The 141,396-nt window shown below is 33.5% G+C and overlaps 17 protein-coding genes, 1 long non-coding RNA gene, 3 other non-coding genes and 2 pseudogenes across 22 annotated transcripts in view; 13 read left to right on the top strand and 10 right to left on the bottom strand.

Annotated features, from left to right (window-relative positions):
- LOC131009192 (DNA-directed RNA polymerase II subunit RPB2-like) overlaps positions 1-4,138 on the bottom strand; it is an 11,057-nt gene extending 6,919 nt beyond the window's left edge. Inside the window, exons 1-14 of the mRNA XM_057936444.1 lie at positions 3,598-4,138; positions 2,494-2,715; positions 2,115-2,405; positions 1,842-2,039; positions 1,695-1,759; positions 1,538-1,624; positions 1,346-1,466; positions 1,207-1,251; positions 983-1,120; positions 840-912; positions 688-764; positions 486-593; positions 295-411; positions 58-213 (exon numbers count right to left, since the gene is read on the bottom strand). Coding sequence (XP_057792427.1) covers positions 58-213; positions 295-411; positions 486-593; positions 688-764; positions 840-912; positions 983-1,120; positions 1,207-1,251; positions 1,346-1,466; positions 1,538-1,624; positions 1,695-1,759; positions 1,842-2,039; positions 2,115-2,405; positions 2,494-2,715; positions 3,598-3,858 — 1,959 coding nt within the window. The 5' untranslated portion in view covers positions 3,859-4,138. The remainder of the gene's footprint in view (positions 1-57; positions 214-294; positions 412-485; positions 594-687; positions 765-839; positions 913-982; positions 1,121-1,206; positions 1,252-1,345; positions 1,467-1,537; positions 1,625-1,694; positions 1,760-1,841; positions 2,040-2,114; positions 2,406-2,493; positions 2,716-3,597) is intronic.
- Positions 4,139-4,901: 763 nt separating this feature from the next.
- Positions 4,902-5,582, top strand: LOC131009976 (uncharacterized). Its single transcript, XM_057937371.1, has one exon. The coding sequence runs from the start codon at positions 4,902-4,904 to the stop codon at positions 5,580-5,582; it is 681 nt and encodes a 226-aa protein (XP_057793354.1).
- A 5,522-nt stretch (positions 5,583-11,104) lies between these two features.
- On the top strand, positions 11,105-15,028 carry LOC131009240 (mannan endo-1,4-beta-mannosidase 2-like). Its single transcript, XM_057936509.1, has 5 exons — positions 11,105-12,163; positions 12,891-13,088; positions 13,670-13,792; positions 13,978-14,189; positions 14,374-15,028. The coding sequence occupies exons 1-5, from the start codon at positions 11,792-11,794 to the stop codon at positions 14,777-14,779; spliced, it is 1,311 nt and encodes a 436-aa protein (XP_057792492.1). The 5' UTR covers positions 11,105-11,791; the 3' UTR covers positions 14,780-15,028.
- An 11,654-nt stretch (positions 15,029-26,682) lies between these two features.
- Positions 26,683-31,334, top strand: LOC131009201 (probable serine/threonine-protein kinase At1g54610). Its single transcript, XM_057936455.1, has 9 exons — positions 26,683-27,822; positions 28,596-28,880; positions 28,969-29,286; positions 29,401-29,628; positions 29,725-29,825; positions 29,923-30,037; positions 30,175-30,609; positions 30,741-30,995; positions 31,138-31,334. The coding sequence occupies exons 1-8, from the start codon at positions 27,412-27,414 to the stop codon at positions 30,954-30,956; spliced, it is 2,109 nt and encodes a 702-aa protein (XP_057792438.1). The 5' UTR covers positions 26,683-27,411; the 3' UTR covers positions 30,957-30,995; positions 31,138-31,334.
- Positions 31,335-36,040: 4,706 nt separating this feature from the next.
- On the top strand, positions 36,041-38,158 carry LOC131009285 (uncharacterized). The gene is made up of 3 exons (XM_057936579.1): positions 36,041-36,329; positions 36,462-36,696; positions 37,508-38,158. The coding sequence occupies exons 1-3, from the start codon at positions 36,108-36,110 to the stop codon at positions 37,924-37,926; spliced, it is 876 nt and encodes a 291-aa protein (XP_057792562.1). The 5' UTR covers positions 36,041-36,107; the 3' UTR covers positions 37,927-38,158.
- Positions 38,159-49,915: 11,757 nt separating this feature from the next.
- On the top strand, positions 49,916-51,429 carry LOC131009294 (transcription factor bHLH162-like). The gene is made up of 3 exons (XM_057936590.1): positions 49,916-50,169; positions 50,626-50,988; positions 51,144-51,429. Exons 1-3 carry the CDS (start codon positions 50,029-50,031, stop codon positions 51,378-51,380), a joined length of 741 nt encoding a protein of 246 aa, XP_057792573.1. The 5' UTR covers positions 49,916-50,028; the 3' UTR covers positions 51,381-51,429.
- A 5,989-nt stretch (positions 51,430-57,418) lies between these two features.
- Positions 57,419-58,613, top strand: LOC131009975 (polygalacturonase-like; annotated as a pseudogene).
- A 2,725-nt stretch (positions 58,614-61,338) lies between these two features.
- On the bottom strand, positions 61,339-62,824 carry LOC131009974 (polygalacturonase-like). Its single transcript, XM_057937370.1, has 4 exons — positions 62,774-62,824; positions 62,369-62,671; positions 61,648-62,166; positions 61,339-61,560 (listed from the first exon to the last, which is right to left on the bottom strand). The coding sequence occupies exons 1-4, from the start codon at positions 62,822-62,824 to the stop codon at positions 61,339-61,341; spliced, it is 1,095 nt and encodes a 364-aa protein (XP_057793353.1).
- A 1,553-nt stretch (positions 62,825-64,377) lies between these two features.
- On the bottom strand, positions 64,378-66,920 carry LOC131009219 (uncharacterized). 2 transcript variants are annotated; one of them, XM_057936475.1, is made up of 2 exons: positions 66,761-66,920; positions 64,378-66,018 (listed from the first exon to the last, which is right to left on the bottom strand). In XM_057936475.1, exon 2 carries the CDS (start codon positions 66,011-66,013, stop codon positions 64,466-64,468), a length of 1,548 nt encoding a protein of 515 aa, XP_057792458.1. In that variant the 5' UTR covers positions 66,014-66,018; positions 66,761-66,920; the 3' UTR covers positions 64,378-64,465. The 2 variants fall into 2 exon arrangements, with proteins under 2 accessions (XP_057792458.1, XP_057792461.1); XM_057936478.1 differs by having other exon boundaries at positions 64,378-66,015.
- A 5,800-nt stretch (positions 66,921-72,720) lies between these two features.
- LOC131013757 (small nucleolar RNA snoR31/Z110/Z27) lies at positions 72,721-72,816 on the bottom strand. The gene has a single exon (XR_009097840.1). It is a non-coding gene; the product is annotated as a small nucleolar RNA snoR31/Z110/Z27 (small nucleolar RNA).
- Positions 72,817-76,346: 3,530 nt separating this feature from the next.
- Positions 76,347-78,637, top strand: LOC131009234 (flavonoid-6-hydroxylase-like). Its single transcript, XM_057936498.1, has 2 exons — positions 76,347-77,346; positions 77,875-78,637. The coding sequence occupies exons 1-2, from the start codon at positions 76,405-76,407 to the stop codon at positions 78,493-78,495; spliced, it is 1,563 nt and encodes a 520-aa protein (XP_057792481.1). The 5' UTR covers positions 76,347-76,404; the 3' UTR covers positions 78,496-78,637.
- A 1,396-nt stretch (positions 78,638-80,033) lies between these two features.
- Positions 80,034-82,877, bottom strand: LOC131009224 (wax ester synthase/diacylglycerol acyltransferase 4-like; annotated as a pseudogene).
- Positions 82,878-86,211: 3,334 nt separating this feature from the next.
- On the top strand, positions 86,212-86,305 carry LOC131013767 (small nucleolar RNA snoR26). The gene has a single exon (XR_009097850.1). It is a non-coding gene; the product is annotated as a small nucleolar RNA snoR26 (small nucleolar RNA).
- Positions 86,306-86,339: 34 nt separating this feature from the next.
- LOC131013768 (small nucleolar RNA snoR27) lies at positions 86,340-86,421 on the top strand. The gene has a single exon (XR_009097851.1). It is a non-coding gene; the product is annotated as a small nucleolar RNA snoR27 (small nucleolar RNA).
- A 1,082-nt stretch (positions 86,422-87,503) lies between these two features.
- On the top strand, positions 87,504-89,540 carry LOC131009324 (uncharacterized). Its single transcript, XM_057936623.1, has 2 exons — positions 87,504-88,270; positions 89,004-89,540. Exons 1-2 carry the CDS (start codon positions 88,220-88,222, stop codon positions 89,370-89,372), a joined length of 420 nt encoding a protein of 139 aa, XP_057792606.1. The 5' UTR covers positions 87,504-88,219; the 3' UTR covers positions 89,373-89,540.
- Positions 89,541-91,186: 1,646 nt separating this feature from the next.
- LOC131009313 (uncharacterized) lies at positions 91,187-92,061 on the bottom strand. Its single transcript, XM_057936612.1, has 3 exons — positions 91,972-92,061; positions 91,791-91,895; positions 91,187-91,708 (listed from the first exon to the last, which is right to left on the bottom strand). The coding sequence occupies exons 1-3, from the start codon at positions 92,023-92,025 to the stop codon at positions 91,304-91,306; spliced, it is 564 nt and encodes a 187-aa protein (XP_057792595.1). The 5' UTR covers positions 92,026-92,061; the 3' UTR covers positions 91,187-91,303.
- A 2,024-nt stretch (positions 92,062-94,085) lies between these two features.
- LOC131009338 (uncharacterized) lies at positions 94,086-95,364 on the top strand. The gene is made up of 3 exons (XR_009096424.1): positions 94,086-94,272; positions 94,470-94,941; positions 95,055-95,364. It is a non-coding gene; the product is annotated as an uncharacterized LOC131009338 (long non-coding RNA).
- A 1,101-nt stretch (positions 95,365-96,465) lies between these two features.
- On the top strand, positions 96,466-98,504 carry LOC131009266 (rhomboid-like protein 14, mitochondrial). The gene is made up of 2 exons (XM_057936553.1): positions 96,466-96,834; positions 97,495-98,504. Exons 1-2 carry the CDS (start codon positions 96,631-96,633, stop codon positions 98,260-98,262), a joined length of 972 nt encoding a protein of 323 aa, XP_057792536.1. The 5' UTR covers positions 96,466-96,630; the 3' UTR covers positions 98,263-98,504.
- Positions 98,505-99,682: 1,178 nt separating this feature from the next.
- LOC131009227 (wax ester synthase/diacylglycerol acyltransferase 4-like) lies at positions 99,683-102,985 on the bottom strand. Its single transcript, XM_057936491.1, has 5 exons — positions 102,782-102,985; positions 102,091-102,666; positions 101,314-101,667; positions 100,215-100,352; positions 99,683-99,945 (listed from the first exon to the last, which is right to left on the bottom strand). The coding sequence occupies exons 1-5, from the start codon at positions 102,962-102,964 to the stop codon at positions 99,802-99,804; spliced, it is 1,395 nt and encodes a 464-aa protein (XP_057792474.1). The 5' UTR covers positions 102,965-102,985; the 3' UTR covers positions 99,683-99,801.
- Positions 102,986-105,063: 2,078 nt separating this feature from the next.
- On the bottom strand, positions 105,064-108,386 carry LOC131009226 (wax ester synthase/diacylglycerol acyltransferase 4-like). The gene is made up of 5 exons (XM_057936490.1): positions 108,010-108,386; positions 107,341-107,916; positions 106,314-106,667; positions 105,473-105,610; positions 105,064-105,239 (listed from the first exon to the last, which is right to left on the bottom strand). The coding sequence occupies exons 1-5, from the start codon at positions 108,190-108,192 to the stop codon at positions 105,096-105,098; spliced, it is 1,395 nt and encodes a 464-aa protein (XP_057792473.1). The 5' UTR covers positions 108,193-108,386; the 3' UTR covers positions 105,064-105,095.
- Positions 108,387-111,012: 2,626 nt separating this feature from the next.
- On the bottom strand, positions 111,013-116,295 carry LOC131009229 (wax ester synthase/diacylglycerol acyltransferase 4-like). Its single transcript, XM_057936493.1, has 5 exons — positions 115,991-116,295; positions 113,098-113,673; positions 112,159-112,503; positions 111,885-112,022; positions 111,013-111,361 (listed from the first exon to the last, which is right to left on the bottom strand). Exons 1-5 carry the CDS (start codon positions 116,165-116,167, stop codon positions 111,212-111,214), a joined length of 1,386 nt encoding a protein of 461 aa, XP_057792476.1. The 5' UTR covers positions 116,168-116,295; the 3' UTR covers positions 111,013-111,211.
- Positions 116,296-124,093: 7,798 nt separating this feature from the next.
- Positions 124,094-132,886, bottom strand: LOC131009211 (transmembrane E3 ubiquitin-protein ligase FLY2-like). Its single transcript, XM_057936466.1, has 15 exons — positions 132,232-132,886; positions 130,102-130,174; positions 129,147-129,274; positions 128,389-128,504; positions 128,092-128,152; positions 127,221-127,287; positions 127,055-127,132; positions 126,799-126,956; positions 126,636-126,695; positions 126,437-126,530; positions 126,182-126,349; positions 125,772-126,100; positions 125,551-125,667; positions 125,317-125,471; positions 124,094-124,422 (listed from the first exon to the last, which is right to left on the bottom strand). The coding sequence occupies exons 1-14, from the start codon at positions 132,361-132,363 to the stop codon at positions 125,370-125,372; spliced, it is 1,683 nt and encodes a 560-aa protein (XP_057792449.1). The 5' UTR covers positions 132,364-132,886; the 3' UTR covers positions 124,094-124,422; positions 125,317-125,369.
- Positions 132,887-139,681: 6,795 nt separating this feature from the next.
- Positions 139,682-141,065, top strand: LOC131009279 (early nodulin-like protein 4). Its single transcript, XM_057936569.1, has 2 exons — positions 139,682-139,880; positions 140,171-141,065. The coding sequence occupies exons 1-2, from the start codon at positions 139,697-139,699 to the stop codon at positions 140,923-140,925; spliced, it is 939 nt and encodes a 312-aa protein (XP_057792552.1). The 5' UTR covers positions 139,682-139,696; the 3' UTR covers positions 140,926-141,065.
- Positions 141,066-141,396: the final 331 nt, after the last annotated feature.

Here is a 141,396-nt window from a genome sequence, read left to right as displayed (position 1 = left end):
AGGTGTTTAAAAAACTCATTTTGATCATGAAGAAATGAAGAAATGAAAAAAACTTACTCTTTGCTGCAGGGCAAGAATGTCACTCTTCTTTATGTGCAACCTCTGCTGCTCGACGATGAACAAGGGGCGACTGCACCGGCCATAGTCTGTGTACAGACGAAGCTCCTTGAGGCGTATGTCACGGACAATTCCAACTTCCGTGTTCACATCAACCTGCAACGATAAAAAATTCATCTCAAATTACATAACCAGACATGAAAAAACGAAGAAACAAGGGATTATATAGAACCAAACCTGTCTCCTTAGCTGCCGGAGAGTCCTCACCAGCAGCTCGGGCTGACGGTGAATACCAACCCAGCAACCATTCACAAATGTTTTTGTGGCTTGAGGAATCACTGCTGGTGATATTTCCTTCACCAAGAAAAGAAGTAAATCATGTCACAAATTATTTCCAATATTGAAACTTTATATATAAATTTACTCACCTCAAAATTCTCTGTACCCCACTCATCCAAAAACTCCAGAATCGGATTTGCTGCTGATCCAACTGTTATATAGACCATAAGTGCAAGGTTCTTCACCAGCCCACATGCCTAAAGTCAGACCATTTTAATGAACCATAAATGCATCGTATCGATGAACTTACAATTATGGAAAACAGTATTCAATATCTGTATATAGTATTACTTGGCCTTCAGGTGTTTCTGCAGGGCACATCATACCCCAATGCGAGTTATGCAGCTGACGCGGCTTAGCCAGTTTGCCTACGTTAACCCGATCAAGAATTCAAGGGAGGCGAACAAATGGTGTGAAATAGGATAAAGACTAAAGAGGCTCACCCTCACGGCCAATAGGCGAGTTCAGTCTTCTCAGATGGGAAAGTGTTGAAGCAAATGTTAAACGATTGAGCACCTAGTTATGCAGGAATCAATGTGGAATCACCACTTTTGTTTCGGAAAAAAAAGAAAAGAAAAGATTCTACCTGAGACACTCCTGCTCTAGTTCCAGCTGCATTTGCTTGCCCCCAATTCCCAGTAGCAAGAGAGTATTTAAGCCCACTTGTGACAGTTTTTGCTTTGATTGCAAATTGCAAATTTACATCCTTCCCATTATCAACACTCTGGTTTATTTACAAGATATTAAATCAGAGAAATTAAAACACTAGCACCACAAAACATGCCTCAAATTCACAAAAAAAGAAAAAACCTTTTGAACGTAGGATCTAACGTCCCTCGTTAGCTTTCTGAATAGCTGCACCAGAAACACAAAAAGGGCAGATTGGGAGATGAACTTTCTTACACTTAAAACCAAAAACTGTGAGAAAAGTTCGAGACAGAAACCATACCATCCGAAACAGACCGCCCAGTAAGGAGCCAGCAAGGTCGAGCCTCTTGTTTGCATAATGATCGCGATCATCTTCTGCCCTTCGTCCAAGTGCACAAATCAAAAGCCTGTGAACAACATATCTGCAAAAACCAAACTTATTCAATTCCATATAGATAAAATGCAGCATCTTTTGAGAGGAAACAACACTAACCCGAAATAGTAAGCTTTCTTGTGTTCATGCCCCTCTCCGATGCCAACATGTGGAAGCATTTCCCTTTGGAGTATTTCTCTAGCATACCTTTTGAAGAAACAAGATTACTATATAGTAAAATTTTATCATATAGAAATTTGATTTTGATGCATCATACTTAATTCTTTTTTCTTTTGTAACACCAACAGTGGATCCTCTCTTGCCAATATAATCAAGCGCTACCTACAAAAGAACGTGCTTCAACACTACGCTACAACTGCATCAAATAGAGGAAGAAATTCAAGGAACCATGCTATATTCATACCTGTTGGTTTTGAATCACAAATGCCTCTTCCAACGACGGCCTAAGCAGCTCCATCATCTGTGCATCATTGAAGTCATAGCAGATATGTTCCAAGATTTCCTTATCCGGAATAAACCCCAAAGCGCGAAAAACAATTATGATAGGCACTTCAGTCCTGATGTATGGGAGCGTAGCACGTATGTACTGCCCGGATGAGCCCTGCATATATCCAAAACAAGTATGAAAACAAGAATCATATATTAAAACTTGAAAATTCTGTTTGAGCTATAATACCCCTTTTGCACCAGGTCTAGAGAGCATCCTCACAAACATGCCACTAGGCGCCTTGTTCTGCGCCTCGGCTATGGACCTAACCTCAGCCACGTAAGCATACTTATTCGGCTGGCGCTTCTTGAACACATAGACGTGGTTGGTGCTCATCTTCTCCTGCGCAATGAGGACCTTCTCGCTTCCATTGATGATGAAGTAACCGCCTTGATCATAAGGGCACTCCCCCATCTCCATCAAGTCCTTCTCGGACAGATTGTACAAACTGCAGTAGCTCGAACGAAGCATTATAGGCACCTTAAAAACACACAACAAACATATGTTCATGAGCAAGATGCTTATTTTTTTTTTTTCATATTTTCAGACTGTGTGAAACATCAAGCACCTTCCCAATGAAAATTTTGGTGAACTCTTGAGTCTCTATCACCTCCTCACAGTCATACCCTTTCCTTATGACTCGTTTTGTGACATCAACGTACAATGGGGACGAATATGTCAAGTTCCTCAGCCTTGCTGCTTTCGGATACAGAGTGTTCGTCTCTCCATCGGACTCTGTCATCATCGGCTTGCTCAGGTATATCTGGCCGAAGCTGATCCTGTAGATTGTCTGAAAAACAGCTAAAACTAGTTTTTCAGCAACTAAATTAAACCAATAATAAGTTAAATATTCATTTTGTGTGACTCGCAACACAGATTGTCTTGCATTGGAGGTGAAACATAGATTTAGTAACTTTGAACCTCAAGATATACAAACAATAACATCAAGATTCATTCTGTTAGCAAACACAAGTAGAAATGACAGCAACTCAACTCAACTCAATTCATTAAATAAAGAAGTTTGTAAAATCATTAGATTTATATTATATCGTCCAAATTAAAACCATTATCAGTTTTACTATTGTTTGATTAAAAAAAATATATCAGGCTGGAGCATGCAACTGAAAGAAACATTTTTATAACTCAATTCGTTAAATTTAACTAACAAATCTCAAACAATTTTTCCTCAATAACCAAAATACAAAAAGAATGTAATGGAAAAAAGGATACCTATTCAAGTTCAACTCATTAAACGATAACATTTAAGAGCTCGTTCAAGATAGATAATCTAACAAGCTCAAATGCAAATAATAAATAAATAAAAGATAGATAATAAATTTCCTCAAATGAAATGCAAAATTTTAGAAATTCTCAGTCAATTACTAAATGCTACAAAATCTCCCAAAAAAAGTTAAGCAAGATCAATTATTTACTTCATTTCCAATTGAACACACGAAATTCAAAAACATAAATACACTGCCAAGGGGGGCTTAAGCCCCCACCAAACATAAAAACTATATGCATTTTGTGTGAATGATCGATCCTATCACCAAATAGAGTCGTAAAAAAAATTTCTTTTCCGAAATCTCACTCTCAAAACATAGAAACTAAAAGAATATTTTTCCTGCGTCCCTGAATACGCAAAAGAGGGGAGGAGGATTGAAACACCGACCTCGGCGAATTCAGAGCTCCGACCGGGATTGTGCTGCGATTCGGGTCGGATCTCGATGTGTGCGGACTCGTCGACAATCTCCTGCATGGTGTTCTGTATGAACTCGTCGAACGAGTCCAATTGCTGCCTCACCAAACCCTTCTCCTCAAAATACGAGCTGATCACCGTCCACGTGTCCTCCTGCGATATCTCGTCCGCTCCGTCGTCCACCTCCGCCGCCGCGTACGCCTCCTCCTCGCCGCCTCCGCCGCCGCCGTACATTTTAAAACTGAAGAGATAATTAAACCTACGATGATTCTCGATCGGAAATTAAGTTCTCTGATACTATATTTGTTTTTTCCCTCAACAGAAAAATTACTCTCGCGAGAGCTTCAAATTTAGGTTCGGATTTCAAATTTGAGTGAGTTGAAAACTGAAATCGTAACAGAATTGAGGCAGAGATGCCGGAAAGTTGGCTTGGATTTTCCATGTGTTTGGAGTTGGTTGAGCGTTGAAGGCGCTGCTGCGTAAGACTACGTAATTTTGAGTTCTTAGCTTCCATGAAAAAATAAGTAAGATTTTTGAAAAGTAGGTACTAAATTTTTTATCATTTTTTTTAAAGATTGCTATTTCTCAATCATTGAAGAAGTTGGTTTGATAAAAGAAGAATTTCTTTTTCCATATTTTCCTTTTTTTAATTTTAATTTATATAGTTTTAATATTTTAGTGATGTTGTGTTTATGAAGAAAGTTATCAAAATAAATTTGTTTAATATTAATTTATCTTCTATGACTTGGATATGTATGGCAGCATTTCATACCACCATTCTTGCCAAGAATATAATTTCTATAACATAACTAGTTTTTTAATAAACAGTATTATTGACGTTTGCATTCTGTTCAATGCACGAAAAATATTTTTATATTAATATAAAATCGATATAATCTCAAATATTATATATATATATATAATAAAAGTGAATAAACCAACTGAATATTGAAAAATAAGAAATTTAAAAAAATTCACAACATTAAAAATAGATATAATGAAAAGGAAAAAAATAATAAGTAAAAAATAAAAATTAATAAGTTAAAGAATTAGTTACAAAAATTTGCAAATAGCATCAAAGGTATAATTTGGGTTTGGCGCGGTGAGTTGAATGCAATGGCGCCAACTTTCCCGCCATATCCCTAACCACCGCCGCCTACAAAACTCACGCCTCTTCCATCACACACTCTCACACACATTCAACCAGATCTACACGCTTCAACAGAGAGAGAGAGAGAGAGAGACAGAGGAAGAGGAAGAGAGAGAGCGCCGGCGATATGGTTGTGGCATTAGGTCCGGGAAAGTTCTACGGCAGCAGCCTGCCGCGGCCGCGCTTCTACACCGACGTCAAATTCAACGAAGAGAGGGTGGATCCGCCGCCCTCCGTCACGGATCCGCTCATGGCGTGGGCGGAGGAGGCGCACTGGTCCATGGGCGGCCTCAACGTCAAGCGCCACCGCCTCCAGGGCCGCATCGAGGGCAACGTCGAGAGGCTCCGCGTGCAGCGGGAGCAGATCTTCAAGAGATCCCCAATTCCGAATAAATCCGTCACAAAACCGGCCGCCTCTCGCCGCCAGGAGGACGAGATCGATAAAACTCCCTCCCCGCCGCGCGCTCCGGTGGCGATTAAGCGGCGCCGGGTGGTCGGATTGCTGGACGAGGACGAGGAAGAGGAGGTGGTGGCGGCGAAGAGAGGCCCGGTGAGGAAACTGGGGGATGATTTTGAGAGGGTGGCAAGGGAAAGTGGGATGGCGAGCAACGCCGGCGGAGAAAGTGGAGGCGCTGCGGCGGCTGCGAGGACGAGGAGTAAGAGCGGTAAGACGAGTTTGAGTAGTGATGAAGTGGAGAGAAAGGGGGAAAAGAAGAAATTGGTGAAGGGAGGGAGGAAGATTGGGGCTGCGGTGGTGGCTGCCGCCTCCGGAATTAGAAGCTCGCCGCGGTTGTCGAAGATGCGTTGATTGAGTTTCAGGCGAATGTGTTCGACGATTTGTCTCAGTGAAAGTATAATTAGATTTTTATTTTTATTTTCTTTTTCTTATTTTGATGTGTTTAGATCTGCAATTAGTGACTTCAATCTAATCTGCTGTTTGTTTCGTGGATTAAGAAATACCAAAACAAAAATAGCTGTATTTTGGCGCAATTTGGTATTTTTTTTTCGTTTTTTAAGTATAGTATTTATCAAGCAATCTAATTCTTTAAGAAAAAATCAAGAAATCTAATTAAATTCTTACCTCAACAAAAGTTAATTAAATTATATACCAAAAAAGAATGTAATCAAATTCTTACCTTAAGAAAAAAGAAATCTAGTTAAATTTTATTCCCCCAAAAAAAGAAATTTAATTAAATTATGCATGCATAAAAGATTTGTTGGATTGAAGTGGGACGGGTCCCTTGCCTTCTAGTTAAGAAAAAAGAAATCTAGTTAAATTATGCATGCATAAAATTTAATATTAAATAATTTTAATTAATTTAATTTTATATAATTTCGAAACAATTCAATAATTCAATGTTAAACAACGTTTGAAATGATTATCTTAGTATTTATTAAATCTCATAGAAGAGACCTAATGGGCCCAAAGGCTCCAAAACATGGATCTGGGCCCAAGAGTAGCTTGTTGGTCTTTAAAAGTTTTGGACTTCCCCTAAAAGAAAATATATTTCACTTATATGTACCAACACTTATGCCATCATTACATATTTTATTATTATTTCCTCTTAATAAAGAACTCTTGTTTTTTTTTAATTTAAAATGTTTCACTTATATTATATATTACCAAATACCACTTATGTCATAATTACATATGTTGTTTTATTTTATTTTATTTACTTTTACTGCGATAAAATTTTAGAATCACATTCCTTCCCTCACATTATAATAGATTCACATTTTTTAGTACGAAGATTAAGAAACTTCATTTTTAGAAGAAAAGTGGTGTGAAAAGAACTTCATTATTTAAAAAAAAAAATATTTTAGGAGAATATCAAAAAAAAAAAACGAATCTATTAGAATGAAACGAGGAAAGTTATTCGCTTTCAGTTACGCTACAAAATTCACTCTAGTAGAGTTGGAAAGTGAATTGATGGACCAACCAATGAAAGTACATTTGCTTGCCGGTCACCATCTCAAATTCATTGGCTTCGAATCTCTAATTTCAACTACATATTTATGTTACGTTTTAACTATTGAATTATTAAAAGTATCTTGAATTTCGATAATAATAATTAAATCCACAAATTATCGAAATACTAACAAAAATATAAACTAATGTTGCTCGCTAAAATATTTCTATGAGCGCATTCCTCAAAGTTAATTGTCTCACGAAATAATTCAATTTTCATACAATCAATAATTGCAGCTAATAACCAATGAGGCCTTGCTAATAAAATGGATAGGTTCCAAGTATTTTTATAAAGTGAGTATTTTTTTCAACACACATCTTATGATAATTGAGAAGAAAATTTTCCACCCTAAAAATCACTACAAATTTTCTTGTTTTCTAAGTACTCCATCCGTCCCACGAATCTTGATACGTTTTTATTTTGGGTAATAATTATTACATTTTCTCTCCTACTTTATCACTTTTATTACATTCTCTCTCCTACTTTATCATTTTTATATTTTATTAACCACACACTTAAAACACTAATCTACAATTCCTTAATTCCCGTGTCGAATCCAAACGTGTCAAGATTCGTGTCAAGATTTGTGAGACAGAGGGAATACAAATTTCCACAAATTATCTTAATTGCAACATGTATACTAGTATAGTCTTTATATTTTGTTTATCCCTATTTGTACATAATGCTGCCGACATTGATTTTTAATGGAACTATTTAAAATGGATACATATATATACACACATTTAAGATAAGAATCACTCGTGTGCGCCGCACGTGCACACGCTTGTGATGAGACATAAAATTTTTAAAAATGAATAATTCATTGTCATTATTCCCTCCTCTCCAACTGCAGTTAATTAATGCCTTAATGATGAGGCTTTTGCATTTATTGATGATTACATCTTATAAACAAACTATAATGACCTCCTTTATAACTATATAAACGAATTATTACTTGTACACATTGTTGTTATTTATATTTATAGTACTTTGAAATATCTAAATAAAATAAACCTAGTTAGTTAATTAGGTTTTTTTTTTGGAACGAACTAGTTTATTAGTTTTGATTGGTGTAATTAATAATATGACACTTTAAGTAAGTATTATTGTATTAAGTAGAAACCGCCTTCACCAATAATTTTAAGAAATTATTGCCCCTAATGGTTCCAATAATATACTATACATCAAATCACATAATATATCTATGCATATGAGTCTTGATTATTATCATATTTAGGATTGGTATTGTACAATTAATCCCCCATTTCCAAATACTATTAATTATTTGAATATAAGTATATCTAAATATTATGTACCTATAAATATGTGAACATGTTTTATGCATAAAGATACATATATATATATATATATATATATATATATATATATATATTTTGATCGGGCAAAGTCATGTTAGATGTTAGTAATTAGTTCCCCATCCACTCCAAGAACCACCTTATCTCTCCATTCACCAAATCCACCTTATATCTCCAATCTCCAATTCGCTCCCAAGAGGGATCGAACCCGGGTCACTTCACTTAAGTGAGGACCCGGTGGCCAGTGGGCTAAGCCCCCTGGTTGATACATAAATATATTAATATTGACTTTTTTTAGATATACACGCTCGCATTTTTTAAAGTAAAAAACATACTATAAATACAGATGAGTACAAGGGATACTCAACCCTTATACCATGAGAATATCAAATTTAAAATTTACACTTAAGACAATCTTTTGGCCGACGACTCCAATCAGATATAGAACAACAAAAAGACCAAGGGAATTGGGCACGAAGCCACTTCCAAGTACTAATCTTCACAACTTCCACAATTTTTGTGATACATGGATCAATTCCATTAAAGATGAAATCATTTCGGGCCTTCCAAATCCTCCACAGAGTGCATTGCCAAATCGAATTTAGTGCACTTTTTTCCTATTTTCTTTGGCCTTTCGATAAAAAGTGATTAAAGGAGGAGGTAAGAATACATTTCAACCAAAAACTTACCAGGGACCACACTTGATTCATAAAGTGACACTCAAGCATGAAGTGAAAAATCGATTTGAGATATACATTCACATGTTAAAGTTTTTAGGTGATTCGAATGTTTGACCTATTAAGTGAAAAATCGATTTGAGATATACCTTTAACCGCATAATTATTTTGAGTAAAGGATAAATATGTCTTTGATCATATCATCATAACGATTAATGAACAATTATTTTACATTACCGAAAAGGGAAGGATGAGACTATATATTAAAATGCTACTATATGAGGTTGACCAAATTATCATGTACTTTTGTTCTTTTCTATCACTAGTTCACCTAATACTATCGTAATTATTGATCGATCCTTTTTAAATAATTTTAATTATTGAAGTTACTGCATGCTTTATACCCAATTAAAAAAAATAATATCGACATCTTACCATGAGATATAAACTACCTATGTTGGAAAATCTAATTGGTAAATTAGGCACTTTAACAGACCAGAAGTTTGCCGATGAGGCCTAGCTCAAGTGTCATAGTTGTGGTATTCAAAGACTTTCTTTTGTTAAAGGTCTTGGTTCAATTCCGCCTGCATGCGGTGTAATTTTTCTATTTTTTGTGTGAGTAATTTTGACATATTTGTGTGTATAGTGGTTCTATTTGCATGCGGTTATTTTCTCACATTTGTATGATGTAAAGGTCTCGCCTGCATATAAATTGCTTATTTGATTAGATAATAAATACCTCTTGTAATTAAAAAAAAAAAGACATTAAGTTTTAAATCTTGCAAACACTTCTCAAATCAAATTATAGTGATTGTAACATGAAAGTGGTTGAGTAAAAAATATAAAATGTTCTATATTATTAAATATCAAAATAGGTTACCTACATGTTTGACTAAATATCATTATACGAATTTTGACGGGTTCTTTTTATTGGATTCTTTTTATTTATATAAAGAAAGTAATTTGTTGATTAATTAATGTAAATTAGTATGTGTATGAGCTACTTTTCTCAATATTTATTTTTTGCAGAAGCCTTCATATCTATTTAAACCACCATTTTAAAATCACACTTTTGAATAATTCAAAAGATTAGAGCAATCGTAATCTCAATAATTATCCATTAACCAACAAATGCCAGTTCATGGATATATTGTTGGCTAGTCTTGTAGATCACAAGACAAATATATTTATTATTTGATTAATATATACTATCCACTCTTTGCTTGCATAATAGAAGATGCATGAATCTTTTTCTCACCAACAAATATATTCTCTGACCTATTCTACATTCTATTGTAGTAAACATAATTCATAATCCCACAATTACTTAAAATCTATATCTACATTATTGTTAAAAAAATAGTAATATTTATATACAACGTGCCATGGTAAAATAAATCACGAAGTGTATATCATTTTGAGGTGGAGTAAATCTGGAAGCTCAACGTTGTACGATACTGATTGTTTAGACCAAGTATTTTTTTTTTTCCTTTTTTGGTGCTTTTCCCACTAAATTTTTACCAAATTTTTTTTAACGAGACTTGACCAATAGACCTCCGTTAATGAGCCCTTGGTATTAGGCTTAGTTGATAGGCTATAAAAAGAGGACATTTTGAAGCTATCAAATGATTTAAATTTTTCTCCTTTCTTTCTCTACAAGCTCGTTCAATTCTTAGGTCGATTTCACATTTTTTTTTTCACAATTCGATGTTGAAATTAATTTGACCCTCATCAACACATTTCCCAATAAAAATCGAGTGTTCTTGAAGAACACACAGTCAGTCTCACTCAATATATCACCAAACATGTTATGATGGATATTTTCATCAACTTGAAATTGGTTAAAAACAAAGCAAAGTTCCAAAAAGAAGAACATTAAAATAGTTGGATGATGAAAATGATTAAATTAACTACCTAATCCTAATTTACCTACACTGCACATGGGCAGAAGACACCCAATTTTTTTATGATGTCCAAATTTGACTCTGCACCAAAATGTATGCACAAAGTCTCAAAAAGGTCATCATGAACAGAGGCATCTTGTCTTAGGTGAATCCCACAAGTTTAGTATATTTCAAATTGATCACTGAATAAGAGGAAGTTAAAATAATAATTGTTACAGTTAATAAATTATAAAATAATAGTGTGGAAGAGAATATGGATCCTATCAAATTTATAGGTACATTTCTTACTATGTGTGGATTTGTTTAGTTTATTTTTGGATTGATTGTATCAAGTGAAGATAATCTAATAACAGAGTTAGTATTTTTGAAAATATTTGCAAAGGAAAAGAAAAAAGTGAGAAATAATGGAATAAGAAAAAGAGCAAAGGAAGGATAAAAATAGAAGGAAAAAATAAACAAGTGTGACAAAAGGTAACAAGCCTAATTGAGAAATGGCCCATTAAATTATTTATTTTTATTTTTGGAAGGATGAGTGTATAATAATAATAATCATTATCAAATCTCAAGAAAAGTCTGAAATTATGATCCCAGATCTAATCTGGCAAATGCATTTGATACCAACATTCCACCTTCATCTTCATTAAACATTTTTTTTCTAAATTTCTTGCCAGTTTTGTATTGTATATATAAAGGTTGTTTTTTTTCCCCTAATTTCTCACTCTCACTCTCTCTCTCTCTCATATCCACCATCAACTGCTAAAGACTTGCATCATTGAAGAATACAGATAAAACACACACACACACACACACAGTGCTCTGCTTTTCTGCAGTAAGTCTTATAATGCAGTTTCTGTTTTGGCGTAACTGAAATTTGAAGGCTCATTGATGTTTCTTTGAACTTGGGTTGTCTCTCTCTCAACTGATTCTTGAAATACCCTTTGGCAGAAGGGGATCTGGGCTGTCATCCAAACCCTCTTGTCTTCATCTAGAAGGCAAAGATTCAGTGAGAATAGATCCAAAACATCAATAAATTCTCATTTTCTAGCGATTTTATGTATTTGCGGCTGGAATAGGAACCCCAATTCTTGATTTACTGCTCAAAGATTCGATTTTTAAGCTTCTTTCTTGTTTTGGGGAGTGTTTATAATTGATGGTTAAGAGCAAGATGTTTGGTGGGAATGGGGTGCTTTACCCCATTGTTGGCTTTGCATCATGTGTGGCTTTCATATACTTGTCTTTTGGGGATTTGTGGATCAACATTCATGGGGATGCAAAACTGAGCTTTGTGGAGAGGAATGGGACCCAGTTCATAGTTGATGGCAGGCCTTTCTATTTCAATGGGTGGAATTCTTACTGGATGATGGATCATGCTGCTGATGAGTTTAGGAGAGGGAAGGTTAGGCAGATGCTGCAGACTGGTGCAAAGATGGGTCTCACTGTGTGCAGGACTTGGGCCTTCAATGATGGTGAATACAATGCCCTCCAAATCACCCCCGGTCGATTCGATGAGAGGGTGTTCAGGGTAAGCCTCAAGCCTTGCTTGTGTTGCTTGAGAGATTGTTGATCTAGTGTTTGAGTTGCTGTGGTTGCTTTCTTGCTAATTGAAGATTGTGTGATGCATTGGTTCTAGGTCTTTATCTTGATTGCGAATAGTTTATGCTCGTATAATATAATGATTGTGTCGAATTGGATGAGCCTTGATATCTGGTTTTAATTCATACTCGTATAATGATTGTATCGATTTGGATGAGCATTTAGCTAGTAGAGTGTGAGTCTCTTGATTTAAATTCATACTCGTATAATGATTTTATCAATTTGGATGAGCATTGAGTTAGTAGAGTGTGAGTCTCTTGGTTTAAGTTCATACTCGTATAATGATTGTATCAATTTGGATAGAGTATGAATCTCTTGGTTTAAGTTCATCTTGCTATTTTCTGTTGAGTTTCTGCCATTTTGTGATTGAAAAGTTCAATAATTCGGTTAGTTAAAGTTGAAGAAAATTAGAGAAGTAAATCTGAATGGGTCGATCATGATTTCGAATTAGTTGCCAGTTACATTTGTTCATTGATCTTCATCCAAATCTATGGTAATGGCCCACTGTATATAGTTAGTATGTTGTTTCGTTTAGCCCATTTTCTTCCTAGATTTGTGTCGATGGCCCGCTTGTGCTACCTAGCGAAAATTTTGTCAATTATTGCTACTATCCTTTTCTTGTTAGTGTGATCTGATGGTTGCGTATAATGTCGCAGGCCTTAGATTATGTTATTGCAGAATCAAGAAGATACGGAATAAGGCTAATGTTGTGCTTGGTGAATAACTTGCAAGCTTATGGTGGAAAGACGCAGTATGTCAAGTGGGCGTGGGAAGAAGGTGTCGGTTTGAGCTCTTCTAACGATTCCTTCTTTTATGACCCATCTATCCGGCGCTACTTCAAGCATTATGTTAAGGTATACTTGCTGTTTTATTTCATCTCCGATTTTGTGATTGGGACGTCTTGTCTTATCTTCTTCTAGGATATGAACACTAACAATTTCTAAGAAATGGTAGTAAATGTATTTAGTAACGTATGCATTGAGCACGATAACAATTCGTTGTTGCTGAAATTGCAGTGTGGTGCAATTACATCTTATTTGCTTTCGTTTTGATCACGTACATTTGCCTTCGTTGTCATTTTGCACATTTCGAATACAACGGTTGTACTTCAAAACATGTGATACTATTCTCCTAGGTTTTTTCCGAGGCTTCTTATTTAGTAGGGCCTGTTGCAGAGGGTGCGGGTGCCATGAATTACACGATAGTAGCCTCCCTTTTATCTATTGGAAAAGCAAATCGAAAAACCCAAAGACCACTTTGGAGACCTTTTTTCTTTCGAGATTAGGTGCTTAATTAGGTTATCGTTCCTCAATACACTTTGCCTTTTGCAATTGTGGTTTTCGTGTTTGCATCCAGCAGCAGAATTCTTGAGAAATAATATGGAGATTCTTCGTTACGAGTTAGTAATACCTTCGAATTTCTCTTTTTTTGGCAGACTGTTCTAACAAGGAGGAACACATTGACCGGAATCGAGTATAGGGACGACCCGACTATCTTTGGATGGGAGTTAATCAATGAACCCCGCTGCATAACCGATAAATCCGGTGATACACTTCAGGTATTATGCAAATTTCTTGTCTTACTCTAAAGAACATATGTTTGAGCTTTCTTTTACTCGAAAAACCGTTCGGTTTCTTGGTCCCGTATGAAATGAACTTATGATCATGGAGTATGGCATGAATATCGATCTTCTATGTCTCGTCCAACTCTTGAAATGAAAAACTGTATCTCGTATAACTGCAGGATTGGATAGAAGAAATGTCGACTTTCATAAAAGAAATTGACAGGAACCATCTGCTTACCGTGGGTCTCGAAGGATTTTACGGCCCCAAAAGCCCTAAACGATTGACTGTCAATCCCGAGATCTGGGCATCTGATGTCGGAACTGATTTCATCCGCAATTCGAAGATCTCGACTGTCGATTTTGCATCGGTTCATATCTACCCTGATCACTGGTGAGAGCTGCCTATCTATATATGTTTCATCAAACTCTATTAGGATAAAATAAAAACCTCATTTAACGTAAAAACTACAGACCGCATATAGGTTAAGTGCAAGGTTAGGTTTTTTGTATATCTCATTTGGAGCCCTAATATCTTGTTTGCTGAATATCCGATTCGGTCGATGACTTTTGGGCAGGACGCACAACCCCGATTTCGAGTACAAGCTGAAATTCGTGTCGAGATGGATGATCTCCCACATTGAGGACGGCGACAAGGAGCTGAAGAAGCCGGTGATGTTCACGGAGTTCGGGCTATCCACGGAGAACGCGGACTTCACCCCGGCCCAGCGCGAGAGGTTCTACAAGGTCATCCTCGACATCATGTACAAGTCCGCCGTGAGGAACAAGTCGGGGGCGGGGTCCCTCGTGTGGCAGTTCCTGGTGGAAGGGATGGAGGAGTCCAACGACGACTTCGGGATCATCCCGTGGAAGAGGCAGTCGACGTACCGGCTCTTCACCGAGCAGTCGTGCAAGCTCGCGAGGGTCCAAGGTGCACTCTCGACACAATTATATTACTTGAGAAAACTGTGCACACTAAGATGAAACTTAGAGAGTTGAGTTTCAATTCCTTTTTTATCTGTTTTTTGCTTCTCTTTGTTTGTTTTTCAATTGCTTTTAGGGTTGAAGAAAAACTTGAAAAAAAGAAGAAGAAGAAGAAGATTGTCACACATATATAGGTGTATAATTTCATTAATGAAAAACATAAGGGCTGATGATTTTTGTTTGCTCTATTATAAGAATTTGTTTTTGGTGAAAGATCAATGATATGTTTTTACTTGTTTTTTGGTGAAATATTTTTTTTGCTTGTTGGTTTGGATTTCGTCTATCTTTTTACTCGATCGAAAGAGATGGTATATGGATTGTGTATCACCGTGTCTCACTATTAATTTCGCTATTATATAATTATATAATATGAAAATATTTTACTTTTCTGCCATCTCGAACAAGATCATGGTATATGGGTCGTATTCCACCGTGTCTCACTTCTAATCTCGATTCTTAATAATTATTTAGTAAAAGGTAAAATAATATTACTCCATTTGTCCATGATATCATTTTCATTTTTGTTATTTTGATTCGTTCATCCGTCCGCCAAAAGTATTCCACAATTACTATATTTGGCGTCCGCAAAAAGTATTCCACTTTCCTTTTTAAGTCATGGTCCCACCATCCACCTTTATATTTTATCCTTACAAACACTCTTTATTTACAAAAAAACTCACTCCAAATTCAATCTCAACCACACATCTCATAAAGTGGTGAGACCCTTTCTCCACTACATCAACATCATCTCCAATTTTATTAAACTCCGTGCCCAGCCAAAGTGGAATACTTTTGGCGGACGGATGAAGTATTATTTTTACTTTTATTTATAGTAATTGGGTTCACAAACTCCACTCACAATAATAGTGGGACCCAAACTCCACTCACATTAATACCTATTATTATCAATTACTCCCTCCGTCCCACTCCAATAGGCTTGTTTTTCATTTTAGATTGTCACACTCCAATAGACCCAGTCTTAATATGGAAATGTTTAGGGCTTTATTAAGTAACAATAAGGAATACTATTTAGTCTTTTCATAAGAGAGTACTCTTAAAAGGTGAATTTTTGGTGGACCACACACCATTTAACTAATAAAAAGTGAGTTTCTTAATCTCCGTGCTGAAAAGAAATGGGCCTAATGACCTGGGACGGAGGGAGTACTATCCACTGTTTTCTTAAAATGTGTGTCGTCTACAAAATGAAAACGATATCGTGGACGAAGTGGTATTATATAATGAATTCTAACTGAAATAATTATGTAATGAAGCATGGGCCTTTGAATATGATTATAGTTTAATTTTATATAGAAAGAGTGTTTGATATAGTTGTAGATATTGGATGATTGTTCTAATGAAAATGCTGAAATTGCGGAAAAAGCGCAGGCTTCACGCATCAGGCGACAGCTACTTTTAACTAACGCTCATAGCCTAAATATATATAGAGTTTTTTTTTTAAGTATATATCAAAAATATACATTTTGTTATTATAAAGATTTAAAAAATAGCTATAAAGATTAATAAAAATAATAATAACAACAATTTTTGGTTTACATTGATGTTTAGCTTTAAGTCACGATTAATAAGCATTTGAATCGTGAATTGTATATCAGTCACGAAACTTTGTGTTACAACGACTAACAAGTTAAATATTGTAAGACAATTTTCTTATATTTTAGAACATCAAGAAATAAAATTGTTCTAGTAGGTTTATTTTAGGTCAGCTAACAATTTATTTAAAAAGCTTGAAATATTATTTCTTTTTATTGTTTCCATTGTTTGATCAAAATATCTCTATGAACATTGCTGCTATCAAAGCTGCTCAACCACAAAACCTCAAGATAAATTTAAAAAAAAAATTGAAATAACGAAAAAGAAGAAAGAAGGATAAATTAACACAATCTCATCATCCCATTTGTGAGTAAGTAAAAATTATTGAAACATATTTGAATTACAAACGTACATGTAAGTAAAGTCATGCTACAATTAATCTTCTCGCAAAGAAAAAATAGTAGGTCTTTCATACGACCGTCCGTAAAACGGACCACTCACATATTCTAATAAAATACCCACAGTCGGACCGCTGCACGAGAGAATTTGTGAAGAAAAAAATATAATAATTGGTTTTTTTAAAAAATATAAATGATTTATCACAAGTAATTTTATGAAGACATTTTCTACAAATTCGATATAGAAGTATTAATTTTGACATCCACACATGTATTATTTGTCGAATTTCCATAATGATTATGCATATACCACAAATAATTCTTACTTTTGTAAAATTATACTTTCAATAACATTTTTTGCTAACATTTCGTGAGATTAAAATAAAATAGAATAGAACTCCACGAGAAGGGAATAGTGAGTTTAAATAATTTGGTCAAATTTAAATTTTGCTTCTATCAGGAAACTGGATTTAGATATTTAATTACTTAAATTCCCGAAATTGTACGCTTCGATTAGCCGACTTGGACTTGTTATTACACACATGCATTCTTGTTATTTCGTATTAGTGATTAAATCTATTTTGATTTTTAGTGATTTTATTATTATTATTATTATTATTATTATTATTATTATTATTATTATTATTATTATTATTATTATTATTATTATTATTATTTGCTCTAACTTGTCAATTTTAAAATTGGAGCTTTCCTCCAAATACTGAATTATGGCGTGGCGTGTCGAATGATTTTTTTTTTCTCTAATTTGTCAATTTTAAAAATAATAAGTTGTGTACATAGATATATTAATATTCGACATAAGAACCCTAAACATCATCAATTCTCAACATCCTATTATGATCCAAGCTCGCTTCAAACTCCAATTTATCAAAGAATTTATTGGTTTTTATTTTCTTAGAAACAAATTCCTAAGAAACGACTGATGAAATGAACACAAAATAAAAAAGGTTGTGATATAGTAATCAATAAAATCATTATAGATTAGGATAGATTCAATCATTAACACTAATTTTCAAGTAAATAAAATTTCTTTAAATGAACTATCGTTATAATACTACTCTCCGTCCACAGAATAAATCCATTTTTAATTTAAACAATACATCACAACGTATTATTCTCAATACATTTATTTATCATGTTTACCACATGATCGACCCTTTCTCTATTTACAATTCAATTAATTGTTATTATTAACACTATATTTTAAATAAAATTATTTTTTTTACTCATAATATTTTCAATTATTTTTATTAAAATTCGTGACATCGATTATTTTTTGTGGACAAAATTAGTAGTAGGGATTTCCCCCCATAAATTAAGGAAAGAATCAATATCAATCATTCATTCATGCCGGAGTAAAGGATACGGTTGAGCATGAGCTACAACCTATAATTAATTAAGTCTCGAAGCAAAAACTTTATACATATATCAAATATTTTAATGCCGTTGTCCAACAAAAAATCTATCGATAATTATTAGAAGCATTAAATAATTGTTTGTGAGGAACAATGCCAAACCACATAAAATTAAAAAATAAAATAGTTATTTTATAGGAATGTGGAGTCGTTTTATCCATACAGCACATGTCAGCCAGCAAATAAATTAATTAATTCATTTTTCAAACGCAAAAATTAATTTAAGTCTGAAAATAGGTTCGTTGCTATCTTCTTATTTATCCATGAAACTCTCAACCATTGCAAACCCCACACTCTTGAATATTTTTGTCATGATTTTGACAACTATGCTTAGAAAAAAGTACACATATTCATATACATATATAGAGTTAGATATTACTACAATTTTGTTATATGTGTGTATGTGATTTTAACATTTAGCCTATCATTATTTTATTTGTGATAGTGCTATATAACCCCCAAATGGCATAAAACAATTAGACTTTGAATTGTTCAAATATTTCTATCTAGAATGTCAAATAGATACGGCCAAACATAGTTGATCAAGTAAATACAAGTTGGTTCATTGATGAAAAAAGCAAAGTGATGAAGAATGTTGATTTTTGTACACTAAGAAATAAATAATTTATTATTTTTTCCACAATGCGTTGCTCCATCGATCTTAATTATTGACTCATGTGCAATAGCTTGCAAATAATAAAAAAATTACTTTTAAATACGAACCGTTTATAAAGCAACGGTTTTCTGTCATTTTCACTACAATTCATGATAATAGGTCTGATAATATTTTATCACGTGTTTTCTCTTTAGAGAACACGCGATAAAGAAAATGGTGTGATAAAATTTTCTCACATCTTATTTTTCCTCATGTTTTCATAATAAATTTATGACTAAAGAAAATAAAATGCACCCTTATTAGAAATTGCACTTATTATATATAGGATGGAGCTAGGTTTCAAAGGGAAAAAGCTCTCAACATAAATGAAGATAAAGACAAATATATATATAAAGGAATATTAGTGAAGCAAAGTTTGAAATCTCAGTCTCAATAAAACGCAATAGACATTAATGCAATATTTGGAATTTAGTAGCTAAAATTTTGTCTTGTTTATCCTTTAAAATACTTGAAGCAAAGTAGGTTTGAAACAATTAACGACCTTTGACAAGAAGAATTAATATACAATCAATTAATAGTTTGTTAAATGTAGATGGGGGTAAGTAAAGGTATTTGGTCGACTTCTTTAAGAGTGATTGTAAACTAAAGTTAATTATTAATTTATTTTAATCACATCAAAACAATATAGCTACAACGATGGTATTGTTACAATATAGATGACGTTACACATTGCAATCAAACATGAAAAAATGTATTAATTAATTTGTATGCAAGGATATATATCCCCACAAACTTATCCCTATAATGATAATAATAATATCTTAACTAATTAATATTATTATCATTGTTAGGGGTAATAATAATCTTGTGCGATTATTATTATTATTCAAGTCGTGTTGGGATTTTTAAACAGATAAAAATAACGATTAAAGATAACGACACGTTTAATAGTTAGTTCGGTAAAAAGAAATAAATTACCTCATGTTTTGCTAAAAACACATATAATTGTATCTAACCTATTTTAACTTTCACTAGATTTGACTACTAATATATTTAAAATTCTTTATAGCCACTATTTTATTTTAACACGGTATGTAAACATAGACCAATTTTTCTCAGGCTTACATAATTAGGCCAATTATTTTAAATTTTAACAATTTTATGCTTTATTTTGGCAAAAATTTGGCCCAAAATAGTTTGATTAGTCTCAAATATGGCTCATGATCGTTGAAATATAAAATAATTAATTTATTTTTATAAATTCAAACAATAATTAATCTATTTTTATAAATAGCTTTAAAAATAATGACCTTTTTTTTAAATTCGATATATCTAACCACAACAAGAAAAAAAAGGGGCTACCATGCCATATCTATGACGTATGCCAACTACCCAATTTTTTTTATTGAACTTAGAAACTAATTACTTATTTAACGTCATACTTAAAATCATGATGAAATTAACATTAATTTAATTTCAAGAACTTACTAGAGCAACACATGCACGTAAAAAGTTGGGATGTTTCTTAGTAATATTTAATCTATGTATATAATATAATCATTATCAAGTAGTGTACGGAGAGATAATTGAATTGAATAACGTATGGTGGCGTTATAGTCATATCTTAGTTAATTATCGCTAAATTTAATTTCCCTAATTAATAGCAGTAGGTTTAGCTAGACTTTGAGAGACCATAATAATAATAATAATAATAATTTCATTACTAATCATTGTTTCTCCTTCATCTTTTTTGCACCATAAAACTAATTATTGTCCTTGGCAAATCATAATTAAAAATATATATTGTGCCAAAGGTTGAATATCGAAGAAAATGTTTTTTTTTTTTTTTTGTCAATAATACCATTAAGGTGAATATTGACAATTTTTAATAATATTTTATTTGCAACATTAGGGTTGAAATAAATGAACAAGTAGTTAGTTTATAAAGGAGGGCCCACTTCTCACGACAAGCAGACAAGAGACCATATTTGTGTTAGAAAACATTCATTCACACAGTCAAAATGAATTTAATTATATTGATTTAATATTTCATATATATATATATATTGCTGGATAAATAGTCCTAGGTTTATTTTTTTTTTTGATCAGTAAAGTAAAACTTTTATTGAAAGAAAATGTATGAAGGCATCAGGAATGCCAATCAAAACAAGAAAACAAGTTTGAAGTCTTTGGAACACCAAGAAGTAAAAGGAATTCGTAACTCCACGATTTTGTAGGCCTCGTTCCAACTCCAAAGTCTCCCCTTAATCTGTAATACAAGTCTATCAATATCCCAAGCCTTGTCCTGAAAACGACTACCATTCCTGCTTTCCCAGAGCAACCACACTGTTCCAGCCCACAAAGCTTTAAGCAATCTTCTTTCTCTCTTCTTTTTTCCAGCCGCAATGAAAGAAATGAAGTGTTGAAATATACCTCTCGGATTTGCCGTTTTGATGTCAAGCCATTGAAAGATCTGTTCCCACACCGCCGCTGCTTTCGGGCAATGTAGGAACAGGTGTTCCGTCGTTTCCTCATTAGAAACACATGCATTGCACCATCTCTCCTCCACGCTGATCTGGACATTTCTTCTACTCAGATTATCGCATGTTGCCAATCTGTTTCTAAGACATCTCCATGCCGTCACCTTGGCTTTATTTGGTGTTGGGGCCTTCCAAACCTTTGTCATCTCTAAAGGTAAAACTTGTTGCTCCTGTCTTGTTTTTGCCACAATTTCATATGCCGACTTGATTGTGAAGCATCCATCTGATGTCGCCTTCCAATTCCATCCGTCTGTTACATCTACACAAGGAGCAAAATCAGCAATCACCAACCGAAGATCCTCCGCAAACCCTTTCTCCCTCTCCCTTAACTCCCTCCTCCACTCCACCCTCCACACCCACGACCCTCCCTCCCAACACCCGCTTTCACCAACCAGCCTTTTCTTGTTCAGACTCAAATTATACAATCTCGGAAACACAAACTTAAGGGGTTTGTCAACCGCCCACACATCCTCCCAGAAGCTTGTCTCCAGCCCATCCCCAATTCTTCGCCTCAAATTATTGATGAACCACCGATCTCTCCTTCCTCCTTCCTTATCCACAATTTTCTGCCACCACCCTTTCTGTCCACCTCTTCCCGCCACCGAACATTCACCCCCTTCCCCCCACACTAGCTCCCCATAAATCGATTTAATCACCCTTACCCACAGAGCTTTCCCCTCCCCTAAAAACCTCCAGAGCCACTTACTTAACAGCACCTGATTAAACCAATCTATATTCCGAAACCCCAGACCTCCTGAATCCTTATTAAGGCACAAGGTATTCCACTTAAACCAGGTGATACCCCCCGTCTGTGTACCTCCTCCCCACAGAAATTTGGAGAACAGTGAGTTAAGTTCCTTAATCACCGCTTTAGGAATGAAAGCGAGGGATAATTGATAGACCGGGATGGATTGCAACACCGATTTGACAAGAGTAATTCGCCCTGCCAGCGAAAGATGTCTTTTCTTCCAACTTGCCACTTTGTTTGAGACTTTATCAACCAAAAACTTCCAATCTCCAACACCATTGCTGCGCCCCCCCACTTTAGTACCCAAGTATTTGCACGGAAAGGATCCGATCTTGCACATGAGTAGCGATGCCCATCTCCTCTCAACTGCCTCATCCACTCCCACTGTCAGAAGACAGCTTTTGTCGAAATTTACAGCTAAACCAGAGACGAACTGGAAGAGAATCAGGAGTTTCTTTACGCTCTCCATATTCTTGTCATCTGCCTCCAACAAGAAGATAGTATCGTCCGCATACTGCAGATGTGAAATTGGCACTTTATCCTTGCCAATCTTCGCCGGAACTAGGAACTGCCTCTCAGCTGCTCTTTCAATGAACTCGTTGAGGCCTTCCGCCACAATAAGGAAAAGGAAAGGTGACAACGGGTCACCCTGTCTCAAACCTCTCTCCATTTTGAAGTCTCCCGTCGATGACCCGTTCACCAATACACTTGCCGTTCCAGATTCCAGACACCCTTTAATCCACTTCCTCCAAACTCCGTCAAAGTTAAGTCGATCGAGAAGCATATCCAAGAAATCCCATTGCACAGAGTCGTATGCTTTTGCGAAGTCAATCTTGAAGAAAATACGACTCAATCTCTTCTTTTTTGCCTCAAAAATAGCTTCATTCAGGATAACCACCCCATCAAGGATGAAGCGGCCCTTGACAAACGCACTTTGATTATCGGAAATGATCGACCCCATAACCCTCTTCAATCTCTCTGCCAAGATTTTAGCCACAATTTTGAACAAGCTGGTGATAAGAGAAATTGGTCGAAAATCATCGATCGACCCAGCCCCTTCTTTCTTCGGAATCAGAACAATAAAAGAGGCGTTACCTCCTTTCGGAATTTTCCCGTTTTCGTGAAATTCCTTCAAAACCTGGAGTAAATGCTCTTTAACCACGTGCCACGCCGCTCTCCAGAATGTGAAGTTAAATCCATCGGGTCCCGGACTCTTGTCTCCACAACAGCTCCAAACTGCTTCTTTAATCTCGTCCAAATCAAAATCCCTGCTCAGCCACTGCCTCTCGTCATTTGAAATTTTCCTCCTCATGAAGTCCAGGGGGAAATCAGGCATCAGTCGTTCTTTCCTTTTGAAAAAAGCTTCAAAATGATTTCTCACTCTAGCTTTAACCTCTTCCGGTTTAGATATCCACGAGTTTTCAAAGAGCATTCCGCCAATCTCATTTTTAACCCGTCTCCCCCGAATTGCCCTATGGAAAAAACCCGAATTAGTGTCTCCCTCTTTTAGCCATTTGATTTTGGCTTTCTGTTGCAGCATTATCTGTTTATTCTTGATTTGAAGGGAGAGCAGGGCTTGAATCTCATTTCTCCTAATCACCTCTGATTCTTCAAGACCTCTCTGTTCGTCCACCTTATCCTTCTCTTGAAGTTCCTTCTGAAGTTCTTTGATTTTGTGGTCAATCTCACCAAAAGAAGTCCGATTCCACACCTTCAACGCCTCTTTGAGTTTCTTTAGTTTCTCCTTAACCTCAAAAAAGCTCCATCCCCCCACATTAGTCTCCGTCCAAACCTGCTTGACCATCTCCTCGAACTCCGAATGATTCACCCATGCATTGAGGAACCGAAAAGGTCTTGGTCCCCAATCCTCCGATCTTGTAGTGAGAATAATCGGACAGTGATCCGAAATTGAACGTTGAAGTCCTCGTGCCGACGTTCCTTCCCAAGTAGCCATCCACTTCTCATTTACGAGGAAGCGATCAATCTTACTCTTGCACTTTCCATTTGGTTTGTACCAAGTAAACTTCCGGCCTTGAGTTTTAATTTCCTCCAAATCGTTCTCCCGGATAAATTCTTCAAAACTTCTTGCATCAGGCGCTCCAAACGCCTCCCCACTGCCCACACGTTCATCCCTCCTCCTAACTGAGTTAAAGTCTCCCAATATACAGATACTCCTATCCGTATTTTGTTCCACAATTGTGCTTAAGGCATCCCACAAGATCCGCTTATCCCCTGAGCCGACTGGTGCGTACACATTGATGATGCAACATAAGATATCACCCTCCTTGTACCTACCATTCACCACCACCGCCCCCGGTAAATCCCACGTACTAGAGGCTTCGAAAACCTCCCTATTCCACAAGCAAACAATTCCTCCCGCCCTTCCCTCCGAATTCCTAATCGCTATGTCTGTATAGTTAGACCCCCACCAAGATTTACAGAACAAATCCCTGAACACCTCCATCTTTGTCTCCTGTAAGCAACAAAAATCGATCTTCTGCCCCTTCACCAAATCAGTAACATCTCTCTGCTTCGCAACACTCCCCAAGCCCCGAATGTTATAAGATAACAAATTCATTAAACATTCCTCAAAATACTCCCAGCAATTTCGCAAGAAAGAAAATTACCTTGCGCTTCAATCTGTCGAGCAACTTCTTCGTCTGTAATTCGACTTGAAAGCCCGATCTTCTTTCCAAAATCCCAGATATGCTGACCTGAAATTTGCTCCCCAACTGTTGTCTCCTGCCCTTCTTCGTTTTCCCCCTCTCTTTCTTGCTCTGCCACTTCCTCCCCCCTTCCATCAATTGGCTCTAAATCTGAAATGAAAAGTTCCCATTTCTCTTTCTCCATGGCTTTATTCTTTTTCTTTTCTCTCCCTTTTTTTCCTTTTGAATTTCGATCACCAAACGTTTTGCTTTGCTTTGATTGGTCCTAGGTTTATTAATTGGAGTAAATTTCACTCCGGTTGACTTCTGTTTAAGATAAAAAAGCCTCAGATTAATCCCATTATTCTCCTTGTTTTACAATTCAAAAAATTAAAATAACATAAAAAAAATTAATGTACATACATGGAGTAAGCTGCAATATTTGTTTATTTTTCTCCAGATTAGTTTCATTATAAAAAATAAATAAAAACCTAATTCCCGTTATAAAAACTTTGTTAAACAAATGAAATAAAGATTTAAATTTCAGTAATTTAAACACTTTTAAAGATTTAAATTTACTATTAATTGGTTAATTGAGTCCAACCTACCAAAGTTGAGTCTGCATGTTTGAAAATTTGGATTAGGATATAATTTCCAATATAAATCCAATTTATTTTCCTTAATGAGAGAGAGAGAGAGAGAGAGTTAATTCAAGATATGGAAAAATGGTCAATTTTATTCGGCTGATTCATCAAAAGTACATAGAGAATTAAAATTAGTGATTGGCTTCTTGACTTAAATACTCCTATTTGGGGAGAAGATTCCTACTTAAAATTTACAAAGATTTTTAATATTTTTAAGTGCATGCAATATACAACAAACAATGGGAGGATTGGTTATTTTTAGGAAAAAAAATCATGATTTTGATTTCTTTTCAATAATGTCACATTCTTTTAATTTTTATTAAATCAATATACAACGTTTAAATATTTTTTTAATAATATCGTGAAATTAATTTTTCAAGGTCAAAATGTCTACATAATCGTCTAAGACTATGATGCAAGACAAAATATCTTCCTCGTCAGATCATTTTTCCATAAAAATATAAGCCAAAGTATATGTTCCACGTCACATTTAAACGATCACTCAAATATTTCAATGATTGCACCCGTTTTTTTCCTTTCTTTTTCTAAAGTATAAGTTTCACGTCACATTTAAACTATCGATCACTCAGACATTTGAATGATTGCACCGATTTTTTCATATTCCATCAATCTTTGGTTTTTGTTCAATAATATTAGGCAATCCATAGTAAAAGTGGATGCAATTTTAATATACCTTAATTTATTTTGTAAGTCGACCAAATTCAAAAAAAAGAAAAGTAAATATAAGTATCTATGTGTAAGCATAGAAAAAAACAACAACAATATGAAAAGAACAAATAGTGTGCAGATATAAGTATTTCTAATTACATTTTTATATTTTAAGTACAAAAAAAATTACATTGTCAAAAAAATCTCTACGTATATATACTATGAATTATAAAAAAATATTTAAATCTTGTAAAATCAAGGGCAAAAATTTTGCTCCATTTTACCCTTAGAAAATTGATCCGAAAAATTGAAAATACAAGATTCATATTAACTCATATATTTAAAAATACATAAAAGTTTTCCAAAAAATTAGTGAATATATGTCCCCTAAAAAAGGTAACAAATCAATAGAGAGAAAAAAAGTAAAAAAAGAAACACACAGTAACTTTTTTTTTTTGAGGTAAAACACACAGTAACTTTGAAAAAATTGGAGTAATATTTTTAGAGAGAGAGAATCCAACGCCGTCTTGACTAAGCCAAAAAAGCTGCTGTTTCTAGTTTTAGAGAGAGAAATCGCCGGCATTCCTCCGCAGGCTTCTGTTTTCTTATTTTATTTTTCAGTATTTTTTATTTTTCTTCTCTTTCTCTCTCTATAATAATACATATACGCACTCACGATAACATATGTAAGCAAGAATATCGAATTTTGGCCCATCGATGGTGCTTCAAGTGGGGTCTTTTAAGCTCTCAAATCGTGAAATTTATATAGTATTTATATAATTTCTTTCTATAATTTGTGAGATTATTTTACCAAAATTATAATTTACTCACAAACCTTTGTGAGCAACAATTGCAGGTTTACTTTACATTCGAAAAGGAATCTCGAATATTATCACTTCCTTTTTTCTTTTCTTTTTTGAGTTTTTTCGAGTATTATATACACTATGAGCGTGTTGAACAGTCAATAATTGCGCAGATTATTATAACTTTTCTGGACCAAGTCCTCGTTTTTACTGCCAAGAATTTTCCAAAATATCAAAAATTTCTTCAAATCACCTTATTTTCTCCTCCAAATTCAGGGTTACAAGTTCAGAATTTTCGGTATTCGTTCTCATAAATTTGGAATCTTGGTTTTCCAAGATTTCTGCATGAAGGCATTGGATTAGGATTTCTGGGTATTTCAATTTTCATGGCGTGGATGATTGTGGAAAAAGCTGAGTTCTTGAAGCTTTAGGTTGGATGGTTGTATTGAATTTATCAGGATTTTGAGGCTTTTGATGGAATTTCGACTGTGGGATGATTATCTGAGGGTGTGAAGGAGGGTTTATTTATTTATTTAATTATTTATATTCATCCTCTGCTGATTTTCTTGAATTGGGGGAATTATGGGGTGTGTTTGTGGGAAGCCATCTTCAGCAGTTGAAGATAGTGAGGTGAGCCCAAAACAGAGAGACCTGATTAGGAAGGCTTCTGAACTGCGTTTGGCTAGAGGGGTTTCTTCGAGAAGGAATGAGAGTTTCTCATTGAAGGAGAGTTTGGAGAATGGTGATGTTAAAATTGGGTTGATTGATAAGAAGGTTAGTGGGTCTAGGAAGGTGAGGGATGATTACTATGAGAAGAGGAAAGGGAGCTGTGAGGATCTAGGTGGCAACTTTCCCAGCTTGGGGAGCCTTCCGAGGGCGGTGGAGGGCGAGCAGGTCGCTGCCGGATGGCCGTCTTGGCTGGTCGCGGTGGCTGGGGAGGCCATCCGCGGCTGGACTCCGCGGAAGGCTGATACCTTCGAAAAACTTGATAAGGTATTGATAGATGTGATGTTTCTTGTTGTTAGATGTATTAGCAACAAGATTTGGAGGCATGATCAGAGTGAGATGTGAGATAGGTTCAAGAGTTGTGTGAATCTGTTTTTTTGTATAACTATTATTGCTATAATGCTGAATTTAAGTTGTCTTTGAACTTCTTTAGAGTTGTGATGGTATATGTGTTTTGGGACTTATGATAGTTTTGACTTTGTGGGTGATATTGTGCATTCGTTGTCGATTTTGTGGATGATATTTCGGGTTGTTAGAAGATTAGCAACAAGATTAGAAAGTAGGATCAAGAGTTTTTAAGTAATCGTGCTAACGTGTTTAATGACTCGTCTTGGTAATTTCTTCAAAATAAAAGTAGACGATTTCCCTAATTTTGTTAAACTATTATTGCTATAATTGCTTAATTTGAGTTGTCTTGATCTTCTTTAAAGTTGTGATGGTATATTTTATCCTTGTGATAGCTTGTGCATTCGTTTTCGATTTTGTGGATGATATTTTCTGGTTGTTAGAAGATAAGCAACAAGATTCGGAAGCATGATCAGAGTGAGATGTGAAGATTAGGTTCAAGAATTTTTAAGTAATTGTGTTAGCCTGTTTAATGACTCGTCTTGGTCATTTCTTCAATATAAAAGTAGATTATTTCCCTAATTTTTGTTAACTATTGTTGCTACGAATGCTGAATTTAAGTTTCTCTTTTAATGACAGTTTTATGCTTATATGATTGGTTTTGGTTCTTTTGTGATAGCATTTTGTTATTGCAGATTGGCCAAGGTACTTACAGTAGCGTATATAAGGGCCGTGATCTCCTGACTAATAAATACGTGGCTCTGAAGAAAGTACGTTTCGATAATATGGATCCTGAAAGCGTAAAATTTATGGCGAGGGAGATTCTCATTCTGCGAAGGCTTGATCACCCGAATATTATCAAGCTGGAAGGCTTGGTCACTTCAAGAACGTCTTCGAGTTTATATCTTGTCTTTGAATATATGGAACATGATCTCACCGGACTTGCATCACTACCCGGTGTCAGGTTCACAGAGCCACAGGTGATTTTTCTAACATCTGCATTACGATGCAGCACTAAGTGGAAGAATCTGCTCGTTTTGATGTCCGTTTATTTCTTACTCGTTTTAGGTGAAGTGCTACATGAAGCAGCTATTGAGTGGACTAGATTATTGTCATAGCAACGGTGTCCTGCATCGTGATATTAAGGGTTCGAATCTCTTGATTAACAATCACGGCGTCTTGAAAATTGCTGATTTTGGCTTGGCGAGTTACTTTGATAATCACAACAAAATCCCTCTTACAAGCCGTGTCGTGACATTGTGGTATCGGCCACCTGAACTTTTGCTTGGAGCGACTCAGTATGGAGTTGCTGTCGACTTATGGAGTGCTGGCTGCATACTCGGAGAGTTGTACGCTGGCAAGCCCATCATGCCGGGTAGAACTGAGGTATTTTCACGAAACAATAAATCGAAGCTGTTTATGTTTTGGAATTCGTTTCTATATGAACTTCAACGACACATCGGGCACAGTTGCTTAAGAAGTTAACTTCAACCCTTGCAGGTTGAGCAGCTGCATAAGATATTCAAGCTTTGTGGTTCTCCGTCCGAGGATTATTGGAGAAAATCGAAGCTACCTCATTCGCCGGTCTTTAAGCCCATTCAGCCTTACAGACGGCGGATTGCTGATACCTTTAAGGATCGTCATGATGCTGCTGTAAGGCTGATGGAGATCCTACTCTCTGTCGATCCTTCAGATCGAGGGACTGCAGCTAGTGCTCTCGAGAGTGAGGTGCTCTTTCTCTCTTTCAAACAATTCCTTTCTCTTTTATGTTTGGCTCCGAAGCCATAGTTTAGTATGTCGTACTGATTCTATGCTTTCGTACAGTTCTTCAAAACAAATCCCGTTGCGTGTGATCCGTCGAGTTTGCCCAAATATCCTCCAAGCAAAGAGATAGATGCGAAATTGAGAGAAGAGGAAGCAAGAAGGTCTGTGCTCATATCCATTACTTCATATTGTGTTTAAGGTTTTTGCTTAACTTCTTAACTTCATATTGATCGTGTTGTTTGGGCCGACTTTCAACAGGAAAGGAGCTGCGGGGGCCAAGGGACACAAGGGCGAAAACGATTCAAAAAAATCGAGAGAATTGAGAACTGTGGCAGGACTCGATCCCAACACGGAGCTTGCTAGGTTAATGCCGGTATGCTCAAGATTCCTTATGAGTTTTTCCGTTTTCGAGGCTCTTATATGAAAGTTGGATTTTCCGTGCATTATCATAGCGAATTGTTCGACTTTCACATTCTATATCGAGTGCTGATTTTGTTTATCGTGTCCCAGAGGAGGCACGGCCATGTGGACTCAAAGAGCCGTAGCGAGTTTTTCAACACTCAGAAGGCAGACGCCGCTTCTGGTCTTGCGATGGATCAATCGGAACGAGCACAAGTTTTGTCCGAAAGGAGCAAAGATCTGCAGAATCCTAGGGAGAGAGTGATTTCTAATTCCGGCCCTCTTGCTCCGCCCGTGAGTTGGACGCCGTCCGGGAAGAAAAACGACGATGTTCCTATTACTTCCGCGAGAAACGGTCTGCCATCTGCAGAATGCCGAGACAGTTTAGGTTCCCAACACGTCGGGGCTACAAATCAAGCAGGTAGGTTCTCGCAGTCGTTTGGAGAGGCCGTGAGGAAGCACGACAGGAGGCGAGCGTCGCAAATACTTCAGGGCACTCAGCAAGCCGACTACGGAAGAATAATCAGCACGAAAGAAACCGTCTTGGTACGAAAACACGACTCTCTTATGAATACGAGAACTTGCCGTTAAATTTCGTGTTTTCTACGTTCCATCGGCAATCAAGCTAACCCAACCCTCGTCTCGTTTCTTGTTTTGTCCGTTTCGCCCTTGGCCAGGAGGGGCACGGTCAGAAGGAGAGAAAGATCCATTTCTCCGGCCCTCTGCTCGCCCCTTCGAACAACATCGAGCAGGTGCTCAAAGAGCATGATTGCCGGATCCAAGAAGCTGCTCGGCGTTTGAAGAACGAGAAGACGAGAGGCGGTAGAGTTCGGCCTCACGAGACGCATCCCTCGGCTAAGCAGACGTACGTCTCGACAGAAAGCGCTGGCTAGGCCCGTCCGTCGGAATCTATACGTATATATATACATATAGTAAGTGTTCTCTTTCCCCTCTGTAAATCGTGTACAGATTGTGAGGATTGTTTTCTTCTTCCTTTTTTGGGTATTTTTGAAATGATCCAATCTCTAAATCAAGAGCAGGAACTGATGCATGTGTTTGATGGCATTTGTTTAGATTCTTGTTTGAAGTAGGAAGAGACGAAACGAGTTCTACTTATTCTTGATGAGATTGGGTTGTTCATTTAGAGCTCATATTTTCTTGCAACTCAAAACATAGTTCGATTTTGTCATATGATTCTCATTTTCTCATCAAATTGTTGTTCCTTTACTTTGTTCCGAGATTATCCGAGATTGAGTTTTGTTTCGAGATTATTCGAGATTGAGTTTTGTTTCGAGATTATCCGAGATTGAGTTGGTTCTAGATTACCCTCGATTATTAATCATGGATACTTTTACTTGCGAAAATGCATAATGCAAATTCTTCTTGTGCTTATAATCAGTTTTAAAATTGACACAATTAATTTAATTTATTTCTAAAATATTTATATATAACAAAATTGAAGGTTCATTTATATATAATATTTTTTCTTTTTCTTTATTGTCTTAATTTTTTGTTTTATTTCTTTTCTAAAATTGTAAAATTCAACTAATTATAAAATATTTGACATGTACATCAAATTAAAAATCACATCGAGAGCTTTTATGTAAATATTAAATTTAAAATATAAAAATTATAGTTGTTTAAAGATCAAAATTAAAAAAAAATTCTCTCCTCTACCCTATTTTTGAATAAATTTATTTTTAATTTTTTTCTTTTAACTTTTTTTTCATATTATTATTATTTTTTTCTTCTTTATTTTCTATTTTTTATATCGAGTTCAATTATATTCAGTTAAAACTAATTTTATCATATTTATAGTTTATATATGATAATTGAGCTAGTATTAATTTTATATATAAAGAAATATATCAACGTTTCCGTGCACATTCCACGAGATATGTCCATATAGCAAAGAAGTAGTACTATATTTTTTTAATAAATTAAATTAATACATAAAATACAATGTAGGTTGATCTTGTATTTAAAATTTCGTAAAAATAAAGATATATGTAAATTATTATAAATTAAACGAAGATAAGAGCATCAATTATTCTTTCATCATACACAATTTCAAATTTCAATGTAGCTGGCATAGTTGAAAATGCGCATTACACGCTCTTATAATGTTTATATCTGTCAGCCTATTGACTTATATTCTTTCGTGTGTTTATTTAAAGAAAAAAAAAGTTATAACCTTTTGTATTTTTAATTTAAAATTTTGGGTATATTAATTAATTTCGACATCTACGCACTAAATGTAGCACTATTTGGTGGTGGATATGCATTCTCCGTAGATGTCTCAATCAACTTAAAAATCGACCAAAAATAAATAAATGAATAAATTGCAATTTTAATTAAGCAAAAGTCAAATCCATTTGATCGGATTTCAAACATGTATAGTGACTTTTCGACCATTTATTTTTTGGCTGATTATAGATTTTAGTCTTTCATAATTAGTGGAGAAGTTGATGGTTGATGGTGATTGCCAAATATGGTTGTGCACAAGTTAGGTTTACCAAATTTTGAGTTGATGAAAGGCATTTAATAATCATCACTAAAAAAAAACTAGGCAATAGTGCAATTTTGATTTTTAGGTCATTTTTGAGGCTACTTCATGGATTGAGATTTATAATTAAGATTGAAAAGGTTGAAGTAATATTTGATTTTGATGATAATAATAATAATAACAACAACAACAACAACAACAATATTATTATTATTATTATTATTATTATTATTATTATTATTATTATTATTATTATTATTACGTTAATAAATTTACAGTAAAATAGAAACATATAGTTTTATGCTTAATATATTTAGAAGCAAGCAAATGATATTGAACCTTATGAAAAATGATGTTGTTGTGATTGTATTTGGGCTTTTTTTTCTTGGTAACGCTAATGTTTTGCTAAGATAGAGCCCAATTCTTCACACAAAGTGGCCTAAAAGGCCCATGCTCATCGATCTTGAGTTTTATTAGAAGTTTACCATTAATAATTATTTAGCATATATGTTGTTAATAGTTGAATAATTTATGTTTTTAAATTAAAGAAAAATAAGCACGGGTTGTATAATTTTTTGCGTTTAATTCGACTGAATAATCAACGTCTTTAATTATTATTATTGTTGTTGTTTTAGCTCTATTATTATTATTATTATTATTGTTGCATATAGTTTGAATTGTTAAACGTGTATGGGCTTGGCCCTATTGGATTGGATTATCTAGTTATTGTTTTTGGACTTGATTTTATGATTGGGCTATATTTCTTTCGCATATATTGAAATTTAGATATGAATAGCATTTTTCTTTGGGTAAATTTGGTATAAAACCATAATAAATTTTCAAATTTTGGTTTTTCCCACAATCTTTCATTTTTGTTTCAAAATTCATAATAAATTATTTTTTTTGAAATTTCTCACGATGACAGATTCCAATAAAAAATTTAAATAACGTGCCAATACAATGTAATTACATGGAAATTATGTGACATGAATTGCCCCTTGCGTTTTAACGGTGTTTGATCCAGTTAGAGCTGCGCTTGGGGCGTCCGTTAAAACGTGGGGGCGTTTTTCTTCAGTTTTGAAACGTTGAGGTAGTAAACCGCGCCAATTCTGACGTTAGGATATTAAAGGCGATAGGGGTGTCAGCATTGAGGGGGAAAGTGGTATTTAACCCTTAAATATGCCACATCATTCAAGTTCGGCGCCACGTCATTTAAAAAATTCGCTGAAAAGTCACACTATGGAAAATTTCAAAAAAAGTGATTTATTATGTATTTTTTAAAACAAAGAATGAAATTTTGTGGGAAAAACCAAAATTTGGAAATTTATTATGGTTTTAAACCAAATTACCCTTTTTCTTTTGAAGGAATGAATAGCATATTTTTGATTATATTGTTTTTTTTTTTTTCGTGTGTGGTTGAAATAAATTAAGTCTTGATTAGTCCAAAATTGTAACTTTTTTATTTTGCATAATTTTACAACAAATAAATAGTGTATATAACGACCATTCGATCAAATATGAATTTGAATGCAGCAAAAAATTAAACTTATCCAATGTAAAGTTTTATCTCCCAATTATATTCAAGTTAGTAACACTTTTCTTTTAATGCTCTTTCTTTTCCCAACACAAATAAAATCATTCACTTTCAATTTAATTATAAAACCTTGCTGGTGCGGAAATATTAAATTGAAAAAGTAAGTTCCTTTATCGAATTGAACTGTGTCGTAATTTTATTATCAGATAAATTTTAAAGGGTAAATATCATGAAAATCCCTAAATTATACTCAATTTATCAAAAATACCCTGAAACTTTCGAAATATTCTCTAAACCCTCAAACTATCAAGTTTTTATCAAATATATCTCGCATCTACTTTGCTGTTACCATAAAGATGATGTGGCTCGCCGGATGCCACAATGTAATTTATATTCTATTTTTTTTAAATCACATGAAAAAAAATGAATTCGTTTCGTACCATATTCTATCGTGTTTATCCCTAATTCTAGGTTATTAGCGTGAATTTCAAACACGATAGGAGTGAATTTTAAATTTCATAGCGATTTTTTTAAAATGATATGGTACGAAACGACGACGTTTTTGCCATTGCATTTTTAAAAAATAGAATATAAATTACATTGTGGCATCTGGCGAGCTACATCACGTTTTTAGTGACCGAAAAATAGATGCAGGATATATTTGAAAAAAACCTGATAGTTTGAGGGTTTAAAGAACATTTTAAAAGTTTAAAAGTATTTTTGATAAAGTGAGTATACTTCAGGGGTTTTTATGATATTTATCCAATTTTAAATTGTAGATAGAACTAATTAAACTGTTTTTAGTCTTTTGGTGGTGAAACTTTATATGATTATTAACAAAAAGTTACTTTCAGATGTGATGGATTTCATGATTAATTTATGAATGAAAAGACTATTTTTTTTAATAAGAAAAATGTCACTTTTTAAACAGTGATGAAAATGAACATGAAATCTTGAATGTGTGAAACGTTTAGCAACTTGACCTTATCCATTAACGATGGTGAGCTGTATAATCCATTCTCTAATTAAATTAGCTTATCCATCAAACCATATGTCATGAAGCAAAATTGGCATTTTCGTAGTTGAGACGGAAATTAAATATTCATTATTTATTCAAATTTTAATTAACTAATTAATTTGATATTTTACTTTACGAGTATTATATATGCACGGTACATAATTTAAAATCCCCAATCTCGCTATGAATTCCTCTTAATCGAACGATTTGTGAATTTGAAACTCATATTTTGTTATAAACGATATGATGTTTTGGTGTGTTTTAATACTGTGTCATTTTTTTTTATCGCTGATTTGGTCGTGTTGGAATTTTCGACTGCCCACTTAGCTTCTAGTTGAAGTTTTAAATCGTGTGCAAAATCAGAAAAAAACTGAAAGGTTATGTATTTCTGTTAAAAAAGATAAAAAAGAAATGGTATGCAATTTTAGAATACCTCCAGAATTCGTGTATTTACGGGCATATCACATATATTAATGAACAATGCACAAATTACTAAAAAAAATATTTAGTTGTCTACATGTGTTGGTTCAATGGTAATATGGTTAATGTCTAAAGCCAAAATCTCAAGTTCAAGTACACTGTACGTCATGCGATCTTTAAAATATTTGTTTCTCCTACCCAAAAAACATTCAACTATAAAAACATATAAATAGGGATTTTTCGAGTATTAAACATATCAATAGGAATGTCAATTCAATCCAAAATTGACGGATTGATCCAAATAAGTCGAAAGAAAAAAAATGGAGCTTAGGACCAAAATTATTTTAATAAGTCTGATAATCAAGAGTTCGATATAATTAATCTGAGATCTATATAATATATTAACTCGATTGATATCCCTACTCTGCATATTCATTTGATTTGTCCATGGGTCCCATTAGGGGCCAAGCTACTTTCTATATAAACACCCAACATTTATGTGGTTGGACACATCAAATATTCACAATTTAACATAGACTACATGACCTAAAACAAAGTAGCCTACCATGGATGAAGTAGCCATGATCAATCAAGAAAAATTCAGACACCCATACCATGATCTTGATGACATGGTTTTCTGGTTCCACGATGAAGAAGAAGTTCTAGAAAGTTCGCAAAAATCGAGAACATTCATCGATGAAGAAGAAGAAGATAAAAAAGAAAATGAAGAGAATAACAATAGTGAAGAGCGAAAAGCATTTTGGGAGTTGCAAGAGGAACTTCTCCAAGTACAAATTCTTTCACATCATTTTTTTTTAATCTTTATAAGTTGAAATAAATCACTAAATTAGCTTATTGATTTGTTCATATCATGCATATATATGTGTGGCTAATTTTAGTTTATTTAATTTATTTTTCAGACAACCTTGTATAGGACCACTAGCTTCGAGGCTAGGGTTAGGAAGGCTGCTAAGGATGCTATAACGAAGCTGAACTCCGCCGCCGGCCATGGCTGTTCTTGCCGGAAAACGGCCGCCGCCGTGAGCTGCGCAAGATGTGGATTGAAAGAAATGTCGACTCTGCTTCAAAATGATGGATTTGATTGCGTCGTGTGCGTGTCGAAATGGAAATCTTCATCGCAAATTCCAGCAGCGGGTAACGATAATACAAGCTAAATTTATCGTATAAAATTCGTCTCGGTGATATATATTACGAATTTGCTATGAAACATTATAAATTTGACGTTGAAAATGATGAATTGGAAATTTCGCCACATGTGAGATTTTATTTTTGAACCACGAACTCATTCAATAAAGTGATGAATTCAATATAGATTTTCACGATTTAAAGGATAAAATATTTTTTTATTTTATACTATATATATTGATCGATTTATACTATATTTTTAAAGGATAAAATATTCAGTACTCATTTGAAGCATATGTTTTTGAGTTAATTTGTAATTTAATTTATTAGTTGTGTTTTCGCATCATTCAATTTCTTGTCATCACTATGCATGTGGTGAGGTTATAGAGATAAGACATGTATGAACTTTGTTCAGCAATTAATTAATTCGACGTTGATATATACTTTTGATTAATTAAGTTGTGGTCCAAACGTCATCTTCACTAAAAAATAAGGTTTAATTGTACTTTTTCATGCAAATAAAAAAAGTAAATTTATTCACTTTCAAAAAAATAATTATTTTTAATTTTTATAAAACCGGAAAATTATTAGTTTTTTTGTGCAAAACTTTCAATAATTAATCAACCCCAATCATAGTATAATTATCTTCTAAAATCTCCAATTTTAAAAATTAAAATATATAATTCCTAAAATTTATAATAAATCGCCCATAAAAATTTTAATCTTTATGTACGTACACTGATAAAAAAAAATACGAGATTAAGAATTTAAGATCAAATTTGTGGAATTTAATGTATATATAATTTATTTAATTTTTCAGGACAACACACATATTTGGAAGTTGTGGAGAGTGGGGGCTCCAAAAAGGGAGATATGAGAGTGATTATCGAGTTGAATTTTAGGGCAGAGTTCGAAATGGCAAAATCAAGCCAAGAATACAAAAAATTAGTTGCAAAATTACCTGAGCTTTTCGTGGGAAAAATCGAAAGGCTTAGGAATTTGGTAAAAATATTATGTGGTGCTTGTAAGAAATTCATGGAGGAGAGAAAAATGTACGTGGCTCCGTGGAGGAAGCACAAATATATGCAGGCCAAGTGGCGGGGCAAGCCGTTGCTGCCCCCGCCCGTCGCGGTGGTGGCGCCGCCACCGCGGAAGGTGCCGTCGGCGAAGAGGGTGTCGATGCTTAGTTTTGATTTTGTAGACACTTTGCTTCACAATAAGACGGTTGAGGTTATTTAATTTAAGAAGGTCTTCTGTATGAACGTTCGCATATGAGAATTTGTAATTTTGTTTTGGGATAAGTTTGTTAGGATATATATAAGAGTTTTATTTTTCATAAGTTTTAAGTCAAGAAAATGTTGGCCTTTTTTTTGAATTGTGTAGTTCTTGATGTATATATATATATGATGATTGAACTTATATAAGTTTTAAGGCATTTATATGAGTACAAAATAGAAAAACATATTATTTTTAATTTTTAATTTCTTTTAGGGGTGATTGCACCTAAGTATAGGGACATTTAATTAATTTTAGTTTTGTATATAAACTAAAAGTTTTGCTTCCAAATACATGAACTTTTATTTGTTCTGATTTTCACATAATTGTCAGTTATTGGCAAATGAATATCATCATGGCTAGATGAAGTAACAAATTAATGTCATTGTGACTAGTTAAAGTGACATAGACATCCAACTATATCGTTTAGTACATCAGTCGTTTAAGCCATGTAGGCATTTGATACGTCCATCTCAGCATGAATTTGGAGGCAATTGACAATCGTATGAAATTCAGTATAATTGAAAGCTCATATATTTGAAAGTAAAATTTTAAAATTCATATGTAGAATTAAAATTTGATAAAAGCTAGTGTATAGAAGCGCAGCTAGCCCCTTTTATTCTATTGCATGGGCTGGAATGCTTAGATTGATCGATATGCAACTGGGCTGAATTTGGGCCTTAATTAACCGTAACACATGGCCCAACTCCATTAAAGTTCAAATAATCTTTAGAAAAAATGTAAATTTTACAAAGAAAAAAAAAATGTAAAATGCAATGCAATGTGTATGTTATGAATGAAGAAAAATTGCTGGTGTTTTTCGATTTGATATGTTGATTATAGGTTTTACTAGAAAAGTTAAACATATGTGTTTAAAATTTTTTATATTAGATATTAACTAGTGCGCCTAAATTAAAGATGAGATAGCAATTTATCAATAAATTATTTTTAATATATTTTAACGTGCTACAAAATATACATCTAACGATATAATACGAGGACAACATAATTGAATCCAAATATATTAATTTGTGGAGATTTTGGCTATTGAAATTGTAATTTTTTTTTATATAAGATACATCGGTGAGACTTGAACCAATAACCTCTTTTAAATGAGAGATTTTAGTGTTTCAACTTTATCGTTTGACCTAGATCTCATCGGGTTGATAATTTAATCCTTGAAATATTACTTTAAAGCATACTATTACTCGTTTGATCATCTTATTTAACTTATTTTTTAAAACAAAAATAAGATTTAATTATTTTATTGTATTTTCTACATTGTAGTTATTTTTTTATAATTTTTTTGTAACTTTTTTATTTTGTTAAAAAATAAAATTAAAAATAAAAGATGCAAAAAAATTATAAAAAATAATTATAATGTAGAGAATACAATAAAATAACTAAATCTTATTTTTATTTAAAAAATAAATTAAAAAAAATAAAAAAATTCTAATTAAATTAGATTGTGGGTGACACAACGTGGCTGCATAGATTTATTGAATGACTAATACCATAGATAACTTTGGCTGTAAAAAGGGCAAAAAAGTTAAAACCCAAGAAGACTAACGTTTGAATTAAATGTAGAAGAAAGTGAAAAGGGTATAAAAGTGTTGATAAAGTGAAGAGGAAATTGATTGGCACTTGAAAAATAGTGTTATAAAGTGTTTGAAGCACTCATCCATTATGAAAATCTATTTATTAAGAAATTGAAAAGAACTCATGGAAAATCAACTAGGCATCCATCATCACCTTCTTTACATGGACAAATCCAAGCTAATGTTTGTGATTTAGTAATTAGTCCTTTCTAACCATTGGATCAATTTATATTTCATCTCCTATGTTATAGATAACCTCAACATATTTAAATATACGCATAACACGCAATTAAGTATTACTGGTTCTGTCTCATCTAGTATGATCAACTTTTTTTCGGCATGAGATTTAAGGAGCTAGTGTTTAGTGTTTTAAGTGTAATTGATAATAAAGTGAATAAGTCAATCCATATAAGAAATATTGATCAAATCAGTTAGGACGGAGGGAGTATTATACGTATGCTTAACGCCTATATAATGAATAATATTGAAATATGAGGTGCAATTACGGGTGTATTCGAACCAAGTCGAACCAAATACGGTTATGCTCAAGTTTAGTTTGTCTGTTATTGAATCAAATTTAAAATTTTATTTATCGACGAGGCTCACGATTTTAATTGAGCCTAAACCAGTTTTTAAAATTTATATTTATATTTAAAATATTAGTAACTTTTTTTTAAATTAGATCATTTCATTCTCAGTAACAATAGTTATTTTCGTATAACAAATAGAGTTAATTAATTATAAACTTACTACCATTATTATTGATTATAGTATATAAATATAAGTCGCACCTGGTAATAATTTATATTTTCAAGATAAATTACATAACGAGTCGTTCATGAGTTAACGAGTCGAATATCATCAAACTCATTTTCGTCAATTTATCAAGCTTCACTAAACAAACTTCAACGAGCTATTTTTAAATTGAGCTCTGAATAATTCGTGAGCGACTTGATTTGCTTACGGGCCAAAGTGCAATAGAGAGATTCTGGGGTGAAAATTGATCTCCTCATGCCAAGGAGTCTCTAGAGGTACACTTATACAAATGGAGAATAAATATAATATGAAAATAAAAAGATTATAGGGAAAAAAATATTAGAAAAGAAAAGGAATATTAGGCCATTAGGGAGTCACTCCAACGTGGAGTCCAAGAATCTCCTAAACCCCAACAACTAAATTTTATGTTAATTAATTAATTAAGGTGCTCTTTTTAAGTTGGCATGCCAGTTAACTATGCTAAGCTTTCTAAATCATAGTACTCATCATTATTTCTTATGGTCTAAATAAGATCAATTACAAAATAGACCATGACAAATATATGCACAATTATAACAAAAATTACTTTCTTCGTTTCAATTCAATAACCTACTTTTTCAAAATAGAAAATTATACATAACAAACATCCTCACACAACTCATGATTTACTTTATTATAACCCACAAAAGTATCTATTCTTTCACTTAAAAAATAATATCTTCGTTTCTCTCTCATTTTTTTTCACAAATTTATTCTGAAAAAGTTATAATTTTTTTTCTCATATTTTATTATAAACTATTTATTTCTTAATATTGGTGTGCAGGCCTCGTACCCTATTGAATTGGAACGAAGAAAGTGGAATTTATTAAAATAATTGTTTTATTAGCTAAGTCACAAGTGATGCTTTACTATATATTGAATAGAGCACTTTTATTGCGTTTATTGAATTTTGAATTGAATATCTTATTTGTGGCACACGTCACATGCAATAGTATTGTCTGATGTCATTAGCACATGGATCATAAGTCAATACTAGTCATCAATATAAGTATATAACATGTGATATATTTATGAGTCCACATTAAAAATAAAATTTATAAGACCAACTGATACAGGTCAATTCGATTTGATTAATTCGATTGATTATTTTTTAGACCAAAATCGATCCAATAATCGAATACTAATCACATTGAATAGAAAGAAAGAGAGAGAAAAATATTACACTCTCCGTCCTAACTTTTAGTATCTATATATTTTTTTTGATCGTTTCATATTTTGATATTCAGGGAATTTCTATTTTTAGTAAAAGTTGGTGGAACCCTTGCTCCACTTTAATTATTTTAACACTCATATAAAAAGTAAGATCCTTATTATACTCACAATACACCCTAATTACTTTATTAAAACACGTGCTTCTCTCAAATAGATACCAAAAATTGGGATGTAGGAAGTATTTAGAAGTATTTAACACGTTGAATATAATTATATAATACAAGTATTCGTTAATTTTTGTAGAATGGTATACCATCCAAGAACATGTATTTCAACTATTGTTAAGAAGGAAAAAACTGATTTTGAAAATACTCCATCAATGACAATATCAATAAAATAAAAGTATAAAATATTAGATTAATCATGAAAATGAAGAGGTAATTTATATCGTAAAATATATTTTACAATGGGCCATGTCCCTAGTGGGCCTTATCTGTAGACTAGGACTGAAGTCAATATGGGTCAGAAATAAAGCCCATACAATAAAGAAAATGAAGATAAATTAGAAATGTCATTTTATTTTTAAATATAGATTTTTCTATTACTGCGTAATGGACCTAATGGTTAAGAGTTAAGACTTTAAAGTAACAAATAATAAAAAAAAATAATTAACCCTGTTATTCAAATGGGTATCTTCGGTTCGTTTTAGCCTGAAATAGTGTTAACTTATTATTAAAACGTGTTTTAATTTTATCCAATCCTTAATTATATAGAGAAAAATAGTAGATAGATAGGAAATAGCTTAAATGAGAACCTTAATTATTGAGAGAATTAAGAATTATTTTTAATCATTTCATTGCAATATTGGGTTGGAATTCAATAAAAGGCGAAAATTTTAGTTTTTTCAGACACAGTAAATTTTATTGTAAATATAGTTACTTTATACGTTCAGATTCAGTGCATTGTTATCACGTTTACTGCATTAAACATATATATACATATAGGGATGGGTTCTTATACAAACCTAGTGTGAACTACAAACTAATGAATTTATTGTGAAAAAAGATACTCTTTTCGTCCCACTGATCTTATTTTGTTTTTCTTTTTGGGCTGTCCCATTGATCTTGTTATTTTTATTTTTATTTTTGGTAATGATTTTACTCTACCTACAAATAATCTGACCCCACATCTTTACACATTTTTATCACACTAATTTAAATCTTCTTAATAATCGCGCTCAAAAGAAATGAGACAAGCCTAATGAGACGGAGGGAGTAATTCATATGAGTATTAATTTTTTAATTTTGAAAACTACTAAATTATGACTTAGGAGTTAGGACCACTAGTGCTCATGATGCGCTTATTTTTGTTGAATATTGAAAATATTTGGTCCAATAAATATGCCAGCAGAAGACGCATATATAATTTAGTTGAAGATATGTATTGTCGCATTCTTTGCTTTGTATAAACGACTTCCTATCATATTATCGCAAATATTCATCAACACATCAACTTGACCGTTGACCCAACCAAGCTTAGTGAAAGATGTGATTGGACTAATAATTAATAAAACGTTGTTGTAACATCACAAAATAAGCCTTAATTTATTTTTTAGATTATCATTTAATATATTATTTTTCGCAATTTATAGCTTAGAGAATTGTGAGTTCCCGATTCGGGATCGTGGATTTGCCATTCATGTTCGATTCAAGGGTTCAAGATTTAAGTTCTGGCTATTAGGGCTTCGAGTTATGGATTCGTGATTGAGTTATGAATATTGCAAATGTACTTCGTGTGCATAACCATGGGCGGATTTTCATGGTTACTGCACTGGGCTTCAGCCCAATGCAAACCCAAAATTTTGTGTTATATATATTAAATATATTTAGCCTAATATCTATATAGTTCAGTCAATTACCCCAGTCCAGCTTTCAGAAAAAGATAAAAAAAAAAAACCCTTTCAACATAATAATAAGGGTTAATAATATTTTATGTCCCGAACTTTCAGCATTTTTCATAAAATGTCCCGAACTTTTATTTTCTCCTAAAAAGTCCCGAACTTTCAATTTTTTCCATAAAATGTCCCGCTATACAAAATTTGGTGACAAAAATATAACTTATCTTGCCCGAATGAAATATTTTGAAAATCTTCATTGTTGAAAAACCATATTAAGAACCATTGTTGGTGGAAAATGTTGAAAGTTCAGGATTTTTTTGTCACCTTTCCATCACCGAATTTTGTATAGCGGAATATTTTATGGAAAAAATGAAAGTTCGGGAAATTTTAGATAAAATGCTGAAAGTTCGAGACATAAAATACTATTAACCCTAATAATAAAAATTAAGTTTATTCTTGTAGAAATTAGATTAATTTTTTTAAAAATATATAGAGGTAGTTTTTTATATGCTTTCAACGTATATATTATTGAATTAATAGAAAGAGAACATTATTTATTATAGTAGGTGATCAAATTTTAATCCTAAGTCTATTAAAATTATACTTGAATATAAAAATAAATTGTACGGACTGCCCGAAAATTTCCCCTATCGGCAATTTCTGGATCCGCCCTTGTGCAGAACTAAAAGAGAAAGTTTGTATATTAAAAATATAATTTATAATTTATATTTAAATATATAATTATGTAAAAATTCATTTATCTAAATGATAGTATTACCTCAATCAATTTATATTAAAATTACTCAATTATTAATTTTTTCTCATTTTTCTACATAATCCATTTTTTGGCAAACTTAATGTTGTAGTAGCCATCTCAAATGATGTTAATTATCTCGCCAGTTTCTTTACTTTGCAAATCGAAATCATTTTAGTAACCTTGGACCCGTAAGATTTTAGATGCCCACTTCAGCACTAAGTTTGATCGGAAATTAGTGTATAAAATGAGAATTATAAAAATTCAATAATTTATATGCCGTTAATCCTTTTATCTATTACTCGTTTATAAATACAAAATAGTGCCTATCGGAATATTGCAACTTGCAAGTCTCACAAAAGAAGAAAAAACAAAAAAGGAAAGTATATGATGAATAAATGAAGTCAATGGTTTCTCATTTGAGGTTGAACATGTTAATTAATTTTCCGAATCAGATTCCAAGAAAGAGAACAAGCATCCAATCATCATCATATCCCAACATTAAACGACAACGTAACGCTGCATTTTTTCCATTTATTTAGCTGCCAAAAAGTCCTTCACACCACTCCAAATTAAGTCTATTTTGCTTGTTTTTTACAAGGTTCCTTTTTATTTATTTATTTATTTTATTTTATTTTTTTCCTGTTTTTTGTATTTTTCATGACTCCTTCCATGAAAATGATGATCAATGCTATGCTCCTGTACGTTAATTTGTTGTTTCTCCAAAAAAAATCCCCACTAATACTTTTTTGTTAGTGCTTTTATTGGCACTTAGGGCCCTCTTCACTTCGTGGGGTGGGGGTGGGGGTGGGGGTGGGGGTGGGGTGGGGTGGGGTGTCTAATCTCCATCAACCGAAATTGGAACAGTAGGGTTGTGAGCCTAAACGGCTAAACATGCCCTAAAAATTGAGGGAATAGATTCTGCCGATTTAACGTGAGAATCGTAATAAGAGTCAGATGGCTTTTTAGGATAGTAACTTAAGTTGATTTGAAAATTAGGACAAAAATTTTTGAATTTGTAAAAATAGGATACTAATTTTTTTTTAGAGTAAAATAGGACACTAATTAATAAGCGTAGTAAAAATAGGACATTTCTCGGCTGATAATTGGCTGAGAAATGTCTTGCGGGTGCAACACTTATTAATTAGTGTCTTATTTTACTTAAAAAAAATTAGTATCCTATTTTTACAAGTCCAAAAGTTTTTGTCCTAATTTTCAAATCAACCTAAGTTAGTGTCCTAGAAAACCCTCGAACTCTTTGATAAGCAATGTAATTAATCTTCTTGTGACTGTAAATTGATTTGTGTTATACATAATCTAGTTGTAATAATTATGTATAATTCGATATATTTTTGTTAATAGACCAGTGATTGGATATCGATTGTAATTATGTATAGTTCAAAACATTTCCAACAAAAGATCAGTGGTTAAGATTTAAATTGTATTCTTCAAAAAAAAAAAATTGTAATTGTAATTTTAATTAAAGAAAAAAATTAATTAATTGTAATTTTACGCACTTTAAAGTAGGTAAAGAAATGTATCTGATAACGAAATCCTAAGTCAAGTCGTCAAGGAATTAAAAGGAACTTTTACTAATTAATTTATTAGAACGTGAATCCATGAGAACAATAGTTCATATAGCTTTTATATACATGCTTAATATTTTTTTTATAAAGGTATGGATTCTCTCGGTGACGATTTGTTTGAGGCTTTCGTGCTTGCTAAGGATCGTAATATTGTTGTTGAGTTCCGGCATGTTCGCTGTGAGGCGAATAGGGCTACGCATTGTTTAGCTAATTTAGATGTTTGGTCTGATGGTGTAATGATCTTGAAGCAAGGTTTCCCGCGTTGGCTAACGGATATTGTTCATCGTGATTTAATATAAGTGTTTGGTTGGTTCTCAAAAAAGAAAAAAATTATATTTATCATAAAGTAGTTCAACTAGCTTATCCAAAAAGTAGTAGGAAATTAACGCTTAATGAACTGAAATGAATATACTATTCGTTAAAGAATTAGCTTATAGTAGCACATAATTATGGTTGTATTATAATTTATACATGCAGGGATTAGTAAATTAGATTACATAATCATCAAAAAACAAATAATATATAGTAAAATAATTATAATCATAACTATGCAAAAAAGCTTGAATTCATAAAGAAATAAAATAATAATAAAAACCCCGAGTGTGGATAGTGATCCCGCCTACGTACGGTTATTTTTTTTACCTTTATGTGGTGTAGAGGTCCCACCTGTGTGCGAGGTGACTTATTATAATAGATATATACCTCTTGTGAAAAAATTAAAAAAGAACAGTAAAACCCCGAGCCAAGCCTGATTAATTATCCTTTTTGCTATAACTTTTTTTTTTTTTTGAGGGAGCTAGAACTAAAAATATTTAAAACTTACTAAGAAGACACTACTACTCCCTCCGTCCCGCTATTCATGGCCCGTTTCTTTTCGGCACGGGTATTAAGGAGAGTAATATTAGGATAAATATTGTATGGCCCACATGTTTAATATTATTATTAGTGAATGTTAAATATGGTTAATAAAGGAGGCTTTGTTACTCCAAAAATCTGTTGCTGCCGCTGCCGCCACCGGCTTCCACCAAAGAAATTCAAACAACCAACAAAGAAATTCAAACAACTAACAAAGAAATTAAAGAAATTCACTACATCATTTCCCCCAAATTCAAGAAGTGCTTAAAGAAATTTAAGAAATTATAGTACTCCATCATTTTCCCCTTTCCGTCCGGACCTCTCCCTCCCTCCCGTTTACAGAACTCCGGCGACCAACAGGTTGGTGGTGGCCGCTCCACCCTCTGTAAACCCTAGCCCCCACATCCCGTACTTGTTGTTCAAGAGGGAGGTCGGCGAGAAGGAAGTGGATTAGAGATGAGGAGGTTGTTGCGCCACTGCAACGGTGCGACGGAGGTGGTGCAGATGCAGAGGCGACGCAGATCTGGAGGAGGCGGAGGTGGAGGTGGAGGTGGAGGAGGCGGGCGTAGATCTGGATGAGGCGGAGGTGGAGGAGGCGGGCGCAGATCCAGAGGCGGTGCGATGGAGGCGGCGCAGATCCAGCGGAGGTGGAGGCGGCGGCGCAGATCCGGAGGAGGTGGAGAAGGTGGCGCAGTGGAGAGGTGTGACCAAATGAGAAATTTTGGGGGAGAAGAGAGAGGGACGATACGATAGAGAGAGAGAGAGCTAAAGTTTTAATTGTCCTTAAATTAAGTTTATTAGTTGTAGTTAATGAGCCCTAATTTTGTATAGAGAAGGAAACAGGCCATGAATAATGGGACAGCCCAAAAAGGAAAACAGGTCATGAATAATGAGACGGAGGGAGTATTATTTAAATCTAAAGTAAAAAGAAGAAGAAATCCTACAAGAATAAGACAGAAGGACTGGAAAAGGAAAGATAAGGACTCAATTAAGTATTCTATTTTTCTTGTATTCCTCTTTTAACTTTCCTACTAACTTTGTGACCTTCCTTGTCCTTGAATTTATTTAATAATCTATACTAAATATATATATATATATATATATATATATATATATAGGGGAGGGCTAGAATAAAAACACTCTTAAGTGTATAAAATATAAATGATTTTCCGCCCTTAGATCATCAAGATCTACGGTTGATTCGTAACCCTGTTGGATGAATTCGTGGTCCAGAGTTCGAATCCCAAAGATAACAAAAATTTATTTTTCGCAATTCGTAACTCTGTTGGATAAATTCATACGTGTTCTACATAAAATTCGTACATTAAGAAACGTTTATATTTTATACACTTAAGAGTGTTTTCATCCTAGCCCACCCCCATATATATATATATATATATATATATATATATATATATATATATATATAGGGTGTGGTTCTAGAGAGAACTACATTATTTGTGAGAACGGGAGAACCATCAAATCTAATGCATCCACTGTAAAAATTAATGCATTCGCTGTTAAAATTAATGCACTAAAAAAATTTAAAAAAAATGCTGCCTTCAGGATTCGAACCCAGGATCTGCATTCATCCAACAAGATGATGCATCCACCGTAGATCTTGATGATCGAATGGCTGAAAATGGTTCTCCGGTCTTCTTTTATTTATGGTTCTTTCTTGAACCTCTCCCTATATATATATATATATATATATATATTATTCAAAAAAAGAAAAAAAATACTATTATTTAAATCTAAAGTAAAAAGAAGAAGAAATTCTACAAGAATAACACAGGACATGGAAAAGGAAAGATAAGGACTCAATTAAGTAATCTATTTTTCTTGTATTCCTCTTTTAACTTTCCTACTAACTTTGTGACTTTCCTTGTCCTTGAATTTATTTAATAATCTATACTAAAAAATATATATATTATTATTCACAAAAAGGAAAAAACACAGTCACATTCTAACCTTTTAAGTGAATTTAATAATTTATACTATAACAAATAAATTGCTATAGGCCTTAGAAAACATTTATAGTATAATATTATATAAGTCTTCTAGAATTCCTCTTCCAGTTTATAAGTTTCTCAATTATGAGCACACCATTGTAGATTATTTCATCTTATTTCCCTTTAATATGTTAATTTGATGTGTCTATTTGTTTGTTAATTATTCTCAAATTCAACCGCGGATATATTCAGTGGCTGTATTGAGCTCCAGTCTAGTGTAAATCCAAATTTTTTTCTTATACTTATGTATTACTTAGTATTAAGCTCCAGCCTAGTGCAATTAAGTCCAATTTTTTTTTCTTATACTTATGTGTTATACTATTAAGTCTTATTCAAAATTAACTCAACCTAAGTCTATACCTATATGAAAAGATACTTCTTCCCTTCAATTGATAATGATTCATTTTCCTTTTTCGTTTGTTCCATTGATAATGACATGCTCCAGAAAAGAAAACCACCTGCTCTTATAGTAAAATGTAATGGGCTCAGCCACTTTTTATCATATTTATCTTTTAATTATTTTTCTTCTTAATGAGTCATTATTAAACAAAACGAAGGGAGTATTTTACAAAGATAGATATAAATTCAATTATTGATAATTTTTATGTATTGAAGTCTCGCGGCACAACTTATGTGAATACATCATGTGACAAAATGTTTTATTTTTTAATTCACCCCATTAACAAATTGTGGATAAGCCCTATTTTCAATGGCCCATTATCTATACAAACTTCAGTTTAATTAGTTGAAACTAAAATATTAGTATCCTAATTAATGATCATATCAACCCAACTTCAAACAAAACATTAATCTTAGTAAAAGTCGCCAGTTTCCCATCTAAAACAAATATTAATTCGTTTATTTCATACACATATGTAAGATACCAAAAAAATAGAAAAAAAAATTAAAATTCAGTAAATCACAATCGAAACGAGGGGGCTTCGTTATAACATCAACCTACGATCGCAGCAGCTTCAGAATTTGAGATATAAAGAAACGTGCGTTACATTAAGTCAAACAAATTCCTGTGCTGTAAAAAAGTGATATGACATTGAAAATATTGAAATTGGGAATTTGGGATTGATTCCAAAAAATTGAACGATCGTAATAATTATATTAGCAATAAATAAATTAACAATCGTCAGCCGATGACGTGTGAATGTGACGACTTACCTTTTGACTTTTAAAGCTTTCATTATATCCCATCAAATTCCTTTAAAAAAAAAAGTTAAATCCCATCAAATTATTTATTTATATCCCTCCAAACTGACATCATTGTCTTCACCAAAACCTCCTCTCTCTCTCTCCCTCTACTGCATAAGTTAACTGAACCAGAATTTTTTTTCCCAATATACAAATTATTTAGAAAAAACCCTCACTAAAAATAAGCAAAAAAATGGGGAAGCCTTGTCGAATTCCATCAAATGCAAGCAAAAATCCAAGAATTGAGAGGAAAATCATTGAGAAAAATAGAAGAAATAAAATGAAGAATCTCTATTCCCAGCTCGTTTCTCACCTTCCACCTCAGCCCTCCTCGGTACTCTCTCTCTCTCTCTCTTAGTTTATTTACTAATTTGATTAGGGTTAGAGAAAGTGTGACTCATAAGAAAATGTCCAATTCTTTTAGGGGTTAATTTCTTTTATTTTGAGGGACTTTTAGGGGTTAATTAATTGATCACTCTAAATTCATAGACTATATATAAGTGAATTCTAATTTTTATCATATTCTGTAAGTTGTTGAATAAATTCATGAATTTTCATTTATTTATAATTTCCCCCGAATTATGGTTCTGCCCAAATCAAAATTGATGTGGGATCGACATTCTTACAAACCCTAATCCAAATCTTTCAAAAAAATTAGTCCCACGTTTAAAAATCTTGACGTAACTAATAGTTTATGGATTTACACCGAATTAATCAGTTTTTTTTTTAAATAGAATTCGACAATAGAAAATGAAATTAATAACAATATATATGTGATAAATTGATGTAGCTAGTGGAAGGGGCGCCATTGCCGGATCAAATAGACCAAGTTGTGGAGCATATAAAAAACATGAAGACGAAGCTGGAGAAGTTGAGGCAAAAAAAGGATTTTTTATTGCAGAGAAATAAGCAGCCAATTAATAATAACTCATGCATTACAAATACACAAAATGAGGGCAAAAATTTGATATCATCACCTCTTGTTGAAGTTCAAGATATGGGGCCAAATCTTGATGTCGTCTTAGCAAAAAACCTTCAAAACTTCTCGAGTTTTCGCGATATCATAAGCTTGGTTCATCAACATGGAGTTGAGATTGCAAGTGCAAGCTTTTCTAGAGATGGCAACTCATCTATCCAAGTTCTCCACGATAAGGTAATTTAATTAATTAATTGATTAATTAACCTTGCGAATTGCAATTGAAGTATTTTGTTCTATTAATTAGTGTATAAGTTGTGTGTTTTAATTTAATTTTATTTTTTTAGTCGGGTGTCTCGTATCGTGTTATATTTCGTGTTTCACTATTATAGGTCGGGCATCCGAAACCGGGGTTTGATGGGGCGACGATCGCGAGAAAGATGAAGGAGTTGGTATGCAAAGGGATGAATCCATCAAGCAGTGAAGTAGTTGAATCAGAAATGAATTTGTGGGATTATGGAATTGATTCTAATTGGGGATTTGAAATTCCTGAGGTTTTGTTACCTGGCTTGCAGGAATTTATGGTCACAATGGAGAAATTTAAATGTGACAATCAAATTTCTGTGTAACTATATAGTATGTGTGGAGAGTGGAATAAATGCAGTTTTTGTGTTTTGATGTGCTTTGTATGAAGATTGTTTTATTCAATATTAATTTGCAAATACCATTTAATCAGTTGTTTATTTATACTATTTGGTATCAAATTTTGTACTAATAATTGGTGTGTTGAAGATGATAATTTGTGCAATGGATAATTAACAACTACTTAATAATTAAATAGTTGAAGCCCATATATTATGTATAGTAATTAACTAACTATAATAACAAGAAATGGAACATTAATAAGAAATTCTTCAAGCAATTTTGCAGAGTTCAATAATATATATCTAGCTAGTATCATGATCTTGGGTGCTTTGAGAAATTTTGTGCATTAATTAATTAAGAATGAATGTGCATGCAACTGTAATGTGTATGATCTTCTTTCAACTGATGATAACTTGTGCAAATTTTGATTCAATTAAGCATTTTTGGCGCTGATGATATTTTACATTGATATATGGAGTTGATAATGTTACAAGAAATTAGCATTCCATATCAACACACACTTTTTTTTTTAATTATTATTACAAGAGATATCTAATATATAATCAAATGAAAACATTTTTACGTCGAGAACCATCTAGCATGCTCATGTTTCTTGCTACTCTCGTAACACACGTGGATACTATTTTGACTATGTATCGAATTTTTTTTCCTCGGAACCCAGGACCTCATGCCTTGTTTAAAAATAAATTCTAGATAACATAGATTTAAAAATAAATTCTAAATAACATAGATTTGAATAATGTTGTAGATGATTTTGCAAGAAATAAAAATGCTAGACGAAGTCATTTTTTTTAGAAGTAATGGATAATTTTTTCTTTTTCAATAGACTGCCTACGATAATATATTAGGGGCCCACCTTTATAATTTCGCTCAGAACCTCATTTTTATCAGAACCGGCCTTGGAGATAATATGGAAAAAGATAATATGGAAAATTAAAAGGAAAATCTTTAAAACATAAGAACACAAACCATGCTGCCGTTTTCCTTAGAAATTACCCTTAAGATCATTAACCACATGAAATGGAATGCGACTATGGGAGTGACGACGGTTTCCAATTGAAATTGACATAACATCTCGAAAATTCGATTTGGGCGAAATTGCAAAGGCTATTAAATTTATTGTCTATATCTATAGTAATCAATGCATATTACCAATAACTAGATAACCACTCATCCTAAAAAAAAAAAGAAGAGAAAAATCTTGATCACTAGGAAACGATTTGGGTCAGTATTTGAGTTGGAATCAAACGAATTCTCATCTAACAATGTGTTTCATGGTAGAGAGCTCAAGTGTTGAAACTGTTCCACATTCTTCAAAATAAAGCATTTAGGAATGCCGGCGATAGCACTTGAAAACCGCTCATCGTCAAATTCTCCACTGCAGGTATAGCTAAACAATCCAACTCCCACGCCTACCGCGTTGGCCCTTTTAAGAACCAGAGAAACTCGGGATGGGCTCAACAGTTTCACAAAGTGCTTCAACGAACGCAGCCACGGCACACCTATGCAAGACGTGCAAGTTATGCGTATATCCGACTCCCATACCCTACTGCTTGCCTTCAACGACGCAAGGCGCGGCACATCATCGTAACCCTTGAGCTCGAACCTCCGAATATTTGGAACATCAAACTCCAATTTAGCTTTTGCAAACCGACCCCTAAATTTAATGGTGAGGCGCTCAAGTGATGGGCTACGAATTCTAATCACATCCTCATTCCCTTCAGCCTTCAACCTAAAGTGGCAATTCCAAATCACCAATGTCTTGAGGCAAGGAAATTGAAGCCACAACTCAGATTTGGAGAAGTTGTCATTGATAAGTAAACCCACTAATTCCAAAAACTTGAGCTCATGCAGTTTGGTGGTACAACTATAAAAGGGGCAGGGATTGAATAAGCCTTCCATTGTTAATTCCTCAAGCAATGGAAATCTCCGACATAAGTAACTAAAATCACCCTTAGTTTCAGTTCCGTATAGAGTGAGTGATTTAAGGTTGGAAGAGGTTAGCGGTTTTTTCCGCAGATCAACGACGGCGACGCCGTCGCCATCAACAGATAACCTAGCTAGGGTTTGGGATTCAAGCACCTCATCGGGTAGAACAAAACCCTCGAAAGAGTTGATGTCAATGGTGAGATCAATAGCTCCCAATTTGATCGCTTTCAAAATCAATTCTCTAGCTAGAGCAGGATCGACTTCGTGCATCCATATTAGATGGAAAGTTTGGATGTTTAGGTTGAGATCCTCGTACCTCTGCAACGTCTTCCTCGCGTATCGCGGAAACCTAATTCTCCGCAACTTGCGTTGATCGAAGCTGAGGTTGGGGCGCGTGGACCACGCGCCGTACCAGGACTTGGAGACGAGAGTCGTTCGAGCAGCTTCCCTTTCATCCATAGAAGATTGAATTTGGTGAATAATTTCTTGAGGAAATTCAAATTCAATTGTTTTGGGATGCTTCTTCTTCTTCTCCATGGCTTCACTTCGATCCAAATTTGAAGATGTGGTCTAGGGTTTCAAACAACTACTCTACGACCACGACCTCCCCTTCTTATATAGTGCGTTTTTTTTTTTCTTCCTGTATTTTCTTATCCTTAATCAAACACCAATTTATAAAAATACAATTAAAATAGAGTTGTTTGCCATATACGTAATCAATGCATATTACCAATAACTAGAAGAGTACTGCTAAATGCACATAATATGTGCACACATAATGCCCTTAAAAATTTATTACCTAATTTGAATTATTATAATAACTAAATTACCCTCAATTAAAATTGGAAAATTTCTAAAGATTCTTTTCCTTTTATTACTGCAACAAATTTGGAAACAAAATATTGATATGGCCACTAATCAAGATCCTATCTACTTATATATGATCACTTTATTTTACAAATTGATATAAAACGATTTTTTTTTTATTTTTTTATGTAAAGTACAAATATTTTCATTTCCATTTTCGTTTTCATTTTTGTTATGTTTTTCCTTTCCATGTTTTTTGTTTTTTGTATTTAAATATTTTTATTAATTTATTTTCACAATTATAGTAATTATTTTCTATTTTATATATTTAATTTTGAGTTCATTAAGTTTATTACAATATAATTTATTGAGTAAATATTGATTTATTTATTAATCTATACTTTTATAATTTATAATTTATACTTTTATAATTTATAATCAAATAAAGTACTTTTCAAACAATTTTAGCAATCCCTTTTATTTTTTATTTTTATTTCAAGTTCACTAATTTATTATAATGTAATGTCTGATAGTATAATTTCAGTTAGTAATCAACCAATGTGTCAGTGTATGACATTATTTTCACTACTAAAGTAATTTAATTTCTTTTATGTTTGGTTTTATTTTGATATATTACCATATAGTATATTTTTATTGAGTTATTGATCGATGTGCTCAACGTATAACATTATTCTCACAATTACAGTCATTCATTTATATTTTAAATTTTTTATTTTAATTTGACTAATTTGTTATGATTTTTTCATTAACTTGTACTTTTATGAAATAATCAGAGAATGTAAATGATGTATGATATTATTCTAACCATTTTTGTTACTCATTCATATTTTAGTAGTACTTTTTATTTAATTGCTCGTAATTTTTTTACTTATTAACTTATAATTATTTTAGTATTTATTAATTTGAACAAATAATTAATCAATTCAATAAAAATGAATCCACATATTATTATCTTAAAAACATTCGCAAATATTCTCTTGTAATGTACCAACTTTATGCCTTTCTTCTATACATAAATCATACTTGATCCATATATAATACTCCATCCGTCTCACATAAATATGAATATTTTGCCGTTTTGGGGTGTCTCACAAAAACATAAATATTTCTATTTTTGTACACTATCATACCAGAACCCTTTACTTTTCATATCTACTTTTATAAAGTGGGACTCATTTTTCACTCACAATATATTTTTATCTAACTGTTCTTAAAACTTGTATCATTTGCAAATGTTCATGTTTTTGTGAGACGGAGGGAGCACTATTATTAGCAATACATTGTTATTGAGTTTTCAATTGATGTGCTGAATCTGTGACATTATTCTCATAGTTATAGTCATTCATTTATATTTTTTAATTCTTATTTCAAATTCACTAATATATTATTATTTCATTAACCTACTCTTTTATGAAATAATCATATAATATAGGTAATATATGATATTATTTTAACTATTATAACAATTCCTTCCAATTTATATTTTTTAGTTTCAAGTTCATTAATTTATTATAATATAATGCCCTGCAGTATAATTTTATTGAGTAATTGATTGATGTGCTCAACGTATAGTATAATTTTCATAATTATAATCTTTTTAAAAAAAAAGTTATTTCATATTCACTAATTTATTAGTATAATATATTATCATATTGTATATATTTATCGAGTTATCGATCATTGTGCTCAACGTATGACATTATTTCCACAGTTATAATAATTCAAATATACTTCGTAATTAAAAAAAAATCAATTTCACCAATTTATTTTACTTTTTTCATTAACGTATAGTTTTATGAAATAATCAAAGAATGTAGTTAATTGACGTATGATATTATTCTAATCATTGTATAAATTCATTCCTATTTTATATTTTTAATTTAAATCCACTAATTTAATGCAATATAAAAAAAATTAAAAAATATTACCGACGGCAAAAAGCCGCCGGTAACCCTCCGGCAGTCCGGCGAGCGTGTTCTTAGTCTAATATTAAATCTAAACAAATTAGTATTCTAGACTTTGCTTAATACAATGGAAATTAATGATGTAAGAAATTAGTATTGATGCACTAACACCAAATTAGTAAGCTTTTTTCTTATTGTTAATAGTTTGAATTTGAACTTATCAATTGAAGTACTGGTGCGTGTCATGTGGTGTGGATAATTTACTGATATCAACAACTAGAAGAGCATCAAAAACTAAATCTGCAAAATACTTTACTGATATCAACAACTAGTTCAACAACTAAAAATCAGAAAAATCGAAAGGTTATAAGTATTTTTTTCAAATTTTAAAGGTTATGAGAAAAACCAGAATTTGTTGAAAGTTCGTGTATTTTACAGCATATTTGCCGACAAATAAATTTCAAATTTGTTATTATTAAAAAATTGCCACTCAATTTTGAAATTGATTTCAAATTGAAAGTTGTCTTTTAATTTCTGATAAATAGAAAATGCTAAAATTTATTAGGGTGAGGTTTATTGCATGCTCATTAATTTGCTATGCCCAATGAATTAATATTGTTAAATCAGAATTGCATGCCGGATTATTCTACATTAATTTTCTTAATGAGGCACACATGCATGCATTTTTTGTCTAAACATAGTGTATAAAACATATATGTAGATAATATATGAACAGTTTCAACTACATAACAACATACACAATCTTCAGTCCTAACACAAGAAAGATTTTGACCAATCATGAATTTTTATAGTGTTTGTTCATGGATTTATGTTTTTTTCGTATTTTTGTTCAATTGGAATATAGGTGTATTAGGGCAAAGCAATAATTTTGTCATCACTGATTTTGGTGCTGTAGCAGATGGGAAAACGGACAGCACACAGGTAACTAAAAATAGAATTACATCGCGCGCGCATATATATATATATATATACATGTGTGAGTGTAAATTTATCGTCTTATATATTAGAGTAATGCTATTTGGACAAAAATATGTACGGAGATAAGAGAATTAAATATTTTTAAAATCGATTTATTTAAAAAAAAAAATTGGTTCAAATTTTAAAGGGATTTACATAGTTTTATTGTTTTCTCCACATTGTTGTTTTTTTGTAATTTTTAAATATATTTTTTATTTTTTTTGTAATTTTTGTACTTAAGAAAATAATTAAAGAAATTACAAAAATAAACTAATTAATTTCTTTTTTATTTAAATCTAATTTAAATAAATCGCAATGTATTTAACTATTTTTTGTCCGCACATATTTTGTCCAATGCATGCATGCAGGCATTTGCTGCTGCATGGAAGAAAGCTTGCCAAACTCCGGGCGGCGGCGTTTCAGTGCCAGCCGGAAACACTTTCCTCATGAGCACCGGAGACTTCGAAGGGCCGTGCAACGGCCAAACCCTATTTCAGGTGGACGGAACCCTAGTTGCTTCCGAAGATCCTAAACTCGACGATACCGAATTTTGGATTACTTTTCATAAAGTCGACGGCCTCGTACTCGCCGGAAAAGGCGTATTGGACGGCAAAGGAGCCTCGTCTTGGTCCCACTGCGACAAGTCTTCTAATTGTGACAATCGTCCTGCTGTAAGTCTTTTATTACCACATTTTTGTACGTAAATTATGTACAAATTAAAGGATCAATATTATTACATGCTTAATTTATAAATTATCAAAAGAAAAATATTATTATAATTATATATATGTTTTGTTTAATTCAACAGACATTGAGGATTCATGATGTGACAAACGCCTCGATTCATGGTATAACCTCGTTGAACAGCAAGATGTTCCATTTCCACGTTCACAATTCCCAGAATGTGAACGTGGAAAATGTGCGGGTCACGGCCCCACGCGACAGCCCCAACACCGACGGAATCCACATCAGCAACTCGAGGGACGTGCGGGTCGTCGACTCGTACATAGGCACGGGCGACGACTGCATATCTTTGGGCGACGGATGCACGAACGTCAACATCTCCGGGGTCGCGTGTGGGCCCGGCCACGGCATCAGCATCGGAAGCTTAGGTAAGTATGAGGATGAGGAAGATGTGCATGGAATTACAGTGACGAATTGCACCTTGAGGAGTACAAAAAATGGGTTAAGGATCAAGACGTGGGCCCCTTCTAAATCCTCTATAGTTGTTTCTAATATCACATATGCTGACATCACACTAGACAATGTTACAAATCCAATTATCATAGATCAACATTATTGCCCCCACGGTGACTGCCAAAAAGAGGTACACAACCTATATTATAGGGGGAGTCGAGCGTGCAAATAAAGGGGGTTACGTACATCAATGTACGAGGGAGTTCGGAGACGAAGACAGGAATAAACGTGCAATGCAGCAAAACGAAGCCGTGTCAAGACGTGGAGTTCTCTCGAGTTGACCTAACTGTGAATGGGAAACCAACGAATGTAAACTGCTCCAACGTTGCTTCTTGTCCTAAGATGGCTATGATCGATTAGTTGATCAAGAAAAATGAAAGATAGATCAAACGCATCATATATGCAATTGGGTAGAAAATTAGGTTGGCAATTAATTTAGTTGGTAAACTAGTTGTACGTGGCTTCAAGGGATGGAACAAGAATTTTAAAAATGAATGGACGAAATTATATTTTTGTATTTAAGAATAAATTTGAACAGATGAAATTGCAAATTTTTATATAAAATACAACCTAATTAAAACTTTAAGAGTTACATTTATTTGTAACCTAGAAATTTTATTGTTGTACTATGAAAATACATAGTTAATTAAAAAGCTCCTTTCCAAATTGATACTATAACTTTGTAAGAATTGAACTATTGTGATGAGAAATTCTCTAATGGACTAATAATAATTCAAGAAATTAATTGGCAGTGTCAATTGTTCCACATATAAAAACGATTTTTCTTATTTTCAATAAATCCATTACACTTTTTTGAAAAGTTTAGGTGAAATATCGAATAGTTTTGGGGACTAAAACATTATTATATCATTAATTATGGGATATTTTTTTATAAGTGTGGACTTAATTGCAAATTATGATAATTAGTCTTAGGATATTAATTAAATATGCATGATTTGAGGTTGTGCACATTAATCTAAACTAGTATGTCCTCCCGTGCTACGCACGGACCGCAATATATTTACTTTAAATTCATTTTTTATAATTTTTACATTGAATTAAAGAAATTCTCGTGATCTTTAATTTAATATTCATATTAAATATATAATTTTTCATGAATCAAAATTAACAATTTTTTTAAAAATATTTAAAATAGAAAAAGAAAAAAAGAAGAGAGATAATTTGATTGGAAAAAATGAGAGGGGAGAGAGAATTTGGTGGTAAAAATATTACACAAAAGTATTATTTTCTTTTGTAAAATATATCATCTGCGAAGAATCATTTGCATTTAAGAAAATTATCCTTTTTATTATTAAAAGTGTCATTTGAATGTATTAAACGATTCAGTAGTACCGTTATATATATGACTAATAGATAACGATCATATATAACGCATTGTTTCATATTGTTATATATGCATATATAGATAACACTATAAATATAATGAAAATTAATCGAACCGTTATCTATTGTAAAAAAAAGCGCCCATATATAACGGTTTTTGACAAAAATTGTTATGTATGTTGTGTTATGTATGTGTTATTTTATTCAAGTGTACCATTTGTAATGAATTACTGAGTATTTATTTTTATAATTTTCTTCATAAAATCAATTATAATATATAATTTGATGTCTTTTGATAGTAATAATATTTTATTCTATTAATATTTTTTATACATAAAGTAAACAGAAATGCATAATATGATAGATCAAAATGTCAAAAACAAAAAATAAAAATAAAATTAGAAAATAAGAAAAAAATTAAAAGAAAAATTTAAACACGTCTGACCTTTAGAAATAAATAAAAAATTAAAATATTTATTTGGTTGATATAATTATAATTTATTTATTTATTTCATATTCATTATAAACCAAATTAAATGGCTTTTCATATTATCCATGATGAAACCAAACGAAAATAGTAAAATTATGTTTTGTATAAGAAATAAATAAAATAGAAATGAAAATATTACACACTCCTCGTTTTTTCTAAAAATACATCATCTCATATTACATAATAATTGGTTGTATATATTTTTAAAAATGTTATATATTAGTAAATATTTTACCATATCATTCTTATTTTAAAAAAGAAGTTATTCACTTTTCTATTTTTAATGTAGAGTTAGATTTATTAATCAAATATTCAGATGAGACTGAAAATGCATGTGTGCACACCTTTTGGTATATAATTTTAAGAAAGATTTATGATAATAAATTAATTAGATGAGAGTTTGAGAAAATATGTGTACATATTTAAGAAATAATAAACATTAAAAAGTAATTAAAATAACATTTGCATTTTATATGAAAAAATAACTAAAAAATAAAAAATAATTTAATATTTTAAAATTTTAAATTGTGATAACTTTTGATTTCACATCCATTTTCTATATATTATATATGTAACTAAACATAGTCTTATGCTTGAGATGCATACTTCATATATTATCCATGATGAAATCACCCAAAAATAGTAAAAAAAAATATTTTGTGTAAATAATAAAAAGGGTATAAATAAAAAAGTTTACACATTAAAAGGTTTTCAAAAATCCATTTTCCCCATAAATTTCCTCTTGTTATTTTTTAATTAAAATAAACAAAAATACATAATTGAATACAATATTAGAATTAGGTAAAAAGAAAAACTGAAAAAAATTGAAATACGGATTCTAGTTTTTTTTTCCTTTAAATATCATTACTAAAAATATAAATATTTTAATATAACAAATTTAGTGCAATAGAAGATTTAAATTATTTAATGTTTATATTTATTTAGTTAATTATTAGGTAATCATCCGTTTTTTCTTAGCCAAGCTAATTGTCATCCAATTTTTAAGAGTTTGTGGTTACAACTTTTGTCATAAATTCCAATTATATCCTTGCAATTGAATTAAATTACATTTACTTTGCTTTTTATATATATAAAGATTAATACGTACTATGTAAATTGGCAACCAAATTAATTCCGGAGGCAAATAGATTAATATAAATCACCTCGTTTACATGATCCATTTATTCACCACTTTTCCCCTAATTAACTATCAAACATATCATAATAACTCAATTAATTAATTAATTTAATCTACGTGCAACGCGATGGCGTAGATCCTTGAAACCGATAGTTGACGTTGGAACACCGCGCAACCGCCGGCCTCCGGCCGTCCAAAGTTAGGTCTAACCTAGAGAACTCCACGTCTCGACACGGCTTCGTTTTGCTGCATTGTACGTTCACTCCCACCTCCGTCGCCGAACTCCCTCGCACATTTATAAACCTCACCCCTTTTATTTGCACGCCCGAATCGCCCTATTAAAAAAAATCAAAATAAGATTATTTAATTAATTGTGGAATTAAATTAAATTATTTTCATATGATAGTTTAATAATTAATTACCCCTTTTTCGCAGTCCCCATGGGGGCAATAGTGTTGATCGATGATGATTGGATTGTTCACTTTGTTGAGTGTGATGTCATCATAAGTGATATCCGAAACAACGTTGGAGGATAGAGATGGGGCCCACGTCTTGATCCTCAATCCGTTTTGGGTGTTGGTGAGATTGCAATTCTTGACGGTGATTCCCCTCACATCCTCCTCGTCCTCGTACTTCCCTAGGCTTCCGATGCTGATGCCGTGGCCGGGCCCGCACGCGACCCCCGAGATGTCCACGTTCGTGGACCCGTCGCCGAGGGACACGCAGTCGTCGCCCGTGGCTATGGACGATTGGAGGATCTCCACGTTGCTCGAGCTGCCGACGTGGATTCCGTCGGTGTTGGGGCTATCTTGTGGGGCCCTTATTTGGACATTTCTCACCCTCACGTGTTGGGACTTGTAGATTACGATATGGAACATCTTGCTATTCACCGAGGTTATGCCTTGGATAGTGGCATGTCTAACGCCTTGAATCTTCAATGACTGCAATTAAGAGTGTAAAGTAGGTAGGGTCCACTTATTTTATGTGAATAGAGAAAGTAGGGACCACATACTATTTTAGGAAAGTGTCAATTCTAGTGGGACAAACAAAAAAGGCAAATGTGCCAAGTCTAGTGGGACGGAGGGAGTATTATTTATGTCGCGTCTTACTATTATATCTATTATACGAGAGAAATAGACTTACCGTGGGGCGCGGAGCGCAACTGGTCGACGTTCCGCAACGGGACCACGCCGACGCCCCGTTGCCGTTCAAGACGCCCTTCCCGAAGATGGTGAGGCGGGTGACGCTAGCGAAAGTGATCCAATAGTCGAGACGGTCGAGTTTCGGGTCGTTGGAAGCGATTAGGGTTCCGTCTATTTGAAATTTGGTTTTGCCCTTGCATGGGCCCACAAACTCTCCGCCACTTAAAACGAACGCTTTTCCGGCCGGAACCAAAACGCCGCCGCCCGGAGTCTGGCATGCTTTCTTCCATGCATTTGCGAATCCCTGCATGCATGTAAAATTGATTTTTTTTAAATGATAAAAAAATTGTTAGAATAAAAAAAATTGAAAAATACAAAATATATGGTGAAAAATATTTTTAAATACCTGTTTGCTGTCTGTTGTTCCATCTGCAGTGGCACCAAAATCAGTGACCATAAATTTTTTGGTTTGTCCATTTACATTGTCATTGAAAATGGACAAAAATAGGAAAAAAATATTAATCAATGAACAAATTCCATGAGAATTCATGATGGATGCCACTGAATTTCTTGTGTCAATTCGAGTTGAAAATTGTGGGTAACTATTTTTACTGATAAATGTGGCAGTGAAAAAACAAGCTAGAATAAGTGCATATTTATATACGTACACTAGCTATTTGCAGTAAAACTTGTGGCTCATGAAAAAAAAAATTAATGAAGGATATTTTGGGTTCTAATATGGGCTCTGATTTAGCAATTCATATTTATTAGATACAGAGGTAAATCATCCTACACAATTAACTTTGATCAAATTGAGCGCGATTAGAATTAATTAGAAAATTAGCAGTTACAAAATGTGAATATCTAGATATTTTTGGGTGCTTCAAATTTGTTTAATAACATCTACATTATTATAGCAGTCCAATTAGATTAATTCAAGGACTTACAAATTATGTACGTATGTATGTATATTTATTCTTCTATTTATTTGCCCCCTCTAATATAGGAGGATACCAGCTGGTATACACAAATTAATAATTAAATACTCCAAGAAACCCAAAATTTGAGATATTTTGCATATATTCTTGGTATCAATATAAATTAGGGTGTAATTCGTCGAAATTTAACAGTTCATTACTTTAATTATATTTATAGTTATAATAATTAATAAATGAAATAAATTTTTATATTGATATATAAATAACGATGTTACTGCTCGAGAGGATACCAACTGCTATATATATACGTAAATTAATAATTAAATACTCCAAAAATCCCAAAATTTGAGATATTTTGCATATCTTCATTGTATCAAGTTACATATATGCCTTTATGTAGGTTAATAAGTAGACTAGACCCGCCTATACATGTTACAATATTAGACATTAATGATTTAAAAACAAGCAACTAATGAAAGTCAAAATTATGCAATAACATGCATGGGGTGTGAACGAGTTGAGCCGAGCCGAATATTAGCGGGCTCAAGCTCGATTCGAACTTTTATCTAATTGTTCGAGCTTGATTTGTCACCTAATTATCGAGCTCGAGCTCGGTTTAAGCTCAGCTCGTGTAATATTGGATAATGTTGAATTCGAGCTTAAGTTCAAGATCGGCTCGTTAAATGTTCGTATACAATATTTTTAAGCTCAAATTCGTTAAAAATTTAAAAAACTTTCTTGATTAATATGGTACTCGAACTCGTCTCGTTTAAGGCTCGTGTACTAACTCGATTGAAAGCTTAATTAAAGGCTTGATTGATGGTTTGTGAATAGGCTCGCCAACATGTTCGCGAACAGTCGAATTCGAACATGTTCGCGAGTTTAGCGAGCCGAGTGTCGTCAAGCTCGGGCTTGGCTAATAAAATTATATATCGAGCTCAATAGGAGTGATTTATTTATTAATTTATTTTAGTTACTTATTATTTTAATTATTAAGTCTTGTATTATTTATATATTTTGCTTTAATTTATGAAATGTTTCTAAAACCTGATTATCCATGTTGCTTTAAAACTTTCTAAAATCTGTCTTCAAAAATATCAAATACTTGAAAGCTTTAAACACAGACATAAAATTTGTAAACCATATACAGTATTTGATCATCAGCCCCGTATGCTATCAAGGTCGATCGTCTCATCATCGTCTTCGTCGCTCAAGTCGAGATCGGCGAGCAGCTCGTCCAACGGAATCGAAGGCGGATCCTCGCCGTCCGCCACGGAAGGCATTTCCGATGGCTGGTAGTCCTTGTTACGATACAGAGACAGATTGAACCTCAGATCAGGGTTCTCCTCCAAATCCCTCAAGAACTGCTCATACTCCGAGTTCATCTTCTCGTCGTTGCCTCCGCCTCTTGCAGCGCTGTCGACGTCCATGTTGAGGGACCGGAGCTTCCAGGAACGGGGCTTCCCGCGCTTCTTCTGACGCCTCTCTTCGTAGCTCTTCTTTATCAGGATCACTTCGGGGAGAACGAGGCCCTTGTACTTGTCCAACTCAATGTCATTGCTGTTGGTGCTGCATAGATCATACCCAAGGGCATAGTCGCCTGCGTTTAGGATGTGCCCTAGATGCGTCCTCACGTTGAAGATGGTGTCGTTCTTACCAAAATCCGATACACGGGCTATCTGAGCATCGGCCAGAACGAATTTGGAGCCACCGACATTGACTTCAGACGAAGAAATGGCCTCGACATCTAGCACTATGTATTCCACGAGCTGCCTGCTCGACATCAAGGCCTTGAAATTCGACCTCCAATATTGATCTGCATCAAGAAAGCTCTGCCTGAGGGTGAATGGATCTAACAAAGATATGCTGCTGTGTTTGTTGCATATCACAAGCGGCCCGGGATTCCCCAAACTAGCAGCGACTTTCGGGGGCAGGCAGATCAAATCCTCACGGCAAATGGGACTGATCTCGACTGAGAAAGTGTAGTTGTAGTTGTAACTGTTACTCTTCTGATCATGAGATACGAGCTGTTTGTCGCTACGTGTCCTTATTGGCACGTATTTACCCAAGAACTCGACAAACTTCAGAGCGTGACTCCGGTTATTGAAGAAGAAATCAATACCCTGATCCATCTGGCTAACCCTGATGGCAGATTTGGCAGCATCTTGCTTGAGAATAAGCTGCTCGAGATAGAAGAAAGTGCGCCTGTGAGAAACGTGCTGCCTCAGCTGCACCACGGCCACCCACTGGTTAGGGTTAGCTTGGGCCCTCGAGCAAGACTCACACATCTGATCTTGCACGACATATTCGACAGTGTAAGACTGTTCGAGCACTGCACCATTGAGAACCTCCTTCTGGACCTTCAGCTTGACTTTGATCCGTTTGGAGTGAGGCTCGGTCCAAACGAACTCTGCATTTACCAACCGCACTTTGTTCAAGTTCTTCAACCTTCTAATGCAGAACGAGAGGAGCTTCCTCGACTCCAGCTGCGCTCTCGTCCACGTCTTCGGGGGCTGCAGATATTTATCGCATTCAGGACAATGGACGATGGTGACTTGCTTTTGAAGCCCTTCAGTTATGTCGATTTCAGATTGTAGGCATCTTGTACACATATTTGCAGCGTTTGGTTGCATCGAGATACCACATTTGCAGCATAGCACGCTGCCAATCGTCTGGGAAACAGTAAACATCCCCGTGTCTTGCTCCATAGCTACTGAATCCAAAGAAATCAAATATATATAAGTACACTACGACTATAATGATACATTGTGAATATAACATCATGCTTTAAAGCATAGTATTAATACACAAAGCAGACAATCAATTCTTCATCATCACCTCCTCAGATGAACAATCATCCAAAAAATGATTTAAATGAGTCACATATATAAAAATCGCAATTCGCCCTTTTCTACTCACAACACATACCACAAAGAACTTGATTTCCTTAGAAAACGAAAACCAAAACCAAATCACTAACTAGTTTAAAATACGAATTTCAACACAAATACATTATCCATGCCATAAATTCAGTGCTCGAGAGTGATCTTTGAACAGAGAAACATCAAATGATCGGATGAAATTCTTTGTACCAAAAAATTCAGCAGAAATTCGAGAGAACCTCAATTTTGCAGCCATACGTAAAATACAAATTCAGTGGAATTATCAGTTGACTCATCTTCACGAGTAATAAAAAATCCAGTCTCATCCAGATCCTATAATTACTGCATCGGATTGCGTGAAATTGAGCACATACAGAAAAGTAAAAATAAAAATCATAAGCTTCGAATCGACATAGCATCCAGAAAAGTTCAATTTCAACCTCCAAATCCAGAAAATTAACGGAAAATTTAGATCAAGAGCTACTCCGATGCTCGAACAAACAAATTAACAACAAACAAAGAAGACACAATCGCAAAAGCACAAAAAATTATCTTCTGAAGAATTAGTTCTACCTGAAAAACAGAAATTTGCAGCGGCGGCGTACAGTTGTAAATGGCAGCCGTGTGAAATTTGGAGCAGAAAATCAAAAATTGGAAGAGGGAGGTTTTATCACAGCCGGAGTCGGTTAAGCTGACAATAAATTGCACTCTATTTCTTTTTTCTTTCTATTTATATATTTATTTATGTTGAAGAAAGGAAAATAGAAATCGTGCTGTGTAACGTATTTGATGACGAAAAGGCCCCGTGGGGAATGGCAAATTAAGAGATTTTTTTTATGAGTGGTTTTCGATGTTTTATGTTAATAATAATAATTTAAAAAAAAACACTCAAATTATATTTTGGTCTTCTTCATTAATTGTGTAATATACTCCATAATACTATCCCGTCCACTAAGAATATATCACACTATACTCCCTCCGTCCGCCAAAATTATGTAAAATTGCTTGGGCACGAGATTTAATAAAATTTGTGATGATTTTGATGTAGTGGAGAAAGGGTCCCACCACTTTATGAGGTGTGTGGTTGAGATTGAATTTTGAATGAGTTTTTTGTAAATAAAGAGTGTTAGTAAGGATAAAATATTAAAGATGATGGTGGGACCATTGCCATAAAAGGAAAGTGACATAATCTTGGCGGACGCCAAATATAGTAATTTTTACATAATCTTGGCGGACGGAGGGAGTATTCAATATGGTCCATATGGATATTAATAAAATGATTGATATATACTCCTTCCGCCACCAAAGAATTTCCTAAAATGGAGAAAAATAGATTTTAAGAAAAAAGATTGTTCAGTGTATTGAGGATGGAATTGAGAAAGATATTAATTATTATTGAGAGTGTTGAAAATGTGAAAAATAAAACTAAATAAGATATTTGTAAGTGGTGAGGTATAGTACAAAAATATGTATGAAGTTTTTTGTGGATTTTTTTTTTTGTGGACGAGTGGAGTATTTTTTTTTAAAATTCAAAATCTATGCCACCTTGTTAAATAATCGTCATCGAGAAGATTCATACAAGCATTCAACGAGCGAATATCCTAACGAAGGCCATTCCCGAAGATAGATTCAACGACTTATGTGGAAGATTGAACCTACTGAACCCAGAAGATTGATGCTGATAAAGAATTGCGCATTTTACTGAAGATGGAGCATGGAACCTGAAGTTTAGTGGTTTATCAATTGAAGTCCAAATACTGATGTGGTATCAACTGAAGATAAAGTCTTACTGAAGACCTTTGGCACTAATCAAGGGGGAAACTGATTTGGCACTAATCAAGGGGGAAACTGATCTTATCAGTTACACTGAACACGTGATATCGACTGACTACCATGATTAGTCGACGAGTAAGTATTTCTCTCTTTAAGAATTTTATTTTTAATCATTAGTATTTCACTCTATTTTAACTGTTACTAGTATCGCTATCCCGTGCGATGCACGTGAATTATTATAGTTACATAAAATAGTAAAAAAAGAATAATTAACATTAAATTATATACCATATATAATTAATTATGAGCAATTCATTTATAAATTGTAAACTATAAAATTTAAGTAGTTAAATCATTCACTTGTGTTTCATCAAGCAATACAATATGTTCAATGGACCGTAAATAATATTTTTATATCGTATTCTATAATAAAAGATCAAATGCGAAAAGAATAAGAGGGAGAATAAAGAAAATAATTTTGTAGTTTAAAACTTCAAAATGTTATAAATATTTAATTTTAAATTTATTTTATATATATATATATATATATATATACATCAAATTAAAGATTATGATAATTTGATATGTAAGTTGAATATTTAACCATTAGTCAAATTACATTGTATTTGAAAAAAAAGAGGAAAAAAGAAAAAAAAAATGCAGGATTGAGTGTGACTTGTGAAAGAAAAATAGGCATTTTGGAGTAGCAAAAATTATTTTTTAAAAAAACTAACACTAAAAAGCATCCGTTAAATTTGTCCTTTTATTATATAGATATAGATATATATAAATTGATTTCATATTTTTTTCTATGGATAAAAGATCTTAAAAATAAAAATAAAATTGAAATAAAGTTAATTAAATAAAAGCAAAATATAAAAAATAAAATAAACTAAAACGTAAAAGATAATATCCATAACTAATAAGAGTGATAAAAAAATTATTTTGAGTCTTTTGACTTTAATTTTATAACATTTTTATTTAAAAATCTATCTTTGACATATATATATATATCAAATTAAAGTTCTTATCATGATCTATAATTTGATATTTATTTTAAACATTTTATCATGAGTTAAATTATACAATTTTTAGAAAGTAGATAAAAGATTTTAAAAAATAAAGAAAGTAGAAAAATAGTAAAAAAGTGTAGTCGAAAGAAAAGGGAGTGGAACGAAAACATGCTTGCTAAAAAATTGTATGATCCGGGATCATGATCGCTTGCTGGTGGATTGTTTAATCCGGGATCATGATCGTCTGCGGGTCTCTTCCCAGGGTCATCCTTTTCACTAGGGTTTCCGCCGTCATCCTTTCCACTAGGGTTTCCGCCGCTGTAGCTCATGATGGAAATGTGGAAGAAAATGTCGAAGAATTCCACTAGGGTTTCCGCCGTTGTAGCTCATGATGGAAATGTGGAAGAAAATGTCGAAGAATGGAAAGTCTCCTCCCAGGGTCATCCTTTCCACTAGGGTTTCCGCCGTCATCCTTTCCACTAGGGTTTCCGCCTCTTTTACACTAGGGTTTCCGCCGTCATCCTTTCCACTAGGGTTTCCGCCTCTGTAGCTCATGATGGAGATGTGGAAGAAAATGTCGAAGAATTCCACTAGGGTTTCGCCGTTGTAGCTCATGATGGAAATGTGGAAGAAAATGTCGAAGAATGGAAATGGAGAAGAAAATGTCGAAGAAGGTATGAAGCTAATTAATGATTAATGAAGAGTTTAAATAGACAAAAATAAGTAATAAGTAATAAGTAAAAAATTCTTCCCATGGTCATCCTTTCAAACAATGAAAATTGAAAATTCATATATGAAAAAATTCATATAAAGAGTTCAGCAGGCGATCATGATCCTGTGGGAAGAGATCAGCATGCGATCATGATCCCGTGAAAAAATTTATTTTTACTTATTACTTATTTTTGTCTATTTAAACTCTTCATTAATCATCCGATGATACTTATTTAATTAAAATAGTAAAATAAAATTATATTTTAGAATATTATAGTATGTTAATATAGTAGCATGAAAATGAAGATGAAACCATCTTATAGTTGGCGATAACAAAAAAATTATATTTTAAAATATTATATTTAGAATGAAGATAGTAGCCTTAAAATAAAAATGAAATCATCTTATAATTGGAGACGTATCAAATGAATGACCAAGAACTTGACAAAACCTTTTTATCTAATGATTATTATTATCTATTTAAAATTTCCACCAAAATATCTAGATATTTTTCTTTCAAATTTTCTATTGGTCTTGAAAGGGTTTTTGGAACTTTTAATTACTTTTTACTGATTTTCATTTTACAATATATTTTTTTGAGGCGTTAATTGATTGTAAATCCAAAAATTATTAGTGAATTTTGATATATTTTTTTAGCTATATAAAGTTGTAGTATAAATAGATAAACATTAGCTCATTTCAGAATTTGCCCTGAATTTTAATTTCGTCCAAATCAAAACATACATGAAAAAATTTAAAATGATATAATATATATACATTATATTAAAGGGTTAATATGCAAAAACACCCCTAACGTTACCACGCCAACTACACTTAAGCCCTTAATATAACGTTGATAGCAACTAACACCACAAAGTTCATTAAGTACTACAATTAAACCCATAAACAAAATTTCTTTCACAAAATTAAAAAATTCATTTTTTAAAAATTTATACTTATATAATATATAAAAGGGGAGTTTTTTTCCTCCATTTCTTTCTCTTTCTTCTCCCATCAATTTTTTCATATAAATAAATATTTTCATACACAGACAAAAATAAAAGAATTGTAAAATTTTAACAAAGAGAAAGAAAATATAATATTTTAAAATTTTAGGAACGTATTTGTTTTAAACTTATTTTTAATAATTTTTATACCATATTAAATATTTTATTACAAAAGATGTGTTTACACTAATTTCAAAAAATGGAGAGAGAAAACTCCTCTTTTATATATTAAATAGATATAAATGTGTGTCCCACTAATTTCAAAAAGATTGTTAAGCTATAAGATGGAATACATGAAGAGCTGAATTTTCAGTTTGTGGAAGATGAAAACTTTATTAATGTATTTATAGAAGAGTTACACGTCTGAGTACATAGCATAGGCTCTCATGCACTTGCATGTATATTATAATTACTTTTGAGCTAACTAACTACTTCATAACAGATACTCAGCTAACTTTTAACTAATTCTAACTGATATATTTCAATACAACCCCTGCACAAAGTAAACTACCCATTTTCAAGAGGAAATTTTGATGTAAGATACTCAAATCTGGAGATAGACACCGGCTTTGTAAAAATGTCTGCCAACTGATCTTCGGTAGGTACATATCGAACGTCGAGCTCCTTTTTAAGAACCTTATCGCGCACAAAGTGTGCATCAATCTCGATGTGTTTAGTTCGCGCGTGAAGAACTGGGTTGGCTGCAATAGCTGCTGCACTTTTATTATCGCACCAGATGAGTGGCATTTGTGAAGTAGAAATACCAAGTTCATGCAGTAAAGGTTTGATCCAAATAACCTCTACAGCTGCATCAGCAAGAGCACGGTATTCAGACTCGGTAGAACTCCGAGAAACTACACTTTGCTTCTTGGAGCTCCAGGAAAGCAGATTGGAACCAAGAAAAATACAGAATCCACCAGTAGATTTTCTATCATCTAATGAACCTGCCCAGTCAGCATCTGAAAAAACTTGAAGACCAAGATGAGGAGATGATGTGAAGATGAGGCTCTTATGAATGGAGCCTTTAAGATACCTTAGCAGTCTTTTGCAAGCTTTCCACTGAAGCTCAGTAGGAGCGTGCATAAACTGACTAAGTTTGTTGACCATGAATGAAATATCTGGTCGAGATAAAGTGAGGTATTGTAGTGCACCAACAACACTTCGAAGGATCAGGAAAAGGATTACTATCTTGAAGATAAAGTTTGGAGCTGCTGTCATAAGGTGTAGGTTGAGGCTTGCTATCTGAAAGGTTAGTTTTAGCAAGAAGATCCCTGATATATTTCGACTGATTTAGCATATAAGTGGAGGAAGATGTGCGAGTAACTTGAATGCCTAGAAGTAGCTAACAGACCCCATGCTTTTCAAAGCAAATTCTCTGGCAAGATGAGATATAGCTCTAGGAGCCTGCTTTAGGCCATAGAGGGATTTATGCAGTTTGCAGACATGATTTGGGTGTTTAGAAACTGGAGTAAATGAGAAATAAATTTATTTTGAATGACTTATTTTAGGGTCATACATTTTTATATTCAATTTATTTGAATGATAATATTTATCTCATTTTTTTGATTCAATAGTAGAAAATTATAACACTCTCGAATTTTTTAACATCTTTGTATGATTGAAATTCTTTAATTACAATTATTTTTTTACGAGTGGTCCATTCTTTTGTTCAATGTGTTCCGTTGTTTGAGACCTAAGATTAAATTAGGCTAAACATATTTAAATATGACCAAATAATTTTGACCAGTTTTAATTTACATATAATTAATTTTACCGATTTAACATAAAAATAGGTATGGCTAAATCGCTCTCTCTCAAGTCAAACTCTCAACTCCAACGACTTATTCAAATATATTGGAATACTTCAAAAATAAAAATATTAAATTAGCAACGAAAAAAAAGGTAATGCGCAAGAACAACAAAGAAACAAAAAAAGGACATTTATTTCCCTTATCAAAAATCGAATACTAGTATAAATTGATTTTAACCACAGTAAAACCCGTAACAGTAAATAGTAAAGAGGTAAAATAGATGAATCAGAAACGAAAAATCTTTCTCATACGCAGCATTGTCGGTCTGCGTCAGAAGGTGTCCTAAGATTATTCATGTTTCATCATCTTCTCATCAGATTACCAAAAAATTTAAAAAAAGAATACAAAATAACTAAGAAATATATAAAGCGAAAAATATACATAAAAATTAGGGGAAAGTCAGGAAAGAAAATAATAAATGGAAGGAGGAATCAGAAAGAACGTAGCGAAATATGAGAAATATTAATTAGATCAGGTGGAATTCACCATCACACATCAATTCTACTCATCATCTTCGACCTCCACATAATCGAAATCAAGATAAATCTACAAACATGAGAGAGAAAATGAAGAAGAAAGATGCAGAGAGAGCTGAGAGGAGACGATTGAAGAAGTGGCAAATGTGTTTATATAGGAAAATTAGAAGCCCTAATGCAGAAAAAGGGGGTGGGCTGAATGGGCCAGATCACTTAGGCCCAATGTAATTTGGGCTTCTATTCTCAAAGCCCAGCCCAAAGTCCTCAGCTTAAGATAATTTTGATTAATTTATACACGAAAGAAATTAATGGCTAGTGTCCCTAATGCAGAAAAATGGGAGTGGGCCAATTGGGCTACGTCGCTTAGAGCAACTGCAGCGCGGCTCGATGAGCCGCACTCTAGCGAGCCCGCTCCCGTGGCCGAGTCGAGGGGATCGGGCTCGGGTGATTTATATGAGGCGCGTGCTACCTGCCTATATTAAAGAAAAAAGATTTTTTTTTTCTTTTAATTTACAAGTTACAATAGCTATTTCAGGTAATTTTTTAATTTTATTCTGTTTTGTTTTTGCACAGCATAATAATTGAAGACGAAGAGGATTATGTAAGGGAATCGGAACGAAGGAGATTTAATCGAGCATATTTGAGTGCGATTTGGTCCCATTCGACTTGGCTTGTTTCCTTTTTAGGCAATCAACTTTTACTACAATAAATATGAACTTCACACACTTTTACACTATAATCTTACTCTTTTAAATAACTGTGACGAAAAGAACTGGGCCAAGTGAGGTGGGACCCTCTTAAAATAATTAGCCTTCAATCCCTATGATGCATATAAAATTCTACTAAAATATATTCTCTCCGTCCCACTTGACTTGGCCTGTTTTTCTTTTAGGTTGTCCCATTTGGCTTGGCTTGTTTACTTTTTAGGCAATCAATTTTCACTACAATATAAATATGAGCCCACACATTTTTACACTATATAATCTTACTCTTCTAAATAACCGTGCCAAAAAGAGCTAGGCCAAGGGAGACAGGATAGTTAGAGTATATTACATTTGTCTCCGAAAGCATGTCTATTTTGTCATTTTAGGTCGTCTCCTAAAAACACGCACCTTTCGCTATTTAACATTACCCCACTACAATCTCTTTTTTTCTATATCTACTTTTTGTACTTATTCACAAAAAATATCCATCATGGTCCACCATTACTTTTTGTTAAAGTAACATAATATTATGTGCGTGTATTGGCCTAACGGTAGGTGGTTAATATCGTCGTGCGATCTTTAAATTTTTTTGTAGTATAATTTATCAAAAAAAAAGTAACATGACACTATATAAAGTGAGACATTTTCTCCACTCACAATACACTCAATTAATATTTTTTAAAAACTCATGTCACTCTAATCACTGCATATTTTTCAAAGACGGATGAAGTATAGATTTTCGCAGGCAAAGACATGAGTTTGGCTAAGCTCGCCTTCTTTTCAATTATATAATTAAGAGTCTATGTGGCATCGCCCTACTATTGATATAAACTTTAAAGGGAAAATGTGCAGATTGGCCCCCGAAGTAGTAGCCCCTATAGCGTATAACCCCTCTTACTCACTGTGTGTGCAATTAAACCCCTGAACTCCAAGAAAAGGGTGCAAATTCCCCCCTCTGACTAACGGCTGTTAACGACGTTAGGTCAGAGGGGGGAATTTGCACCCTTTTCTCGGAGTTCAGGGGTTTAGTTGCACACACAGTGACTAAGGGGGGTTTTACGCTACAGGGGCTACTACTGCACATCTTCCTTTCTTTTTTTTTAAATTATCTCTCATCTCTCTTTTCTCTCAAAAAGTCACGCACAAAAAACACAGGAAGCCCTCCTCCTCCAAAATCTGATCGCCGCCGCCGCTGATTTAAGCTCCAGCGAGGCTGGCCGAGAGCGCCGCCCCTTTCCCTCTCTCCTGGGCCCTAAACCCCGGAGCTTTCTCGGCTGTACACGCTCAACGTCAAGGGCGAGCCCTAATTCCCCACTTCGGTCCGAAATCGTCGCCGCGATATCTGGCAAACCGGCCGCCTACCGCCAACGACACCCACCACATGCTCTCTATCTCAATCTGTGACAGATCGCGAGCCCTAACTTTTCTCGATGAGGAGTCGCCTCTTTCTCTCAAATACGGCGAAATCGCCGCCATCGCTGCTAAAAGGCCGGCAAGCAGCCAATCCATGGCTCCAGTGCAGCCGCACCCGGTCGAAGAGCCGTCTCCTGCTCGATTCTCCTCTGAAGAGGACGAAGGATTGAACCTTAGCACCGGCCTGCCTCCACCGCTCAAATCTCGAACGAAGAGCGCCGCGCATGCTCTCCATCACCACTGGCTGCTCTCTCTCAAACTTGCGGTCATCCTCTGTGCTTTGCTTCAACAAAAGACAATGCGAAGGTCGCCCCCAAATCACGCCGCAGAAGCAAGCTTGCCGCCTCGAAGCTTCGCGAGTTTGTGATGTTTGGCAAGGCGTCGGCGCCATCGCCAAATTTGACGCCTCTCACAATGTAACGATCAAAACCTACTTATTTTCGCTATTTCTATATAATGTCGATTTGATGGATTAATCGTTTGTGTTGCTGATAAAAGATGATCCTACAACTTGTTGATTCAACCACCGTTAGCGGCGGTGCAGTGGCCGAGAGAGAAAGAAGGATGAGTGAGAGAGATGAGAGTTAATTAAAAAAGGGAAAAGGTGCAGATTAGCCCCTGAAGTAATAGCCCCTATAGCGTAAAACCCTCTTTAGTCACTGTGTGTGCAACTAAACCCCTGAACTTCAAGAAAATTGTGCAAATTCCCCCCCTCTGACCTAACGTCGTTAACAGCCGTTAGTCAGAGGGGGGAATTTGCACCCTTTTCTCGGAGTTCAGGGGTTTAGTTGCACACACAGTGAGTAAGAGGGGTTATACGCTATAGGGGCCACTACTTCGGGGGCCAATTTGCACCTTTTCCCAACTTTAAATTATTGTTGACAATAGATATGTGATAAGATATGATGTTATTAATTGAACAATAAAGTCTTAAATCTTGCCTTTTCAAAAAACACCTGTAACTTCTAATTAAGGGTATAACATGGAACTGGGCTCATTGAAAATTGAATATATAGGGGTACTCAACAATATATTTCCAATATTAGTCAAAGGAAAAATTATTAGAAAATTCTAGCCATCAGGTTCATATATAGGAGCTAGGAGCTAATCTAAGCAATATAGCCGCCGTTTACAATAATATTTTAATATCAGAAATTGTAATGAACTTCATAATTTGATATAATTAATAAAATGAATGATAGATATCAATTTACATGTCAACATATAAGATTAAATGTCTTCTGAAAACATAGCATAAATGTAAGCAAATGGGGAGTCATAATTTGTCACATAATCAATTTGTGTATCCATGGATCTAAATTTTTTCATTGCTGCAGGAGTACTAATAATTATAGTCTTGCCTTTGTCCCTTTTTTCCTTCTACACCAACTCGATCAATCCAAACGCGAGTAAATGCAACGCGCCGCCACAAGCTGGCGGCGCACGCCTCTTTACGGGCCACCTTCACGTCATGAGCCCGGGTGAGCTCCCGCACATCACCTTAGGAGCTATGGCGGATAGGTACGGCCCGATCTTCACCATCGGGCTCGGGGGCCGCCGAGCCTTGGTGGTGAGTAGTGCAAAATTGGCCAAGGATTTGTTCACCACGTGCGACGGGGCGATCTCGTCCCGCCCCGACACGGCCTCTTCTAGAAACTTGGGTTACGAACGGGCCATGTTCGGGTTCTCCCCGTACGGCCCGTACTGGCGGGAAGTGCGGAAGCTGATCTCCACGGAGGTGCTTTCCGCGCGTAGACTAGAGTTACAGAGACACGTGCTCATGTCAGAGACTTCGCGGTCTATAAACGAACTGTGGAGTCTTTGGAGTCAGAACGCTGACGTGTCGGGACGTGTATCGGTGGAGATGAAACAATGGTTTGGGGATTTGAATTTGAATACGATCTTAAGGATGGTGGTGGGGAAGAGATTCTTCGGTTCCGGCGGCGGCGACAACGACGAGGCGCGGCGGTGTCAACGTGTGATGAGGGATTTCTTCCACTTGGCGGGGGTGTTTGTGTTGGGAGACACCATGCCCTATCTTAGGTGGTTGGATGTAGGAGGGTATGAGAAGAAAATGAAGGAAACATCAAAAGAGTTGGATTTGTTGGTTGGGCAATGGTTGGAGGAACATAGAGATAGAGAGATTTTAGACAAGGGAGAAGATTTTATGGATGTGATGATTTGTGTTGTACGAGGTGCCAAGTTTCAAAATCAATATGATCCGGACATCATTATCAAATCCACTTGTTCGGTAAGTTTCATCAAATTCTAGTTTTGCATATTGATTTTGCTACGGATTACAACCAAGTTTCTTATGAAACGACACCACTTATTCGACTAGCTATGTCTGGTCAATCCTAATTGATAGTAAAATTAGATTAAATCAACACTTTAGTAATTATCGTGTCAAACTTTGAAGTTGGTATGCAAAATCAGATTAAATCAAGAGTAGTAATCACCCCGCCAACTTTAAATTTTGTTTAATTACAAAAGTAAAATTTAATAAAACTTCATTAATTTATAGACAATTAACCCTTTTTAATTAAAAAGGCGGCGCCATATAGTAGCCAATGACATATATTAATATGAAATTGTAGCGATGTAGATAAAAAATAAAAAACAGAGTAGCCATTTTTTACTTTATAATTACCTTTACACGAAAAATTCGATGATTACACGAAAAATTTAATGAAAAATTCGTGTAACAACAGTATTGTTTACACTAGTACACGAATTTAAACGTGTAAAGGCGTGATAGTTAAAAAATCTTATTTTGCAGAACTTGATCTCAGGTGCTAGTGACACCACCTCGATCATGTTAGTGTGGGCTCTAGCCTTACTACTCAACAACAAGCATGCCCTAATAAAAGTCCAGCAAGAGCTCGATGATCATGTAGGGAGAGAGAGAAGGGTGAACCACTCTGATATCGACAAATTATTATACCTCCATGCCGTTGTTAAAGAGACTCTTAGGTTGTACCCTGCGGCACCGTTAAATGGTCCCCGAGAGTTCACTCAGGGTTGCGAATTAGGGACTTACAACGTCCCTAAGGGCACAATTTTATTCGTCAACATATGGAAGTTACATCGGGACCCGGAGCTATGGCCCGACCCGTTGGAGTTTAGGCCGGAGAGATTCCTGACGACTCACAGACACGTGGATGTTAAGGATTTGAATTTCGAGTTCATCCCGTTCGGAGGGGGTCGGAGAATTTGCCCCGGTGTAAATTATGGCATGCGCATGTTGCACTTGGTGTTGGCTAGTTTACTACAGGCATTTGATATTTGGAGTCCAAATGATAAAGTGGTAGACATGAGTGAGAGTGGTGGATTGACAAATAGCAAAGCCACCCCACTAGATGTTCTTGTTGCCCCAAGACTAATCCCTAGCCTTTACTAGCTAATGAAGGCCAAGCTTTACCTATTTTAATAAAGGTCATATATAGTTTTATGTGTATTTGGATGTGTGGTGTTGTATTAAGGATTATTAAGTTTGTAATTAAAGTTTATTAATAAGTATATAATTAGAGTTCAATAATTAATTTTTAGTTGGTTAGAATTCAAATAATGGTGGAGAAAAGTAACATGACATAATCTATTACTTGAATGGTGGAGAAAAACCAATTTGAAATTGATTTCAAATTGTGTGGCAGTTTTGTAGTTATAATAAAATTAAAGTTTTGTTTTGTTTCTTTCTAAACTTATGAAATTCGACTAATTAATGATGACAACAGAGATTAATTTGATATGTTTTATGTTAATATTTTATTTAAAATGTAAAAGTTATATTTATTTAAAGATTAAAATTATAAAAAATTATTTCTCATCTCTCATCTTTTTTTAATAAATATATTTTTAAATTCTTTTTTATTTTCATTTTTTTAACTTATTTCGTTTTCTTTTCATAATATCAATAATTATTGTGAATTCTTCTTTATATTGTCAATATTTGGCTCAAATATATTAAGTCTCTTTTTATGTTATATTTATAAATAGGGTTAAGTATCAAATACATTCATAACATAGACATTCCTATCACGTTCAGCCCCCTATACTAGACATTAGAGCAATTAAGCTCTCACCCTAACGGCTGTTTAACTCCTAAATATTTTGATTTTTTTTTAAATTTTAATTAAGCCGTTCACACATCGTTCACCGGCTGCTCTCGAGATCCTCACATGGCGGCGTCCACCGCGATTGCAAATTCCTCCATCGCTCTCGCTGCCGTTAACTCTCACCACCACCTCCGCCTCAAATTTGCCTCCATTTCACTCATCCACGGCCTTCGAGAATTCCGCCAAATGGTTCTTCTCTACCGATTATTAGATCTCAGAATTCTCCAGATATGCAGATGGCATTAATTTAATGTGGCATTCGGTTAGCATTGCGTACGTAGCGGCAGATGGAGACTATATTATTGTGACATTTCGATAGCTCACTAACTGTTTGATGAAATATCCCAGACATTGTAGCCGAGAAAATTAACACTGCGCAACCACGATTGCAAATTCAGCAGCTGCTCTCGCCGGAAAATTAACACTGAGCCACATGGCTTTTAAAACCAACTGAGAGCTTTAGGCGAACCTAGCGGCTCAACGGCTGCAACGTTGGGCTCTCGAATCGCCCGCCAACACTACTTGACGTGGCAGAGATATGATGGATATGTGTAGCATATTTTAATTTTCCGGCGAGCTTGGCGAAGAAAAAAGGGTGTAAGAGCTTAATTACACCGGAATTGGTGGTGGCTCCCACCACTTATGAAACAATAAAAAATTAAAATACTTAACGGAGTTAAATGACCGTTAGGATGGAGGGGCTTAATTGCACTGAAATTGGGACATTGGGGGCTTGATTGATCTAATGTCTAGTATAGGTGGCTGGACGTGATAAATGCGTATATGTTAGGGGTGTATTTGATACTTAACCCTTATAAATATGATAATTGGTATCAATTTTATATAAAAATAGAAATATAAAAATGTATCTCGTGCATTGCACGGGATGCAAATGCTAATTATTTAATAACCATGGAGAAAAATAACATAGAGTCATAATACAATATAAAATAAATAATACATATATAGAGAGGGGGGAGAGAGATAAGTGTGTGTAGTACACACAGTAGTCTAATCTTGAAGGGCAGCTTTGTAGATGAGCTCAAAGGCATGTTCAAAACATGCCTTCATTTCATTTTGGTCAATGAATCCTTTCTCCACTGTCACCGCAATTCTCAACTTTCCCATGTAGCTTACTATTGTTACGAATATGCTCTGCACCAAAACAAATAATAATAATAATAATAATAATAATAATAATAATAATAATAATAATAATAATAATAATAATAATAAAATCATTCGTTAAAAATTTTCAATTCAAAACAAAAAATAATTTAACTAGTTTTACTGTTTTGTCACACATTATAACTATTTTTTCGTAATTTTTTTAAATGCAAAAGAAAATAGCTATAATGTGGACAAAACAGTAAAATTGCTTCTCACGTTCCGTGAATAGCCAGGACATTGAGAAATATCCAGAAAGACATTTTGGGAATATGTGTGATTCTATATCTATGTTCCTTTCATTTGTAGAAAGGAAAGATACCAAAGAATAAAACTTTCTTTTAGTGGTTGAATCTCTGTTTTTATTATTATTATTATTATTATTGAAGCAGTTTACGGCTGACCATAATGTGTCTGAATAGCGTCACTCAGTATCAGTATTGCACCTGCGGACATCCGGTGACGACGAAGTAGAGTCCTTTACAAGGCTGGTTGGCCAACGCCATTTGCTCGACAGGGCCAATCATATTCGAAATTGAGAGACTTGAGTTGTTTAGTGTTGCATGAACATATCGAGCTGTTGCCTGTCAACATGAACATATATGAATTCCAAAAGTTTTGGACACAGATTGGCTCATGTATAAATAGATGAAATGAAATGAAATGCTTATATAATCATTTAATACCACTAGAAGCTTATTATATACTATCTTCGTCCACTAAGAGTATATTACTATTTTGGATTGAACACATATTTTATTAAAATAGTTGGTAAATGTGTTTTTAGTGATGTAAAAATGAATGATTGTGGTTAAAAAGAAAAAGTAAGGTCATGTAAAAAATAAATAAAAGTAGTATACTTTTTGTGGACGTCAAATCGGATATTGTATACTTTTAGTGGATGCAAGTAGCTAGTACTTATTTCTTGTTTTTTTTCTTTAATATTCTCCACATTCCCCTAGTATGACCTCTCAACATAAATCGACAAAAATACTCCAGTGCGCTCCACCTCACTATGCGCGCGCCCCGATCCGGCCCTGCACGAATAGTGAGGTGGAGCGAACTGGAGTGAACTATTCAAACTCGTAAATATAATAAGAATGTAATTCATACCTCGTGACCTTTGACCATTCTGATAAGGTTAAGAAATTGTGCAGTTAGGTAAACCGCGATGGAATTTCTTTGTCTCTTAATCATCCGATGAGCATTCTCGACAAAATCAAGAGGGTCTAGAAGCTTCGATTGAGTGAATTTAGAAAAAGGAACATGCAAGAATGCAAACTGGTTGCCCCATGGCATGTCCGAATTTGATTTGATCATCTCATCAATTGATTTGTAACCTCCAATAGCCCTAGTGTTGAGCAACACTAGTGTTGAGCAACACTAGGGCTGTTGTCTTTGAGTTGCAAGATGCTTCATCTATTTTTTGCATATATAGTCGAGTCCCCAACATTATTACGCCAGTTATGACGTCATTAATAGTCTGCCAATTTCAATAAATATACATGAAGGGAAAATAAATTAAGTAAAAGGATTTTTCGAAGTTTGTAAATGAAAGAGATAGTTCTAGAAACTCTTACCACATTGAGCTTGCTCTTGATCTGCTTGAGCTGATCGATGGAAAACGCCATCGTAGTCGTCCCGGTTGGCCGGAATTCTTCTCCGTCGAAACCCGATCTGATCGGAGAGTTATCATCCTTCATCGAGGTGCTCATGAGGATGCTCCACCCGAAGTCGTAAGCCGTGTGAACGAGGCTGGTGCAAAACCTGCGAGCCCGTCGCAGAAAGGAAATATTGCGACGGATCCCACGACCCGTGCTCGTCTGCCGCGACGGGAATGTTAGAGGTAGCGACGGATCGTCGACGCGTTGGAGGCACGACAGGAGGGCTCCCATCAAAGAGTAGCCGTCGCCTAGGGAATGGTGGATGTTGAATATGATATTGCCGGCCGCATTTTTGGTAGGGTATTTGAGTATGTGAATCTCCCACAACGGCTGATCTTGTGGGAGTTGTTCCGTCGCTAATTTTGACAAATAGTCGTTGAAACATTCGTCGTAGTAGTCCACCGACATGCCACTAGGGAAAGTCGGTGTGTGGACGTGGTCTTCGAGATCCACCTCCACTTTTTTCCATTTTTTAATCCCTTTCTTATCAGCAACCTAATAGTATATATACCATTTTTATGTTAATTAGTGAAGTACATCGAGTATGATATATAATCAAAACGACGTAGCATACAACGTACCATAATCGAAGAGAAACGAGGGTTTATAGACAAGAAGACATCTTTGATGAGAGACATGAAGGTGGAATCATCAATATCATCTTCCATTTCCAAAACTCCCAAAATTGTGAGAGATAACGCAGAGCTCATCAAGTATTGGGCAGTTGGGCTCATAGGCTCCAACACTTCTTCTTCACCCTCCATAATCTTAGCTATTGTGCCTTGTTTGCACTTATATATTTAATTTACTCACACACACTAATATGGTATGTTATGTTTATGATCTACACATATATATAAGGATGTGATCCAGTAGTATTCAACTCTTACCACACTTGATGCAGCAGTACTTCGTGTCTCACTTTAAATTTTATTTATTTTCTTACATATTTTTTCCCATTTTCAGTTTTGTATGCTTTAATTTAGGGTTTATTCCATCCAAAGTTAGTATATAATTTTTTTCAAATATTAATTTTTGAAAATAGTACTATAAAGTAATTTATTTTTTACTAAGATAAATTACAACTTTGGAAAATCACAATATCATTGATAATTTATTTGAGCTCATTTTGCTTAATTCATATTATATTGAAAGAGTAGTAGTAAAATCCTAATAAAGAGACGAATTAAATTGCTTTTTTTTTTTCATCTCATACAAAACGACGTCGTTTTCATTTGCACAACTCTTTCTCTCTCATTCAGCGATCACCTACCTCTGTCCTATGCAACTGCAACAATTCTTTTCTCGACTATAAATAATAAATGGTCCAAATTTAAGAATTTGCGCAGGGCTTGTTGTTGTAGCCCCGCCCCTGTCTGCCACCACCTACCTTTGCAACCCCAATTAAATCACTATATGGAGTGAACTTATCGTTCCCAGAGAGGCAACGACGGGAGACCTAGTAAATGAAAGCAATTGATTTGCTTTTGGTGAAAAATATGAAATTCCACTTCATTTTAGGGGTTGTCCTACTTATATTCGAAGTCAATATTTATAATGTGGCCCTATATATAATTATAACTATAAGAGGATGATTTGGGTAGGAATCTAAATTTATTCCTTTTCCAAATCCTAGAAAGAAAAATCAATAATACTTATTTTTCTTCGAGCTTCGCACACTCGGCGTTTAATTTAGAGAATTATGTTTCATAGATAAAAATAGTAAGATTAATCTCTTATTTACTTTGATGTATTGAAACTTTAACATATCTCAAGGCCTTTGATTTTTTTCTATTATTTAAGCTAGCTTTTCTTGATTCATATCCCATTGAGAAGGTGGAATTAGAGAAATTCTACTATTGAGGATAAAAATACTTAATTATACATCTTATCAATCATACAAAGTAAACGCCCCCCTTAGATGAATTGAAACTTTTTGATATCCCAAGGCCCTTGATTTTTTATGTCATTTAAGTTAGTTATGCTTGATTTATATACCATTGTAATGGTGAGATAGGAGAATTAATCATATGCTTGAGGATAAAAATACTCAATCATGTATCTTGTCAATCATACAAATTCAATGCCCCTGAGGAGACAGATGTTTGATTTGTGTGATAAATCACGATTGGTAAGATAATCTAACTTAATTAAGTGTTTAATTTGCATGCATGAGCGATAACACATTTTCGATAAATTAAGGTTAATGGACCTTATTAAATGATTAGATACTTATTTACATTGTCTAAGAGGTTATATTTACAATACAAAAACCCTCAAAATTAATGGGTTAGTGTCTAGTCTTATCATGTCGATACGATCAATAAGAATACGATAATTTCGCGCAATGTTCATATAATACAATAATCTTTTGTCATGTTTGTGTTCGTGATGAATCGTGTCATGTTTGTAGATTAATATTATTATTATTGTTATGAAAGGTTTTAATTTATTGTGTCGTGTATCATCTCTGTGTTTGCATCGTATCTACATTTATATATATCTATAACAAATCAGGTTCATTGTATAATTTTTTCATATCGTATTATTATCGTGTTGATATGATAACGATCGGATCCACACAAATTGTCCGTCCAAGCATTAGGACAGTGAATAGTGATTGTGAAGTGTCCCAATTAGTTACTGAACAATAGAAGTACTTACAACCTCACAATATTTAATTATTACCTAAAACATCACATGCAATTAATTACAGCATATATAGCTAGTCTGTGCAGGGGCAAAAGAATATGGTGCACAACATTATTCATTGTACAAGCAGAATATTAGATAAATATATCATTATAACTATATTATAATATAATAGACAAATAAATTATCTATTATAATCGGTATAGATATTTGATGAAATTTTATATTTTGTTATTGTGTTGATAATATCATAAATTAAAAGATGGAAAAAGGATTTTGCAATTTTTGCTTTGTTGATTCCATCATTCGAGATTGTGCTCTATGCATCTTTTAATTTATTGTTTGTTTTTTTACCCTATTCTCCTCCGTCATTGTGCAACTTTTTTGTAGCATTTTTTTTTATTATTAAAGTAGTGTTAATTTATGAGATTTAATTATCATTGATTGTGTGTTATTGATAAGTAAATTGTGAGTACAATATGTTGCTTCGAAAATATGCATCAGGAAGTCAAAATCATTATTTGATTATTATTTTCTGATGTATTGCATTTTGTAGTTAATGTTATAATAGTGCAACTATCTTAAAAAAATTCTCGAAGGTTTATTTTCTAAGGGTCCCCTTTTTTCCTTTTAGCCAAGAACCCCCAAAATGTTAGAGCTGGCCCTGGATATTGTACAGAAGAATTTGATCCGATTTTAAGAAGATAGGGTTACTCATATTCCGTGTCTTCAATTTTCAGCGTTTTACATAAAACTAGCATTTGCACCCGTGCAATGCACGAGAACCAATCATAAAAAACACTTAATTTAGTGTGACTAAAGAATTACTTAATTATTTGGAGCAATGGACTAATTTTCATGAAATTATTTATTTAACTCATAGATTGTTTCTTTTATTTTAAATTAATAAACTAGTCAAGTTTCTAAATTTTAAAAATCTTGTAATACTATTCGTGCAACCTATTTAATTAGGATTTTTTTTAAGTTTTAGTACTTTTATGAATTAGATCATGTTTATTTTTAATTGTACAGATTTGATAAAGTTTATGTATTAAATAAAAACCCTTAAAAAATCTATTTATTAAACGAAAATTCGAGAAAAAAAATCCCGACATCCTCAAAGACCCTTTAATTAGTTTGGGCTGCCACAGTTTACAAATATATATCCCAATTATGGGCCGTAAAATTTTTATAGTCACAAAAAGCCCAACTAAAATGGAAAGAAACAAACAAACCTAAAATCGAAACAGATAAAACCTACATCCTGCGCCGTTTCTATTCACTCTCCTCTCTCTCGCATTCTCTCTCTCTCACTCTCTCTCTCTCTATCTCATGTTCGGCGTCTCACTTCTTCTGGTTCGCGCTTTCTTCTTCTGAATGTCGTTTTCTTTCTTCAATTTCAACTTTTAGTTTCAATTTTTGGATTTGGAGTTGAAGATGCATTTCTACCTCCTGAGATCTTTATTTATTTTTATGAATAAAAGTTTTGATATTTTCGGATTTGGTGAGGGTAGAAGATGAGCATCCGAGATGAGAAAACATTAATTGTCATCCTTGCACTTTGATTCAGAAATGAAGAAAATTAATGGGGAAATTTTACTCTGAGATGCTTATTTTTCTAGATTTTATTGATCTTCACCTGTTTTTTTGGATCAATGATGTTTTCTAATACTGCGTTATCTATCTGTAATTCTTCTCTGAAGATAACTACTTAACCTGAGATCCAATATTCCAATGTTTTTATCCTTTGACGTTTTCACCTTTCACATTGATACTCTAATTTCTTCATTCATAGAGTTTTATTCAATCTTTAGATTTACTAACGATTGCTTAGAAAATGAAAATCATTACTATTTTTGTTTTTAATTTATCATTAGTAGCATCTATCAGTTATTTTGATGTATAATAAAATTCGTTTGTTTAAAAAATTTTAAACTTCTGTTAAAGATTAATTTTAGATTTTTAAAATCTTTCAAACTTTAATTTTTTTTTTTGTTAATATTAAATATATGTACATATATAGATATATTTATGAAAGGGCATTTTAAATAATAGTGGCTAACATTATTATAGTTTTATTTTATGTTTAGATTCAACCTTTCCTTGAGCAAAATGAATAATTTAATATTTATCTGTTTTCTTTTTAGAAATCAACAACCACTATTTGACATTATAATTTTTTAATCTTTAATTGGATTAAATGACTTAAAAGCATAAATTGTTATTGATAATTAAAAAAAATGAAAGTCCTAATTGTTTATTCAAATAAAAAGAAGCCGAAACTAACACAAACCAATATCCAATATATTTTATAAAATTAATTACATTTAACAAACAAAATTACAAAAAGTTACTTGGACCAATAATTGGTAACGTGAGATTATTTTATAAAAACGGTGGAGGAAAAATAACATAGAATCCACTACTTAAAAACAGCTGAACTGGAATGGAATTAGCGATGGAACAAGATTCTGTCATAAAATTACGACAGCCTAATGATATATTAATGGTGATTTATATTTTCTACAATTAACGACGGGATTTACATCGAATTTGCTACAGAAATATTTTAACGACGGAATTAGGGACGAAATTTCTGTCATAAGAATTTACTACAGAATTATTCTGTAGTTAAAAATCAAGAATAATTATTATGAAAAAAAGGGTATAATTTTCCAATGTAAGCAACATAAAATGATATAAACATTATAATCAACCTTCAAGATTTGCTGAAAATGATATAAATATTATACTTTTGTCTTGAAGGTTGAACTGATTAATCTGAATGAATTGAATAAATCACATTATACATAAAAAAAAAAAATCCTCTGTAATTCAGAAGAACATAAATCAAGAGTTATTTTGAATTAGCTATGTAACATGTACAAATTATCAAGTAGCATTACTTAATCCAACATAATTATCAAATTCTAACTCAAACAGAGCACGATAATAAATAAATAAATTTCAACGGTTATTGGAGTGCATAATGCACCTAATGAAAAACAATGTTGGAATTAATGATGATGAGGTTGCATATATCACATACAAAGTTTATTCTATTATTGAGTTTCCATTATGAATTATCTCGATTGTAATGCACAATTATTCCCAACTCTTCAATCCACCACGCCATAGACATCTCTTTTGTGCAATGCACATGAACATTAATCATTAATCTCATAAATCTCTTAAATAACTACCAACTTCACCTAGCTATAAACACACCTCAAAACCTTGTATTTAAAAATTAAGAAATTAATTAATAATTTAAATAAACTGAAATAGAATATCTATATTCTATAGTATATTATATGAAACATCAGTTTTAACTGTAAAATTTTGACGCTAACTTTTTGTTTAATTTTAAAAAACGTGATTTACTTATGGATCCATGATTATCTCAACAATAAGTAAATCACGGTAGGGTTTTTCAAATCCTATTTAAGCCCTCTAATTAGCTAAAATTTCCTTCCTCTTTCATTTGTTTCATTCCTCCCTCTTTCATCTGTTTCATCTTTGTTTCATGATGTCCCGAAAAAGAAGAAACCCCGATTCCAGCCCGAATGTTCGAGCGGTATGTTTTTAACTTTTCAAATATTTTAGAATTTGATGGCTGAATTTTTATTTTTATTTTGGTTTTGATTTGATGTTTTTGCCATCTGCTTTGGTGTTTATATATTTCGATGGAATGTTTTAAACTTTTCAATTATTTTAGAATGTGATGGCTGAATTGATTTTTTTCTTCTTCTGTTTTGATCGGATGTATTTAATATTGTGATTCATTTTGGACGTTTTAAGATATTATAGCGGGACAATTTGCTTTGGTGTTTATGTGCTTCAATGGTATGTTTTTAATTAACTTTCAATTATTTTAGAATGTGATGTGATTTTTTTTTTCTTCTTTGAACCGATGTTTTTCAATATTGTGATTCATTTAGGATGTTTTAAAATATTATAGTGGGGCAATTTGCTTTGGTATTTATATGTGTTTAAAATTATTTAAGGTTCGACATTCGTGAGCCACATTACAGGCTATTTTGGGTCACATTTTGAGCAAAAAAAAAATGTAGTCTATAAATGTCGGTCCAAATGTGGCCCAATAACACTAAAAACAAATTAAAATAATTGACCTATTTTTGCAAGTCCGAAAAATATTAACACATTTTTGCAAACCGCCCTAAAATAGTGGCTTACATAATTTTAAACTCATGTTTATATGATGTGTGATATGTTTTTAACTTTTTCAGTTATTTTAGAATGTGATGTTGAAATCATTAATAAAATTATAATTACTTTGCATCTCACAGGCTCGAAGATGTGGACATCGTTCATCATCTAGTTCATCGTCTGCCAATGACAATCGTTCGTGGTTCTGCCAGCAGCCACAGCAGTTGGAGCATCATTCACCGTCTAGTTCATCGTATGCCAATGACAATTGGTCGTGGTTTTGCCAGCAGCCGGCACATCAGTTGGATCATGACAATGTTAATCGTCTTATGCAACGACTCTCCTCGGAGTTTTTTGGGATGCTCTACGTCTTGCTTTCGGAGTGGGGCTTGGACATACCCTATTCGTCGTTGGAGCCTTGGTCGCGCGAAGTTGCTAGGTATACGCTCGGGTTGCTTTACCCGAATCACCCGATGTACGGTCTCCATGGTACATTTACATTTGATTAGCTTACAAGTTATGTAGTATGAAAATCTAAACAAATGTATAGATTTTTACATTTGTTTTACATTTGTTTAGCTTATGCACATTACATTTTAATAGCCACCATGTTTTTTTTTTTTTTTGTTTTCGAGATCTATTGAAGTCTAATGAATAAATGTAAGTGACATTTGATATTGACAACTTAAGTAGAACTTCTAGTTAAATTGTTTCAACGGACGTTAAAGTTTAATCTATCAACGTAATGAGTTTTAACAACTTCATCAACAATTTTACAATTGGTCGAACTAATTTGAATTTATGCGGAAAAAGAAATTTTACTAAAAAACGAAAAATAACGTAAAGAACCTAAACCCTTGAGAGCTACCCCAAAGGAAAAAACCTAAAAGAGGAAAAAAAGTGTTAGTCTAAAGCGGAAGTGGGACGAACTAATTTGAATTTATACTTGTATAAGAATTAAACTTTTCCACTTCGTTTTTGTACTTCTTTTGGAACTAGATTTATAGTATTTTATTTTATCATGTCAAGTCCGATAATATATGAATATATAAGGGGTCTAGATTTGTTAAAATGATAGAATTTAATCTAAAAAAAATTTTAAAAAAATTATTGGATACCGATGCTAATATAATTTTTTTAAGCGAAAGAATTAGGATATAAAAAAGAAATTATTGATAGTAAACAAATGCACTTTTTTTTAATTATTATTGCAACCAAAAGGAAGTGATTATGAATATATGCATAACAAATTTTGTGTGTTTAAATCTACAAATTATTACAATTTTTTAAAATAAATTCAAATAAATTAAATACTAGATATCATACCATTAGTTAAGTTTCTTTATGCTTTACCTTATGCAATTTATATAGGCCGACCATAAGAAATTAATTATAAAAGATAGTGAATTATATTAAAAGATGTAGCAAATTAGTTAGGATATTTAATTTTATTAAAATACTAATTTTCTTTTAAAACCCTCATAGAAATTTGAACCGTATAAGTTTATAAATCTTAAAATTAAATGAAAAGTATTATTGCAAGCTTTAGATGAGATGATGCTCATAAGTTCGATTCTCATAAGTGAATCATGGTCTTTCAAGCTTAAAATAAGATGAGATGAGATGAAATGATGTTCAAAAGTCAGTTATGGTATTTCAAGCTTTCGATGAGATGATCACTACAAGAAAACGCGGCTCTAACGACCGAATTTTCGGTCGTTAAACTCGAAAAAACGGTCGTTAAAGACCTAACGACCGAAACAACGACCGAAAACTGTGGTCGCCGTTTTGTTCGTCGTGTGGTCTGCAACGACCGTTTTTTTTCGGTCGTTGAAATTCAACGACCGAAATTTAATTATAACGACCATTTATTCGGTCTTTAAATCCGTAGCCAAGCTCCCAGGGACGACTAAATTGTGGACTCAACGACCGAAATTCGGTCGTTGATCAACGACCGTTTAAAAACGGTCGTTGATCTTCTGAGATCATCAACGACCGTTTAGTAACGGTCGTTGATCAACGACCGAAATACAGTCGTTGATTCCCGATTTTCGGTCGTTGTTCAACGACCGTTATTAAAACGGTCGTTGGTCTTCCGAAAGTATTAACGACCGTTTTTAACTCGGTCGTTGTTTAAAGACCGAAATTTCGGTCGTTAGAGGTCGTTTTTCCTGTTTTTTCAGTCAGTTCGTAACGACCGTTTTTTTTTTTTTAATTTCGATCGTTCTTTAATTTCGGTCGTTTTTTTGTTTTTTTGTTTTTTTGTTTTGTATTCCTGTTTTCAATTATATAGCAATCTATAAATTATTCAAAATCATGAAGATGAGCAAAGTAGAAAGACATCAAATATAACAAAGTAGCAAATCATAAAATATGTCAACAAGTTTAGAAATTCAGTATTCAAAGTATAGTATCTAACAAACGATAGTAAATAATATAATCAGAGGTCCGGGTGGGTCCCATCAGAGGCGTCGGAGGGGGACTGTGCATGATATCCTCGCATGAGGAGGGCGATCTGGGCTTGCATCTCCTGTATAGCCTTGCTCTGAGCCTCCTCGCTCGCTCTCCTGACCTCTAGCTCCCTCTGTGTGGAGCTCAGCTCCTCCCTCAATGTAATGAGCTCATCTCTCGAGGCAACAGGGAAAGAAAACTGGGAGGTGCTAGTGGAGTGCGTGCTCGACGACTCGCCGCTCTCAGTAATCGCCCTAGACATCATCATGCCTAATCCCATGATGCGCCCCCTCGAATCAGGAGCGACGACATCTCGGAAGATGCGCTCTACATCTGCGGGTGTGACCTCTTCCTGTGTTTGGCGAAGCTCTGCCAATCGCCTCTCGACCTCCAACTACAATACAAAAATAGTTAGAATAGTTGTAAAATAAATTATTCGAACAAAGGAATTTAAAGATACTAAATTAACGTCATACCCCGTGCTGCGCAGGTCGTCCAGCGGTATACTGTCCATTCTTATAATGCATCCGTCGAAAAGTCGCCCAAGTAGCCTCGTCAAAAGAAATATTGCTCTCCCGAGCCTTACAAAACACATTAAAAATATAAGTAACAATTTAGTAATGCATCAAAATTTTAAATAAAACGTTGTAAAGTTACCAGATGCTCAGCATGATCTAAAGCACTGCGCGACCCTCCATGATGGATAGCCATCCCTGTACCCGGACCGCCTGGCTCTGAGCGGCGATTCCTGGGTTTGGGTTTTACAGCCAGGCCACAACTCTCTATCAGCCGCCTTTAACATATCATACAAATGTTGGGCTGTTGGGTTTGGAGATTCTTCAATTAAATCATCGACATTGTGAAATTGAGCTGTCGCTACATCCATCACCATCGTCTCATAACGATTGACTTCTCTATCTTCGTCAATGGTTACAATACGCCTAGCAACATCAGGGACTTGCACTAACGCTTCACCATGCATCGTCCATATATGGTATCTAGGGATAAAACCATTCTTTGCCAAGTGAACCCTAACAGTCATTGGAGTATCAAATTTTTTGTTCTTACATTTCGTGCATGGGCATTTGATCTTATTTCCAATCATTAAGTCCGGTCGAGAAAGTGCATAATGGATAAATACTTCCAATCCATCCATGAACTCTCCTGTTAGACTACCTTGAGCATATCGCCTATACATCCACCCTCTATCTAAACTCATGTTTATATTTCCTGCATTCATATATTATTAATGTTTTAATTAGTTCACACATTAGATATAAAATTAAGATGATGAATAAGAGTGGAAATTAAGATTAAGATTAAGATAAGGATTAGGAATTAAGATTAAGATTATGAAATGAGATTAATATTTGGATTAGGAATTAAGATTAAGATTAGGATTATGAAAGGAGATTAAGATTTGGATTTGGAATTAAGATTAAGAGTATGATTAAGAAATGAGATTAAGATTTGGATTAGGAATTAAGATTAAGAGTAGGATTAAGATTAAGATTAGAATTAGGAATCCGAATTAAGATTAAGATTATGAATAAAAGTAGACATTAAGAACTCAAATAAGGACGGAGATTAGGATTATAGAAGGATGATTGAAGATTACGATTAGGATTTCAAGAAGGATGATTGAAGATTGAAATTTCAACACAACAACAAAACCAAGGCGGTAGTCATTGCTACCGCCTCCGCCTCTCCCCCACCGGCGGCCCAAACTCCAATTAATCACAATCATACTTAATCGCCTCTCCCCCACCGGCGAAACTATCATGCTTAATTATAATTAAAACATGCTCAACGCAATTAATCATGCTAAATCATATATTTCGCCTCTCCCCCACCGGCGATAAAGCGAATTAAATAAATTTAAACATTATAAGTTCTTTAAATAGAAATTAAGCTTCCTAAGTTCTTTAAATAGAAATGAACCTAACTAAGTTCTTTAAATAGAAATGAACCTAACTAAGTTCTTTAAATAGAGATTAACCTAACTAAGTTCTTTAACTAAATCTAATATATATAAACTTAACTAAGTTATTTAAATAAATCTAATATTTACAAATAAACCTAACTAAGTTCTTTAAATAAATCTTATAAAATAAATTATCTTACTAAGTTCTTGTTCTTTAAACAAATCAAATACAAATGAACATATATAATTAACATATAATTTCACATTACATTCAAACTAAATTCACATTAATTCACATATACTATACAACACAACAACTAAATTTCACATTAATTCATACTAATATAATTAACATAAATTTGAAACATAGCCTACATTAATTCACATATAATTCATACTAAGTTCTATGTAAATTTCTCATTAATTCACATATAATTAACCTAAATTCATATATACTAACATACCAATATTAACCTAAATTCAAATTAATAGCCTACATTATATAAGTTACACGAACTAACCTACAATCTCTTATTCCGGCAACGGCAGGAGCTTTCCGGCGAGGGCAGGGGCGGTCCGGCGAGGGCAGGGGGCTGGGAATTAGAGTTAGGGTTAATAATTGATGAAATCTATAAAAAATAATTAATTAGGGTTAGGATGAATAATTAATTAACTTACCGTAGAGTATCACGTCGATGGAGAGCAGCGGCGTCGGACGGAGAGCGGCGGCGGCGGCGGCGGCGTCGCGTCGGACGGAGAGGAGCAGCAGCGGTCGCGTCGCGTCGGAGACATTCTGGTTTCGTTGTCCAGATCTCAAGTATTCCCATGTAATTCTCTTAATTAATCACGGCAACAGCTACAACTTCGATTCACGCAGCAGCAACTCCAATTCGCGGTGGCGATGCGGCGGCGGTGGCAATTCCAGGAGAAAGAAAAACTGGAGAGAGAGATAAAACACAGGACAAAACAACGTCGTTTTATCCCACCTAAACGACGTTTTATTAATCGTCCGACAATTCCACGTCATTTTTCCGGTAACTCAAAAAGTGTCATGTTAGCTTCTAATTTGGGAATTATGAAAATTTTGGAAAAGTTGTTCAACCTTTTAAATTGGTGAAATTGCTGATTAAAAAAAAAAGAAAAATTCATGAAAAAGTTGAAAATTGGGTTATAGTTTATGAGTTTCGGTGTATAAGATTGGATTGTTCTAAAAATATTCAATCTTGACCAGATTGAGGTTGAAGACTATGAAGATGACGTGGATGATGTGGAGGCCAATGGAGATGACGTGGATAATGTGGACGCCAATGAAGATGGTGTGGATGACGTGGACGCCAATGAAGATAGTGTGGATGACATGGACAATGTGTGCAATAGTGGAGATGACATGGCCGCCATAGAGGTAGAATATATAAAGATCTTTAGAGAGGACGTTATACGAGCCTATAGAGAGGACGTATAAACTAATTGTTGGTTGTGAATTCTAATTTTGTCTGGTCTAATTGTCAACTTAGCTCTTCACCTTGCTTTGATTTTGTGAAGATCCTCTCTATATATCAATTTAATACAATTACGTTTTTTTGTGTGCTTTGGACATGATAGCTCGAGCTCGAGCTCGAGTTCGAATTGCAAGCAAAAGGCAGAGGCACATAGCATAGATCCATTGTGTCCTATGGCAGAAGTGAATATTCTAGAATCTCAATGTATGTATTGAGTTTATTATTATTATTATTATTATTATTATTATTATTATTATTATTATTATTGAGCAACTTGATTTATCTATTTGTATATGTTTTTTCTTACAACATTGCAGTTGGATCTGCTTTTGATGAGCTCAACAAGGACAACAATGTTGAAACATGATTTCACACTTATGTTTGTGACTAGTTAAGACTTTCTAGTATCAATTTATCTATTTGTGAAATTGCTTTTTTTTTTTAATAAACTAGCAGTATTTAATAAAGAAATTTAAATGTCGCACCACATGAAACTCGAACCGAAGACCTTTGGCCTTAAGTTGCTCATATCCAGTATTAATTTTAGTGTTCGTTGTTGTAATTTGGCACTGATCATAAATAGAGTGTTTTTCTTTAGCAATATATTAACTTAGAATTTTATTATAATTTCTTTTTTCTTTCTCCGCATGAAATTTTTACTGCTGCAATTCTTTGAGAACACTGAATTAGTGGAGCAATGTATGAGTTGCTTTGAATAATGTATTTTCTTCAAAGAAAAAAGTGCTTAGAGAAGTGTCATGTGAAGCAGTAAATGAATGTGATTTGGTATTTATAAATTGTAAATATGTATAATTAACTTTGTACCCTACAATTTTTTATAGTGGTTTGCTATAGTTTTCAGTAATAATCTTGTAAATATATACTCACATAAAGTCAGACATCTTTAATTGAGAATCATTAAAGTCATTGAAGTCACATATATTTTTCTAATTTAATTCTCCTTAATACTCGTGGCGAAAAGAAACATGCCAAGATTATTGGCACGAAGGGAATAATATTTTAAAAGTTCGCAATGGATAACAAAAATACATCTAATATTTAGTGATTGGGTTTGTGGGTTGAATTCGGTCGGCTGAATTGCAAGCATAAAAGTATATAAAACACAATTTAACGGAATTTCTTTTACCGCCAAATTTATGAAAAATTAGCAAGTTTATATTATTCATGAAACGTCATCAGAAACAATATCCCTCAGTCAAGCAGGGAAATTCTCAGTCCAACAGACAGGACTAGAACAATTACGAGAAAACTAAGCTAATCTATGAGCAGCTTGGTTAGGCGTACAATAAGCATGAGCAACCTTAATAAAAAAATTACTTCTAGCAACAACAAAAATATCGCGATTAGTCCCCTTGGGATGGCCTAGTGGTTGGGGTGGTTGCCTGTTGTCCAAGAGGTCACAGGTTCGAATACTCTCGGCCACACAATAACCACTAGGTGGGGTGTGTGTGGTTTGTATTATTTATAATGTAATTTCATCAAAAAAAAAATATCGCGATTCGCGAATATCATCTGACAATAACCTAGCTTCCTACTCGGCATTCGCCATAAGTTTATTTTTTATTTTGGATAATAATTTTATTCTATAAACAACATGCCTCACACACATTTGCATACTTTTATATTACAATCTTTTTTTTAAAATTCTTTATATTATAATTTTATTTTTCTAAATACTCCCGAAAGAAATAGTGGAACAATAATAAGGATTATTGAGGAAAGTATTGAGAGATCTAGAACTTTCTGGGCGAACTTCCGTGCGAAGAAACTCGAGCTAAAATCTGGTATCGGATTCATAATTCATTCCACAATTCACAAATCTCGCCATTGTTGTAGCGAAAGAAAGAGGAGAAACTCCAATCAAATTCGGAGATGGATAGAGGAAGAAGAGGCGGAGGGATGGTAGGGCTGCTTCTGCTGCAGGCGCTGAGCGAGTATGGCCGCCTCGACCGCAAGCCTCCCGTCACGGCAGGCCTCATCGCCGCTAATACACTTATCTACCTGCGCCCTAAATTTCTCGATCCAATCCTCCCCACACTCAATCAAGTCTGGTTCAATCCGCACCTCATTGTCAAGGTATCTCTTTCGCCCCTTGCTATATTCATCACTTATTCAATTGGTAAACTGTTGATTTTCTGTTTCTTTTAATTGCTAAGTTTTTGTGCCTTTTCTCCGTTGTCAAATTCCCTGCATTTTCAGTCAGATTTCATCTCGAGAAGAATTGAAATGTGTATATTGCTTTGAAATTGACTAATTGAAAGCACAAACCCTTGAATTGTGTTCAAGCTACTGTTATGCATTGTGTTACATCCAAGTTTTGGTTAGAATTTAGGAGGCGAATCACGTGTTTTCATCCTTGCTCATGTAGCTGCGAAAGGTCGAACCTATATGATTCAATTCATCCCTGATTGTGTTTTGACTATTATGCAATGTGTATACTGTTTTGAAATTGATTAATTGAAAGCACAAACCCTTGGAATCTGTTCAACCTACTCTTGTGCATTGTGTTGCTTCCAAATTTTTGTTAGAATTTAGGATGATAAGGCATGATTGATGAAATAATCCAACTTGATTAAGTATTTGTTTGCATTATTCGGCCCGTGATGAATAGCTATCAACTACAAGTTGGGTTGATTATTTGATCATCCTCTAATCCTGTCAATTTTATCTATCCCATCAAAGTTTTGGAGATTTGTTTTGCCTATGGTAACATAGTTATTGATTTGGTTGGAGCAGAACAAGGATTTGAAGCGCTTTATTTTATCAGCATTCTACCACACTGGTGAACCCCACCTTGTGTACAACATGTTATCACTACTGTGGAAGGGAATACAGTTGGAGAATGCAATGGGAAGCTTCGAATTCGCATCAATGGTGGCAGCTCTACTCGGTATGTCTCAAGGCATCACATTACTGCTAGCCAAATCCCTCGTGCTCTTCGACTACGAGAAAGCCTACTACAATGAATACGCCGTGGGGTTCTCTGGCGTGCTCTTCGCCATGAAAGTCGTGCTCTACTCTCAGTCGGATAGCTATACATACGTGCACGGACTTATGGTCCCTGCACGCTATGCCGCGTGGGCAGAGCTTGTTCTCATCCAAATGCTGGTACCCGGAGTCTCCTTTCTGGGTCATCTCGGGGGAATTCTTGCTGGGATCTCCTACTTGTATCTCACGGGTGCACGATCTTGTGCTAACCCGTTTGTGAAGATAATGAGGGGTGCCGCCCGTCTGTTAGGTTGGCCGTTGAGATACGTGAATGGTATGTTTCGACCTTCATCTGGCCGAGTGTTTGGAAGGGGAACTCTTCGTGGGAGGGAGACTCCGGGTGTATGGAGCTGTGGAGCATGTACGTACGAGAACTCGGGGTTGTTGAATGTTTGCGAGATGTGTGGGACAGAACGCGATGGCGATGCGGATGGATTCACACCGACGGCCGGTGGTGGGGCCATTTCGGTCGAGGAGCTACGGCAGCGGAGAGTCGAGAGATTTGGTAGGTGGTGATATGAAAGTTGGCGACATTGGGAGAGTGAGAAGATTCTTAAGAGATGAAACCATTTGTTGTAATTAATCATATAGTTTGCAAGAAACAAGAAATGTAGCACAGCAAGAACTATAGGCCGAGGGCATCGATCCTCTTCACGCTTGTATATCTTGGCATTGGCATACATTTTAAGATTATCTTCTTTTGTAAAGAAAAAAGTTTTATTACATATCTGAAAAATTGCTAGTTTTCAGGACGGAAAGTTCGACTTCTCGATCATTGTATTATTAGAGAAACAGCGAAATTCGATAAATTTGTGCTGCTCGATTATTCACTGTAGTTCATATAAGCGATTGAATGCACGTTTGCATAGAATATACTCCCTTCGTCCCTCCCAAGATGCTACATATTCCTTTTCGGGCCGTCCCAATGAAGATGTTACATTTCTATATTTGGCAAAAATAAGGAATTTTAAACACTTAATTAACACTAATTAAGTATTTCTTTATTACCTTCTCTCTCCTACTTTATCACTTTATTACCTTCTTCTTACTTTATCACTTTATTACTTTTTCTCTCTTACTTTATCACTTTATTATTACACACTTAAAACATTAATCTACAACTCTTTAAATCTCGTGCCGAAAAGCAAATGTAGCGTCTTGGCCGGGACGGAGGGAGTATGTCTTAAGAGTTAAGGGTGTGTTTGTTTTTATCCCTTTAATTAGATGGATACGTTGTTTATTTTGAATGATAATATATTTATCTAAAGGTGGTATAAAATTATAACATTCTTCCTTAAGGGTGCGTTTACTTTGATGAATAAATTTATCATTGGAAAATGAGGGATAACAAAAATTTATGCCTTTAAATGTCTCATTTCCTTTCCAGCATTTGACACAAAAGAGAAGTCCGCCATTTTTTCTTCCTTATTTTCATTTCAAGGACATTTAAAGGCATAAATTTATGTTATCCTTCATTTTCCAATGATAAATTCACCCATCAAAGTAAACGCACCCTAAGTATAAAATTATACATTATCCAAGGAAAAATATGTTGCAAGGAATTATATACCACTTGCTTGAATTTTTTATTATGTTAAAGTAAACGAGATATATAAGGTGATAAACAGAGCTTATCATTTCCTTATACCTCAAAGCAAACACATCTAATACTAATAGTATACCTTCAGACTCATTCTTGTTAAAGTCAACAATTCACTCTTGAAAATTAAATATATAAGCTCTATTTCTTTTATTCAATTTACATCTTCTTGATCTTTGTGCCAAAAAGAAATGAGTCACTCTTTAACAAAAATGAGGGAATAATAATAATAATAATAATAATAATAATAATAATAATAAAGTCTAAAAATAAAAGCCAATGTGATGTAATATTTAAAAAAATTATATTTCTTCAACAAAAAAAGTAATAATGGTGTAGAAATAACAAAGAATCATATATCCGTTTCAATTCATTTTCCCAATTTACCAATATATACAATATAAAACAATATTATATGTGTGTACAGATCAGTGTGTGTAAGCACACACAGTAGTCTAAGCTTCAATGGCAGCTTTGTAGATGACCTCAAACGCAAATTCAATACACGACTTCAATTTATTTTGATCAATGAATCCTTTCTCAGATGTCAATGCAATCCTCAACTTTCCCACATAGCTTCTCATTGTTACAGATAGGCTCTACACCCAAATAATAAATAAATCAATAACTTATATACTACTAAAATCACATCCATATAATATAATAGGAATCAAAACTTTAAAATTGATACTCCATTCGTTCATAAAAAAATTTATCACATTTTGGACAGCACAAATTTTAATGAAATGTGAGTGAAGTAAGAGTCTACTACTATAAATAAAAATGAGAATTTTTTTGTGGATAGATTGAAAACGAAATTGTGAAAATAAAATTATGGTAAATTCTTCGTGGACAGAGTAATTTGCACCTGAGGTGGGCCCGCGACTGCGAAGTAGAGTCCTTTACAAGGCTGATTGTCCAATGTCATTGGTTCAATAGGCCCAATCAAATTTGAAATTGCCATGCTTGTGTTTTTTAATGTTGCATGAATATATCGAGCTGTTGCCTGTTACATATATAAATATATATGAATACCAAAACATTGGACTTATTTCACTAGGAAATGCCAGGCACAGAAAAAAAAAAGAATGAAAATTTTAAAATTAGAAATTGTTATATTACTCCTTATTTCCTCGTTTATAATTAAAATCGATCCATTTATTCCCTTCCTGAAATAGAAATCCATCATTTCTTTATTTGTTTTTATTAGTTAAGAAAAGAAAAGATTTTGAATACAAATGGGGAAGGGAAAAAAAAACTGGCCGGCTACTTTCCCTTACCACAATCTAAAAAAATAAAGGATGATTACGAAATTATCTATAAATTACTGAACTTTCATCAAATTCTAATTTGCATACAAACTTTAATTAAAATATTAGACTATTGATTTAATCCGATTTTACTATCAATTGATCATATTTCAACAAAATTTACCGATGATACGGCTAAACGTATTGTATGATTTGGCTTGCGTTCATATAGTGGCTGCAATGTGTCGTCACAAGCTTTGTTTTACTCCCCCACTAATTAATCCAAGTACCACATTAATTATTCAACTAATCAGAATCTCGATTGATAGCAAAATTAGATTAAATCAATTGTCTATTACTCTCTCCGTCCCACGAATTTTGACACGTTTCCTTTTTGGGCCGTTCCACGAATCTTGACACATTTCCAAATAAGGTAATATTTATTACCTTCTCTCTCATACTTTATCACTTTTATTACATTCTCTCTCCTACTTTATCACTTTTATGCTTTATTAACTACACACTTAAAACACTAATCTACAACTCATTAATTCTCGTGCCGAAACTAAATGTGTCAAGATTCGTGGGACGGAGGCAGTAATTCCCACACTGTATTTTAAAATTTGTGTGTAAAATCAGAATTTGTAGAAAATTTAATAGCCCTAAAAGAAACACATCAAATGAAAAATATAAAAAGGAGCAACGAATTCATCATACCTCATGGCCTTTGACCTTTCTAACAAAGCTAAGGAATTGGCTGGTAAGGTAAATGGTGGCAGAGTTCTTATGTCTCTTGATCATACGATGAGATTTCTTGACAAAATCAAGTGGGTCTAGAAGCTTCGATTGAGTCAATTTAGGTAAAGGAACTTGCAAGAATGCAAACTGGTTGCCCCATGGTGTGTCTGAATTAGGTTTGATCATCTCATCAATTGATTTGTAACCTCTAATATCCCTAGTGTTGAGCAACACTAGAGCTGTTGTGTTTGATTTGCATGATTGTTCGTCTACTTTTTGCATGTATAGTCGAGTTCCCAATAGTATGACGCCGGTAATGACGTCATTAATAGTCTGTCGATTTTCAAGAAATTAATATACATTGTGGAAATAAAATGTAAAATGATTTTAGGGTTTTGTAAGAATAAATTAAAGTATAAATAGAGTTATAGAGAGAGGAGTATGTTAGTCCTAACGAGAACGACAAAACGTGAAATCGTGATGAATTCTATGCGTAATTAACATGATGAATTTGCCATTAAAAAAGATGAATTCAAATAATAATAACAAAGTGATGAATCCATGGAAGATTTTCATGATCTAAAAGTTGAAAATGATTCATAGTTTGTATTTTAAAATAATTTTTTATTTGAGCTCATCGTGTATATAGTATATAGAAATCCTTTGTGGAATTAATGGAAGAGTTCAAAAGATAGATAAATTTCAAAACAGACTTATAAAATGGGTAATAGGGAGTATAGATTTAGAAATTCCTACCACGTAGAGTTTGTTCTTTATATGCTTGAGCTGATCGATGGAAATCGTCGTAGTGGTCGTCGCGATCGGCCGGAATTCTACACCGTCGGCACCCGATCTGATCGGCGATTTGTCGTCCTTCATCGAGGTGCTCTTGAGGAGGCTCCACCCGAAGTCGTAAGCCGTGTCAACGAGGCCGGTGAAAACCCTAGGAATCCGTCGCATGAAGGAATTGCGACGGGCTCCAGAGCCCGTGCTTGACTGCAGCGACGGAAATGTCAGAGGTAGCGACGAATCGTCGACGCGTTTGAGGCACGACAAGAGGGCTCCCATCAAGGAGTAGCCGTCTCCTAGCGAGTGATGGAGCTTGAAGATGACATTGCCGGCCGCATTCTTGGTAGGGTATTTGAGTATGTGAATCTCCCACAACGGCCGATCTTGTGGGAGTTGTTCCGTCGCTAATTTTGACAGATAGTCGTTGAAACATTCGTCGTAGTAGTCCACCGACACGCCACTAGGGAATGTCGGGACGTTGACGTGGTCTTCGAGATTCACCTCTACTTTTCTCCATTTCCTCACCCCTTTCTTATCGGTAACCTAATCGATTATCAAAGTATTGTGTTAACTAGCAAAGTATACATCGAGTAAAATGTTTGACATCTAAAAACAATTAATAGTGTAGGGTAATATTGATCATGAGAAAACAACATACCATAATCGAGGTGAAACGAGGGTTTATAGGCAAGAAGAGATCTTTGAGGAGAGACATAGTCATGGAATCATCAATATCATCTTCCATTTCTAAAACTCCCAAGATTGTGAGTGATAACGCAGAGCTCTTCAAGTATTGAGCACTTGGGCTCATAGGCTCCAACAATTCTTCTTCACCCTCCATAATCTACAACTCTTCTTCCTTGTTTGCCTTATATATATATATATATATATATATATATATATATAGAGTTAGGCTCTAATATATAGTGATAAATAAGAAAGTATATAGTGTTGCATAACGATATTCAAAAAATTAGTAAAATTTTCGCTCCATCCAGAATTCCAACACAGGTAAAAATCTTCACCCTCCAAATAAATATTAACCATATATATGTGATTCATTAAATCAACACCTACAAATCAATCTAAGATCACACTATATATGGGAGATCAGATCACATTGGAACCATTCGCTATATATATATATAGAGAGAGAGAGAGAGGAAACACTAATTAATTAATTAATTATTTAATATGCAGTTTAATTATTGCAATGGATTTTATATGGGAAAATTCTATGCTTAATTAATTAATGTGGTTGTTATAAGCGATTGTACACAAGTTTACATAAAATGATTGCATATATGTAGATGTTCAATAATTAATGGCTAACTGCATATATAAAACTAGTGGGTAACCCGTCGACGGGTATCCTTTAACCTAATAGTTTAAATTTTGTGATATATTAACAAACTCTTAAATATGTATTATGAAGTGTTAATGTTATAAATTTAATTAGAATATTAATTATTATTAAAAATAAATTGACATTACATTTCAAATTATAATAGAAAAATATATCATAAAGTAGGTTTTTTTCGTAGCTTTTTCCACTTCTTCTTTTTTTCCGCAAGAAACGAAAAGAAGATGAACAACATATATATTAAAATTTAATAATATTTTTGTAACATATATGGCAATCTAAAACTTCACCATTTGAAAATTTTCCAAATCTCCTTCATTTGCAATTATTCTTCATTTTATATTTTCTTAATTATTAATTATAAATGACACATCACTATTTACATTAATATTTATTAATTAATCAATCAATAAAGATGTTACAAAATCATAAATCAATTACTATTTTCATATATATTTATAAATATTTAGTACCTAATTCTAATTGTGAGTTTCATATATATTTATAAATATTTAGTACCTAATTCTAATTGTGATGTGATGCTATATATTAAAATTAAATGGTTTGGGGATTTTTTTTTTTTTTTGAAGCGAAATGGTTTAGGGATGTTAATGTAATAGAAACAGTAAAATATTAGAATGTAGTAAACTTATGAAAATTGAAAGAAAAAAAATTTATTGATATGTATGTATGTATGTATGTAAGTGTGTGTGTGTGTGTTTATTGTGATATGCTAATAAACTCATGAAAATTGAAAAGATTTTGTTGGGTTCGAAAAGAAACGAGTAATAATCTAAAAGATCTCAAAAGCCCTAAAATCAGTTTCTATTTGGAGGTATTTCATACCCGTGGAAAAAATCAGAAAAAATCGAAAGGTGGTGTATTTCGTTTCAAATTTTAAAGATTATGGGGAAAACCAGAAGTAGCTGAAAGTTCGTGTATTTTACGGTAAATTATTATTATTATTATTAAAAAGAGTAGGTGCATCAATACATACATAATTAAGTCCCATACATATTTGTTTACCTGAAAACAAGAATGGAATCGTATGATATGTGGATTAATTATTAATATGTGGATTATATTAAATAAATCACATCCAATGAAAAGGATATATACTCATGAATAGTTAGCATTGCCAACATAATTATTTAGGGTCAATTATCCAACTAACACTTGACTTCTGCTTAATTACTACAGAAACTATAATAGAATTTTTTGGTGGGATCTAATTTCATATTGCTTTCTTCTAAGTTCTAACAATTGACTTAATCCTATTTCTCACCAAGTGCTCCATTATTTAATATTAATCCATTATAAACAAGACACAGCTCACACACTTGTATCTGTACATTGACCTGGAAATTTCATCATAGTTTTAATTAATACATGAAACATTTCAATTTATATGTCTATGCACCAAAAAGCAGACAGCCCACCATTTTTTTTTAAGAATACATAATTTGTAATTCAAAGGTTAGGTACCCCTCCATAACAGGATTCCCAACTTATGGAACACTAAAATTTTTCTTGTATAAATATGGAACAATGTTTTCCTATAACATTAAACACATCAATGTTGTGCTCAAAAAATGGCACCCAATAAAACCTAAACTTCAATGGCAGCTTTGTAGATGACCTCAAACGCATATTCAATACACGATTTCATTTTATTTTGATCAATGAATCCTTTCTCCGATGTCACTGCAATCCTCAGCTTTCCCACATAGCTTATCATTGTTACAGATAGGCTCTGCACCCAAATAATTAAATAAATCAATTACTTATATACTACATTCACAAAAAAAAAAAAAAAAAAAAAAAAAAACCATATTTTGGACAGCACAAATTTTAATAACATGTGAGTGAAGTAAGAGTCCGCTGCTATAAACAGAAGTGACAATATTTTTTGTGAATAGACTGAAAAGAAAATTATGATAAATTTTTCGTGGACGGAGGAAGTATGATAATGTTGAGAATTTGCACCTGGGGTGGGCCCGCAACCGCGAAGTAGAGTCCTTTACAAGGCTGATTGTCCAATGCCATTGGTTCAATAGGCCCAACCAAATTTGACATTGCCAAGCTTGTGTTTTTTAATGTTGCATGAATATGTCGAGCTGTTGCCTGTTACATAAATATGATTATCAAAACTTTGGACTTATTTTTCTAGGCACAGAAAAAAAAAAAAGAATGAAAAATTAAAATTAGAAATTGTTATATTACTCTTTGTTTCCTTTATTATAATTAAAATCAATCAATTTAGTCCATTGATATAGAAATCCGTTATTTCTTAATTTATTTAAGTTTTTGATCCGGAAAAGAAAATAAAAGATTTTGTATATAGATGGGAAAGGGAAAAAAAAAATCCAACAGCCTACTTTTCCCTTACCACAAGCCAAAAAAATGAAAGATGGGTACGAAATCGGTTATAAATTACTAAACTTTCATCAAATTTTAATTTACATACAAACTTTATACTGGACTATTGATTTAATCTGATTTTATTACTAGTTGATATTTCGACCAAATTTACTCCTGACATAACTAAGCGAATTATATAAGTTTGGCCTGCTTTCAAATAATGATAGCGATGTGTCATCACTGATCATCACAAACATCAGTTTACTCCCCCACTGATTATCCTAGTACCACAATTATTCAGCTAGTCGAAATCTCAATTGGTAGAAAAACTAGATTAAATCAATAGTCCATTAGCTGTCACACTATATTTTAAAGTTTGTATGTAAAATTAGAATTTGACGAAAATTTAGTAACCCTAAAAAAACATATCAAATCAAAAATATAAAAAAGAGCAATGAATTCATACCTCGTGGCCTTTGACCATTCTAATAAAACTAAGGAATTTGCCGGTAAGGTAAACGGCGGCGGAGTTCTTATGTCTCTTGATCATACGATGAGCTTTCTTGACAAAATCAAGTGGGTCTAGAAGCTTTGATTGAGTCAATTTAGGTAAAGGAACTTGCAAGAATGCAAACTGGTTGCCCCATGGTGTGTCTGAATTAGGTTTGATCATCTCATCAACTGATTTGTAACCTCTAATAGCCCTAGTGTTGAGCAACACTAGAGCCGTTGTGTTTGATTTGCATGATTCTTCGTCAGTCTTTTGCATGTATAGTCGAGTTCCCAATATTATCACGCCGGTAATGACATCATTAATAGTCTGTCGATATTCGAGAAATTAGTATACATTGTGGAAATAGAATGAAAAATGATTTTAGAATTTTGTAAGAATAAACTAAAGTATACAAATAAAGTTGCAAAACCTGAAATCAGGATGAATTCTATGAGTAACATGATGAATTTGCCATAAAAAATGATAAATTCCAAAAAAAAAAAAAAAAAGTCCCTCATGGGATTTGAACTAATTAGAATTACAAATTTATTTAACATATTGATGAATCCATCGTAGATTTTCATGATTTAAAAGTTGAAAATGATTCATTATTTATATTTTAAAATAATTTTTTATTTGAGTTATATATATAGAAATCCTTTTTGGAATCTGTATAAAGATTAGCCGAATTTATGTTAGAATGATTGAAAATGACGATTCTACATAAATAAATTTGGACAATAAATAAATTGACGCATTCCTAACATCCATAATATTAATGAATTATAAAATACGTGTATGCTCAAACTGAAGATGTAAATTAAATGAGTGGGACACTAGAAGTAGAAGTAATTAATATGAGTCCATATTAACTAATGAAAGAGTTGAATAGATAGATAAAGCCTAAACCACGTACAATTAAAATGAAAAGAAAATTGAAAAGTTCAAAACGACTTTGAAAATGCATATAGGAGGGAGTATAGCTTTTAGAAATTCCTACCACGTTGAGCTTGCTCTTGATTTGCTTGAGCTGATCGATGGAAAACGACGTCGTGGTCGTCGCGATCGGCCGGAATTCTACCCCGTCGACACCCGATCTGATCGGCGATTTGTCGTCCTTCATCGAGGTGCTCTTGAGGAGGCTCCATCCGAAGTCGTAAGCCGTGTGAACGAGGCCGGTAAAAACCCTAGGAATCCGTCGCAGAAAGGAACTGCGACGGGCTCCAGAGCCCGTGCTCGACTGCAGCGACGGGAATGTCAGAGGTAGTGACGGATCGTCGACGCGTTGGAGGCACGACAGGAGGGCTCCCATCAAGGAGTAGCCGTCTCCTAGCGAGTGATGGAGCTTGAATATGATATTGCCGGCCGCATTCTTGGTAGGGTATTTGAGTATGTGAATCTCCCACAACGGCCGGTCTTGTGGGAATTGTTCCGTCGCTAATTTTGACAGATAGTCGTTGAAACATTCGTCGTAGTAGTCCACCGACATGCCACTAGGAAATGTCGGGACGTTGACGTGGTCTTCGAGATTCACCTCTACTTTTTTCCATTTCCTCGCCCCTTTCTTATCGGTAACCTAATCGATTATCAAAGTTTTGTGTTAACTAGCTAGCAAATTACATCTAAAAACAATTAATAGTGATATTGATATCATGAGAAAACGACGTACCATAATCGAGGTGAAACGAGGGTTTATAGGCAAGAAGAGATCTTTGAGGAGAGACATAGTCTTGGAATCATCAATGTCTTCTTCCATTTCCAAAACTCCCAAGATTGTGAGTGATAATGCAGAGCTCTTCAAGTATTGAGCACTTGGGCTCATAGGCTCCAACACTTCTTTTTCACCCTCCATAATCTACAACTCTTCTTCCTTCTTTGCCTCATATATATACTTATACAAACACACACACACACACACACACACACTAAATAATTAATTAGTATTTAATATGTAGTTTATTTATTGCAATGAATTTTATATGGGAAAATTCTATATTAAATTAGTGTAGTTGTTATAAGCGATTGTACACACGTTTGTATAAAATGATTGCATATGTGGATATGTGGCTTCATTTATACCTCATAAGTCATAATAATATATACCTAGCTATAGAGAAGATAGGCTTCACGATGACGATGTAGATGTTCAATAATTAATGGCTAAGTGCATATTATATATATATATATATATATATATATATATATATATATATATATATATATATAATGACGTTATAGATAATACTTTGATGATGATAAAGATATAATCTTGGAGTCAGGTTCCGGTGAGATTGCTATTTTTCGTGAGATGTGAGACTAATGAATAACCTATTCTATAGTGATGAATAAGGCAGTATATAGTGTTGAATTTGAACTCAGACAAATATCAGTCATATGATTAATTAAATCAACACCTACAAATCAATTTAAGATCTGATTATATACGAGGAATCTCAACCATTCTCTATAATCTTGTATTAGGATTTAACCATTCTCTATAATCTTGTATTAGGATTTAGGAAAATGAAGCAACCACATGCATGCTACTAATTAATGTTTTAATTTATGCGATAATATCCACAATATCCTTTTATTTCCATAAATTTTTTAAATGAGGAAAACCTGAATCCGTAACTTTTGTGATTGAAGAGATATATCCATAACTTTTCTATTGTAGGATAGTGTCCACAATTTCTTTATTTCCACGAGTGATCTGTGTCCGTTTCAATACTAACTCGTGTGTAACTCGTCGAAATTCGACGATATATTATACTAACTATTTATAATTTATTTTATATTATTTTTATGATTATAACATATAAAATAGTCATTATATAATTGTTTTAATTAATTTAATTTAATCAAATTAAATTTAGGGTATATATTTGAAATGATATTTAATCACTTTCACCAATTAAATGTTACGGGTATATTAACCCTATAGATTAATTAACCTTATATAATAATCAATTATTAATTATAATTTAACTATATATGCGTATATTAACCCTAATCATATTGGACGACCCAAATAGTCGATCATAAATTTTAAAACTCTTATCAATTAAAATAAAATAAAATAAATTTTACACGCCAACTTAAATAAATTATAAATTTTCCACACCAACACTATACTCCATCTTATAATGTTTCAAATTGTTGACGTCCTGATAAAAGTCAATACTGCAACACCAACCGCCCTCAATAAATATATTTAAAATGTGTTAGTCGTTTAAATAAGATACTACTTTACCTATTTTTTTAATCAAATACAAAGAAAATTAGTTAATATTTTAAGTATATGAATAAATTTAAACGTTCGAAGATCTAGTTTAGCATATATAGGTACATAATGGCTCCACCTTTTTGCACAAGGAACAAAATTTTGGTTTGATTTTCTTTTGCCCTACCAAAAAAGGCAAATTGGAAAATACGACAAAAGAAATCAAACGAAATTCATAAACTTTACATATTTTCGATTTATATAATTGTTAAATTTTTTCTTAATTAACAATAATAATTTTTTTATATAGTCAAATTAATATTCCCTATGTCTCATTACAAATTAATGTTCTATTGCGTTTGGGCACGAAAATAAAAAATATATAATTAGTAATAGATAAAGTGAATTGGTTGAGAGAGAAAAATGTATTGGGATTTGTAAACGTAGGTACAGAAAGAGTAAGTGGTGGGCCCATTAATTAATTAATCTATTTGTCAAAAAAAAGAATGAGATATGTCATTATAGAAAGTGGGACATTCGTAATGGGACGATGAAGTTATTGTTAAGTAGTCAACAATTTGTTAACTCCTTAATTGAACATTTTCTATTTTTTATTATTCTCAGATAAGAAGATTTTTCTGTTTACCAAAGATATGTAGATCCAATCACGATAAGATAATATAATAAGAAAAAAGAGATCTTTCTCAATCAACCTCCTTAAGAAATATGGATATATTCTGATTTCACGATGAAATCTTGTCAAAACAAAAATAGATTAGTTCCAGAATCCAGATAAACACAATTTTGTGTTAAACATTTTGTACTTTTATGCTCAATGACTATATATTCTTCCAAATCCAACCATTTTTTTTTTTTTGATATTTGTCGTAAAATACACAAATTTTCAATAAATTCTAGTTTTTCCCATGACTTTTAAAATTTGAAAACAAATACACAACTTTTCGATTCTTTCTGATTTTTCCCACATGTATGAAATATTCCAAAATAGAAGCTAGATTTAGGGCTTTTAACTTAGATTTTTATGATACCTAAGCGTGTACATCAACTTTATTATGACATCTTTATTATCCCTCACGGTTAGGTATCAAAAAATCTAAGTCAAAAGTCCTAAAATCAGCTTCTATTTGAGAGTATTTCATACTCGTGGGAAAAATTGGAAAAAATAAAAAAGCTATGTATTATTTTTTAAAATTTTAAAGATGCATGGGAAAAATCAAAATTTGTTGAAAGTTCATGTATTTTACGACAAATATATATATATATATATATATATATATATATATATTTATCATTGCATTTCGCCATTAATTTTGTTGAAATTTATGTCGTTGCAGAAAAGCTAAAAATTCAATTGTTCACACATACAGATGGATTTTATGACGTCAATATAAATATGTACGCAAAAAGGCTAGGCATAAATTATATAAGTTGGACAAAATATGATTCCACAATTGTATTCTATAAAAAATACAGTATATAGTTTTGGACAAAAACTAATTCCACAATTGTTAATCCATGAATCAAACAAATTACACATGGCACACACATATATTTTTAAAAAAAATACTGGCACTTGTTACAGTTATTAATATGTATAATTTAGGTAAAAGAAAAATAAAATAAAAAATCAGGCAGTAGAGGAGATGGCTGATTTGAAAATGATATCAAACGCATTTTGCAGACACGACTTTAATTTGGGAGAATCAATCATCCCCTTCTCTGTTCCCAGAGCTACCCTCAGCCGCCCCATGTAGCTCACCATTGTTATTGTAAGGTTCTGCAACATATATTTATTAACTCAATTAATAAAATAAAACAAAAAATTATTATTGTAAATATTAAAAAAAAAGTCATTGAAATAAAGATTAAAAAAAAGTGCCTCTATTATAATTTCACCATTAGTAATATTCATTCAATTTTGCTTAAATGCAATTCACAAGCACAAAAGTTCTTAGTTTTGAATTGACATACAATTCACAACTACGAAGCTTCTGGAGCCGTGAACTGGCCACATTTTACCTATAATTCACGACCATGAACCTTCTTAATCGTGAATTAAGTGCAAGACAGTGGTTTATCACATTGCAAACGACACGAAAGTTTAATAAAATATGAGTGAAGTTGTCAGCGGAATAAGAATCTCACTTTAAATATCAGTAGAGCATAATTGTGTGGACTATATATACTACCATAAATGAAAATAACAATTTTTTTGTGGACCAATTAAAAAAGAAATTTTGGTAATACATCAATTTTCCATATATATATATTGAGAGAGAGAGAGAGAGAGAGAGAGAGACCTGAGGGACGCCTACGACCATGAAATACAAGCCTTTGATTGGATGATTAGACAAAGCCATTTTTTCCACTGGACCCATTATGTTTGAAACTGTCATGCTCGTATTCTTCAGAGTGCTGTGAATGTATTTTGCAGTTACCTGCCACAAAATAATTTTTTTATTATTATTATTATCTCAAATTTAATATTTTAATATTAATAGAATAAAGAATAATCATATTATGATAAAAAAAATAATAGTAATTAATAATTAAAAAGCATAAACAATTTTGTACCTCGGGGCCTCTCAATTTCCTCAAAGCGTCAAGCAATTTTCCGGTCAAAATAATGGCCGCGGAATTTTTTTTCCTCCTCACCAACTTGTTAGCTTTGAGCACGAAACTGAGTGGGTCGGCCGCCATCCTCGGGAGAGGGACGTGGAGGAACGCGAACCGATTGCCCCACGACGAGTCGTCGTCGTCGGGTTCGACCATCTCCGATATGGTTTTGTAGGTTCGGATGTTCCTCGTGTTGAGCAGCACTAATGCAGTTGATTTTGCATTAGTGAGCTCTTGCTTCATTGCCTGCATGTACATTCGGATCCCCAAGAACACCACTCCACACACCACGTCGTTTATGCTCTGCATAATCGTGTTTCAGTCTCGTATTTTATTTTTATCATGCCAATAGTCACGGTCTTTTACGGTCTATGACAAAATGTGGCACTCAAGCATATTTCACTATGTATAGACATTAAATTTGATATACACAAATTTAATTCAAAATACCTACTTGTACAAAAAAATACATATATGTATCTCAAATAAATTCTCCGACAGCAGATTACTAGCATTAAAAGCTAGCTAAAATGATTGAAATAAATAAATAAGTAATTATGATAACGCGTTGCCAATCCATAACACTCTATGTGCACCTGATATGTTAATTAAAAATTTATAATATCATATTCAAAACAAAATAAAATTCAATGATGCATGAAAAGTGATGGTCCCTAATTTGGCAATTCAAGAATTTCTAAAGAGAAATTCAAACTTTTTTTTAATTATTGAACGAGATATCTAGCTACCCTTGAATCTATTTATACGATACTATTAATTAGACATACTATACAAACAAAATTAAATCATAAAAAGTACGAGCTCTCCCTCATTATGTACTAAAAAAAACTAATTTTATAAATAAAAGTGACAGTTATTCTGAATAAAAAAACTAACCACATGAAGACTGGCCTTGATTTGCCTGATTTGATCAAGGGAGAAGGTCAAGGTAGTAATCGTGATCGGCCGGAACTCGACTCCGTCCTCACCGGACCTCACCGGAGACTTATGATCCTCGAGCACACTACTCTTCAACAAACTCCACCCGAAATCCACGACGGTGTTGACCACCCCAGACAAAACCCTAGAAAATCTCCGGCAGAAGCCGTGGCCGGAGCCAAGCGCATGGCCCGTCGGGATCATGCTAGGGAGCGTTAGCGGGATCTGAGGATCGTCGGCTCGTTGCAAGCAAGAGAGGAGAGCCCCCATGAGTGAGAAGCCATCACCAAGTGAATGGTGAAGTTTGAAGACAACACTTCCCTTGGCATTTTTGGTAGGGTATTGGATGATGTGAATTTCCCATAATGGCCTGCTTTGAGGGAATTCCTCCATTGAGATTCTTGATAGGTAATCGGTGAGGCATTCTTCATAGAATTCCGGCGACTTTTCCGCCGGAAATTTTGGGAGATTCAAGTGATCTTCGAGCTTCACATCAACCTTCTTCCAATGTTTCTTTCCATTCTTGTCCTTCACCTATTCTGAGACGGTCAATTTATTTGTTTTCGAGATATAATATAATGATATCACAAAAAACTGCTCAAGACATGCACAATATTCAAATTTAAACTCATATTCAATAATATATTTAAATTTTTTGTGTTATTTTTCTACTTGAATTCATGTTATGATCCGTTAAACAGACTTACAAAAGACTGTACTAATATTATATAAATCTAGTACTCTCTCCGTCCCGCCGAGCTTGAGTCGTATTTCTTTTCGGACCGTCCCAAAGAATTTGAGTCATTTTTTTTTTGGCAAAATTTAGAAAAATTAATACCTAATTAAAGCCACTAATTACATCCTTATTTTTCAACCCATTTTCACCTTTCCTCTCTCAAACACATTATTCACAAATTTACAAAAAAAAAAAAAACTAATTTAATTAATTATATAAATAATTAATTTATATATAAAAATAATAATAATGATTAATTCAGATTTAGATTTAGATTTAGATTTAGTTATTTTATATTAAAAAATAATTAATTATGTAAATAACTACTTAACCACAAATTTACAAATATACTTAAATAACTAAACAATAACTCCTTAATTCCCGTGCCCAAAAGAAACGTCTCAAGCTCGACGGGACGGAGGGAGTAATATAGTATAAATATATAATCAAGATATATATTCTTCAAAATTAATATTATTAATAATAGATAGTTTTCATAGATATTATATTCCTTTCGTCCCACAAAAATATATATACTTGGCCGTTTTCGCTCGTTGCATCAAAGTATGCACTTTTTATTTTGGACACTCCATTATTTTTTAACCTCAATATTTCATATTTACAATAAATATTGGATGTGAGCTCAATTTTGCACTCACAACACTATAGATAATATGGGCTACTTTCTCTATATTCAAATAACATTCTTAAAACACGTGCTAGAAAAAAGTAAGCATATTATGAGACTGAGGAAATACTAATAAATTGAAAAAAAATTGATAATAAAGTGCAATTCAATCAATAAGACAATTGTCATCGAAAAGTAAAGTTAAATATGACTCTTGATGTGAAATTTATTAGATGCATTTACGCAGAATTAATTACTCCTGTGGAGTATGGTTGGTAAATGATGCACCTACCTGAATCCAAAAGATAGAAATATTTTGGATGTATAAAGTGGGTAGCATTTATAGTTCTATCACATTATAAATGTGATGAGCTTAATTACAAATGGAAAGTTCAAGATTAAACTTTTAATTGTGCTTAAAAATTACTCGCATCAAAATGGAGTATAAAAATGAACGGCCAATCAAAAGCCGCAACCAATTGAACTTCAAAAGTTTATGTATTACAAAAAGTAAATAAATACTTTTTTTTTTTTACGGAAAAAAGTAATTAAAGGAGAAAAGGACAAAGATAAGCAACATATAATTGCAAGAACTAAATTAAAATTAGTCGTGATTAATGAATTAATCAAATCATGACCCCTAATTATTATGGGTGGGACGGAGTAAAGATCCTATGTTTTAATTTGGTATATATCCCACAATTAATATAGAAACTTATGCAAAAAGGAAGTATTAATTACCATATCAAAACGTAGTATAATCATGACGCCAAGTTTCCACATACAAATCGGGAAATAAAATTAGACATGGGTTGTGAACTAAAGAGACGGTTTACAATATTGATGAAGGTAGTGGTTATTGTAAAATCTAAATTTGTAATATAAAATAAATCTATTACTATGAATTTGCAAACATCAGAGCTCGATAATTTTCTCACGACTCAAAAAAAGCTCGTCCGAATCTCGATTCAATAGTAAAACAGCAGAGCTCGATAATTTTATCAATTTGAGCTTGCAAACATATTTAGATTAGTTTGTCCGCGAACGTTCAATCGAGCTAGTGCATGAGCCTTAGGCGAGCTTCGAGCAACAAAATTGATTAAGATCAAAAGCATATTTTGAATATTTTTCGAGCTTCTCACGAACCTTTCCCGAGCTTTTAACAAGCTCGAACACAATTTAACTATATGAGAATCAAGCGAGCCGAGCTCAAGCTCGATATCGAGTATCATACCAGCCGAACTCGAACTCAGTAGTTGAGTGGCGAGTCGAGGTCAATCAACAAGACATAATTAAGCTCAAACACCTGAACACTAAAACGAGCCGAACTCAAGCCAACTAATTTTCGACTCGATTCGTTTGCAGTCCTAATCAGCAGCAACAACAATTTCAGAAAGCCTCCTATATCTAAAATCAAAGTCACAATGCAACATGTATCATTGTATCAATCACACAATCAAATAACATGAGAGAGAGAGAGAGAGTACCATGAGAGAGGAGAAACGAGGGTTGATGGGAAGAAACAAATCTTTGAGCAAAGAGAAAGTGTGAGAATTATCAATGGGGATCTCAGATTCAAGAACACCAATCACACTCACTGAAATCACTGAGCTAGTGAAGTATTGCCCAGTTGGGCTAACTGGCTCTGAATAATGCTCCTCCATTTTTATTTTTTTTTAGTTTTTACTGCCCAATGAGACTCAACTACTGCATATATAATTTCAGATTTTTCTTTTTAAGGCTCATATAAATAGGTTGTTTTCATCTCTATGAGTCTATTCCTTTTTATAACAAATGCGATAAAAGAGTGGGTCACTTTTTATTTATTGCGGACGGTTCGGGAAATTTAAATCATTAATTACTGCATATGATTTGATGCCACTGCATTATTTAATTGCCTATTGGTAAGCAAAATTATTCATGGTTTGACTTAGAGGGTTTTTAATTTGTTAAGCTTATTTTAAAGAATTTATAAGCTCTAAGAGCTTATAAGATGTGATGTCATTATATAAGTTAGAGGGTGAACGGTGAGGTAGAGAGAGAAAATTAAAGTTGGAGAAATGAAATAAGAATGATATATGATGAAAAGAACAAATCATAATTGAGATATTTTTGTAAAATGAGTGTTGCACGTAAGATAATGAGAAAATAAGTTTGGTATATGAACTTATTTTTTTGGAAACATATAAGTTTTGGAGTTTGTTTTTATAGTTAGTAAGCTCTTCAGGAGCAAACACTTTGAAAGAGCGCCAATGAGGCCTTGCTCTAGTGGCAAAGCTAAGGCACCCAAAGACTCTCCTTTATGAGAAGTCTTGGGTTCAATTCCGCTTGACGACGATATTTTTCCACTTTAGGTGGTGATGTATTGTTGTTGTATATTTTTCCACTTTAGGTGGTGATGTATTGTTGTTGTATTATATTGTTTGATGGTTCCACACGCAGAGCGTTCTCGTCTCGTCTACGTGCGACTTGCCTACGTGCAATGATGTTTTCCCACCGCCGTTGTATGGTATTGAGGTCACGGTCCTGCTCTTTTCCTCCCAAATTATTGAGTGGTTGTGAAAAGAAGTTTATATATTCTTTATATTGGTTCATGTTTCTTGTTAGATGTGATTGAATTTAATTTTTCTTTATATTCCTCCTCAAATTTTTTTTAAAAAATTTTCATTTATTGAATAAGATATATAGCTGGTGGTTGAGAACTTTTTACAAGAGTTTCACTGCAACTCACCTAATTTAGTGAACAGTTGATATGAGCTGTGTTTAGCGGTGATACAAACCAAAAATTTATGATATGTGGGTCCCACTTTACTTTGCAATTGATTAATATCAATATGCAGTTAGTTTCAAATACTATGTTTATTTTGGATTAGTCAAAGTCAAACGCGACGCCTTGCTGTAGTTAGTCTCACGGCTGTCAACAAAAGTCAATGTTTTAGCATACTTTTTAAAATGTAAAAAATAATATTTTGGACAAAATATATTATTTTTATCACTCACATTTTTTTACCAATATATATCTTCCCATCATGGGAAAAAAACAAAAAACAAAAGGTAAGAAGAAGATTTGAGTGATAAAAATAATCTTGTTCATTTTTTTATTTTTTTTGCTATATACATACATACGTTGATGCTAGATAATAGAAAATAAAATAGTGACATAATTAGATGCAATAATAGACTAATAGTAATAACTGATATCAAGCTTTCTCTTTTAATGCCTAGTCACTAGTCATGGCCGGCATATGTACAACTCATAGTGTAGAAGGTACAACACACACAAGCAAGCACGCGCACATATTTGAGGCATTAAAACCTACTCAAACCTAATTAATTAACTTTTACATGTTCTTTTAATATCAAAAGGAGACAAAAAAATAATAATAATGTGCGTGTGTGTTGGCCTAGCGGTAGGAGGTTAATGTCCAAGACTTGAGGTCCTAGGTTTGAGTCTTCCATCGCGCGATCTTGCAATTTCTTTATTTACTTATGTAATTTATCAAAAAAAAGGAGACAAAAATATATAATTAAATTCACTAAATGAAGTTCGTTACATGTGCATGAAATATATTTAAATTCATAAATTGAAATACTAAAGTGTAAGCAAAAAAAAATCGTTAAAGATGTTCAATTTGGTTACTATTACTACCATACATATCTACAAATAATAATAATAATAATAATAATAATAATAATAATAATAATAATAATAATAATAATAATAATAATAATAATAATAAATAAATAAATAAATAATAACTGGTCCATGGGAGTAAAAATTAGGCGGCCGGGGATAAAGAATTGAAGTCTTAAATCGATGATTTATTCCCTTCCTTTTTTCTTTAAAAAAAAAGGAGAAATTTTTCTTATTTTATTAGCGAAGAGTCAAATTGAGCATTATGGCACCGAAAATTCAGTTTTTTAGTATAAGTATAAATCAGTAGTCTTTAATTGAGTTTGGTGTTTATGAACTTTGAGTATTTGAACAAATATGAAGTCATAATCATCCCAAACCCATATATAAATCTCTTAATATTATTTTCCCTTTAAATAGAACTAAATCCCTTAGTACTAATTTTCTTTTCAATATCACTAATTAATCATTTAAAATTTTCTATATATAGAGAGCGATCAGATTATAAAACTCTTTTTAAAATACAAACTACGAATTCATGGATCCTATGTGAAATATATATGAATTCGTTATAAAAAACAAAATACAAATTTATAATTTAAAATTTTTTCTCCCTCTGAAATTCAAATTCAGAACCACGAATTTATCTAATAAATTGATGCTTTTATCATATATTTTTATAAATATGATCTGAGTGTTAAAAATAATTCTTAATTTAAAATAGATCATAATCGATACATTAATATAATAATATCTAGTTGCTTACATTTAATATTTTCCCCTTTTTCTGTGGCTAGGGCGGCATTTATGTTGTTTACACACACTGACTACTCGCTTTAATTTCACTTTCACCGACATATATAAATAAATAAAAGTAGTTGGGCACCATAAATAGGTGACAATATGCATTTCGTAGATTATATCCACAAATTCGGTCACATAGTAAAGGCAATAACGATGTTCCACCATATATAATCTAATTTATACATCTAATTTTCTATTTTAAATAAGGATAAATTTATTTGGATCAAATTGATTCGGATCAGCAAGGATAAACAATTATAATATTATAAATAAAAATATGTTTTTACTTTAAATATTTCTAGTAAAAGTTTACCAATTTTTTATATATATTAAATTAAGTTTAAAATTTGAATTACATATATTATAACTTTATTTAAATAATGATGATTTTTAAAACTAAATTTAATGATGAATTACTATTCAGTTAAATAAATCTATATATATATATATATATATATATATAAATAAATCTATATATCTATATATATAGATGTAAATAAAATCAATCAAAATTCTTATTGAAAATACAATATATATATATATATATATATATATATATATATATATTAAAATTGCAGAATGAAAAACCTATAAAGTGTTAGGATTAACTTAAACCAGGATATTCTGTATTTAGCCATGATAACAAACAGTGACGTAGCTAGAGGGGGGGCAGTGGGGGCACTGGGCCCCACTGGGGTATTTTAGTAATTTTATATTTAATATTAAATAAATACATAAATATTAGTATTATTTTTAGTAATGAAACGATGATTTTGTAAATATGTACTAATGAAACGATTATGTAGCTATTTCAAAACATGAAAATTAAATAGAAGAGAAATTTTATGATGGTAGAATATTTATTTTTATTTTTGTAATATTATGGTGCAACTAATGTAGCATTATGATTTTATTGAAATTAATGCTATGTATTCGGAGTCTTTTAATTTATAATATTATGATTATTACTTTCTTCGTCTCAGCTAAGTTGATCAACTTATTTTCGATAGAAAATTTAAGAACTTAGTATTTTAAGTGTTTTTGGTAATAAAGTGAATACGTGATTAATTTTTTTTTGCTTATATATATTTATTCCATATAAGAAAATGATCATCTTAATTGAGACGGTAAAAAAAAATATTTACGAAGTTAGTTGGAACCAAGAGAGGAGTCAGGAGATTTTTTAGGACAGTAACTTAGATTGATTTGAAAATTAGGACAATAACTTTCGGACTTGTAAAAATAGGACACTAATTATTTTTTTTAGAGTAAAATAGGACACTAATTAATAAGTGTCGTAAAAATAGGACATTTCTCAGCCGATAATTGGCTAAAAAATGTCTTGCGGATGCAACACTTATTAATTAGTGTCCTATTTTACTCTAAAAAAAATTAGTGTCCTATTTTTACAAGTTCGAAAGTTATTGTCCTAATTTCCAAATCAATCTAAGTTACTGTCCTAAAAAATCCTCGAACTCACCAAGAGAGTATTTGGCCCCCCCCGACTGAAAAGTCTGGCTACGTCACTGATAGCAAACACCAACTCAGTATTAATAATCTGTCATTATCCACGCTAAATATCCTAGTTACAAATTATCCTACATAATCCTTTACTGAAAACCAAACGAGCCTTAATTAGATAAAAACTACATACTATATTACTCATTAATTATGCCAGTCATCGACGTCATGTTTATTGTCATAATTAAGTATAGACCTCAATTATCATAATTACGATCTTTTATATGTTAACTTTTCTAAATAAATTAGTATGTCATTTCTTTTTCCTTTTTAGCACTTTTCTTTTTTACTGCTTTAGGTGGATGGTAGAGCATTATATACTGCAAATACCAACCGTGACTATATTTTAATTTAATTTGTCTAAGCATAATGATTTTAATTATACTACACGTACCAACCGTAGATGTAGCTTTTATTCACTATTTACTATCGTGACAATGATTTTTTTCAATTATGTAATCTTTGACTGTGGCGCTTTAATGTTTTTTAAATAAACAAAGAAATGAAATTGGGTGGATTCCATAACTATAAGTACCTGAAACACTGAAATATTATTGATTCTGTTAAAATATTTGCAGTAATTAGGTTATAGATATTAATGAGTAATATATATCACGCGTTATTGCAGGCCTTTTTTCAGTTAGGTTAGTTGCCTCATAACCATGTCAACCAAAAAATATACATATATTTATCATTCATGACTTACCTTTTACAAATGACCTAATTGATATAAGGATAAATATTGACCAATACATTATGAGTATGGATTTTAATATTTTTCTAAATCTTAGATATAGTTATATAACTCTTTATATATATAAAATCAGCTATATGATTTGAATATCTCACGTTCTAAATTCATTCGCATTTCTCAAGGCTTGAGAGAAGTGTGAGGATCCCATCGGAGAAGAAGTGGAAATGCCCGATTTTTCAAGTACGCGGTCTATTTTTGGAGGAAGAATATGGGAAGAATAATGTGAATAAAGTGGAAGAAGGTGAGATAATGGAGAGGGAATTGATGTAAAAAGTGTGTAGGAAATAGGGGTATTTATAGATAAATAAATTAAATTGAAAAAAAATGAAGAAAGTGAGAAGACAGTTGGCAATAGTATGATTAATTGGGGGGAAAGAATTCAAATTTTTAGCAAAAATGTCGTTAAAAAATGATTTTCAATTTTCTTTTTATATATAAGGCGCGTGCATAGCACTCGCCATACTCCACCACCTTTAAGTCGAGCGCCAACGTTGGAGCAAGGCTTCTAGCCCCTCATTGAAACAACGGTGCAACGCGGGGCGGCTCGAACTGAGCGTTCGCACTCCGCTGCGGATGCTCTAAGATATTGGTCCGGAATCTAGTTTGTATAATTTTATTGTTCCGTTGTGTTTTACTATTAATTTAATAGTATTTATTTTAAACTTAGAAATTATTATTTGATAATAAATCCTAGTTATTATTTATTATAAATAACTGAAAATTAAGAAAATGTTAAATTCTAATTATGAAATAATCAACTTTAATAATAAAATTAAAATTTCAAATTAATTGTAAAAACCCTATTGATGAATCCTAACTAATAGTTGTAACATTAAACTAGAGCATAATATGCAAATTGAAGGGGAAAGGTCCAAAAAATTAATATATGATAGTGAGACACAAAAAAGGGGTAACTAAAGCTCATTATATCATAGTAATAATTTTTATATTTATAATAAATGTTATAGAAACAATGAATTTATTACTAAGGCAAAGATGGGACAAAGAAGATGATGATATGGTGGATCCAACCCCTAACATTGAACATGCCGCAGTATGAAACAAAACTATCATAATAAATAGAGGGTTATATTGCTGAACAATAGTTTGAGTTTTGACCTCGTGTTCACTTCTTAGTTCGAATTTATATAAAAAAAAAAAAAAAAAATGGCAAATAGTACCAAAATCTTTATAGTTTCACGAAATTCGTATTTTTCCCTTGACCTTTAAATTTCTGGTTAAAATCCCTAACCGTTGCTTCGATTCTCGTTTTTTCCTTAGTGACGTTTTCCGGCCATTAATTAGATGACGTGTCACCAACGTGGCACACTTATGCTGAATAGATTAATTTGAAGCTAAACGACGTCGTTTTGCGTCTAACCTAATAGCATCAAAATCCCTGAAGTTTGGCGCGATTCTCATTTTTTCCTAGACCTTAAAATAAAGCTAAACGACGTTGTTTTGCTAAGCTTCTTGTTTAGGGTGTCTGGTTTAGTTGACGGAACAAGGCGGTCGATTGTTGTGTGACGTCATTTGACATAAAGGCAGAATTGAGAGAGATGAGGGAGGCTGGGGTCGGCGGCGGCGGTGTCGCTGCTGCCCAGCCAATGGCAGATGGGAGTGGACAGAGAGGGAGATTCAGAGGGTGCTTCAGTTTGAGGGAGTACAAAGACGAAGGACGAGGGGGCTCCTCGCCGGAGTTACAGCGGTGGCAACGTCGTACTTGTGTGTCCGTGGCTGAAGTTCCAGCAGGATGACGAAGACGAAGACATGGATAGAGTGTTTTTTGTCTCAAAAACCCTAATTTGAGGTCAAGGGAAAATTGCGAATTCGGCGAAACTTCGAGAATTTTGACGAAACTATGTAGTTTGCGTCGCCAGAAACTTAATCCTACGTGGCTTTCCGACAGCCATATCAGCATTAGTTAAATTGTCGATCAATTTTATGGGAAAAACGAGAATTAAGTTCAATGATTTTAACAAGAAATTTAAAGGTCAAGGAAAAAATGCGAATTCGACGAAACTTCGAGGATTTTGGTGCTATTTGCCCAAAAAAATATAAAAATAATATGAATTTATCTCAATTATTTAATTCCCGAATCAAAATTCCCACTAACTGAGAGAGACGTGTCTTGCCCAAAGTTGATTTGGTAATTAAAAAAAAAATACTCATTTTTTTTAATCTCCGCGTCAGCTCCCCTAAGTATTAAGATCCTCGCTTGATGGCATCGAGGGAGCTAACGTGAAGATACCAAAAATTTGATGTAATTTTTTTTAATCGTCACATCTAGTAAGGTTTCGACGAGACACATCATCACCTTCAGTAATTTTGATTCGGACTATAAACTGAACAATGAAAATAAGGTCAACCTAATAATATGAAATATCTCAACCACATGCATATCCACAAACAAAAAGTATCAATCTTGAAATTTAATTTGAACACCTCCCCTAATAAATATGAACATCTCATCAACCACATGGTTATCCACAAACAACAAGCATCAATCTTGAAATTTAATTTGAACACCTCTGACAAAAGAGACTACTCTCTGCAAATATCTCTACAGCTCTTAACTATTTCTGCACATGTTTATACATCAAACATTCTCATCTCTCCAAATACTCTGACAATTTTGCTTGGTGATTTCCATGCTCTCATAATTCGAAAATCATTTCATCAACAAAAAAGAAACACAAATTTGGTCCCATTAGAAACACCTCATAATCTCAACATTCATTTCATGTTGACAATGTGACAATGTCACAGTTGAGCCTTTATTAGTTTTATAAACTAGGGCACGTGCGACCGGGACAAAGTAGGGTGGGCCCCGACAACGAGACCACAACACAACGGACTCCGATAGCAACTCCGACATCACAGCACAACCTTCTCTCTAATACAAACTTATTTGAAGAAATATATGTATGTATCATGTATGTGTATATATACATTGAGAAGATAGTGAGAGAGGTACATCAGCAGAGTTTAAAACAGGCTGTTCTCACCTTTACCAGAAGAAACATTTGATGCATTTATGTCACTTTAACCTAACCTAAAAATGGGAAAACAAGAGATCAAGGAACTGTAGATTTGCTGTCTTCCTGTTACATACAGTATACACGGTCCCGTCGCCTTCGTGAGTCGTCGTGTCATCTGCTTCTGCCGGGAAAAACTATCAGCTATGCTTTAGGTTCATTCCTCAACTGGAACCAAAATTGCATACATAGAATGGTTAATGCTCGGAAAAATTTTGATCCGGTGACTCGGGAGAGAAGAGGTCACCGGAAATAGCAAAGGAATTAATCGAATCCTATGCACCGATCAAGAATGTCTTATCAAAGTGATGTACCGTGTTACGAAGAGCAAATACCATAAGTTTATTTGCGCTAAATACACCAACTTTGGGCGATTTTTGGTTTTGCACACCAACTTCAAAATTGGCACAGAAGTACATGAACTTGACAACTGTTGTAATTTTATCACGATCGAGATTTTCGCAGTTGGCGTTGCAACTTGGTGGCATAAATTTTCATAACCAGAACGATGTTGTCTCTATTGGTGTAGTACCACGTTGAAGCCAACTGATGCGATTTATGCCACCGAGCTGCCACGTCGGCTTTATTTTGGATGAAAATTTCAATCATAATAAAATTACAACAATTGTTAAGTTCGTGTATTTTTGTACCAATCCAATTTTAAAGTTGGTGTGCAAAACCAAAAATCAACCAAAGTTGGTGTATCTTAACGCCAATAACCCAATACCATATTCTAACTAATCTTTAGGATCATTTTCAAAAATGTCTCCCAGTAACAATTTAGTACCTGACTTGCTATAAATCTAACATCGGATCGAACTCCCGGAAACTGAAAAATGACTTGGCGTGTCGGATTTAGAGAATGGCAAGGGATATTTGGATTTGATCCATTGTCGTTTTTCATATACCGGGAATTTGATTCGGTGTGAGATTTGTAACAAGTCAAATAGGTCAGATACTAAATTGTGATTCGTAAAGGTCACGTTAGAATATGGTATTCGCCCTATTATGAAACGGAAACGAAGCAAGAATGTCAATGATTTAGAGTTCGGAACATCTTACCACTGTTAACTAGCAGAGCAGCTCGAATCCGTCTAGCAACAAAATGTACATTTCTAAGCAGGTGGAAGGGGACGGCGGCATGTCGGGCATTCCATTTTTATGTCCATCCATCTTTGCAAACAGCTGCCGTGGAAGAAATGATCGCACGGCGTCACCTGAAAGAACAACGGAGTCAAAGGTAATGATTAAGAAGATGTGACCTCAGAATGCCGAGAAGAAGGTTTAATGCATTACCATGCAATCATTCGAGCGTTGGCCGAGGTCAATGGCAGTCATGCAAATGACGCAATCCGTAGCATGGTTCGACCCTTGAAGGAATCGCCTATAGTAGCTATATTTCTCCGGTAAAATCTGTGGACATGGTGTTAAAGCAATTAAATCAGGCAGAAATTTGTGAATTCGTTGGATAGAGCTCCGATCGTGCATGAACGCACACATACACGGATGTAACAAACCTGACGAGGAATGAACCAACGGGATCCAAGATAATGCTGCAGAAGAAGAATGAACACTTGCAGTCCCATAAAAAGGGCCAAAAAGATACACCATCTCCTGTCGGGCTCTATTCGCATGAAATTATGTGGACAGCCAAATACATATAAGGGGATAGCAATTCGAGTTATAGTCATCCCTAGGATATAATGAGGATGCAATGGTTTCCTCGAGTCACGAACTACGTTAATCACTATTTGCGGAATCCAGAATGAGTGGAGGAGGAGAAGGATGATCCGCAGAAAATTATGAAACTCGTACATAACAAGAATGCCACCTAAAAGGATCCCATCTGCAAGAAGATGCAAGAACGTCTGATAAAGCGTTATGCAACAAGATGATAAAATCATATGTAACCGGTAAAGTTACTTACAAAAACGACTGTAAAGAACTGAGAGCTCGCGCCTCATCACTTCCCAATTCTCTCCGTTATTCGATGGCCTATTCGCCTTCCATATCGCGAGTAGGTAGCGCATTTCAAATATTGAGAAGACCACGAACTTGAAAAATGCCGCAGTTGCAAAAGCATTAAATAGAGATTCTGCAAACGGGGAAGCATCACATTTTACTTCAAATTAATATTAACAACTAAAAATATTAAAAAACATTGAGTGGATATTAAACATACCGACTAAAATTCCGGCAGTAAGATGTAGAAGACAGAGATAAGCATCCATTATAGCCTGATGCCCGATCATCAAGAGCGAAACTTTGGCAGCCCCCTGGTAGGTTTTATCGAATTAGCATTACAGCTCCAGAAGAAACTAGCCGGCAAAAGATATTAACTCATATAATCAAGTATCAAGCACAATGCAAAGGAATCTTACTGATTGGGTGTTACTGTGTTCCATTTGCCGGATTAACAACAGAACTTCGAGGAAAGATATCTAGCACGTGAAAAGGTTAAAGAATCGGACAAGGAGTTATAACTATACGAGACCATTTCGCCTTCTCCTAGATAAAAGTTCGATATCACACGGGAAAGGATACAAAGGTGACCATCAAAGTGTAGTTAACTGCTTTATTGTAGTAGACCTCAACGTTGACAGAAGTCGCATTTAAGAGCATGGGAGAGAAGCAATCTACATCGTCATCCACTGAAGGGCTCTCCATTAGTCCTTCTAGATAATACTTATCTTGATCTCCACCTAAGTACAAGAAACGTACAAATCAGGTTAAAATTTGAATTTCATCAAAGCAAATAGGCATTAAAATAGTACTTCATAAGTCAGTTAAACCCTATTACCATTTTTTCTAGAAGACACTCGAGAAATTTGTGCGGAGATTTCAATGTTGCAGTGTTTCTCCATTTCGTAAATTGGGGCTACAACAGAACCCCGAGCAGTTTTAGGAAGCAAGTTCGATGAATATATCAACTGATAACGAAATAAAATAATCCTAAAGGAGCATACAATGTTTCCTCTTCCAGATTTTTTCTCGTGGAGACTCCTGAAACACCTGGGACGAGAAAACTCCAAGCTGCACTAAGACGAAAAAATGCCAAAGAAGTTAAAAGTTGACTTGGAAAAAAAATTCACGTAAACGTAGCAATCACTACACATTTTTCAACAAACCCCCATTAAGGTAATATTTTAAGATCAAGAAACTCGACCACACCATAACACTGGATGAATACCTTCAACAACAGAAAATCATAGCTAAGACAATGGACTATGCAATAACAGCTACTCCCTCCGTCCACGAAATGAGTACACATATTTCCTTTTTCGTCCGTCCACGAAATGAGTACCCATTTTCCTTTTTGGCAAGTGTACCCCACACTTCTCTTTAATTAATACACTAAAAAAGTGGGACCCTTAAACTATTCACACTACACTCCATACATTTCTTAAAACCCGTGCCGTCCACAAATGGGTACTCATTTCGTGGACGGAGGGAGTATTAAGTAAGAAGACAGTACATGTATTTAGTTTCAACTCAATGCCATCCCATTCAAACACTGCCAAATTTCTATTCCACATCCATATTCGTCTCATGTGTTCAGTTTGGATGAACAGACATGTCATTGAAGTTCAGAAACGTCCAAACTCACCAGCACTGCCTCAACGCTACTGTTCTCTCGCCTGCTCCAACCCCCTTCCCCCCTACCCCACATGCCACCCCCTCCAAAAAAAGGGAAGGACTATACTCAAAAGGATCAAAAAGTGCCAACTACGAATAATTAAATTGAAGCAGCATATGAGAACTGAGAAGAAATATAAACATCATGTTATACAGGTGGAAGGGTAGAAAGTAACTTTCTGAGGAAATAAGGGTGATTACCAAGTGATACGGGTTAGACAGTAAATAATCATCTTCCTGCCCAAACTCACTCTCTTTTCCGCTGCAGAGAAATCCAAAGAGAGGATTAAAAGATAGGTATATAGGATCACATGTATTCCATAAAATGAAGCAGATAATGCGTATAAAGTTTCCAACTCTAATTCAGTAGCTGCGGATTTTTGACAGTCTGGCCACAGTCTAACTTTAATTGATGAGACTAGCGGCTACTTAAGACTAGAATTAGGAATTAAGTTACAAAACACATATAAACAGAGTAGTAGAAATAGAGGAAGCTACCTGTTAGCCACCATCCTTAGTTGTCTGAAAGGCCATATATACACACCTTCTACCCTGATTTGAGCTCCGTGAACGTCATTCTCATTGTCAAACACATCATGGAAAATTATAATTCCCTAGCATATCACATCGAATACGACAATTACAATTGGAACATGTGATACTGAAAAAAGAACCCACAGAAAGAGAAGGCGTTAAAAAGCTCATGACACCAAAATACTTATCACTTCACGAAATGCTTGTACAAACAGAAACAATTGGAAGACAAGAACGAAAGAGTCTAATTAACCACTGACAATATAAGGACATAGAGAGCATCAAAGTTTTTTCAAGGTCGCTGGGCAGCAGATAATAAGAGACATTAGAGTTACACTGGTGCTATATCTTAAACAAGAATTAGCAGAAGCAACAATTTCTCAAAAGTTTACTGAGGCTAAGTGATGTCAATTTGTGGTTGAATAATTGTTTAAAGTTCTTTTCGAAAATCGTTAGGTGGGGTACATTAAGAAGCAGAAAATATAAAGCAATTCTAATAAGGAAAGTAGATTATAACTTTTGGGACTGATTGAAAACAGACAGAGATGTGCCAACAACATTTTTTATTCCATTGACTTGAAGATTCACGTATATAATAAACATTTATATCTCCAAAATGAACACACTTGTCCAATGAATGAGCAGAGAAGGTCTATATCAGGTATCTAATAGTTCTATTTCATGTCACGTCTCCAACTAGTTAAGATATATGATCAAACTACCTGCACATAGTGTACACCAGTTATTTTCGTTGGTGTACTGATTAGTTCTAGTATTGAATTGCCATTTGACTTCCTAAAATCAGAAAACTTGGAAGAGCTATTTGCAGAATCTGGAAACTTCCAATTCCCTGCACCACACAAATTCACAGATTTAGGTAATGCAAATGTAATACGAAACAACACAACACTAGATAATTACATTAAAACATTCTGGATTTTGCCAACAAAATCAAACAACTATACTGATAGTAACTTATCAACAAAAAGCAACAGATGATCTATTATGCCAGGAAATGTTAATTAAAACAACCAGATCAAAATTTACTTGTAACATCCATATATCGCCAAAAGAGAATGTGTAAACCCTCACTCACCATTCTATATTCTCTATAAACTGCAATTAAGATTAATGGTGTATTCATCTTACTAATGCTAGAACAGCTGAAATTGATCTCTCATTTTGTGATACATATATTTAGGTAGATATTTACAGGCTTCCATTGAGATCATTATGAAGTGACCCAAGCAGTCACCAAGGAGTAGAAGTAATGGAAGGAATCTCCCCCACCACCATTTACACCGTCGCCATCAAAGTTGGTTCCTCTTTCTTGAACCAACTAAACAATCAGAAAGGGAAGGAGATAGAACTTAATCCCCTTTGTAGTTCTAAAAAAACAAATTGGAAAATTCAGAGCACTAAACGTAGAAGATGCATCAAGAGAAATAAAATCTCATCACAGCAACTTTTGAAAGGGGTTTATTTCCAAAGTACTGGATTATCTATTAACTGACATAACAATTTATAGTAGTTGCAGACATGCAGTCTCTCACCAAATATTATGATATTTCTTTAATAAATCACATACGTAGAAAAGAAATGTAAATTTATTCAACATACATGATTCATGCAAGTGAATGATCATTAAGTAATTCAATGGGTAAATAAATTACAAACCTCTATAGGTCCCTGTTATATTCCAAGAAGAAAACGGTCCCAATTCTTGCTCTTCCTTACCTATAGGAAGCCACTGCAAGAAGTAAAAAGGCCCAAAAGATTAGAAGTAAACACAGATTATTTGAGAAGGTGGATCAAAAGTAAGATTCACTGGTGGATCCTCTAATGCATATTTAACGAGAAATTCCAACAACTAGTTTTGCTGTCCACTACAAAGAAATAAACACACGCGAAATTTAGTGCAGACTAATAGCATCAAGGACATGCTTACGCAGCATGCATTTGGGAAAAGAAAACGACTCGTGTGATGGGATACTATTGTGCACTATGAGAAGTTTAGAAATTGACGAGTGATAACAGGCTGATCACAAGTATGTTCATCATATACTTTTATTTTCTCGTGTGTGGGTCTAATGTATGTAGAGGTGGCAGCTGAACTTGATAACACTTTTTTCAGTTAGACTTCTCCTAAGTTCACAACTTCTACAATTCTCCATCAATTTAACTGACGCAACAAACAACATATATTCGGTCTCTTAGTCACTTCGAGTGGCTTGTGGAGTTCTCTAAGTTTGAGGAGAAATCCCAAACTGAAGTGCAGCAAGACATTAAGATCTCGGGTGAGAAACATAAGTTGGTATTTGCCGTCTACCTCACACTAAGCAAGCACATATTCTTGCTTCCCAATAACACATACAAATTAACCAACTGAACTTAGACATTGAGACAATTCATACGCCCTTCTGCTAAACTTTCTCTCCGTCATCTTTGCAGCTTTTGCACACTGAAGAACTAGTCAGTTGCAGGCAAAAGCTTGTATTGTCATGTGCAAAGGGTCGAGTCAGTTCGGGCATCAAATTCTAGCAAGCAAATGCATTGTCTAGGCTTGTCGAACCAAGGGAAAGTGACCATCGTTTAAGCAAGTTCTCTATAGCTTGGGAGATCATTTCTAGAGAAGCGGAATTCTACACGTGGATAAGTTGATGAAATTAGGAAAGACAGATGCATTATCAACTTCATTGGCATTGTTGGAAACAACTTGGTGCTAGTCACCTAAAGGGGAAAGTTGGAAAGTTCAAGATTATCTAGTCGAGTATATCTGCTGAACTAAATATACATAACATCTTATAAGTTATTGCCATTCAAGTATTTCCCTTATTTAAAGTAGGAAAATTAATGAGTTTCACTGGAGATCCATTCATCAAAGTTTTTGAATAAAATTTGATGACACTAATAATTGACATGAACTTGCCTCTACGACCAGTAAGTCTTGAATAACCATACGAAACAGAATATATGTACTTCTTTCAAATCCATACCAATCATACAATTAAGAAGGCCATCATAGAGTATGGAAAAGGCTCTTTTGGCAATCAATTACAACAAAAATCACATTCTGCACGCCATACGCATCTCAACAGCTACTTCTAACGTAGGATAGCACTTCACCTAAATTAGTGGAATGCATTCCAGCTATAGTTATTCAGATATGCATGACTTATACTAATATTCCACTTCCTCTATAACCCTTCACACCTAACTTTAACTCGACTAGTTTTCTGTCTTGGTGGGATTTTTCTTGAAGACTCGTTGGCAACCCAAAAGGCGGCATACGCGCATTACGTGCTGACATCACGCTACTACAAATCTCATAATAACCACGTCTAGATACCGACAGATCATTCATTCAACAGTCCCACAAGAAGTACAACACAAATTAATTAGATTCTGCAGCATCCATATAATGTTAAATAGACAAATAGGAAAATGAAACAAAGAACGATGCATAGAATTCCAATACTTTTTCAAATCATGAAACAATTATGCCCACATAAATCACCACAATTGCTATAATTTGACCTTTTTACACATTTAACAGCTACAATGAAAGCAAGCATTTGACTTTGGAAGTTCGCTAAGTCTGTAATCAATCAACAAGAATCAGAGATTAGACTCTTCAATACACATAATAAAATCATATATCACATAAAATTCATTACAACATTACACTGCTCCAACCAAAAACAGAGAATTAGAAAGAAAAAACACACATAACATAAGAAGCAGCAGTGTCACAATGAGTAGGGAAAAAATTATCATCACACACACACACACACACAGAGCACTAACCTCTTCACCCCAAGACCGTCTCTGCCTCAAAGGTCTCAAACCATTCACAGGCCACATCACCATTAAAATGGACCACCCAAAAAGAATTCGAAACAAAAAGCCCAAAACATTCCAACTCCCCATCCAACCCATTAGGGAGCTGAGCTCAAATTCTTGCCGTCAACTGATTCTCGAGATTTCCGGAGACATAACAAAAACCCATCACACGAAAAACCTAAAAATCATGTCTTTTGTTGAGCGAGAGACATGATCGGTGGGTTTTTTTGCTTAAACTGGAGGGCAACAAACAACGTATTGCTAACAAACTCAACAAGAAAAAGGATGAAATGCACCGATCGGTATAACACAGAAAGCGAGAGCTTAACAACCTAATGAATCATTACTTTCACACCCAAACAAAAAAAGAAAAAAGAGGAAAGGAAATGATCAATTTGTATTTGGGTTGCAAACGGAAATCATGCTTGACCTCCACCAGTCAATTTTGGAACCAGAAACGAACATAATCTAATCATTAATTAATTCAACTGAGTGCTATTTGCAATCCCTTTTTTCTGAATTTGTGAAATTGTTTCAGGGCTGTTTGTACTTGTTGTTGGGTAAAACTGAAGTCAAGACGATAAATGGAAGACTATTTTGCTCAGGTGGGTTTGATACTCTTACGCTGCTGTGACTCTTGAGTTAAATCTTTTATTTTTATTTTTTATTTTTTATTTTTTATTTTTTATTTTTTATTTTTAAGGGAAAGACTTCAAAAATTATACAATAAAGGTTTTTTTTTAACATTAAATTATAATAAAGGTTTAATTTATCGTTAGTAAAATACTCCTTCCGTCCTATATGAAACGGTCTCATTTTTTTAATAGGGGCATCAAAGAGTATAATTTAGATACAAAAGTAATTATTTATAATAAATTTGGAAAGGAAAAATAACTTTTGAAGGTATTTTTTTCAAATTAAATAAGATAGAGAATATAGAAAGTATTTTTTATGGCGTATTTTGTGTAATTTATGAACTATGTTCATTTTGTGTAATAGGGTGTTCATTTTGTGTTGAATGTTTCAAAATGTAATGAGACGATCCCAATAGAAAAGTAACACATTTTAAATGGAATCGAGGTAATATATTTCAACCATTTTACAATTTATTACAAACACTTTCAATCTATATATTCTGATGAGTTAAAATATCGAACGTGATACTAATTGAATTGAAAATTTGAGATCATGTAATTGTATTTACATGTTTTTGGCTTTGATGAGAATGCTAATTTTGCTACAAATTGTAAGGTAATTAAATTATTACAATGTTTCAAAAAAAATCGTATTAGAATTATAAAATAGAATAAAGATTCACACATTGATTCATAATTAACTCTTATATAAAGATGAGATGAGATTAGGTGTGACACGATCGAAGAATTATGATAGCAAGGTGCCAAGGTTAATATATGATTTAAAATCTAAATATTTATCATAGTGTTTGTGTTTCTCTCGTATTATGCTTTGTTTATGTTTGAAACAAATCAATATCATGAATACATTGAAAAATTCATGTGACTGTGAGGAGAATAGAAGCTACACAGCCAGTGAGAATATCATCTTTCTTTCGATTACCAAATTAACACTTACATAAATATAAATTAATATAGATTTACTTTTATTTATGTTTGATTTACTTTTTGTAGATTTAAAAGTTTGCAGAAATCTATAAAAATCCGGAACGAATACACACCCCTTACATATTTACTAGTTACATAAATTCATTTAAGTTATGACACTTATTAACACTTATATATCAGAATGACGATGAAGCGCAGTCTATTGGTAAGACGCTTCTCCTCCAACCAATAGGTCGAGGGTTCGAGTCACCTTAGGAGCTAGAGTGCGAGTGAATTTTTTTTCTTTCTTTGGTTGTAACAAATTTAAAAAAAAAATAAAAAAATTAACACTTATCAGAATTCATAGTTAATTTTATTAGGGTTAATATAATTGGATCAAATTGATCCAGATCAATGAGGAGAAATAGTCACAATTTTAAACTTATAATATGTTTACCTTAAATACTCCTAATAAATGTTTAGGATTTTAAAAATAATAAATTTAAAATAAATTAATTTTATCCTTTTCAAGATATAAATAAATATTTAATGGAATTCACACCATAAAATTAGTCAAAATTTTTATTGAAATACAAATATTTAATGGAATTTTATTTCAATGTGTGTGTGTGTGTATATATATATAATATTATTATATTAAAATTATGGAATAAAACTATATAAAGAATAAGAATATCATTTTTATATGAAATCAAAGTATTTATTATATTTGATCAGAATCAAACCAAATAACATCACTCATTTTATTAATCTATTCAACATAAAATATGTACATTGTACTACTTTCTTGCATTTGCAATCACCACATTGTAAAATATAATGATTGGTGAGTACTTACGGAAAGGGGGTGACATAAAAAGCAAACCCATAAACTTCAACTTTTTAGGAATATTCAAGCAATTAATTTAATATTTTTATTTTATTTTAATGAATCACACGATCTCATGTTTAGGGTCATGCCAGATTGGGAGATATATATAAAATAAAATAAAATAAAATAAATGCTGAAAAAACTATGCAGTAGTAAAGCATGGAATATTAAGAAAAAGGTAGTAGTTCACAACGTTGACATAGTACAAAGAAAAATTTATAATCAATACTTAATTTAATTGTATATTCAAATACCTGAATTATTGATCATTACAATAAAAATTCACGAACTATCTGAAAAACTAACAAAAATATGGTAATTTTTCCATTATTAATCATCAATATATATTCAAGATATTTTTGTTAAATGGAAAATAGTCTAGGATACAAACAGTAATTTTTCCCATTTATTATGGATTTATTTTCAATTATAACATTTGATTATTATCCAATTTATTGCAATTTAGGTAGGGAAAAAGATAATGCATCAGAAAAAATAATAATTCTTGAAACATAACAAAGAGAGGTAGGTAGTGGTTTCTCTTTTAGTGTTGCTTTGATAGATTGTGTTTCGTCATTGAATAATATATTGGATAGGATTGTTTAAAGGAACAATAGTAGCCATTAGGTATATATTGATGACAACTTTATTTTGTCATAAATGCTACACTTTTCTTTGAAAGAGATCATAAATACTACACTTAATAAACATTCATTTGATTTATTATCTCTCGAGTTTTTAGGAGAGTTCAACTCTATCGATTATTTCTACATATACAAACGTACAATGTAAATGAGATAAGGAATGATAAATAAAATCTAGATAAATAATATAGATTGAGTGAGATTGTTAATATTTTATAGGTGTTTGATAAATAAAATATAAATGCTAAGATAACTAATATTATTGTTTGATACAATATATACAACTATAGATTAAAAAGTAAATTACAATTTTACCCTTATATAACTAAACAAAAAAAATAAAAAAAATAATTATCCCTTTCCAATTCTCAACCCCAACACCAGCCGCCCCCACCTGCTGCCCCACCGTCTAGTGCTCCTCTTCTTCACCAAACATCCTTCTTCACCATTGATACATCTCACAGCCCACGCCAGCACCAAAAAAAAATTCACAGCCTCCCCCTTTCTTCCTCCCCCATGCCTCCCCCATCTTTGTCTGCCAAAAAAAAAATCACAGCCTCCCCCCTTTCTTCCTCCCCCACGCCTCCCCCATCTTTGTCTGAAAAAAAAAAATTCACAGCCTTCCTCCCTCCCCTTTCGACCCCCCCTTCTATTCCACCCCTTTCTTCCTCAAAATTTACAGTGAGAAATTTTTTCCAAACAAAATTCAAGCGAGGGCAAGGGTTGGTGAGGGCAGGGGCCGGCGAAGATGAGGGCGAGCGCGGCGTGGCGAGGGCAGGGGGCGAGGCGAGGGAAATCTGGGTTTAGGGCGAGGCGAGGGAAACCACTGCCCCTTTCTTCTTCACAAGAAATCTGGATTTTTCACGACGATTTCTGGGTTCATATTGTGAAGAACACGACGATTTCTGGGTTCGTATTCCAATTCTTGAATTTTTCTGCGACTGAAGAACACGACGATTTTTGCGAAGAACATCTTGATTTTTCACGAGAGAATTCCTGATTTTTCATTTTTGAAGTTGGGTTGATGATGGGGATAAATCTGTCAACAAAAAATTAATATGGGTTACTGTACAAAATGGGATAATTTAACTTGGGGGTGGGGTGAGATGGCTGATCTAGGAGGAACAGTACATTAGTAGCGGGCCGCCCCTTTTCTACGGGCCAATGCTACTAATTAAATCACCTATCAAACACTCCAAATTCTATAGAAATACTAATTAACTCATCTAATACACTCTATCAAACTGGCCCTTAATATATAAAGTAAATATACTACGACAATATAATGAACAAATAATGTTCTAACCTTGACTTCAAAATTGTAGCAATAGTTAACACCAAAATGTAACGTAGAGGTCTCGTCTACGTGTGGTGTAGTGAGGTCTCGTCTACGTGTGGAGTATATTTATTTTTTGTAATTTAAGATATATATATATATATATATATATATAATCTAAAAAAGTTTAATGTATGATATATCTTATGTGACTAGCTACTTTTTTTTTAGAACAAGCGAGGATAATTTTATTGATCACAAGTACATGGTACATGGAGATGACCCACCACAGATAACGGAGGTTCACTCCAAACATGATGTGAATTAATATCTCTCGCAGCTTTAGCTAAACAATGAGCTAACATATTCCGATCCCTCTTAATATGACGAAGCTTGACACCCGGCAACTCAACCAAAATCCGACGACAACAATCCGCAATAATGCCCATCTCCAAAATGTTATTATCGCCAGAGTTGACCAAGTCGCAAGCTCTCCTGCAATCGAACTCTACAAACCCACAATCAAAACCCAAATTCTTGATCCAAGACAAAGCTTCCTTGATCCCTATCAACTCACCCTCTTCAACACGACAACTACCCGGTAGCTTAATGGAAAGACTAATAATGAAATTCCCAACATGATCACGGACTGCCATACCAATGCCCCAAGCGTGGATATCATTGAAAAAAACAGCGTCCACACAGCAAACAATCGACCCATATGGAACATCATGCCATCCCAAACAAGCAGCAACAGTCAAATATAATCATATAGTTTATTTTATTTTATTTTATGTGACTACTGAAACTACAAGTTAAGCGGTCAAATATAATCATATAGTTTTTTATTTTTTTATTTTTTGAGTATTACAAGAAGTATATAATATATAATCAAATAAGCAATCCGCACGCAGACAATATCTCTACATCACACAAAAGTAGAAAAATAATCGCATGAATTACAAGTGGTATCTAATGTATAATATTCTACATCACACAAATATGGAAAAATAATTGATCTCTACATCACACAAATATAAAAAAATAACCGCAACCACTACATCATACAAATATGGGAAACCTCTAATCACACAAATGTGGAAAAATAATAACAAAGGTGAGAAATTTCTACATCACACAACTGTAAGAAAATAATCGCACACATACGAAACCTAAAACTTTTCATAAAGACGAATTTTTTGGTACCTCAACTTTGCCACATGAACTAGGTCTCATCCACGATCGTACCATAACAATCTTTATTTTTAGTACGCATTGAATAAATTTAGGTACATTTGCAACGGTTTACAAATCATACTACAAAAAAAGACATCTTTGGATGATGTCATGGGTGGGATTTATGTAAGGGATGCATTGGATCAGCCCAATGTAAATCCAACTTCTTTTATTATATGATTATACCAATATTATATTAAGCCAACTCGAAATTAGCCTAATTTAAAATGATAAAAAAAATTAAGATAAAATAGTTGTGTATGCTAAGTACGCGATTAAATCAAATTGAATACCTCAATATCATTGTTCTCCATTCTTTTTATCAAAATTATTTGATCACAATCGTGACACCAACACTATCATCGATCGAAATATTTATTTTTCAGTTCACCCTATCATCAAATGTTGGATTTGCCCCTAATGTACATCATTAGTTCTAAGAGTGGATAAGCTCGTGATATTTGGCCACGAGTTCAAATTTTGCCAATAACTTTATTGAGATAATTACATAGATTTATACAAGTATATTTGTCTTGTATGCATAATTTGCATATTTTTTTTTTCGAAAGTAAGTTAAATTTATCCAAAATATATCTAATGGGCCTCATGCCCAAAATTAATGGCTAAATGTATTTATACAAGTTTACTTGAAATGTTTTAGTAGGCTCTGATCATCAATTATTTTCCTTTGAGTTTTCTGTAAAGAGATTTTAAGGAGGCTCGGCTCTTAGTCTGCGTTTCTATGTTATCAAGAGTTTCTTAGGATCGTTTTTTCTTTTTTTTCTTTAATAAATAACCGTATTTTAATAATACGAATGGATTAGAGACTTATATTTTTCAATAATATTAAAAGAAAGAACTCGAAATCTTTTTTAGAGATTTGTAATTTTTGCAATCTCCACGTTTATAGATATGTTGTCAAAATTAGATTTGCTATTTACTGCAGCCCCTTAATAAATGTCAAAATCCCTTGATTTTTTCACTTAAAAGCTGCAAATTTGTCTAATTCGTTAGCTTTGTCAAAATTAAATTACTTCAAATACTCCATTTTATTTATTTTGGCGAAATTAAATTAACCCGAAATTAAGTTGATCCAGATTAATTTTGTCACGCACATACACATTTTGTAATTTATACAGATGTATAATTGGGTAAATAGCACTTGATTTTAAAGTTACGGCTAAATCAATTTCTAAAGAAATCATTAAAATAGTTTATAAATCTGCTCTGAATTAATTGAGAATCGGATACACTAGGAATTAATTAATGAAAAAAAAAAAACACATGAGATTTATATACATAGATAATTTTGGCATTTATGAAAATTTTCATTTTATTCGATAATGTACATAAAAGTAATTTGACTAATTATTACTCAATCTTTTTCCATGACAGCCCTAAATATGAATGATTCTATCAATTAAACAAATATTATTGCAGTATAGGAAATAGAGATTTACCAAATCCCCCCTTCTCAATAATATTATTTTGTATTTTCAATATACATTGCATGGATCCATAAACTAAGTAACGCCATATTCATAACTATATACCATTTAAAGTGTTCAAAGTAAATAAGATTAAGGCAAAAAGTCAAGCAATAAATTTCGAGTGTAACTCGTTTTCCACCAAAGGTAATATTGTTAATGTAAATAAATAGGATTGTGTAGTATAAGGTAAGATGCATTTACCTCCAACTTCCTATACTTTTTTTTTTCTACTTCCTCACCACAAATTCTTCTTATTTCACATCCAAAACAACATTAATCTCAAATCCTAAACCAATCCTTTGAAACTTATTTAATTTGCTATAGCAAAAATGGCAATTTGTGCATCTACGACCAGCTTGTTGCTCGTGTTCTTGATGGGATTCGTAGTATACTCGTCTCGTGCTCAAAATCACGTGTTTCACGTGGGCAAACACGATGGTTGGACGCTTTCACCCTCCGAAAGCTATAGTCATTGGGCTCAGAGAAATCGATTCCAAATCAATGATGAACTCGGTAAAAAATATTTTTCTTCTGCATCTCACTCTCTTTATATTAATGTTATTAGTGGTAAATCAAGAAAAATAATCAACATCTTTTTATCGAATAAAATTAGAGCAAACAATCCTCATATTTTTCTAGGGCTTTGTTTGAGCTCATGATCACATGTATAGTTATTAATTATTATGGTAAAATTTAATTTTATTTTAATGACAAAGATATTTTTTGTAAGTTGAAAAAATCGATTATTTAAGATTTAATATTTATATTTTTTTTCGATGTGTGTGTGTGTGTGTTTTTGGCAGTTTTCAAGTATCCGAAGGGAAATGATTCTGTTCTTGTTGTGGGAGAAGATGACTACAACAAATGCAACAAAAAATCCCCAATCCAAACCCTAATCGATGGCTACTCAAAATTCAAGTTCGATCGATCTGGTCCCTTCTTCTTCATCAGCGGCCACGATCAAAACTGTGAAAAGGGCCAGAAATTGATCATCGTTGTTCTCGCCGCCGAACATCACCGCCGCAGCCACCCGCCCTCGTCCGCCCCGTCCCCATCTTCACCCGCTAAAACCCCACCCCACGCGCCGCCGTCTCATTCTCCTTCACCCGCCGCTTATAACCCCGCGCCGCCACTCTCCCACTCGCCCTCACCTTCCCCAACACCCAGAACCCCAACCCACGCGCCGCCGCCTCACTCCCCATCCCCAGCCCACGCGCGTCCGTCTCACTCGCCCTCACCTTCCCCAACAGCTCAAACCCCGACACACGCGCCGCCGTCTCACTCGCCCAAACCTTCCCCAGCAGCTCAAACCCCAACCCACGCGCCGCCTGCCCATCCGCCGTCATCGCCGCCTGCCCCCGTTTCTCACCAGTCCCCACCGCCTGAGGCAGAATCACCAGATGATGGCGCGCCGCAGCCGGATGCCGATGCAGATCCACCGGCGTTCCTATTGCCACACCTTGCGCCGGCGCCGGCGCCGTCGTCTGCCTCGGGTTCCGATGCTTCATTCATTCTGACCGTGGGATTAGCTATAATTTCTGCTTGGAGTGTTGTTTAATTTCTTTAGAATTAATTTTATATTGTTTCTGATAAATTTGTTTGGATTTCAGTTATGTTTTTGAAGATTTCTAGCTTATGTATTATCTCAAATCAGTTATGTTTATGAAGATTTTAGTTAAAGACTCTTTTCTATCTCAATTTGGCTTCAGATTAAATTTGCAATAAAAATAGTGTGGAATATGTAACATTTGAATCACTACAACATATTAAAAAAAAAAATATTTTAGAATAATCAATTCAAATACTTCAATTCAAATCACTTCAATTATTTTTACTAAAAAATCAAATTAAATAAAAATAATTACAAACTAATCGAATTAACGAATCCTATTTAATAATGATGAAATCAGAGTAAATCAGTTCCTATTGAGTGATTTTTTTTTCTATTTCATTCAATAAAATAACATCGTTTCGCCCAAAAATTTATCGAGGGACTCGTCAATTCCGTTATTGCAATTTATAACCGGAA

Source organism: Salvia miltiorrhiza, chromosome 2, assembly GCF_028751815.1.
Source record: "Salvia miltiorrhiza cultivar Shanhuang (shh) chromosome 2, IMPLAD_Smil_shh, whole genome shotgun sequence".
NCBI classification, from domain to species: domain Eukaryota; kingdom Viridiplantae; phylum Streptophyta; class Magnoliopsida; order Lamiales; family Lamiaceae; genus Salvia; species Salvia miltiorrhiza.
Note: the sequence above shows the minus strand (reverse complement) of the source record. Positions and strands in the feature narration are given on the sequence as shown.

Bases quoted from the DNA above. Each gene is read 5' to 3' on its own strand.
- LOC131009976 (XM_057937371.1), top strand. From the start codon at position 4,902: ATGGTTGTGGCATTAGGTCCGGGAAAGTTCTACGGCAGCAGCCTGCCG.
- LOC131009240 (XM_057936509.1), top strand. From the start codon at position 11,792: ATGGTTAAGAGCAAGATGTTTGGTGGGAATGGGGTGCTTTACCCCATT. The intron at 12,164-12,890 runs GTAAGCCTCAAG...ATAATGTCGCAG, and splicing joins TCGATGAGAGGGTGTTCAGG to GCCTTAGATTATGTTATTGC. The intron at 13,089-13,669 runs GTATACTTGCTG...TTTTTTTGGCAG, and splicing joins ACTTCAAGCATTATGTTAAG to ACTGTTCTAACAAGGAGGAA.
- LOC131009201 (XM_057936455.1), top strand. From the start codon at position 27,412: ATGGGGTGTGTTTGTGGGAAGCCATCTTCAGCAGTTGAAGATAGTGAG. The intron at 27,823-28,595 runs GTATTGATAGAT...TTGTTATTGCAG, and splicing joins CCTTCGAAAAACTTGATAAG to ATTGGCCAAGGTACTTACAG. The intron at 29,287-29,400 runs GTATTTTCACGA...CAACCCTTGCAG, and splicing joins TCATGCCGGGTAGAACTGAG to GTTGAGCAGCTGCATAAGAT.
- LOC131009285 (XM_057936579.1), top strand. From the start codon at position 36,108: ATGGATGAAGTAGCCATGATCAATCAAGAAAAATTCAGACACCCATAC. The intron at 36,330-36,461 runs GTACAAATTCTT...TTTATTTTTCAG, and splicing joins TGCAAGAGGAACTTCTCCAA to ACAACCTTGTATAGGACCAC. The intron at 36,697-37,507 runs GTAACGATAATA...TTAATTTTTCAG, and splicing joins ATCGCAAATTCCAGCAGCGG to GACAACACACATATTTGGAA.
- LOC131009294 (XM_057936590.1), top strand. From the start codon at position 50,029: ATGGGGAAGCCTTGTCGAATTCCATCAAATGCAAGCAAAAATCCAAGA. The intron at 50,170-50,625 runs GTACTCTCTCTC...AAATTGATGTAG, and splicing joins TTCCACCTCAGCCCTCCTCG to CTAGTGGAAGGGGCGCCATT. The intron at 50,989-51,143 runs GTAATTTAATTA...TCACTATTATAG, and splicing joins TCCAAGTTCTCCACGATAAG to GTCGGGCATCCGAAACCGGG.
- LOC131009974 (XM_057937370.1), bottom strand. From the start codon at position 62,824: ATGGTCACTGATTTTGGTGCCACTGCAGATGGAACAACAGACAGCAAA. The intron at 62,167-62,368 runs GTAAGTCTATTT...TCTTAATTGCAG, and splicing joins GTTGCGCTCCGCGCCCCACG to TCATTGAAGATTCAAGGCGT. The intron at 61,561-61,647 runs GTAATTAATTAT...TTTTTTTAATAG, and splicing joins ATGGGGACTGCGAAAAAGGG to GGCGATTCGGGCGTGCAAAT.
- LOC131009219 (XM_057936475.1), bottom strand. From the start codon at position 66,013: ATGGAGCAAGACACGGGGATGTTTACTGTTTCCCAGACGATTGGCAGC.
- LOC131009234 (XM_057936498.1), top strand. From the start codon at position 76,405: ATGGATCTAAATTTTTTCATTGCTGCAGGAGTACTAATAATTATAGTC. The intron at 77,347-77,874 runs GTAAGTTTCATC...CTTATTTTGCAG, and splicing joins TTATCAAATCCACTTGTTCG to AACTTGATCTCAGGTGCTAG.
- LOC131009324 (XM_057936623.1), top strand. From the start codon at position 88,220: ATGATGTCCCGAAAAAGAAGAAACCCCGATTCCAGCCCGAATGTTCGA. The intron at 88,271-89,003 runs GTATGTTTTTAA...TGCATCTCACAG, and splicing joins CCAGCCCGAATGTTCGAGCG to GCTCGAAGATGTGGACATCG.
- LOC131009313 (XM_057936612.1), bottom strand. From the start codon at position 92,025: ATGGCTATCCATCATGGAGGGTCGCGCAGTGCTTTAGATCATGCTGAG. The intron at 91,896-91,971 runs GTAACTTTACAA...GTGTTTTGTAAG, and splicing joins TAGATCATGCTGAGCATCTG to GCTCGGGAGAGCAATATTTC. The intron at 91,709-91,790 runs GTATGACGTTAA...TTTGTATTGTAG, and splicing joins GACGACCTGCGCAGCACGGG to TTGGAGGTCGAGAGGCGATT.
- LOC131009266 (XM_057936553.1), top strand. From the start codon at position 96,631: ATGGATAGAGGAAGAAGAGGCGGAGGGATGGTAGGGCTGCTTCTGCTG. The intron at 96,835-97,494 runs GTATCTCTTTCG...TGGTTGGAGCAG, and splicing joins ATCCGCACCTCATTGTCAAG to AACAAGGATTTGAAGCGCTT.
- LOC131009227 (XM_057936491.1), bottom strand. From the start codon at position 102,964: ATGGAGGGTGAAGAAGAATTGTTGGAGCCTATGAGCCCAAGTGCTCAA. The intron at 102,667-102,781 runs GTATGTTGTTTT...ATAATCGATTAG, and splicing joins CTCGTTTCACCTCGATTATG to GTTACCGATAAGAAAGGGGT. The intron at 99,946-100,214 runs GTGCAAATTACT...ATTTGGGTGTAG, and splicing joins CAGTCGCGGGCCCACCTCAG to AGCCTATCTGTAACAATGAG.
- LOC131009226 (XM_057936490.1), bottom strand. From the start codon at position 108,192: ATGGAGGGTGAAAAAGAAGTGTTGGAGCCTATGAGCCCAAGTGCTCAA. The intron at 107,917-108,009 runs GTACGTCGTTTT...ATAATCGATTAG, and splicing joins CTCGTTTCACCTCGATTATG to GTTACCGATAAGAAAGGGGC. The intron at 106,668-107,340 runs GTAGGAATTTCT...GAATATCGACAG, and splicing joins TCAAGAGCAAGCTCAACGTG to ACTATTAATGATGTCATTAC.
- LOC131009229 (XM_057936493.1), bottom strand. From the start codon at position 116,167: ATGGAGGAGCATTATTCAGAGCCAGTTAGCCCAACTGGGCAATACTTC. The intron at 113,674-115,990 runs GTACTCTCTCTC...GTCTCAGAATAG, and splicing joins CTCGTTTCTCCTCTCTCATG to GTGAAGGACAAGAATGGAAA. The intron at 111,362-111,884 runs GTCTCTCTCTCT...TATATGTTGCAG, and splicing joins TGGTCGTAGGCGTCCCTCAG to AACCTTACAATAACAATGGT.
- LOC131009211 (XM_057936466.1), bottom strand. From the start codon at position 132,363: ATGGGTTGGATGGGGAGTTGGAATGTTTTGGGCTTTTTGTTTCGAATT. The intron at 128,505-129,146 runs GTAGTTTGATCA...GTGATATGCTAG, and splicing joins CTGGTGTACACTATGTGCAG to GGAATTATAATTTTCCATGA. The intron at 125,472-125,550 runs GTAATGCATTAA...TTGTTCTTTCAG, and splicing joins AACGCTCGAATGATTGCATG to GTGACGCCGTGCGATCATTT.
- LOC131009279 (XM_057936569.1), top strand. From the start codon at position 139,697: ATGGCAATTTGTGCATCTACGACCAGCTTGTTGCTCGTGTTCTTGATG. The intron at 139,881-140,170 runs GTAAAAAATATT...TGTTTTTGGCAG, and splicing joins CCAAATCAATGATGAACTCG to TTTTCAAGTATCCGAAGGGA.